This window comes from Ambystoma mexicanum, chromosome 14, assembly GCF_040938575.1.
Source record: "Ambystoma mexicanum isolate Mex_15411 chromosome 14, UKY_AmexF1_1, whole genome shotgun sequence".
Lineage (NCBI taxonomy): Eukaryota > Metazoa > Chordata > Amphibia > Caudata > Ambystomatidae > Ambystoma > Ambystoma mexicanum.
In genome coordinates this window covers 48,492,278-48,636,456 of record NC_090940.1, presented here as the reverse complement: position 1 = coordinate 48,636,456, position 144,179 = coordinate 48,492,278, and the positions used below count along the sequence as shown (strand labels likewise).

Genomic DNA, 144,179 nt, shown 5'->3' with positions numbered 1-144,179 from the left:
ATACGTCGCCACTTGCAGGTTTAGAGACTCATATATGTGGAGAACATCCATCCCTGCCGAATAGAGCAATGTCGCCCTCTTGGCGTCGTCATTGGTCTCTCCGGTCGCTGCAAAATACATGTCCAATTTTTTTATCCACAGCAACCATTTTGGGCCCAATTTTGAGGGTGGACCTGAAGTGTCAAATTCCTGCATGGGTAACAATGAACCATGTTGCCTGCGCACCACCGTTTGCGTCGCCGACGCTTCTCCATCGCTGTCCGTCATTTTCGCCAGTCGCACAGGCACCTCAATGCCGGATTAGAGGCCGCAAACGTGACTCGGACAGATCGCTGATGCACCTGGTCCCATGCGCAGAGGTGACACGGTGCTACGACGATGTTCCACTGCCTGGCTGCCTTCTGTGCTTAGACGGTCATGCAGTCCCCATGGAACAAAGCGCTACGGACGCTTTGGCGTTCTATCTTCCGTTAGCACGTGTGCAGCGCACGAGCACCCTCGCAGGCCGCTACTGCCTTCCGCACTGAGGCTAACGATATCACCATCGCTCGCGTCGGATTCGGGATGCACAACAAAGAAAATGCCCGTGGTTGACACGTTAGTGCGTGTCAAACTGCTCACTCCGTTGTATCCCGCCTCGTCGCCAATGTGATGGGTGTGCCGGTGCCTCGGGCCGCCCTGTACTAACACACGCACGCATACAATCACTGAGACAGGACACATGCGACCATGCTTTCCAAGGTTCCGGCGGCAACTGCCGCACGGACTTTCTTTATTCAAAACGCGCATGCACAACCCAAAACGAGGCTCGCGCATGCGTCGTGTACACTGCCAACGTCACATGCACCACTCTACCTAACCCGCATTCATAGGCTGCTGCCACCTTACAAGAAAGGGCGGGCAACATGACTGTGCCACCCTACCTGACCCGCATTCATATGCTGCTGCTACCTTACAAGAAGGGGCTGGGCAGCATGACTGTGCCACCCTACCTGACCCGTATTAATATGCTGCTGCCACCTTACAAGAAAGTGCTGGGCAACATATCTGTGCCACCTAATTTGACCTTGCGCTTGCATGGTGCTGCCACCCTGCAACATGGGGCTGTACACATGTCGATGCCTCCTGATCTGACCTATGCACTAAATGCTGCTCCCACCCTACAAGAAGGGGTTGAGGAACATGTCTGCCCCACCTATTTGGACTTTTGCATTTGTATGCTGTTGCTAACCTGCAAAATGGGTTATGCAAAATGTATGTTTTATGCAAGCACTATGTAACTAACTAAGCCGCACCCTGGTACATGGGCTATGTAACATGTATGTATGGATGGATGTCTTCACAAGCACTTATGAAACCAAGTAAGCCTTCTTGTATAGCGTTGCGATGCCTGAGGGCAGTTGTGCGCTCTATAAATGCAAATAAATAAATAGGGCCAAACGTGGCCGCCAAGTGCGCCCTGTGCTGCGGCACTTTAAACTCTGCCTAGTCTGTGTCTGCTCTTGCGCTATTTGCGCCCTGGGTATTTATTAAAGGTGAATTGTGGCGCAGAGACACAAAAGCGCACTGCCTAGAGAAAATTAAGAATTGAACATCAGGCTGATGACTGACTTGGGACTGACTCAAACACCTAGCCTCTCTATTAGCCAAACTGCCCAGGGTGCATGAAAGTTTAAAACCCTGGGAAAATGTCAAGAATTGCATACAGTGCTTTATGCGGAGGTTAGCCAGCTTCTAAACACTGCAGGTGTTGGTGGATCAGGAAGAGATTTCTGGAGGATGCCCTCCTGTATCATGCCGCCCAACCCCCCACACACCCGCATAGGTCATTGAGCCACCCCACGTAGGGTACCGCCTATATGAGGCTGTCTCTTGGCCATCTCCACTCTGCCTTTCGGGAGATGAGCTCTCCCGAACTATAATCCCTACCCCAGTACTATAATGTGGCCTCCAGAACCTGCCGGGATACTCCAGGCGTGCTCTCCAGAACAGACCAGAGTGATTCAGATACGGCTCGGAACACTGGATACAATACCCCAGGTGTGACCTCTAGAACTGGATACGGCACCCCAGATGTTTCCAGAAGTGCCCTGTAAAGCAGAGTACAGCTCTCCAGATGTGGTCTCTAGAACCAGCCAGAATAGTCCAGGCGTGGTCTCCAGGTCAGATTAGAGTGCTCCAGATACGGTGTATAACACTTCATGTAATACTCCAGATGTGACCTCTAGAACTGCATACAGTGCTCAAGATGTCTTCAGAAGTGCTCTGGAGAGCAGAATACAGTTCTCCAGATGTGGTCTCTAGAACCGGCCAGAATACTCCAGGCATGGTCTCCAGAACAGATTTGAGTGCTCGAGATACAGCTTATAACACTGCATGCAATACTCCAGATGTGACCTCTAGAACTGCATACAGCGCTCCAGATGTCTTCAGAAGTGCCCTGCAGAGCAAGATACAGCTCTCCAGATGTGGCCTCTAGAACCGGCCAGGATACTCAGGGCATGGTCTCCAGAACAGATCAGAGTGCTCCAGATACATCTTACAACACTGCCTGCAATACTCCAGATGGGACCTCTAGAACTGCATACAGTGCTCCACATGTCTTCAGAAGTGCCATCCAAGCAGGATACAGCTCTCCAAATGTGGCCTCTAGAACCGGCCAGGATACTCCAGGCGTCGTCTCCAGAACAGATCAGAGTGCTCCAGATACAGCTTAGAACACTGCCTGCAATACTCCAGAGGTGGCCTCTAGAGCTGCATACAGTGCCCTGCAGAGCAGGATACAGCTCTCCAGAGGTGGCCTCTACCTTGCTACAGTGGGCACGCGCACAGCAGTGCACAGAGGATGTGCACCAACCGACCAATGAAAACACTAAGGGCCTGTCCCGTGTTAAGAGGTGTGTGGATCGGGGCCCAGCAGGGCAAAGAAGACATTTGCAGCTGTGCATGTGGCAACATTTCAGGACGGGCACTGGTGCATCTATATCCTTGCGCTTTCTTTTACACGGAAAGCGTTATCCCCGTTACTTGAAGTCACGTGACCCTCCGCCATTTTGCATCAGTGCACATTTTAGGTTATCACTGGTGATGGTTTGGAGAATGAAGAGAGAGAATGGTTCTTTAGTGTCCTTCGTTCGAGGGCGTATTGGGGGCACAGCCCTCCCCACAGCTCCCCCCAGCGCCCCATTCACGGTTTGAAAGCCCCCCTGAGCGGGCCGGGCTGGACCTAGGCCCAGACCCTCAGCTGGACTCGCGCACAGGTGTCCCGTGCCCTGGGGCCATGGAGGCGGTAATTAGCACCTTTGCTGCTCCAGTGGCCAGGCCCTGATTGTCTCTCCCCAGCTTCCAAGAACTGAAGACCTCCCCCCTCGGGCACTTTACCCTCTGCAAACTCACTTCCCATCTATTCTCCTGCCTGTCCTCAGGTTTAACCTCCGAAGCCCGCGGCCTCCCCCAAAGCCCACACAATCCCCCCACAACTCCCGCAGAGGTTTACCACAGGAAACAGTGCTTCTAAGTGGCACATGCAACCGAGGGGGTCTACAAGGAGTCAGGAAACAATATTTGGGGGCGGTGCCCAAGAAAGGGTCTGTCGCAAATTTAAAATAACAGGTACCTTATGAGGCTTTGGATGACATGCGGCCGGTGTAACTAAGGCACTCAAACCACAGCTGTTCTCCTAATTCAAACCACAGCCTACCTCCACTAGGGCCTGTGCTTCCCACCCTGACAAACTGCACCTGTAACCCAATTGACAGCAATTTGCCTGTATGACCCGTAAATGACATGTACCTGTAACAGCGCCACGATATCTCTGGGCTGTTTTTGCGCGCTATACAAATTAAATAAATAAATAAACAAATAAAATAGCCTAAGGGGCGCGGTCGAATTTGGGTGTCTGGTGTGAAAGGGAGTATAATCGGTCTTCAAAGGTGTGTTCAATATAATGTGATTAATCAACAGTAAAAGGACCCCTTTTGGTACGTTATGAGGATATTTGCAAGTCACTGAGGATAGCGGAATGCGGTTGAAGGCCTGGTGACTTTATAAGCTCACAGAACTCCGAGCTGGCTTACCATTTTACCCATGGTAGGGGGTATTTTATTCCTTCTAATACATGGCCGCACACGGTTATACACTTTAATACCCGAATTCTTGCTTAGTGATCTTCCAGTTGCTGGGAAATACAATCAGTGTAGAATCAGTTTGGATTTAAACAAATGCAGCCGGTAACGTGTTGCAGCAAAGTAATATAAGCAGTTTAATGAAATGCATCTAAATCACATTTTTGGTTGTGCATTAATACGAGCAATAACACAGAGATGCTGGCCCACATGTGTTAAACTGCTGTGGTGCACACAACACGCATACTGCTGTAAACCGTTTCTGATCAGTGAATGGCGGTAAAGTGTCACAGAAAGAGATTATTTTTTTTTTTTTATTTTTTTTTTTTTAACATAGTTTATTATAAACTTTTTGTTATAACACACATCCTTACACACATCCTTACACACATATCCTTGTGCCTGATCCTCGGCCCACATATCTTATCAACCATTTTCAAACATTTAGGGCATCAATGAAGTTGATCACCGCACAAGTCAAGATAATGGAACTTCCACTCAATATTCGATACCACCACTCATCCATGTTCTCGTTTAGGGGTGGGAACTTCATGAGGTGTATAGATCTTAAGGAATGGAGTTTAGGACAGGCAGTTATCAAATGTCTTACTGTCTCAATTTCATTTCGACAGAATCTACATAAATTATCGCTTGTCTCTACATCTTTTCTTATAAACAATACTTCTCTTGTTCTTAGGGCATTCAACCGAAGTCTAAGGAATCGATCACGATGGTGCCTTGATGGGAATTGAATGAGGTATCCTGGCAGTTTATTCAGTTTGTTTGCTGTTGGTCCAAGTTTCGGGGCAGTTGTTAGTCCTTCTAGGTTGTCCATGTTACATGCCCAGGACCATTCTTTTAGTTTCTTTTTTGCTAGTTGTGGCCACTTTATTAGCATTCACTGCTTATATTGGCAGCAGACATGATGTCGTTTGCTTTATCCAGCCATTTCGCAAGAACACCCCCTGCATGTTTTGACTCTGTCACCGCCAGAATTTTATACGGTGGTTCTTTCTTTGTAATTAACATCTTACGCATTAATGCTAGCGCTTTCCAAATAACACTTGTGTATAGGTCATCAAGTGCTAACTCCTGCCTTATAACCTTTATGGAAACGTATTCTGGTAATCTTAAGACACGTTTCCAGAAATGGCCTTCAAATTTTTCCCAAATTGTATGGTCCAGGTTCCAAGCAGCCTCTGCTCCATAAGTGATTGACGGAATTACTTTTTGGAGATAGAATAGCCGGAGCGGGGAGAGGGAGAACTTGCCAAAGAGGTAATGAAACCGGGCTCCTTGGACTGCCAGAGTGATCATCCGGAACTCAACATCTTGGACCCAGTTCTGCTCACAGATTGATGGACTGAACATGATTCCCAGGTATCTCATTTCAGTAACTTCTTCCAAGATCATGTTTCCAAGTCTCCACTTAAAGGATCTTGACCTTGTACCACTTTTTGATCCGATCTTCATGATTTTTGTTTTTGATGTGTTTATTTTTAAGTGATTTTGATTCATGTAAACTTGGAGCTTTTGCAAGAGACGCTGGAGGCCAATCTGCGTGTTATCAACTAGCACGATATCGTCCGCATATATCATGCAGTTTATTTGAGAACCATTTATCTTAGGGGGGAAACAACGGACATTACACAAAGCAGCCGGAATATCAGCGATGAATAGCTTAAATAGACATGCAGCTATCGGGCACCCTTGCTTCACACCTCTTTGTGTCCTCATATTGTTCGACAAGAGTCCTGCTTCATTTAGCCTTATTTGTATTGTGGTTGCTGTGTGTAGTGCAATTATTGGCTGCAATAAATCCTGAGGACAATTCCATTTTTTTAGTTTGTCCCATAGCAATTTCCGATCTATGCAATCAAACGCTTGATGAAGATCAATGAAAGTTATGAATAACTTCGTTTTACTCGCCAGAGCTGTCAGTTTCAGGATGTTGAGCAACGTCAGGTTGTTCTCTGTACCAACACCCTTGGTAAACCCAGTTTGTCTGCAGTCCACAATTTTAGCCAAAATGGCCCACTTAGTTATTTTTCTTTTGTAGAAAATTAGCGAACACTTTGCCAATGGTGTCCAACAGGGCGATCGGGCGATAATTTGCTGGATTTGCCCGATCTCCCTTCTTGAATATCGGTACGATGATGGCAGATGCCCAAGTTGGGGGGATTTTCTTCCATATTGCAATCTTTGTAAATAATTTTGCAATAAAGTCCGCCCATTCAGATTTATTTTGTTTGAGCATCTCATTCGAGATGCCATCGGGACCTGCCGCACGTGAATTATTCAGGGAATTGATTGCAAGGAGGATATCATCGACAGATTCAATGCAGTCCCAATTTCCTGTCATTGCTTCGTCTTTGTTTGCTTCGAATTCAACCTCGCCTGCAAATACTTTTGTGAAATGCTGGTTCCACTCAGATTCCGATACCACATTGGCCATCTTGGTTGCTTGATTATTTGTGCAGCTATTTAATATGTGCCATATTTCTCTACATTTGTTGGATTTCATCAGGCCTAGCATTTGTTCTCTACGTTCCTGATCACGCTGATATCTGTATGCTTTAACCCAGTTGAGGTAAACCTGCCTCTTTTTTTTATCCTATCGGTATTTTTTGTGCCTCCTTGTAATTTTAGTTTGCGTATCTCACTTTGAAGCGTCTTTTTTTTTCGTTTACCCTCATACTCCAGCCATGCAGATGCTGCTTCTTGGTGTTTTTCTTCCATAGTGGTGGGCCATGTTGCTGGGGCAGAAACAACACATAATCCACTTTATTATAAGTGGAGATCATGTCATTATCCATGACCTTTGATAGGCTAATTATTTGTTGAGAAGATAGTCGCAGCCTGTTTTTTCCATTATTTACTTCGAGGGCTTGTCCGGGGGTCTGCAATTCTGGGTTTTTGCTTATGTTCATGCCCATCACCAATATTTCGTGGTCGCTTTTTATTGTCCTCATTACATTCATTTTTCTAATTGTATCCCAGGAGTGCTTGGACACCCAGATGTAATCAATTACCTTTGCGTGGCCCATATTATGCCAAGTATTATTTGGTGGTATGTCTCCATCAATTTGCCCATTTACCATGACACAATCGTAGATCTTCATGATTTTGTCCCAGTGCTTACGTCTATCATGATGCAAGGATTCCATCTCTCCCTTACTAAGCAACTTGTTACCTTTTATGTCAAACCAAGTTAAGTTCATGTCGCCAACTATAATAATCATGATATTACATCTGGCCTGCAAATTTTTATCTGGGATTGTGGTTACCGCAGCTATGAAATTCTTCATTGTTATCATCACTGGGTTCCAATACACAGTATTCTCCATCCCCCTCCCCTGCTTCTAAATTTATCTGATGAATTTGGCTCAGCAGTTGTCTTGTTCCTCCTCTCCCCCTCTATCCCTGCCCTCCCCTCCCAACCCTCCTCTTGTATTCCTCCTGCACTGCGTAAATTGTCGACAGACATAGTAATGTTACTGCTTGCTTTGTTCCCCTTCTCCATTCCCTCCTACCCTACTTGTTTTTTGGCACTTACACTATCAGAAATGTCGTCAGGCCTATTATGGTAGTTATTTTCCACATTCTATATTGCTCAAGGACTTTACTGAATGTACTGTTTTTCCTATGTTCCCTCCCTCCTTGAAGCGCTTTGAAACACTTCTGTGTATAGGCGCTATATAAATAAACAATCATATCATATCATATCATATCATATCATATCATATCATTTAATAATAAGATATGTTGGTGTAGGCCAGGACTGCTTGGTTTGCACTGGAGTAGTGTACTTTGTATAAAGATGTTAGGATTTACACTTTTGATTACTGTCCATCCAAACCCAATTTTAATCATGGTTAATAGGCCCGAGAAAGGACGTCCATGTACATTTTTGCCGGCTGAGTTTAACAGGGTGACATATCCATCTTTATCAGGCGCAGACCTTAGCCACGTCTCTTGTAGGCAAATTACGAAGTTGTTATCTAAGTCAATTGGAAATTCCTCAAACAGATGGGAGAACCCCCTCGTGTTCCACGAGACCAGGGAGACCACATCGTTGTCCTTCACTACCCCCAGCTAATGTATCCGGGCACCATGCGTGTTTCTCTTCGTAATTGATTTTGCATATGATACTGTTCGCAGTTGGTTTCTTATGTTATTTTTTCTTTGTTCATGAGGTGCTAATCTGTTTTCCGATTCACTCAAAGGTTTACAAGCTATTTGCGGAACAGATTTATGCTCACTAACGTCGAATCCGAGTTGCAATAATTCGACTTTGGATGCCAAGATGACCTTTCTTACTGCATGAGATTTTATATGGAGGTACACCTGGTCTGCATAGTCCTCTGACATATATCCGATAATTGCAATATCATCGGAGGTTACCGATCTTAAGGCAGGGACTGAGTGTAGTAAGCACAGTACATTTCTCCTGTTCATGTTCACGTCACGATCCTCTTTCAGAATATTCACAATTGCGATTCGGATATCGGTCTGTTTGCATGGATCTTGCACTTCATAATTATGTTTCAAGGACTCCTTTAGTCGCTGAGCGGTTGTTAACTTTGGATTTAGACCCATCGTTTTTTTGGTGCTACCATGTTGAGTCAAGGAAGCCCCACCAGAACTTGCCACTTTAGTGGATGGCCCAACATTACACTTCGATGTCGATGGCGCAGGTTTTGGAGACCGACTAATTTTACTCAGTGGGACTATTTGTTTGAGACATGCCTTTTTACTTAGAGCCCATGGATTTATCAGCCGTCTTTCCTCGGGCTCATTTGACTCAGCTGAATCATGAGTACTCACTGAACTATTCGAGGTATCGATCTTGGGGTCTCCAAACTCATCATCGTGAGAGTATGTAGATAAGTTACATAGGTCGATGGATGTATTCTCAACCACGCTTATCAGATCATCTGAGTCAAGTCTTTGTCGTTTTCTTGGGTTATCCATTTCACCTGTATTTGCCGGCCCCTCCACAACAGCCCTTTTGGACCCTTTAGCGGGCTGTGTCAAATTTTCTTTAGAAAGTCTAAAGAAGGGGGTCGATTTAACTGGTGTCGTTAGATTACGTATACATTTCTTTGAGTTGCCGGCCCCTTTTCGGGAGTCGCAATTCTTTAACTTTTCAGTCCTTTTTTTTGGCTGGGCCTTTGTCAGTTGTTTGGATTTTTCTTGCGAGGTGTTTTCCTTTGCCGTATTTAGATTTTTTGCCGGCCCACTATAAATGCCAAAAGATGCTACTGAGATAGTACAAGGCAAAGACGTTAAAGTTTCCTTTTCTTGTTCAGTCGTCAATTTTTCTTTGTCAGGTTCAATAGAGGAATTTGGACGCTTTTCAGCAACCTCAACCGGTTGAGCAACAGTAACTTTCAATGGCAACGCCAACAGTTTTGAAGACTTTTCAACCACCGTTAGATTGAGTTCACTATTCTCGTTCGCATTTACATTACCTGCGGTGTCTATTAAAATTGGCCTTGACTGGTCACTTATAATATCAGCCACTGGACCAACCGGCACCTGCGGTAGAACATCTAGGCTGTTTGCTCTTGGGGCTATCTGGTTCATCATCAGGGTTATTTGCTTTAAGCAAGACGAAAAAGCGGTCATCAATTCTTTTTTTTTCGTTGATCTCATTTGTTGTCAAATCATTCACTAAATTTTGCAGGGAAAGAGATGAGGATCTTTCACTTTCAAGGTTTTGTTGAAGCAGTGATATGATGTGATCTTGCTTTACTAGCCGTTCCATGATGTGTTCCAGACGACCACCATTTGATTGCACTGAGTCATTTATGCTCTCGTATAATTTGGTGAATGGAATGAGAGCAACTGATGTCGCGGCCATCACATTGTTATGTATTTGTAGGGCCGCAGCAGCAGACAGATTTGATTTGAGGGCTGCCGCGGCCTCTTTCGTCGATTCATTCATCAAGTTTTGTTTACTTGTATCCTTATTTGCACATTTGCCGGCAGCATCACTATCCACCAGTTTTTTAGGCAAGACGAGCGGAGCCGCCATCACCTTTGGAGTGGAACAGTGCATAGCCATTCTCGGGGTAGCCTTTTGCGGTTTGTTCAACATGAGGGACCCGCCTCTGCCCCCGGTCCGTAATGGACCACACATCGGGAGGTAAGGGGAGCCAAAGGAACTGTCCAGTATTTCATGTGCTCCAGGTCCGGCTATTGTATGTACATGAGCAACGCCAGACTTTTCTTGATTTACAGGAATGGAGTTAGGTGTACACGCAACACTGGACACTAGTACCGGTCTAGGGTTGCTCGACAGCCGAACCTTAATTTGCTCGAAGTCATCCTTCAGACGTTGAGTTAAACGAGCCTCTCACCCAGCCAGATCGAACAAATGCAGCGCATTATTTGAGCAAGGCTGTGGTGGACTGTTGTTTACATCAATACCACACACTGCTGTCGAAGGTGGTATTGTGTCCCCGCCCAACGCTATCAGGGGAGTCGGTGGCATATTTATTAAACTCAATATGTCAGTCTTAATTTCAGAGCTTGTGTGCATAAAGCTCTGACCTAAAGCAACATTTTTCTGTTGTACATGTACGCTCACTTGCCCGCCATTGATTGCGGCTTCTATTGTCCCAGTTTGCAGGTCCGCCGCCGCTTGTGTAACATCGTGCTTTGGGCCTAAGGAGTTCAATTTAGATATTTCGTGTCCGATCTGAGTGGACTGAATCTCAAACTCCAGCAGTTCGGTATCAGTGACATCGAAAGAGAAGATTCCCGCAGCGCTAGTTAAGTCTATTTTTGGCGGTGGAGAGCCGTTTGTAGCATGAATATTATCGTTCACAATCTCTCTTGATGCACTGGAGGCCAGAGGAAAGCTTTCCACCTCCATCGAGCTCCTCACCGGCCCTCCCCTACTCGCATGCTTTGTTTCATTTGTTAAAGGTGGTAGCAGCGATTCGGGCACAGGGCTCTGCGCGATCGTTGCGGTGGCTTCACTTATGGGCGAGTTTGAGTCCAAACCCTGCGCACACCCCACCCCTGTCTGGGAGGGACCGTCCATGTTAGGTCCTACTGATGACGGTGACTGGGACGGATTTATGTTCGGGGAATTGCTCATGAGTTGCTCTGTTTGTTCTTTCGCTACTGAAGGATTTGTCAGTGTAACCATTTCAGATATTGTAGCTGGCAAAGAGTGGACATTCATACAGGGCTCGCTCGGTTTTCCCCAATCATAGCCCCTCAGTGAGGCCATCGTCGGGAGCGAGCACCCTTGGGTAAGAGTTTCAGTATCTACAGTAGCTAGCCCGCCCTCCGGAGGGGCTAATATGCCGGCTCCAGACTTTCCGGGCAGCTCGGCAAGAATCACATTTACCGAATTGTCTCTGTGTTGTAGCGTTTGCTTTGCCATAGCTCGGGTCAAAGGCCCATTTTCGGCCATCCAAAACAAGGAAGAGTATTACTTTTCTTACCTTCACAGGTCGAAGGCCTGGGTCGCCAGTCAGCTGAAGCAAAGTTAACGATGGGCAGCAAGCAGCCGCGGACTGCCGCAGACTGAACTCTGCCCGGACTCCGCGCGCGCTCCGCACTCGAGGCAGGTTTTTAAAGTCGGTTGGGCTTGATTTTGTTAAAGGTGTAGAACATCGCCAGCCGTACACTCGGAAGGAAGCAATCTGTTGAAGACATGTCGCTGCAGCTCCTCACCCCGCACTCCACCAGAGTCTGCCGCAGACTGAACTCTGCCCGAAGAGAGAGATTATGATGTATTTATTTGTTTTTAGTTCAAAAATGAACTTTTACAAATACATTTGATATATTTGATACATTTAAGACCCAGCAGTGAAGTGCAATAGAACAATACAATACTGTGCAATACTGTGCAATACTGTGCAATACCAACTAGAGTAATACAAATGAGTAATAATACAAGTAGTCAAAATACAATAAAATTACATTATTATTATTATCATCACTTCCATTTAAAAACTCCAATCATTTGTTTCCATTAAATTCCATATCATATTGGAGCATTTCATTCCATTTCATTTCATTATGATCAATCATTCATTAATTTCCATTTCACTATATAATAGTTTGTGTTTCTTTGTGTCAAAAGCTTGATCCCACAGACGCGATGCATGTCTAAGGCCATAACTATTGGCATGTACAATTCAACATTTAATTAGGAAAATACGATCTGTAACCATAATCCCAACAATGCTATATTTATTTATTTATTTTATTTATTTGCAATTCTAAAGCACGCATACAGCCCAGGAGCATCGAGGCGCTGTTACATGAATATGTCTTAGTTGCATAACATAGGTGGGCGATTGATTACATTCGCCCGCATACAAGTATTGTTTACAATATTCAGAGAAGTGGTTTGATTACAGTTGCCCTTCATAGGTTGGATAAGCGTGGATGGTTATCATTAAAGTGTGCATGCTAGGATATTTTGTTAAACACTTGTAGGAAGTCGCCGGTATACATTAGGTCTGCGGTCATAAGAGTCCAGTTTAGATAAAGAGTCTGGTTTTGATGGCCATACGGAAGGCGAGATGAGAGGGTTTGCTTCTGATGGAGTGGGGCAGTGAGTTTCAGTGCCTTGAGGCAATGAATGGGAAGCTAGCGCCACTGCCTCTTGCACGTTTGATTCTTTGAACCGGCAGTAGGTTGGCATATGGGGTTCTGGTGGGTCTCGTCGCCAGCGGCAGGAGGATTCTGTGGGAAAGGTAGGGAGGCGCAGTGTTGTGGATGCATCTGTGTGTGAAGGCGAGTGTCTTGAACAGGATGCACTGGCGGACGAGCAGCCAGTGCGCTTGGTGCCTGGATGCAGAGATAGGTTCCCTTTTGGAGATGCAGAGTGCTGCACGGAGGGCGTTATTCTGAATGGTTTGTAGTTTGTCTAGGTTTTTGTTGAGGTTCCTGTGTAGAGTACATTGCAATAGTCCAGCCTTGAGCCTAGGATGGCTGGCGCAATTGATAGACAGTTGATGGTGGAAGGAACAGTCTAGTGGCATTGGAGTAGCAAGCTGCAGAGGGGGCTACTGCGCTTACTTGTCTGGACATAGTTAGGTTGGTGTCTAGGTAGGCACTGAGAGTTTTGACTGATTGGGAGACTGGGATGGTGATGTTGTTGATGGTGAAGGCTTGGTATTTGGTGTGAAGGATGATGCGTGAGTCGGTGGGGGCTAGCAGAAGGAGTTCCATTTTGTCCACATTCAGGCAAAGCCACTTTTCAGCCATCCATGTGTGGATGATGGCGTAGATGGAATTAAGGGTGATGGAGTCATACTCATAATTGCCGGAGAGAGGAATGAGGACTTGAGTATCGTTGGCATAGTGTACATGATGCCGAGCGAGTCAAGTATGGAAAAGGGAGATTGTAAAGATGTTACACAATGTGGGCGAAAGGCATGAGCCTTGCAGTATTCTGAAGAGTATGTTGTCTGGATTAGCAGCTGCTTTTTCTGAGAAGACACGCATGACTCTACCTTCAAGGAAGGGGGCAATCCAGGTGATTGTGTTTATTTTTAGAGAAGAAGGCTGAGGAGGAGAGGTGTTGACAAAGTAGATTGTGATCCACAAGGGCAAATTCTGCCGATAGATCTAATAGGAGGAGAAGGGCAGGTTTGCCAAAGTCTCTGATATCGTCGATTTGATTTTTATGGTCCAAAAGGGCTGTCTCAGTGTCGTGCCCAGGACGGAAGCCGGATTGCCGGGTGCCTAGTATGTTTTTGGATTCTAGGAATTCCTGTACTTGCAGGCATGCTGCTTTGTCCAGAATCTTGAGCAGGAAGGGTACGGTGGTTATGGGTCTGCTTCTTTTAGGCTAGGAGGAACTGATCCTGATGCAAAAGAGGCGTTGATGAACGCTGTGATGAACGGTGGAAGGACGTTGCGCATTCCTTGAAGAGGGACGAAGGGCATATGTCTTCTTTGCATGTGGATGGTTTGATGTTCTTCATGATGGCAGTGACTTCCGTCTCATTGATGTCTCTGAAGGAAAAGAGAATAGTGTCGGTAGTCTGCTGGTTGGATGAGGGTGGTTTAGTTGTATTAGCGAGTAGTGGGTTGAGTTGATTTGCTCCGATTTTGTTTTGCAAAGTGTCAAGTTTGAGAAGCATGGCTGCTTGTATGTCAACGCACCATGATTCATTCTTAGGTGTGGTTGGAGGTAGAGGGGCAGGGGTTTCTAGCTCCGTGAAGATGGAGAAAATGCCTTTACAATTGGACTTGGCATTGACAATTCTATTGCTGAAGAAGTTAGCTCTGGCAAGGACAATAGCTTTTTGATATTCTTTGGGCAATGTGTTAAACTCGAGTTTGTCAAGTGGGAGTTGGCTAGCTTGTTTGCTATATGGGCAACACCTGAATCTGTATTCAGGCAATAGTGCAGACATGGTCTAATTTAATAGCATCATACTAACAAACTGTCCCAGAGTGCAAATATAATTAGGTCCCAGTTTCGTACACTGTGTGAAAACATGATGGGGGTCTCCAGTTTAGTCAGGCCTTTACATACACGGCAAATTCTCATCGCTCTTGGGGATTTTTAAATAGGCCCCTCTCATAGCGAGAAGAGGGAGTTGGTTTACTCTCAATCGTAGTATACAACTAAAAATCGTTTACTGGGGCATTTTAAAAAGTAGCTCTGGGTTTGCCGATAGTTGTGTGACCTCCCATCACATATGTATAATTTTCACTGTTTCTAAGTGGTTGTAATTGCCTATCCAATCGTACGAAGCCATTTTCCACTTGTATATATGGTTTTTAACATGGTAAAAATTGTGCCACGTTCAATCAGGCTTCCAATCGATGAAGAGGAAACACTCATCGGTAATTGTTTGATAATCACAATTTCTACTTTTATTACAGCGGGTAGTTTCCGTACAACGTCCAAGTATTCCTAATAGGGGGAATTCAGGTTTGGTTCTTGATTTTATATACAGAAGGCCTCTACGTATCATTACCTGAGATCGCAACGAGATCAGCCCCAGCTCAAGCCTCAAATAGGCCATAGGGGTAGACGAAGGTCGGGCTAGTATATGCCTCTAGAAGGATGGTTCCAAGACCTACAGCCAATGAAGCCCACCCATGGCTAGAGCCTCCAGGCCGTAAAAGATCGATGGAACAAAACTCGGTTTATAGAGTTTAATAGTGCCTTCAGTTGAGAACCCTGCTGTACGTTTGGTGAACTGGCCTATAACAACGTCAGCTGTCGGGCCTTGCACTTATTTGTTCAATGATGTTATCGTATCGACCTGTGGCTGACGGCTCCACACCCAGATAGGTGTAGGTTTGCACATAGGTCTGCACATACTCAATTGGACACAGATCTGTCTCTAGTTTTACCCTGTGTCATTTTGCTCTGGAGATGAGCATCATTTGGGTCTTCTTCATGTTGTTGGCAGGATCATTGTTATGCACCTATTCGATCAGGGCCTTCAATTTACCCCTAAAACCTGCTATTGTGTGGTCCATCAGGACCAAATCACCAGCATACAAGATGCTGGATATACAGGTATCTCCATTCTTGATCAAACAGCCCCTCGCAGAGGTTACTGCTTGTGGGAGGTCTGATAAGAACAGGTTAAACAACAGGGCGGCCAAGTTACAACCCTGCTTGACCCCCCTGTTGATACTTATCCTAGGTGTTAATCCACCAACCTAATCTAGTCTAACTTGTGCTCCTGTGTTTGTATGAAGTGTGACCAGGAAAGACAAGTTCCAGTCAGGACATCACAGGGATGTCAGTTTTTGCCACAGTATGGCCCGATTGACCGAGTCGGAGGCCGCGCTGAAGTCTACAAATATAAGATATAACTTTGGGTTTACCCTCACCGCGGCCTCCTGCATACGTTTATCAATAAAGCCTGATGTTGTGTGTAGTGCTGGACCCTGGTCTAAAGCCGGATGCAGAATGTTACAACCCGTGACCCAATTTTGCAGTGCAGCCACGATAAAGGTGACAAATAACTTCCCAGTCACATCCAGGAGAGAGAGAGGAGCCTATAGTTTTCTGGCATCTTGCTATGCCCCTTCTTGTAGACGGGGAGAAAAATTGCCTGCTGCCATGTATCGGGCACCGTACCATCACTACAGACTCTGCTATAAACATGTCCAGGATCTTATACCAAACTACAGGGTTTCCTTTTAGGACTGTATTTGACTAACCATTTGGCCCCGGGGCTCTCGACCCCCTAAGTTTACCAATGGCTGTATGTATGTCCTCCGCACTAATTTTCAAAGGACAGTGACTGCCCCCTTTTTGGACCCTCCAGGCTATAGTCGGTTGGTCAAATTTGGCCGAGAGGAAATCTACCCATTTATCCCCAGGGATAGGGTTAATGGTTTGTCATTTAGAGTCCTCCTTTGCTGTTGCCATCAGCTGCCAGATTTGCCGGGAATCCCTGCTACATAGAATGGTAAACCTCTTTTGCCACTGCATAGTTATCTCGGAGTGCCTTTGTCTGGGAAGCCAGTTCCTGTAGGTGGTTTTGATCCTCCGTAGTCTAGCATCCACCTCTCCCTGCGTGCCCCCTGTGTTTTTGGCTACCCGTACATTACTTTGCATCTGTCTTTTTGCGTCTCTAATTTCAATATCGAACGCGGAGCAAATTTGGTATTATGGTTGTTTATATGTTGAGTGGGGAGAATCCCAGCTTTCCATGAAAGGACCTGCATCTGCTTACCCATCGTGTTTTCATTGGTGGACCCGAAGGTCTGATACTCATACTTTATAAGTTCATAAGCCACTCCAGATGCCTTATCAATGTTCCTAGGGGTCCAGCCTAATCTATTCCCTGCTGGGTTTACTTCTACCACTCCACCGCCAACCATACGCTCATACAGATCCAGGCACAGTGTACGTTTCAACAGGGAATGGCCACTGGAATTTGCACTCTGTATCACAAGAGATTTGACTCTCGCCGCACAGGCGTTACTAGCCAGGATGTAGTCCAGGGTGGAAGACCTTTCGTTTTGTTCATCTGCCAGGTACAGAGCCCAGGTTTATCAGCGCATGTACGGCCATGTAACATTGTTACGCCCCATTCTTTTAGGAAGGGCAACCATTATTGCCCCTTAGCATTTCCTCGTTTCTTGACCATAATACTAACGGGATCCACATATCGATAGACGTCCCCAATATCAGTCCGGCAATATCTACAACCGGCATTCAAGTCACCAATAAAGAGTACAAACTCATGCCCTACAGTCATTAACCACCCTGAGCACATAAATCAATACTTTCCTGAATGTCGTCTAAGACCAACATAGCCTGGAACATGTATATATTAGTCAACAGCCATTCCATGGATGTTTTCCTGAACTTGCCACCCCCCCTAAATCAGACAAATCTCAAATGAAAGTACATTTGGGGTTCTCATATTGCACTCTCTACTGGGAGTTTCTGCTTAATCCCAATTAACAGACCACCAGGTGGACGACCACTTTGCCCCTTCTTTGCCAATGACTGGGACAACACATAGCCCTGTAGGTATATTAATTGTGTAGGCCATGTCCCCTGCAGAATTATTATATCACATTCCTGCAGAATTGAGATGGATCCCTTAGTGCCGTGAAGTGGTTATGGCCACGTGTGTTCCAGGAGGCGACCTGCGTCAATCAATCTGGTTGGACTAGATGTCTTAACAAAAACTTCCTGAACCACTCCCACCCCATCGCATCTTCAGCCTGGGGGTGGGGGGAGGGCGATGTGGCCCAGACCCGGGGCACCCGATAATGTTGACATTGCTACTCTCCTTGCCAACTGGGTGGCAGCTAGATCTGCTACTTGCTCTTTAAGGCCAATATGCGATGGTCGGTCAATTTCATACCCTGCCTTCTCTATTTCTCCCCGATAACATCTCAGCATAGAGGAGATCTCAGGGGTAACACAATGAACCCGCACAAAAACGCCCCCTTCAGATTGAACAGGTTCAACAAAACTAAAGTCCGATGAGGACAGAACATGCAGGGCCAAAACTCTTTTACAGATATGGACAACATTCGATCTATTCGCATACCTTTCAGAGAAAGTTTGTGGACCTCGGGCAAAGGTAAATGTCTTTCGGTCAAGGATAGCAGGTGGGTTTACCAGCGCGTCAGGCTTCGGTGAAGCTAAACCGACAGCTGACACTACTTGCCTCGTTTGGCCAGGCTTCGTCTGAGCCAGACGGTTTCCCAGTTGCGGAACCTCCCGTACCGGTGCTAGGTCGAGGGTGTGGAGGAAATGTCATTTCTCAAATCTTGTGCTAGGACAGGGGCCGCTTCACTGATTAACCAGCTTGTCAGGATCCAGCAGATTTGTGTCTATGTCTTCTTCCGGTAGTCTGCTTTTTGTCCTTCTTACTTTTAGGCTGGTTAAGCGAGATAACGGTGGAGTTTAGTCGGTCGGGGATGAGTGAGCAACTCCCCTAGGTGGCTCAATGGCATCAATTGCCTGCTGCCAAATCTTTGCCCGCTTTGCCAAATGTCTTTCTTTCCTGGTCATATACAGGGTGGTATCCGGGTTTGTATCACCAGGAAAAGCTATTACGCAGGATGGGCTATTTCCGACCGGAGGATCAGTGTTTTCATTATGTTCCACAGTCAGATTTGGTGCCACAGCTGACCCCTTCTGGCCAACCAGAGCTGAAAGTGTTTCGTCTAAAGAGGCAGTGAGCTTGCCCAATTTTTGGGTTTGGTCCAAGGTGAGCCCACACAACTTAAGAAGAATTTGTCTGGCAAAGTGCAGGACCCCAATAGATGTATTTCTGGTCTCTGCTTGATTGGCAAAACTATTGTTTTGCGTGGCACTTTGGCTTTCGTCAGTCCTTGTATTATGGAACAAGTTTGGTGATGCTGATAGGAATTTAAAAAGCTTGTGACAGCTTTAATAAGGTACTGCAGTGGCAGCTGGAATTCTGCTCTGTGCTGCCTGGAGTAGCTAGCATTGCGACATTATAACGCAGCTGTAATAACTGATTGCAGGTCAGTAGCGATGTCACAACTCAACTGAAATAAGAACGTTATGTAAGGCTTTTACACATGTATTATAAGTTACCATGTACTATAACAATATGCAATCGTAAAAATGAAATCAAATCAGTATAAACGGAAGGTTCCAAACCCTTACTTTGAAGAAAATCCACAAAATCTTTGTATTATTGAATAGAACTAATTCCAAGGATAAGACTTAAATATACTATGTTGCAAAAATCAAACAGCATGTTCTCTATAGAATGCTTTCCCTTCAGAAAATGGCAAAACATATAAATTCGAACTTCAAATGTCTGAAACAAATGATGTGATTCTATTTGTGGGTTGGCAGTGACATCTACTGGGCAAGAGCAGCACTGCGACTCAACACCTTCCATCTGCTTTAAGCATGCGAGGAAATCAGGTCAGGGAGCCATGGCAGATCCCGTGCTCTAGAGTGCAGACCTTGACCAGCGACTGCACAACTGCTAGGGATATCAAATGTTTTTTTTTTAATGCTACTCATCTTCTTTTTACAAAGCCTTTCATTCCTGCGAGCATGAGTGGACTGGCCCACAGGCCAGCCAATCAGGAGACATCCTGCTAGAGCAATAGTTCTTAAATCCTGGGTGGGTTGGGGAAAGTTCAGCATCGAAAGTCTTGGCGCTGCATCTAGATGACCATTCGTGTGAGGGCCAGAAAATTAGATGCCCGTCTCTTGCATTTTGAGGACTGGTAGGACTGGGAAAGAATCACGAGTGAGAGCGAAGTTGCTGGATCTGAAAGGCCGGTCCTGCCGGACAATCATTTCCATATTATCCTTCTAAGGCATTCTGGATCCAGGTCATAGTCAGTCACCTGTCCGTCTCGTGTCCCTCACCCATCAGGAGGGCTGTCACCATAGAGCTCGCCCATATCAGGACCCGCAACTGTGTCAGGGCTGGGACAGAGTCAGCCGCATGTCAGGCACGCACACGACACATGCTTTATGAAGTCCTTATTCTCATCACGGGTCACCCTAGAAGCCCCCACACACAAAAAACCCAATACAAATGTGAAAAATACCATTACGATTCCGTAATATCCTGACATGTTGAGTGCGTTTCACATTGGTATTAAGGAGGGAGGTGTCTAGCAACCTGAATTGTGTGATTGTTGTGTTTCACCATTGTGTAAAGAAGGGAGATGTGTAGCATCCTGAGTGACTGCATTTGTGTACAATTGAAGGTGCACTGGAGTCTCGAATCTGGGAAGCCCCAGATTCTACTGTAGTCCATTGGACTGGACTTCAGTATAGGAGCCTGAACATGATAGATTTGTAACTTGTACTCTCCTGCCTAACTTAACTCTGTAACATGAAATAAAGAAGTTTCCTTTTATACCCAGCATGCATCCTGGTGTTCCCGCTCCGTGGGAACTTACTCACCTGAAGTCCCAGGGTACATCCTTGAATATTTCAGATTTAATGTAATAATACACTAGAAAATCGATGCGCAAATCAATAAAATTACTATATTCTGCAAGTAGATAATTTGACCTTTATATAGGAAGTGATTTCTATCACCCGGAAGTAACTGATTTCGGTGCAGCCATCAGCCTCAGTCAAGGTGCAGACTGATTAAGAGCCCTGTAAACACAAACTCTCTCAGTGATTAATAAACCACCAGTCTTTTTGTTCCTCCTTCGTGAACGAGAGATGTGCGGTTTTTTATTTGCAAATTTCAGAATGTGCCTCACTTGAAAATGCTGTATGCCGGAAATAGGGTTCAAGGTAGTATGCTGTGTGGATAGGCAGGTTTCCTGGAATTCCTTAATCGCTGGCCTGTACATCGAAGGTCCTCAATCGAATGCCAGCCTGAGGAGGTCCGTTCTCAGGTGTTTCCTGAAGCTCAGGTGGTTTGGTGCGACTCTCAGACTTGGGTTCAGGGAGCTTGAGAGTCTACCCCAAAATGCTTGTAAGTTTGAGTAGACAGGTCTTTGCTTGACCGACACATTTCCTGGCTGCCGCTTAGAGAGGAACAAGCGCTCTCTTCCCCTGGGAGCAGAACTGTGGAAATGGAAGGGGTTCGATCCATCCTTATGGGGTTCCTTCTGTGGGATGTCCCTGGAAACAGTGCCCCAGGCCTGCTCCAAGATTCAGATGTTAGAATTTTCCCAGAGGCCCCAGTTTGGGCCCACTGCACAGAGGGCCCGGTGGTGAGGTTTGCCATTATCGCACTCCTTCTGGCATTGAAGGAAGGTTAGAAGAAACCATGTTGCGTGCTCTGGCATGGTCTTGTCTCATAAGTTGTGGAAGAAATTTCCTTTCCCAGAAATGTCACTCGCACACCTGGGACCCCACCAGTAATACAGTTGGACCACTGACCGGCTGCTGTCTTAGCAAAGTCTCTTGATTGCCGCCTGTTGCGAAATGACCTGTACATATCATGTACATTATTTGAGTAATGATGGAATGTTGTTTTTAATTATTTCTCATAGTATTATTTGTTGCACAAACACAGGTTTACTTGACTTAAGTGGAATGAGCGTCTCCAGGTACCCGCGCCAAGGTTCTAATTCCCTTATTATTATTAAAGGATTTATTGAACACAGACCAAGCTTCCGGAAGCAGCAGAACACTTGACAATCACAGGGGGAAGAAGAGCAAGGTTAGGGAGCAGAGAATAAAGGGCGTGGGGATCTATCAACACGGCCGGGAGGGTAATAGTCAGCAAAATATCTGCAAGGAACCAGAGTGGGGAGCAGTGGGCATCAGATCGCCCAATCACAGGTAAGGTGGGGAGAGGACGGCGTATGGTCCTGTGTGTTAGGGAGGAGCCATTCCTTGTCTACGACACAGAGGGGTTTTAAGTTTATCCCTTGAGTCCAAGTGGGTGAATTTCTTTCCAGGCCAGTCCCAGATGGACTAGTTTCCAGAATCAGGAAATTCTCTCTGCCCGATTCAGATATCAGTGGTCTTCTCACTGACAAGCTCCAGCGTATACAACGTTGCTGTAAACCGGATGCAGGGATTCTGGAACTCCTGCTAGTTCCGGGTTGCTCAGTTTGGAAACAGGCAGATTTCCCTGAAGGATTGTGGAGGGTTGACAGGCCAGAGCATATTTGAGGTACGCTGGGTTAGGTTTTCCTAATTACAAATATTGAATGTTTTGATGAATGCCCCCTCTGCCAAAGATGGAGCTTTGAGTGAAACCCCATGCGCTTGGAGGCAACTGCTTGATTCCTAAAAACAGCTGCTGGGCTCCTGCAGATCCAATAAGGAGAATATTGACTCCACTTCTGTAGCACGACTTGTAAACTGAATCATCTCGAGGCGCTAACAATGGGGGTTATAATTGCTCACTCTTTTTATTGACCTCTGTAAGATGAGAGGCAGAGTGGACCAACCAGGATTTGAACTTGTGGCCTTAAGGTTACTGCCAGACCTCTGCAGTGGATGCGTCAACCCACTGAGCTTTCTTACTGGCACCATGGAGATCCGTTTCTCTTTTCCAGTCCTCAGTCTGGAGTTAGATTTTGGAGGTTCCAGGTTTCTTTGCTGGATGGTGCTCCCCGAGAGGGGTCGTAGATACCTGGCCGGAGCCTTGCGCTCTAATGATTGGGTGTGTCCAAACCCAACATCAAAGATCCTTGCTCACTAAAAAGATTTAAACAAGTAATGGCTGGAAGGTTTAGAATTAATCCTAACTTCTGACATTGCTCTGGGCAACCCTACAGGCCATCTTTTTTCAGCCTGCCAAGCCATTACAAAAAGGGGAAAGACATATGCGAATCAGGCTTGGTCCCACCCCCAAAAGGGAGTGTCAAGCGCAAACTGTTTGGTCACACCCCTTGTGCACGCGACCACAATCAGTCAATGACAATGACGTGTCTTGTATCGCCCTCTGAAAGACAATTAAATCTATAACTCACACTGGACAAGATGTCTGAAGAGAGCCATGACATTTTGTGTACTACTTTGTAAATACCTCTTTTGCTAAATGACCACTGATTTTGCACTTTGCCGAAATGTTTGTTGTAGTTTTTGTCTTGGTTGTGATTCTTACACTGTTACGCTGTGCGTACTGATTGTAGTGACCACATTGCACGGATGTGCTTTTGCTAATGGTATCACAAGGGAGACACGCACTGCATTTTTACCGGATGTTCCTTTCACTTCAGCTACGAAGAATTATGGGTTCCTCAAACAGGCCCACATATGAACTGCTCCCGGCAAGGGATCTTCCCCCGGCGTCGTCACACAGGAACAAGAGCTGTGTGATTCTATTGGAGAACCTCAGAGGTCTGCGGTCTTTGGCTCTCCAGATGTTTTGGACTACAACTCCCTACAGCCCTAGCAAGCAGAATCACAGATGGGGATCATGGGAATTGTAGACCAAAATATCCATGAAGCTGCAGATTGCCGAGCCCTGCCTTAGATCATTGCAGGCATGAAATGAAGATGCTCAAGTCACCTCCCCCGTATACCCTTGAAGTCTAGGAGTATCCACCGAGATCCCTTTAGGCATAGACAAATGGACCTCGATAACTGGTGTACTTACAGTTGCCTTCGAGGAAATAGAATTGGCTTGTGCCAAAGGGGTCAGAGCAGCAATTGCACATAGGGGTGGGGCGCATAATCCAAAAGGAAGACAATATCTGACCTCATGACCAGCCAAAGCCTCAATGGCCCAACATTGGGTAAGTTGTAAAGGCCAAAGAACAGAGCTCTTCCCAGTTGGCACCAAACGCTCCCTCAAATTCCAGGAATTGGCCATAAACGATCAAGTAAAGGTGGGAGTAAAGATAGGGTGGTGAGATGACTCCATGTCACTTCCTTCCAGTACTAAGCTTTCACCCACAAAACAAATGCCCAATGGTCCAGGCAAAACTGTGGGGGGCTACAAGCTCCCTAGCCAGTAACGGCCCTTTAGGCATGCTCACTGGGGCCCCTGCACAGAGAGTGGGGCCCCCATGCTGCCTCTTTTTGGTTCACAGAAGCATTGGAGCTGTTAGGTTTTCAGAGCTGCAGGTATGCACAGTGTCTCCATCTCTTGGTCTCTGACCACTTCCATGTTTTTTAAGGTGCACACAACATCAAAAGATAGAGGCAGAAGGAAGAGCAGAGGTATCGGGCTGAGCGGAGCAAGCAGACAGAAGACAGGCAAGTACAAAAGCAAGAGGGAGTGTGTCTGTGTGTGAAACGTGCAGGTACGGGTGTGTGTCCATGTATATGTACTTCTTATGTGTACATGAGTATGTGTGTATATTCAATGTGGCAATGTACCCAATGTAAGGCTGGCATTGCTTTGACACTTTCAGCATAAACATGTTTTATGGGGCAGTGCTGAAATATATTGTGGGTGCAGACATCATGAAAATGTGTTAGTGATTATTCCGGCTTATAAAACATACATCATTAGAACATGCTACAATGGCAAGGTTGGTGTGTAATGAGGCCACAGGCATCATGAAACCTGTGTACAGGAGTATGATGGCATATATTATAGGTACAGTCACCACAAACATATGTGTTACAGGGGCAATGCACTTATATACTGTGGGAACTGTGAGAAACTAGAAGGTGTCTCACCCGCTAATCCCTGGGGATCTGTCATCCAGGTGGCCAGGACACGACCATCGCTTTGGGATCCAGTTCCTGGGGGTGGACCAGTGTGGGAGGATCACCTGGAAGAGGGGTGTTCGGGGAGTGGCAGTGGTACACTGGAGGGTGAGACCCGGTATTCCCTTCCCCATCCTACCAGGTAGGACACCTAGGAATTCACTCCACTCCCCTTTTCCACACAAACACTTTCTCACAGACAGTTCACCGTGAATGACAACAGACTAACAACAGAGCCCTCTACCTGACATGTCCAACACCACGGACAGGCAAGGTTAGGCAATTACGGATCATTACACACACCTGACTTCCATCACACTTCCCCACATAGATAAAAGGCAGAGCATGAAAGCACACTCTGAGCGAGGCAAACCACACGAGGAAACAGCAGTTCCAAGATGGCAGTTTAATACAAGGAGAAAGACGGCAAGACCAGAGAAGGTTGCAAGGAGGGAAGTGCCCTTGACCTGTAAAGACCGTTACTTTTGTGAGCCTTGGAAAGTAAGAAACCGATGACCTGGAACTAAGGCTGATCAAACCTGCACAGTGTGACGGAGGTACCTGGGCTCTTCCGCGTCGCTAACAAAAGGTGCCCATTGGCTCCCGATTAGAGACCGAATCACCTTAAGATCGCTTGTGATAGTCCACAAATGCCTTTCCAATGATGCCCTAAAGTACCTGGGAGTCAAGTTCAACAAACGCATATCAGCCAGACCTACCAGAACGCCATACTCTCACTGCCTTACCATCCCCACATTCTCCCTAAAAAAAAAGCAGGCGGATCCAGTTTCCCAGTCCTTGCGGCCAAATTGTGGAACGCCTTACCTTTGAACCTTAGAGCTGAACCATCCTTCTGGACGTTCAGAGCAAAGATGAAGTCCTGGATTGCCAACAAGAGTGCCCCCTCTGTTTGACTCACTAACGAATGCTTTTACGCCGATTATGTGCACCTCTAAGACCACTCTGTAACCCGGTCTTATGCTCTTTATGTTATACCTGTATGCATGTATTCTTGCTGTAACGTGCTCTAAGTCTCCGGTGCCCAGTTACCTCAGGGTTCGGCGCGCAGTCCAAATAAATAAAGTTAACTAAACTAAAGCTAAAAGCTTACAAGAACATTTTTATAAGTACACAACACAAACATTGAGTTTGGACATAGAAATTGTTCATTTATTTTTTAGATATGTGTCGCTGGAGATGGTCAGTAGACCAAAATGCATTGGACAACAGTGACCTATTTCTGTCCTTGAAATAAACATCTTTTTTAAGAATTTGCACTGATGTCAAGAAGAATGTATACGAGAAAAGACTAAGAATTATTTACAATGAAACTTTATTGAAATTAGTATAAAAAAAATGTGTCAGTAATTTATGGTGTTAATACACACACGTGGTCCTTCCAATTTCCTCGTTTTTCTCACCTAGGATCCATTTCTCTATTTATATTTACACAAATCATAGCGCATGTGAGGTTTGTTGGTTACAGGACCACACATCTATTAGAAATCTACTTAAGAATGATATATATTATTTGGTAACAAGCTGTGCGCGTTCATGCCACTCCTCTTCCAAGTACCCATTTGCACCACCTGCGTGGAGGCACACACATTAAAGAACACAATGCCATATGAAGACATTGCAAGCTTGAGAGATAGGAAAGCAGAAACCTTGATTTTCGGCAGAAAAGAAGCAGATTGCATTCTAAACCTGTTCAGAGACACTGGAATTAGCAACACTATCAAAGACCATAGCACGAAAATAAAGAATTTAGAACGCTTAATACGCAAAGAGATCAACAGAAAGCTCCATTCGATAACTCTACTATCATGCACAACGTATACCAAAGGGACTACATATTCCTCTACGACCCACACTTGGTAAGCAAAGCAGAGAATTTGTTCGCAAATGGGAGCAAATTCTCAATAAAATGTTCCTTAATCTTAATACTGTTGACAGTACAACAACTATCAAAAGAACTTGAATGTTTGACGAAAGCAATTTCACAAACACAAACAAAATTGACTAATGCTTTATCTGCGACTGACCTAGATAACATTCTAGAAGACATCAAGAAGAACCTGACTGAATATTGTACTGAGTTGGAGAAAAAGAAATTACACAAATTCAAGTTCGACACCTACAACTATCTGAACAATGTAGTATATACCTGGATGGACAGGCACAAACAAAATCCACAGAATCGCCGTAATAAGAACACAATCTCCTCAGACCCAGGCAGTACAGACTCAGAGTCTGCCAGTAACGAACAGGCCAGAGCAGAAACAGCCGGTACTAGCATGAAACATACTAACACCTAACATCCCAGAACCACTCCAGTGCTTTTTTATAAAGTGGAGGGAGAGGAAAAGATCCCTGAGGGGACACAGATAGAAACCAAAACAGATCATCAATATGACAATGCCTCTAACAAACCTACTAATTAACCGATGAAGTAGACAACTCACGGATACAGAACTCACGCTTTTACAAGAAGGTTTTAATTTTGTACTCACATACAGTGTCAATCTTTTTTTGACAGCAAGGTAGACGTATTCAAGTTTACCAGAAAACAGAGACAAAAAGCCTTTTTTTGCCCAACAAAACATGGAAAACATCAGTGACCCCTCAGAAGAAACCGAATTCACTGAGTTTAGACCATGTAGTTCATTCACACCACCCACACCATACCCCACCATAGATCTGTTCCACAGAATGGTCATAGAAGACCCAAACAAAATGAGCCTATGGACCCCCATAATAGTTTAATTTTAGCTGACAATAATAAGAAATAATCAAATCTCTGTTTGCAGATACATCACTAACCTTCAAACCCACAGATACAGGGGTTGGACTAGTAGTTATAAACACTGAAGTCTATGATAAACAATGTTTCAACCTGTTACAAGACAAGAACATTTAAGTTCCCACAGACAGAGATCCCACTACTCAAATAAAAGATAGCCTAAACACTATGCTTATGAGAGCAGAAGAAAAGTGTTGGATATCTGATAGAACACAGAACTGTCTTACAACACCAGATTCCAGGACACCAATCTTTTATACATTACCCAAAATCCACAAAGACATATCAAACACCACAACGTCCCATAGTACCCACCACAAAGAGTATCCTGCAACCACTTGGCACTTTTTTAGGCTCATTTCTACAACCTCTCATTCAGCAAACAGAAAAATACATTAAGGGCACTACACATTTTCTCACATTTCTTGGTGCTTCAGAGATACACAACACTAATCTATTTTTCACTGCTGATGTACACAGCCTATACTCTTCAATTCCACACAACCTCGGTCAAGAGGCAATGGAATGGTTCTTACTTAAAAACAATAATATGAGAGCTTCCAAAGTGGTCTAATGACACTGCTCAAATTCATAGCACAAACAAACGTACTTCCGATACAAGCAACAACTGTACCTTCAAGTATCAGGAACATCCATTGGGGGGCATGCATGGCCCCGGTTATGCAAACTGTTTCATGTGCATATTTGAAAGTGAACACATTTTACAACATCATTGGACAAATGTGAAATATTGGGGCAGATAGATCGATATTTTTGGAATTTGGACTGGTACACTGGAGGAATTTAACCTATTCAGTAGCTACCTCAACAACATCGATGACCGCATACAATTTACTATCACTTCCAGCACCAACTGTGTCCATTTCCTATATGCAACAATGATACAGACTGACAACAAGTTTTAAAAAAACACTTATATCGGAAACCCACAGACAGAAACAATATTTTACACAGATTTTGCTTTCACCCTCTTAAAACCATCAAGAATCTATCATATGACCAATTCCTAAGAATTAAAACAATGGTGCAAGATGAGTCAGATTGTAACAGACAACTCAGAGAGATGTCAGACAGATTCAAAGAAAGAGGGTATCATGAGTCAGAGATTACCGACTCACTGGAAAAAGTACAGAATGGATGGAAAGACACCAGCCTATGTAAAACCATAAACAAAACACAACCACCGTTAATCTGCATTTCCAAGTAGTCTGTGCCAAGTTCAAGAATCAGAAAAATCATATGGAAGCCTACTGCAGAAGCAAGAACATTAAAGACATGCTATTAGGAAGTGACAGTACTAGACCAGCACAAAGGTCGACGTGGGACCTTCCTGTGTCTACAATGCTCAAACTGCAGTCCACTCCTCAAAGGGAACCTGTTATTCCATCCCAACTCGGGCAGAAAGATCTATGTCAAATCATTTGGAACATGTGACAGTAACACCATAGTCTACAGCATAAAATGCCCCTGTGGAAAGTATTATGTGAGGCAATACACACGAAAAGCGAAATTACAATGGAACGTGCATTGTTCAAACATACGCCCAGGGAATACCAAATCCCCAGTAATACGACACCTTTTAGAAGCTAAGAATCAAATCTTGCATATGAGAATTCAGATCCTTGAAGTAATAGAAAGGAAACCAGGAGATTGCAACTTAACTAAACTGTTGGACCAAAGAGAAATATACTGGATATATTTACTGAATTCACTCTATCCAAATGGGATGAATGAAGAATGCAATTTTGCTTGCTTCATTTGAGACGGTACCCTTAAAAAAAGTTTCTTACAATATAAATGCATCGTCAAATCTAAAATACATCGTTACTGTTTATGTCATTGTGAACACTTTAATCAGGCCAATGTAGATCATTGTTTATGACTGGACAAATGCCACGCACACGCTATGAAGAAAAGTATGAGTCATTCAATAGGCCAATGTCAACAGTATTTTGTCAGAGTTCCTCTCTCAAAAAATAAAGTCATGACACAGGCTAGAAATGTTGTCACAAAGAATTGAATTAGCATGTAAAGCTATGCTTTTACCATAATAAATAAATGCGTTATACAAGTATCGAAAACAGAGTATTGAAATAATCGTATACCATTGGAAAGCACATTTTGATATCAATAGAGAGGGCAATACAAACCAATAGAATTGTCTGGTATCCAGTGATTATACCTAATAAAAAATAGAGAATGACATTTTAACAAATAAAAAATACAGGAAAGAAAATACTGATTTAAAAAAATAGATATGTGGGGTTGGGGTAAGGGGTTAAATCTGATGGGGAGTGGGTTGGGGTATTAAACATGGGGAAACAGGGGCTTGGGGGACTCTATGTTTTGGTTAGTAAAAATCACATAGATCCAAATTATTTAGTATATGACTATTTTTCCATCTTTCAACACAGCCTATTGCTGGAAAATAGGCCAAATATGTATGTGCAATATGAAATTCTGCATAAGAGAATTTATATATGAAGGGAATAATGTAATCATGTACCGTTAATGTACAGTTATGAGAGTCATAAGTATCATGATTTAACTCTCTTGCCTATATATAAGACAAGCATTCACAGGGCAAAGAAATATATTGTGAATTCATAGCATCAGAAATGTGCAACAGACACATTGTGTAATTACCTTCTCTCCTGAAGAGGCGTGTGTGTGGAATGTATATGAAGAGAAATATATAGTAGAATCACATATTACAACGTGATTCATCCCATAAAGACCAGCGTATTGGAAATGCAAATAATAAGATTTTGTAAAGTATTTATAAAGGTCCTGCATACAAAGGAAACTTATCATTGTGAAAGAATGTAAACATTGCATCTAAAATGGCCGCAGCACGTGATAACGTCATAACGGCATTCACGTCATCATGCTAATGCCGACCGACGCCATTTTCAGTAGATAAAACCGTGCTGACACCGGGGGTCAGCTTGCTCGAGCGATTCCACTGGTGCCAGACGGTTTCCAGAGAGATCTTTGGTGAGTAAAAGACTGGATAAGAAGGGGGCAACTAAGGCTGCAGGAACACATACAGGAAATGAGTTACTAGTAGAAAACTGACCTTTTTACAGGCATGTAGAACATTATCCAGGGGGATATAAAAGACAATATGAGAACAGGGAGGATGTTTTGGTTTGTGAAATTATAATTTACATGCAAATCAAACCAATTATCCTTAGCAATATAATTAAGAAGGAAACATTTATATTTCTAGGTTTGAATCCAGGTCCTAACCAGGTAAGCTCAAAGCTTACAAGAACTTGATGATGACATTGCATGTTATGTATATATGGCTCAGCAGACAGGTAAAAATCTGACTATGGGAAAAAAAATGTGTAAATGTACAGAACACAAACATGGAGTTTAGTCATAGAAATTATTCATTTACTTTTTAGGAATGTGTCCTTGAAGATGGTCAGTAAACCGACATGCATTGGAATGCACCGAAATGCTTGTGTTCTTGAAATAAATATCTTTCTTAGAATTTTCCACTGATGTCAAGAAGACTGTATACAAGACGTGACTATGAATTATTTACAATGTCTTCCCGCACTGCAATACTTTAACGAGACTCTAGGTTTTTCAAAGGCAGCACAGATACTGAGGTGGACAGAAGACACAAACAAGACACATATATGGGCCTAATTTTTTTTTTAATACATTTTTTTATTGAATTGTTTGAATTAAATCAACCTTTCAAATATTTTCACAACATTAAAATCAATGCATCAGTACAAAACAGAATAAAATTGGAATAATCTTAAATATAACACTTCACACAATATTTGAAAATAAAGCAAAAATTCTCTATACAAAATACAATTCATTAAACATTTGAATAATAGCAAACCAAAGACAAGAGAAAGGAGATTTAGCACACTGAATAAACTTGTTTCATTTTTTAGGACGACGAGCCCAAAAAATAAGGGAACTAATCCTTATTTGGAAAATTTAAAAAAGATATTGTTTCCACTTTCTAAATGCAGACTTTCCAGAAAATGTACTGATGCTATTTGGATCGGAAGAAAAGAACGGTTCAGTATCACGGACCAGCATTGTTCTGATTCCAAACTGCCTAAGAATTGGCAGTGTCTTGTGAAGTGAATACTTCTAGCAGCCACCAAAGCCGGACATTGTGTTGTGTTTCCGGCATTTTTGCAATGCCACAAAAGCGGCGGTAATTTTCTTGCATTGATATTAACTTGCGTTTCATTAGAAGGGCTCTAGTAGGCCAGATATTAAAACACAATCGTAGAATTGCGGAGCGATATTTTACTGAAGGTGCTCTATTAAGATATCCTGGAAGACATCGCATTTTATTTGGAGGGAAACGCTGTAAGTCCCCATCTACATAGGACAGACACGATTCACACGTTTTGAGCCAATCCATATTATAAATTTAGGCTTTTGCCTTATCTGGGTTATTGATCAAAATGTCGATTGTCACATCCGCATTGAACAAGACAGTATAAACAACATTAAGCCCAAGCAAGATAAACTTATGTCTAATAGTAAACATGTATGCAGTTAGTTCTTTTAGGATGACATTATTTCCAGTAGATATTAAGCATTTCCTAAATAATGAACACAAGCGCCAATTATATAGAGCTTGAAGTGAAATCAGACCCAACTCATAGCGAAGACAGGAACAAGGGCGGGATAGCGGTAAGGCGAGAATCTTTTTCCAAAATGTTGCTTTTTCATTTATCAAATGTGAATTTAGAATTTACGGGTACAGTTTCGAAACCATACAGTAGGCTTGGCACTGCTTTCTGGTTCCAGTAGGACCAAGCAGGTCTAATTGAAAATGTCCCATACCTATGCATGATTATCCTGGTTTGCGATATGGCTGTGTCTAGTTTCTTCTCCACTTGCTCCAGGTGTGGTTTTGGTTGACTTGAGGCTTCAAATGTCATTCCCAAGTATGTGTACTGTGAGACTATATTTAACTTCGTCTGACTTCTGGACCATGAACATTTATTATGACCATTTCTTTTGGGCGAGTACAAAATTATTTGAGTTGTATTGGTGTTAACCTTTAATTCATTAGACACTATTTAAGTATTAAGTGCTGGGTCTGGAGGCCACGCTGGGTTTTTGAAATGAGTACCATATCATCTGCGTACATCAGACTCTTCACTTGCTGATTGTTAATTTTTGGAGAGTCGGAGATCACGTTTTGAAAAATGTGTCTCGTATCATGGATGAAATAGTTGAAACTAGAAGATGCTAATAAGCAGCCTTGTTTTAGCCCACGGGCTGTCGATATGGGTGATGATAAGACCCCATCCAGAGACAGATGAACACGAATGGAGGTATCTGAGTGCAAAGCAAGAATAATCTCAAACAGAGTTGATGGGAAGTAAACGCGCCTCAACTTATCGAAAAGAATCACCCGTGAGACAGAGTTAATGCAGAGTGCAAGTCAACAAAAGCTAAATACAATGCTTGCTTGGTGTCTTGGCAATGAGCTTTAATAGCATTTAAGGCTATTCAATTGATCTGAGTGCCCATCCCCGCAATAAACCCTGTATGGTGGGGGTCTCGCCGATTATTGGCCAATGTCTACTTATTAAAGTCATGCACTACAATCTTTGAGAAAATCTTCCCTGGGGAATCTAAAAGCGCAATTGGTTGATAATTCTGCGCCAGATTTCTATCCCCCTTTTTGAAAATTGGGATGATAACTGAAGATTGCCACGATGAAGGAATAGATTGTGCGGTCACCACTGCCTGGAAAATGTGGTATAAAATACGAGCCCACTCAACTGAATTGGATTTAAGAGTAGCATTTGAAATGCCGTCCGGACCCGCCGCCCTTGATGAGTAGGCTTTTTTGATGATTTCTTCAATGTCAGCTAACGTGAAGTCGAGAGGCCACCTACGTGCGGGCGCTTGTAGGTATTTCAGTTTTTGGAATTTGGTGTCAGCATAGAGGAGAGAATAGTATGCAATCCATTGCTCTTCATTTACCGCATTTAGCTGCGCATCCGCCTCTCTGTTACTCAAATGATTTCCAAGAAGGTGCCACATCTCAGCAGAGTTCTTGTCAATCATTGCTTTTGCCAGGTGTTCACTGTCTCTTTGAAACATAATCGATTTGTGACTTTTTACCCAGTTTGTGTACCGGGTTTTAGCAAATTTCAATTCTTGCCAACGACTACTGCTCTGTGATGCAAGAATCGTTCATTTTATTTGCCTGGATTCTATCCTTTTGTCTGAGATTACCTGATCATAGGCATGTCTGTGTTTTATATGTGCTTTGCTTGGTATGGCGATCGTATAAGCAAAAGGCATAAGGATCTCTGTATATTGGACTCCAACGGTAGCCATATCTCACAGTACCAAACCCTCAAACTCAAGAACTTTGGTGTTGGACCATTTCAGTCTTGTCCTTGCACTGTTAACCCCGAAACCACTATTCGCCGTTAGATCTCTAGGCTTTAATATATTCCATGCACTAGAGTGGGGAAGCAGCTTGTGGTCACTACGAGGATGGGCGCCAATATCTAGCTTTTGTACCTGTCTAAACAGACTCTGATCAGCATGAATATAATCAATGGTGCTTGCACTGTTGTTGCGAAACCATGTCGTTTTGGCTGGTATGTTGCCCTCGACTGCACCATTGACCATTAAAAAGTTCCTTTCTGCCATAAATTTCTGCCAAGTAACAACTTCTTGGGTTTGGCGCTTTGAGTTGCAACAATCCAGATTCAAGTCTCCCATAATGATGGTATGTGAGGTAGAGGCAGATGTATTGATCAACTCTAATAGTCTATTCAAACCATTATAAAATGCTTCGTCTACTCAGGCAGTTCATTTTCTGTATATATTTAAAACAGCCAATGACCGCTCTGCAATTGTTACTTTGACCAATTGGAGATTAATGTTTTCGGACGCCCAAGGTATGATGGACAGCCCCATTTGACAGTTGACAGCCACAAGGAGGCCTGAAGAGGGTCTACCTCTGGTTATCAAAGCTGGCAAGAGAGCAACATCATAACCATCCAATATTAGGGACGTAATTATCAATGTTTCTTCTAAGGCCAATATATGGAAAAGGAAGGGCAAATTCTTAATAGAAACTTGGAGATATGTATGCCCGCTCGTATTCCAACTGGCAATTTTAAAGAACATGTTGGTTGTCTGTCGTTAATGGTTAATTTCTTGAGGCGAATTGCATTCCTTGCATTCCTACACTACCTGTGTTGCTGACCTGGACGCTCTGATATATGTTGGGTTTGGGAATTTGACGCTTGATCTGATTTGGAGGGCATTTTGGATCTTGTGCCAACAAAAAGCCCATCTCAAACAGAGACATTTTCGCCTGCCAAATGGTATTTGCCAGCACCCCAGACGGGATCCATAGTCTGACAATGGAACGTGACACATAAGATATTTACTCAATCTGATCCATGTCTCTTGAAGTGACGTCTTGTAACTCAGCAACATCTCTAAAGATGTTTAAAACACTACTTCTATTAAGATCATAATGTTGGATAATACCGCCTGTTTTAGTTGGACTATAGCCACTTGGCTCTGTTCTTTTGATGGAAGGGAAGTCAGAGATTGAATAGGTTTAAAGGAGACACTTTTCCCACGAGGGACAGTATTTGCGAACACCTGGTGACCAGACTCTATTTGTGTAATAGTCTCTACAAGAGTGTCCAAGGGCAAAGATGCAAGAATTTGTTTTTGTTTGGATGCGTCCCGTGTTGGATCGGACTCCTTTACAATATTACCCTTAGAGGTGGTTTCACAACATCTGCCGCGATAGTGTGGGCTGACAGCTAACTACGTTCTGTTTGAGCCATAGGGACAGAGCCTCCTATCACTTTGAAGAAGGCATTAAGAGTACTTTTGACCCCTCTCCGGGCAGGCAGGTTCTTAGATTTTTTTCATAGTTGACAAGTGTCTTTGGACCTGTTGTCGAAGTGGTCTTTTGCCCCTGGTTCCCAGCATATGCGGCGTTGGAGGAGCGGGGGCATTAGGCTCTCCTTTTTCAACAGGCAAGCCTTCAGAGTTTTCTTCGGAAGGTCTCACGTTCACACCATGATTATCCAATTCATCCTCAATTGGACGGATGATATTAGAGAACTGTGGTAAATGCGCAGTTACTTCAGAATTACCAGGGCAGGAAATATCTGTATTTTGCGGAGGGGACACATGCATGGATTGTGTTTGGTCAGAGATATTACCTCAAATAATAAATTAATCTTCCAAATTATAAGGTTGGATAGAGGGTGGCGGAAATACCGCCATGGGCAACTGACTTTTATTTTGTGTCCACAGCACTAGCTCTTCCAATTGTAGGGCTTGTTTATTCAGTTTGTCATGCATCAGTTTAAATGATGTATATAAGCTTAAAACCGAGGTATTAACGGCAGTAAGAGCCAGTTCCATCATGTGAGAAGCCGCGGGTGGAGGAACACATAGAGGCAGCTTCAAAGCCCTTGGTGTAGGAAGAGCAAAGGACGTGATGGAAGAGTCCGATGGCGTTGAAAAGGAGTCATGAGACATTTCCTCAACTGGGATAAAATGTCCTTCACTACGTAGGGAAATGGGCGATTCACACTGGCTCCCATATCTTGATATGCTAGTGCTGTCTGCATCCGAGCTTAAGGATGGAACGGGTGATATGCTTGGTAAAGACTTATTACTATATTTTCTTTTAACATTTCTAGCTTTTAAAGAAGCTAAAATAGTTTGGTCCGAAATGATATTTTTGGCATGAGTACCCACCACAAACATGCTAGAGTTGGTCTGTGCCAAAGATACAGGTGACGTGGAAGAGTCAGCATGACTGCCACCTGCAACTGGGTGTGATGGGGTACACGCATCTGGCTCAGTGCAGAGTTTTTGAGGTAAGACAAGAGGTATGCAGATTACTGTGAGGAGGGCCTGTGAACCTTGGGGAAAGAGTGAAAGGTGGAAGTTGGGAATGAAATATTTGCAGAATGGTACATGTGACACGTGTTGAAGCAATAGTATCAGGCATGTTTGTTTTAAGAGAGTATGCGACAAATACCATAATCACTAGATCAATAAGCCCAAACTTCCAAGGAATGAAACAAGTCGTTACCTTTGGCACTGAAGGAACGAGCGAAAAGAGGTGTCACCCAGATATTTTGTTTCGCACTCCACCGGTATTAAAACCCCCTCAGAAAGAGTAAAAGTCAGAGCAGCTGCGTCACGGCAAAGCAGAACTTAGATGTGAATGCGTGCGTGCCCAATTTATGAAAGTCAACCCACGCTGTGTCCTGGGCGGGTGTAGTGGGACTGTCAATCACAGTCAGCACAGTCAGCGCAAATAGTCCACTGTGGAGAGTAACAGACACAAAGTGATCAGTATCAGAATCACCAACGTAGGCAGGGCCACTATCATGACGCGCGGCTCAAATCACCTGGAACGTGTTGATAGCGGGCTCTAACACAGTCAATCCAAGAGCAATCCAAAAGCACAAGTCCAACAGGGAGCAGTCCTCCTGAGCGGCAAAGCAGAACTTAGAAGTGAACTTGTTTGTGCGAACGCGCTGTGCGCCTGCGTGCCCAATTTATGAAAGTCAACCCACGCCATTTCCTAGGCAGGTGTAGTGGGACTGTCAATCACAGTCAGCGCAGTAAGTGCAAATAGTCCACTGGAATGTGTTGATAGCGGGCTCTAACACAGTCAATCCAAGAGCACAAGTCCAACAGGGAGCAGTCCTCCTGAGCGGCAAAGCAGAATTTAGACGTGAACTTGCTTGTGCGCCTCATTACAAGTTTGGTGGGACAGTAAAAAAGTGTCAGTAATTCTGTTACCACCACTTTTTTAGCCTCCAATACTCAGTAGATTTACCACACTAATTGCTGCTCACAGTAAACCCACCAAAAATCCACACCGAATCCTTTTGACTCCATTGATGGGGATTTACACCACTATAGCACCACTTGTAATCTTGTAGTAATGTCACACGGTTGAGTGGCAGTAACTGTAAACTATTTTGGCAGTAAATCTACTGATATCCCGTTGATTTACCGGCAAACTCATAATGATGCCCATTATTCCTTGGAAGTCCTTCAGTCACTGGTAATATAAAATGCAAGAAAGAAAACAGTACCTTGTGGAAATGGATACAATTGTAAATTAAGATTTTATACAGCACATTTATAAAATGTCTGAAATTGATAAAAACGTTGTACCTTAACTACACACCTGGACACCTTGGGAGATAATCAATCAAGTACAAACTTGATGACATGGGGAAGAGCAGGACATCAGTCCCGGGAATAGTTCAAGGGAAAGCCGGGTTACTGATTGTGGGCCCGCAAAACCCCAGACCTCTCCCCTCCTGCCCACCTACCAGATCATCCCTGCACGGCAACTTCACCAGCGTACACTGAGCCTTGGCCCATCACTAGGGAACAAGGCCGGGAGAGCAGCTCAGGGGCAACCTCCTTGTCTTGGAAGCAAGAAAACCCTGAGCAGCATGGGCTTGAAAACTGGTCCTGCTCTTAGAGGTTGGACAAGGCAGGTAGTAAGGCATAGAAAAGGACTTCACTTTGGTTTACTGTGAAATAAGAAATGGTTGTAGAATTAGGTAGATACCTGCCACTCTTAATGCACACTGTGTGAGAAACCTGAAGGTGTCTCGCCCGCTAGTCCCCAGGGATCCCAACCAGGTAGCCAGGACACGGCCATCGATTTTGGATCCAGTTCCTGGGGGGTGGACCAGTGCGGGAGGATCACCTGGATGAGGGGTCTTCGTGGAGTGGAAGTGGAATACTGGAGGGTGACATGCGGTATCCCCTTCCTTGCAATACCTTTCCCCATCCTACCAGGTAGGATACCTAGGAACTCAACCCGCCTCGCCCCTTTCCCGACACACACACTTTCTCATGGACAGTTCACCATGAGCGACAATGGACTAACACCAGAGCTGTATACCTGACATGTCCCAACACGATGGTCAGGCAACGTCAGGCAATTACGGATCATTACACACACCCGACTTCCATCACACTTCCCCACACAGATAAAAGGCGGAGCACGAAAGCAAACTCTGAGCGAGGCGAAACACACGAGGAAACAGCAGTTCCAAGATGGCAGTTTAATGCGAGGAGAAAGATGGCGAGACCAGAAAGGGTTGCAAGGAGGTAAGCACCTTGGTCCTTCAAAGACCGTTACTTTTGTGAGCCTTGGAAAGTAAGAAACCGAAGACCAGGAACTGAGGCTGATCAAACTTGCACAGTGTGTCAGAGGTACCCAGGGCTCTCCAGCATCGATAACCAAGGCAGGAAGGAGCGATTGCCGCTGTGGTAACGTCCTTGGCTCCTACAACAAAGCAGCATCAGAAAACACAGCACAGCCAGTGAGTCTGAGAGACTGAGACCAGACCAGCTTGTGTTTTGAACCAAGGTTGCAAGCGGCTACATTGCATAAAGAGAACAGCGTGTGAAGAGTCTGGGATGAGTGACACAAATATAATTGGAAGCCAAAGAAGTAGTTGAACTTATCAATGAACTTTGGGAGGCCAAGCAAATATACTGTACGCAGAGTGGTCCGGCGCCACCTGGGTCCACATTTGGAAGTCTCTGTTAGGTATCCAACTGATGCAGAGTGTGAGAAAAAGGAATGTTAAGAATGAAGTGGTCATGCAACGGGTCAAGCTAAACCCTGTGCACATTTGAAAGTCTTTGATAGTATAAAGTACATCACAATTGGTCCCAGCCTGGCTGAGAGAGACTAATCTAACTAAAGAAAGGGATCTGAGCCCGGCTGAGGTGGATCCGGGGTGAACCATGAGTCACCCGAGAAAGAATTGTCTGAACATAGTTGGAAAGGGATTTGAGCCCAGAAGAGGGGGGATCCAATGTTCAACTTTAATTTTGAAAAGGGTCTAAGTCCGGCTGAGGGGGATCCAGGGTAAAAACCCAAATTGAATACTGGAAAAGAAAAACGTTTTTGTGTTGTTTTTGTATACCAGGCCCTCTGAGTCAAGAGACTTGCAAGAAGTAAAAAGGCTTGGACGCAGAAGGTCCTGAACTGTGAAAATGTAACTGTATCCTCATGCCGCAGAAGCCAGAGTGTGTGCTTTGCTCAAGTGAACCGCCTTGTCCAGTGCTAAAAACGCGGGGAAGGGAGGCCAACAGCCTGAATATCCATACTATTCATTTTGTAAACACTTTTCTTTTTCATGAACATCCACCTACATTATTTGTAAATTAGTGGTAAGGATTGGCAATAGGTTTTTTAGTATAGGCCCTTTTTATTTGACAAGCCTCCACTAGCACTGCATTATTACTATCTGATGGTCCTAGCTTGCTCCCATCTGTAGATGTAGGTTTAGATGGGCTTTTATCACACCCTTGTGTAAGTTCAATAAACACCCTTGAACTGTGGTCACTTGTGTCTGTCTTACTGTTGATACCACGCCTTCCTTACAACTGCCACAATGATGTCCAGCGGCAAAAAGATTCAAATAGAATATAAAAGCCTAATTTAATCATTTTTTTTAAACAAGCATACCTTACCAAATTTGATACATTTCGAGGAATCAAGAATCCAATTTTTCAAATACTCAGAATTATCACTACAGTGCCACTAATGCCTACCAGTTAAGTCTTGCCATCTCCCTAAACTCTGGATGTGACCCGTCCCTCTAGATTCTACTCCTGACAATGTTAATTTGGACAACACAACCAGTTCACCCATTAAAATGTCCCAACCCCTCCTTGACAACGCAGGTTGTCCGTGTAATACATATGTTGTCCTCTGAGGAGTACATGCACGACGACTCTCTGCTGATGTCCATAATTCAAGGTCAACAGGGTCATTTCTCTGTTCGGTTTCCACGCGGATACATTGACAGGACAGGCCATCAATTCCTTGCCCAAAAACCATGTGCTCATGTGGGACCACTACTGTTGATGCAACAAAAAAAACACTGTACAACCCACAACAATTAAAAACGTTCTATCATCATCGTCCACCTTGGTAGGTGGAAATGGAAAAATTGCCAAACCACCATCAGATCTGGCACGAGCGGCACACTCTTTCACTGTGGCACAATCAATGCTGCCCAAGAATTGGGAAGGTGCAATCACGTCCTTCTCTCTCAAAGAAAGTGAACACTTGGATGCGTCTCCACTTGTGCACATACTGTATAGCATATAGCCTCTCCCTGCTTCAGCAAAACAAAATCCCATGACTCATACGGCGTAGCAGCGAGCACCAACCATCCATCCTGCCTGAGAATGAATTCAAGATTTACATCCAAGAAAACAAGAGATATTTCATAACTTGACTAAAGCACCATTCGAAGCTCTTCAGTACTGTAAGTCATGATGAAGCCATCACTGTCCGATCAGTGGCAAGAGGAGGGTAGTAGTTATTCCTGATAAACAACAATACATTTAAGAAATTGTACAACTACAAGATGACTCAACTCGTTGTCCTATAACACAGGATCCAACATTACAATAGAAACACCTTTTGGATGTGGATGTACTGGTGGCACATCACCAGCAATTGATACCAGAATAAAACATTTTTGGATAGTAAATCATCAAATTCCCATACTGTACACAGTGACGAAAATTCATAAGCATCTAACTCCTGCTCCGGGACGACCTATGGACTGATAGGGATAGCATGTACGATGAACCACCATCTATTCACATCAATCGTTTCAATCAACCAATGATACAAGCGATCCCAACATAAGCCAGAGAGACAGCAGATTGTATTAACAACATAAAACATTTGAAAGATGTGCCCCCAAACCTGGTATTGTAATTTTGTTTTTTCAAAGCCTTCCAGCAAATATTCTACAACAGGAGAGCGTAGACATTATTACTGAAGTACATATTCAATCAACATGAAATAGACGGGATTAATTACAATTCTTTATTTACTCTATTAAATTTTAAATTAAAAAATCATCTATTTTACATTTCAAAAGCAATACTTTGACAGGACAGATAAGAGCAGCAGCCACAGGCTCCAGTATTTATCCACTCATTTCTGCAGCAACTCCTCATGAATAATCCACTTTGTAAAGCAGAATGTTTTTCCGTCAGAGATTTATTGATGATATCGGTTAAGGATGGAATGATGCGTTGACCACGTTGGATCGGCACCCATTTCAATACAATTCATCCAGCTATCAAATTTACCAAGAACATTAATCAACGGACAATAACTTTATGTCACAAAAGGGCAACAAAACAGCGACTGGAATTTTCTGGAAACCAAACGATCTCAATAGTTTTCTGCATGCAGAGACTTTTTCTAAAGGAGCTCTAAAAAGATCATTGAACTCACAGTGCTTACGAGTGAGATGGATCGTCAACAAAGTACTGGCGTACAAAAGAAAAGATAAAGAAAAGACTCCATGTTTTCCTTCTACAATCACTAGAGGCAAAGCAACCAAAAATGCAACCAAAATCATTTTTTTTTATTATTACAGCAGCAAGATCTCTTGAAAAAAATAAACAGTGAAGGAAAGATTGCCATGTGTTCATAAATATGCTACAAATTCTCAGAAGCTGCAAAATATCCTTTATGAACATTAGAAAATGTTACAATTGGACCCTGATTTGTTTATACAAAAAGAACACAATTCCTTAACCACAACAGATAAGGATTAATTCCCTTATACAGTTTACAGTGTAATTACATAATTAAAAGGTCAAAAATCAAATGTTCAAACACAGGAGGAAGCATTACATGCAGCCATTATGCCACATGCAGCAGTGTCTCCGCAATTTCCCTCATGAACTGTCCATGCAGTTTATTTTATGTGGGCGAGATGTCATGAATTTAAAATAAAAGGTCTTTTTCAACAGAACAGTGTTATTTGCCGAAAAAATCTTAGGTGCCTTCAGCAAGACACGTGATTGAATGTGGTCACAATAAGGAAGAAGTTGGTTTTCTGGTGTTGGAAAAAACTCCAGTGTTTACTAGGGAAAGTGACATGCAAGGCTCATTGAAGCATATTGGATCTATAAATTGAATACCTTGCTTCCGGCCGGCCTTAATGATTTTTTGATTAATCCTATTGTTGTAACACAGTGACATTGACTACACTTTATCACTTTGATACCATTCTAGACCTCGCCATTAGCACCTAGAAGTCATACTAACATGTACGTGTCTCTCCTTAGTCAGGGAAAAGCTAAGCATTCAAGGGAGGTAGTGAGACATAGAAAAGGGACTTTAACTTACTGTGAAATGAGAGCTGGCTGTAGAACGACGTAGATACCTGCCACTATTGACGCACACTGCCACAGTGTCCAGCGGCAAAAAAGATTTGAATAGCATCTTACTTTAGTTTGTGTGTTTATTATTTGCATAAAAGATACCCGGAAGATGTTTCATTAGCTGGATCATATGTAGTTTTGCTTCTTTATTTGTTTAGCATGTTATGTATTCTTGGAACAGGATCATGCCTGGAATGTGTTGTATGCTAACTGTTGCTGAGGAAGGAGGTGTGTCCATATGCTGGAAAATTCTATTTAAATAATGAATTGGAAAAAAAATGAAAGACCATTAAACATTTAGTTTACATTTTTACATGCCCACCAGTAAACCGCCCACAAATTCAAAAGTGCAAATGGGTAAGACAGGTGCCCTCAATCTACCAAAGCAAGCCTATCAGCCTGTCCTCAGAGATTCTGAGTGTGTCTTTCCCCAGGGTCGCGAGTGTGTGCAGAAGAGTGGCCATGTGCACTATTGGTGACCTGGAACCCACTGGAACCTTTCCATGGTTCTCCCTACAGAGCCATGGCGTTTTACTTATTAAAAAAAAAAACAAAGAACGTGCGCTGTAAAATACCCCACCTCAACCCATTTCATCTTGGGGAAGCCCCTGCAAAGGCCATAACTCTCAAGTTTTCACTTGCCATGCACGAGAAGGCCATCCAGCCCTATTTTACTTTTATTTTTGAATTCTGGTGCATGTACATTTTTTTACTTCCATTTTAAATTTAGGAAAACTACAAGTCCACGAATGTTAAGAAGACCAGGACTGGTCGGCCTTCTCACGCATGGCAAGGGGAAACTTCAGGAGTCTGCCAAATGCCCCTCGGTTGGTTCAGACTTGCATGTTGCACCCACTCATTCCGGCCAATCCAGAGAAAACCTTTACAACCCTCAACTTAAAAATGTCCCCATTTGTCACTGTGTCAAGGCCCTCACCTGCCCCGCCTTTCAAAAAACATGAGGGGTTCTCTCGCCAAGGTTGACATGCGACTGGGCAACCCCATGTTCTTGGTTTGTTTTGCTGTACACCATACATGCCAACATTGCCCACTTCGTTCAGGAGATGCTAGTTCAGTCTGGGGTTTACCGATGCATTCTGGGACTTGTAGTCCTGGAGTTCCCCGTTATAAATCCAGGAATATAAATCGCAGATTGCAAAATTAAAACCAGGACTGGACTACCGTCTCCCGAATGGAATGAATGATGTTGGGATGTGTGCACACACCTACAGTTGTGGTATACTTGGGGACATACGTCATTTCGAAATATATAAAAACAACCAACCTGTGTGTCCCGTGTAGCGCTGTATACGAGTGCTCAGTAACTTGAGGGACAGCTCAGGTTTGTGGGAGGACTTATGAGCTAGTTGTCTTGGCATTTTTCTATTTACAGGTATTTTCTGCATAGAGTACCTATTTTTTCATGCTTTCTATTGTTGCAAAGAAACCTGCTCTGTGCTAACTTTTGAAAGATAGAAGAGCAAAAACAGCTATTGAGTTCACGTCGTTTTTTGCTATTTAGCTAGTGTAGGGATGCAGTTGTGGCCCAAAGCATTGCTTTTTTATTTTTTTAAAAAGGGTTTTCTTTGGTGGTAAATAAGTTCTGCATTCTTCTTATACTCTTTTTTTTTTGTAAATTAGAAAACAAAACATATTTGATACATATCACAGTGGACGAACAAATGCAAAAATATGCATAAACACAACAAATAATTAGGTGGTGTAACCAATTGCAATGCACCTTCTTTGTATACGAGTGCTCAGCCTGCTTCTAAGCACATAACAAGCAATACTTGCACGGGGTGGCGTGTCCAGGATCACACCAGAGGGTTAAATCCAGTAGTCGGATTTAGAAGCCAAGGGCCATTTGTTCCACAGGTGCCACCAGAACAGTCAGTGAACGTGTCCAGGCGTGACACGCATGCTCTGCAATATGCGTCGCTTAAAGCCGTGCCTCCCCCACATGTACGAGTCATGCACGGTTAGGAAATAATTCACATTTATTTATTTATTTAGTATTTATAAAGCGCCCACACAGCCCAGGGGCATCGAGGTGCTGTTACAGGAAGATGGCTTAGTTGCAACACAGAAGTGGGCGATCGGTTACATCCTTTATTTGTGCCTGTAATCGCCGAACATGTATATCAGGTAAGATAGCCCAGTAGGTTGAGCGTGCACTCCTGAGTCGGTGTATAATCCGAGGGTCACAGAGGGGTGGGGGAGTCCAAGCAGGGGTGGCTCAGCCTTTCATCCTAGGGAAGTTAATTAAATGTGTAACTTCCAGTTTGGTTACAGCGGCTATTATGTAATAGCGCCTCGAGGCTAGTTTGTTACTGGTATCTGTGGCGCTTAAGGAAACTCGTTTACTAGAAATACTACCGCCCGTGCTAAGAGGCCGCCCACCTTTGTTGTGTAGTGTATTGCACCTGGGATTCTAGAGAGCGCACACTTAGAAGCAAGAGAGAACTGTACATTTGATTCAGGGTGACTGGGGGGTAGGAGGGGATTCACAGCACGTGATGCTCCACCCATGGGGTGTAATATACATTCCAGGATTATCCATTCAGGAGCTGCAAATCTAGTCCCAGTTTTAATTTTGCTTCTGGGATTTAAGCACCCCGACGCCATAACCTATGCTAGGAGGCGCTATACAAATGCAAGATAACATAACATAACCTGTAATCCCGGGTTTACAATTGGGAAGTCCAAGAAAACAAGTCCCAGGAGGCAAAAGCGGACTGGGCTGCTGTGTCTGGAATGAATAGCATGTACATTGCAATGAGACGTGGGGAGGCAAGGAGGTTTTTAAAAAAGTTACCAATTACTTTTAAGCAGAGAGGGTGACAGATGTAGAGACCATACACAGAGTGAAACCTGCCCAGGTGACAGGGGCTTTATCCCAGAGGGGCTGGGTGTTGAGATGCTTAGTGCAGGCCGTGAAGCATGAGGGGGAAGGGGGCTTTTCCAGCTGACCTGCTAAATGTTGATGAGGTGACAGGCCCCCAACAGAGGAGCGCGCGGTGTGTTTGTTTCCTCTTGGGCCCTTAATTCCTCACTCCTGCATTTCAAAGGACGAGGCTCCAGGACAGGAAGTGGTTGTTTTTCTGTTTTTTTTAATTAGCGGACACCTGGGGAATTCTAGAGGGAGGGGGGAAATGAGGCCTGGGGCAGGGGGCGGCACCTGGCCCTGGACAGGGTCCACCGCTCTCCGGACTGCCCGTGCCGAGGTCTTCCCCGGGCAACTCTGCCAGGGCAGCTAAGCCACGGCCTGCAGCGCCCCCTGCCGTCCAGTACTGGGACCTCTGATCCCCTTGCAGTCCTGCCATGCATTCCCCAGAATTGGGACACGCAGATAGCAATTTCAATACACCCAAATTATTCCCAGCAACCCCCACGATACTCCAGTTTTCAGACTTAATTACAGCAGTTCCACCTCGCCTCAATCCTGCCTCTAGCCTGGCATTACCACCCATATTCAGCCTGGCCAAGGCACCCCAATGTTGATTGGCAGAACCCGTTCTTGTCCAGTGTTGGGACCAATACACAGTTCCTCCGATGCACCACAGCTGCCAGTGATGTAGTCCTGACCTTTACAATGCGCATTCTAGGACTTGTATGCCCATAATTATAATGGAGAGAGAGAGAACTACAAGTCCCAGCATGCAATGTGAAAAAAACAGGACTGTCTCGAGGGGCCTGGCCGTGCTCGGGGCCTGTGCAGCTGTCCATGCTTTTCCCGAGGCCTTTGCAGTCCTGGCCCCAACCTCCAGATCCGCAATAAGGGGGGTGAGGCGTCCCAGGCATTCCCACAGCCCTTAGCTTTGGAGCCTCCCAAAGGCCTCAACACTTCTCTATACATTTGAAAGGGGAAATCTTTGTCCTCTCTGAATGGCAGAAACTCTCCCAGATTAGCGCTCATTTTTGGGGGGATAAGGGCTGATGGGGGTGTTGTTTCATTCGAAAACCTGCACACTGCCCCACTTGGCCACTGGAATCTGTGTTTTCTCTCAAAACAATTAAACAGAATCACAAAAAAAACATGACCCCCTTTTTAAACCATCCCTTTGATGGCTTTGCATTCTTTTGCTTGTGTACTTCCATTCAGAATGGCGACTCTAAAGTTGCAATCACATAAAGTTGCAATCACACCCGTGTTCACTTTATGCACTTCTAAAGGTGCAATCACACCGGTGTTCACTTTATGCACTTCTAAAGGTGCAATCACACCCGTGTTCGCTTTATGCACTTCTGAAGCTGCAATCACAACCGTGTTGACTTTATGCACTTGTGAAGCAGCAATCACACCCGTGTTCGCTTTATGCACTTATGAAGCTGCAATCACACCCGTGTTCGCTTTATGCACTTCTAAAGCTGCAATCACACCGTGTTCGCTTTATGTACTTCTGAAGCTGCAATCGCACCCCTGTTCGCTTTATGCACTTCTGAAGCTACAATCACACCCGTTTTCGCTTTATGCACTTCTGAATCTGCAATCACACCCGTGTTTGCTTTATGCACTTCTGAAGCTGCAATCACACCCCTGTTCGCTTTATGAACTTCTGAAGCTGCAATCACACCACTGTTCGCTTTATGCACTTCTGAAGCTGCAATCACACCACTGTTCGTTTTATGCACTTCTGAAGCTGCAATCACACCTGTGTTCGCTTTATGCACTTCTGAAACTGCAATCACACCCGTGTTCGCTTTATGCACTTCTGAAGCTGCAATCACACCCGTGTTCGCTTTATGCACTTCTGAAGCTGCAATCACACCAGTGTTCGCTTTATGCACTTCTGAAGCTGCAATCACAAACTTGTTCGCTTTATGCACTTCTAAAGTTGCAATCACACCAGTGTTCGCTTTATGCACTTCTAAAGCTGCAATCACACCCGTGTTCGCTTTATGCACTTCTAAAGCTGCAATCACACCAGTGTTCGCTTTTAAAGCTGCAATCACACCCGTGTTCGCTTTGTGCACTTCTAAATCTGCAATCACACCTGTGTTTCCTTTATGCACTTCTGAAGCTGCAATCACACCCGTGTTCACTTTATGCACTTCTGAAGCTGCAATCACAACCGTGTTCGCTTTATGCACTTCTGAAGCTGCAATCACACCAGTGTTCGCTTTGTGCACTTCTGAGGCTGCAATCACACCCGTGTTGACTTTATGCACTTCTAAAGCTGCAATCACACCCGTGTTCACTTTATGTACTTCTAAAGCTGCAATCACACCCGTGTTCAATCACACCAGTGTTCACTTTATGCACTTCTAAAACGGCATGCACTTCTAAAGCTGCAATCACACCCGTGTTCACTTTATGCACTTCTAAAACTGCATGCACTTCTACAGCTGCAATCACACCTGTGTCCGCTTTATGCACTTTTAAGCTGCAATCACACCCGTTTTCACTTTATACACTTTTAAGCTGCAATCACACGCGTGTTCACGTTATGTACTTCTAAGGCTGCAATCACATCTGTGTTTACTTTATGTACTTCTAAAGCAGCAATCACACCCGTGTTCGCTTTATGCACTTCTGAAGCTGCAATCACAACCGTGTTGACTTTATGCACTTCTGAAGCTGCAATAACACCCGTGTTCGCTTTATGCACTTCTGAAGCTGCAATCACACCCGTGTTCACTTTGTGCACTTCTGAAGCTGCAATCACACCTGTGTTCACTGCAATCACACCCGTGTTCGCTTTATGTACTTCTGAAGCTGCAATCACACCTGTGTTCGCTTTATGCACTTCTGAAACTGCAATCACACCCGTGTTCGCTTTATGCACTTCTAAAGCTGCAATCACACCCGTGTTCGCTTTATGCACTTCTAAAGCTGCAATCACACCCGTGTTCGCTTTATGCACTTCTGAAACTGCAATCACACCCGTGTTCGCTTTATGCACTTCTAAAGCTCAATCACACCCGTGTTCGCTTTATGCACTTCTGGAGCTGCAATCACACCCGTGTTCGCTTTATGCACTTCTGGAGCTGCAATCACACCCGTGTTCGCTTTATGTGCACTTCTGGAGCTGCAATCACACCCGTGTTCGCTTTATGCACTTCTGGAGCTGCAATCACACCCGTGTTCGCTTTATGCACTTCTGAAGCTGCAATCACACCCGTGTTCGCTTTATGCACTTCTGAGGCTGCAATCACACCCGTGTTCGCTTTATGCACTTCTGAAGCTGCAATCACACCCGTGTTCGCTTTATGCACTTCTGAAGCTGCAATCACACCCGTGTTCACTTATGCACTTCTAAAGCTGAGGGGGAGTGGGTGGAGTATTTTCCGATCAAATATGATGTTAACAGTGATGGTTCAAGCCCACTGATACCACATAGGCCCATTACCCCATCTCAATCTCTCGCCTTCGACCGAATTGATATTAAGATCATAATTGACAAGCTAAAGAATTTGGAGGCGAGCGGGCCGGATGGGCTAATGAATGGTCTCTTTACGGACAACCCGGCACCTTGGGCCGACAGCCTGTTTCATTTATTTGCTAACGTAACCCAAGAGAACATCTGCCCAACGTCTTGGTCTGATTCAATACGTGTCGCATTTTTTTAAAAAGGGAGCAGACCCGAACCGTCTAGTTATAGACCAATCTCATTACTGGACACATCCTATAAAGGTTTTGCAAACATAGTGTTAAAGGAACTAACGGCGTGGGCAGAAAAACGTCATTGGTTAAGCCTGCTACAGATAGGCTACAGAAAGGGTGTGGACACAGTACTGAGTGGTCTCGCCTTGAAAGCGTGTTTGTCAGACGTAGGGTCATATTCAGGGCATACCTTATACATCACGGTGATCCATCTGTCCTCTGCGTTTGACAACGTCGACACCTCGAGGTTATGGGCGAAGTTGTGAAAGTGGGGATAGGTCTGTCCTTCCTAAGTATGATACAGCTGCTGTACTGCGACAATGCCACCAGGGTCAGGCTAAACACACTAGGAGAACTCTGCAGGAAGATAAAGTGGAAAAAAGGAATGAGACGGGGGTGTGTGTTGGCCCACACTCTATTTACTCTGTATTTGGCAGATTTGTGGGACAGCAGTGAACAGTGGGGAGGACTTGTTGCAACATGATCGGGGCTGAAACTGAGGTGCTTTGCATGTGCTGGCGAGAGCTTGCTAATGGATTACACCCTGGCAGGCCTTGAACTGCAACTTCTTGGGGTGGAAAGCTATTTCCCAAGCAAACTCTCTGCAAATTAACACGGACAAATCCTATGTTATGGTTAGTACCACTAAAAGACAGTGCAATGAGTACTTCTGGAAGTCGAACAATGGCACAATACAGCGCGTTGACTCAATTCGCTTCTTAGGTGTTGAGATCGCAGTCAAAAACCAAACGCGAAAAACAAGTAGCTAGAATAGAAGAAAAGATCTCGTCATGTTTGTGAATGTTGAAGTTGACAAAAACGCAAACCGTGTCTACATTCCCCTGATTGAGCTTTACAGAGTAAAAGTGTCTCCAATTGTCCTCTGTCGGTGTGAATTGGTGAACATTACAGACAGGAAGTTTTTTGATGTGTTTGAAGGAAACCTTTCGAAACATGTTTTGGGTCTTCCGACTTCAGTGCCAATAGGCATCAACAGATTGGACTTTAATTTTAATTTTTAATTCATTTTGCATTTTTAAAGTGCTCACACAGCCCGGGGGCATCGAGGCGCTGTTACAGGGGTTGTTTGTCCTAGTTGCATATTAATAACGCGCTTAAATACCCAGAGGTTTCTAAGCGCGGACCCGGGGATCGAACTTGTATTGCTTGGTGTCGTCTTGCTTCCAAGGCGAGCACGTTGCCGCTGAGCTATCCTCCCGGGATGGTCTCAGAACATCAGTAGGAGTATACCCTTGGTTGATACCCTGGAAGGAGCGGGCGAGGACTCAATCGGGCTCTATTTAAATACCCTGCTGATACAGAACACAAACCCATTTCTGAATAAACTCAGGAAAAGATGCAATCACTTTCGCACAATGGTTGACCTAAATGGGTCTGAATCTGAAGTGGTCTTTAAGAATAAAATGAAAAGATGGGACAGATCCATGGACCTGTCAGATCTTAGACGCTTAAATCTGTATGCGGGGAAGGACCTCTTCTACTTACCGGCAAATCAGTTAAAAATGTACCTAGCAACATGTCTGTGTCCTAGATATCGTGACTGGTACTTAAAATGTAGGTTAAACTGCCTTCCCACGTTAGAAGTCTTGGGCCCTAAGATAGGAGTTGCGAGGGAACTGCGTACTTCCATAATGTGTGGACCAGACTCTATTGCGTCACTGTTTCATCTGGTGATGCTATGCCGCCCAGCGTTTCTCAGTCTAAGGCGGCGCAGCTTTGAGCGGCTCCTTCATTGAACGTCAGCCGTTCTGACCGATGACGTATGCCATAGACTTATGACGAGCTCTCGACTATCACTACTGACAGCGCCCGTTAAAATGCTAGCAGAAGTCTTTTTAGAAATTGATAAAGTGACGGCGCACCGCCAAGTACGAATCAAGTACTGTTTGCTGAGTTTGCCGCCCTGTTTGCTGAGTTTGCCGTGGTCCCGACTTTGCTGACTCCGAGGGATTTCCGAGTGATTTCGCTGAAGGCTCAAGCTCGTGAAAAATGTTGCCGACTGGAGGACGTCTCAAGCTGTTACACCAGTCTTTGCCTGACTTACCAGGACCTAGGTGACTTTTTGTTTAACACCCTATTCTAAGGACACGGTATCCACCAGCCTGGATTAGTAAACGTGTGGTATAGGGTGTGGGCGTGCACAGTGCACTCAGTGTGCACAGTGAGTACACCGCTCCATTGGTTGTGGAGTTGTGTTGTTGTTGTCGGGGACTGTGGACTTGCATAGAGTTGGAGTGTGTTGCTAGTGTAGTTTTGACACGCTGAATACTAACACATAGTTGTTTGTTTTTTGTTTAGGTTGCTTCCGGAGCGTAGGCTCCGCCTGGTGTAGGGGAACGCCTCTTTCTGTGCCTTCAATTACACTGCTCCCAGCACACCACGCGCGCACCGCCAAGTACGAATCAAGTACTGTTTGCTGAGTTTGCCGTCCTGTTTGCTGAGTTTGCCGTGGTCCCGACTTTGCTGACTCCGAGGGATTTCCGAGTGATTTTGCTGAAGGCTCAAGCTCGTGAAAAATCTTGCCGACTGGAGGACGTCTCAAGCTGTTACACCAGTCTTTGCCTGACTTACCAGGACCTAGGTGACTTTTTGTTTAACACCCTATTCTAAGGACACAGTATCCACCAGCCTGGATTAGTAAACAGGCGGTATAGGGTGTGGGCGTGCACAGTGCACTCAGTGTGCACAGTGAGTACACCGCTCCATTGGTTGTGGAGTTGTGTTGTTGTTGTCGGGGACTGTGGACTTGCATAGAGTTGGAGTGTGTTGCTAGTGTAGTTTTGACACGCTGAATACTAACACATAGTTGTTTGTTTTTTGTTTAGGTTGCTTCCGGAGCGGAGGCTCCGCCTGGTGTAGGGGAACGCCTCTTTCTGAGCCTTCAATTACACTGCTCCCAGCGCACCGCGCACGCACCGCCAAGTACGAATCAAGTACTGTTTGCTGTTCGCGGTGCGCTGGAAGCGTTAAACTTGGGAAACTGGAAGGTACGTTTAGGGTTTGCGGGTTAGATACCCTTCTTCAATAAAATTTTACTTGCAGGAGTGATGGTTTTATGAAAACGGGGGTACTGCGTTAAAAATCTATTCCTGCACGTGCTACTATCCTTCTATAACTCGGGGGTAGACCCTAACGCTTAGAGGCTAGTACCTTTATATTGTGAAAACAAGAGTAAGGCTAAAAGCCCAGCTCGCGATCTACCACTGCTCACGAAAAAATTTCACGACTTTTGTTGTATAAATAATTATGTCTTCTCGACTACGGAGCGGGCTAAAGGAAACGACTATCATTCCAAAAAAACGTAACATTGATGCTACAATGAAGAAATTGGATGAAATGTACGGAAATAATAAGGCTATCGCGAATGTTAATGCCATCGCGAATGATAATCCAATAAATGTAAATAGTACTGCTAATAACCATGAGAATCTCGCCAATCCCTCCAAAACAAGGAGAAGTTTCTTAAGTGTCCCAGAGCCAGAGACAGTGATTAATCACGCCTTGGGTAGCATGGAAGACATTAATATAGGGCCACCATCTGACATTTCGATCTTGGCTCCTGCGGTATTAATGGAATTGGAGAAACGGATCATAATGTCTGATGGCCCGTCAACACCAGTTACAGTACGGCCAATTGGCAAGCATAAAGTACATCTCCATTGTGATATCCCACGCATTTCAGCACCGGAAACTGCTAACTCCTATAATGATTTCGAAAATTCCGCCGCCAATCCGGTCACTATAGACCTATGTAATGATGGCCCTTCTCAAATTAAAGGGGGAGTGGTATGTTCTTCTCCGGACACGCAAGACTCCACTCACAATAAACTGCCGAAGATCGAGACTCATGAGAATTTCCAACCTAAATCGTCCTCCGATGTGGAGGATCTCCTGATCTTTAGAGCTTCCTACCCCGTAATGACAATGATTCTCAACTTACTTGACAAGGGCCACGAGTACACGCATTACGAACTTTGTGATATAAAAACAGCGTTGCTCGGAATATCTTCTAAACTTAATAAATTGGAGGGATATATTTTTGCTGAGAATTACAAAAAAGAAAAAGGCTGTTACTCGCCCAGTACTCCTTGCATATGTACTGTCACGACAGCATCTCAAACAGAGAATTACCTTAGTGAGCCACAGGATCCTTCAAAAGGGAATGGGGGGGACCCAGTTTATAGTTTTCCCTCGACGTTTGCCCAGATTGTGAACGCAGCTAAAAATGTGGACACCATACAAATTTACTCACATGCACAGCTTTGCCAAATGGTAACGCTTCATGCAGAGAAAATGTACCAATTACTTTTTTTGTTCAACCTAATGATCTGCAACCAGAATTGAATGGTTCTAACCAGTTGATTGAACAGAATAAAGCTTCTGATCAGTCACCTAATAGTCCATCCAACTTGATTGAACTAATAAATATGGAAAATGTGAGGGAAGTTGTGAATTTGGGACCCCCCCCACGAGAGGTACACATTGAGCCTCAAGGTCAAAAACAATTTCTATCGCGCAAACAAAAAAGATTGCATACCCGTGCAGTAAATAGATTAAACTTACGCAATGAGAAATTACAAGGTATGCAAAACTTTAACCAAAAACAAAAAAAAACAAATCAGAAACAAAATCTTAACCTCGATCCAAAATTGAATGTTAAGGTAAAGCCAACTGAGGCAAAAATTGATGCCTCTGCTGACAATACAGATTCTGACTTAACGATTGATGTGGACGAACTCACTATTGCAAGTCGCCTTGCCTTGCAACTTCAATTGAATGCCGCTCCTAGCAACGAAATAAACCAAGTCTCTGTGACCGATAAATTCATTTCGGCCAAACAGAAAGAATTTGCGGCTTCACTGTCCTCTCAACAGTCTTTGTTATCAGCGTTCTACAAACCAATTCCTAACAAGAAAACTACTGAACGAACAATCACAGAAGTAGATTCCCCAGAAGACAGTGGGCTACCATTGGGGAAGCATAACGATGAAATCACTCCTCCTCAACTGAAGGCTGAACAAAAGTGTAAAATAATTGCCCCGCAGTTAGAGGCGCAGACATCCAATATAACAAAAAACGTATCCTCAGTGCAATCTGAGGAAAACGGAACGACAAAGCATTGGGAGATACCCGACTTGCCTGGTTCTGGACAAAAATACGCAACTCAAAGCCACCAATCATCCAATCACGCCGACGATGAGGTGGTGCCGAAAAAATCTTTGGCAATGGAGGAATCTGTGGATCAATCCATATATGTAAAGCCAATTTCAAGTATTTTGGGCTGGATTAGTACACCAGAAATTAATGGAGACCAAGATCTGAATAGATCCTTTATATTGCAGTCCTTTAAAAAAATTCCAGCACTAAGAACGCTGGTCTCAAATGACATCATATGGATCACTCATCCATCCATAAAAAATTACAGGATGGTTTTGGAACTTCAATCTCCAATAATTGCTGAATTGATTTGGAACCACAGACGAGAGCTAAAAATGCTGGGATTGGCTGTTTTCCAAATTCAGACAATTGATGAAGCTAAAACCTTCAATGAGACCATTCCTTCAAATACCACAAATAATAATAACGAAGCACCAACGGCCAATGTAAATAATTTAACGGATACGGCAGTCTTGGCACAGCTGGTTGCTATCTCTGCTGTATCAAAAGACTGATCTTGGCTACCGGCAATATTAGGGAATCGAAAGGAGGGGCCAATTATAGAACACTCGTAGTAGCAAAAAGCTCCTTCGAGTTATATCATGGAACTCGTGCGGACTAAAAAACTTGAAAATGTGGGCAACTACATATGCCCCGCATGAAATTGCTGACATAGTGTTATGCCAGGAAACCATGGCCATTAAACCGCTTGAAATTAGAGGTTTCATGGCATATTCCTTGCCTGCGACACGACTACCCAAAGGCAGACCATCAGGGGGGATCTCCATTTTGGTAAATACTGCTCTTGTTTACTCCCTGTTATTAACCTGTATGACAACATCTTACATTGTGATTGTGATTAACACAGGACTCTCATCAATGGACTATGTCTTAATAGTATCAGTATACTTTAACCCATTGGGTACCGCAGTGGATTCACTATTGAATGATCTGGATTCCTTGCTTGACGAAGTTTTCTGCAAATGGCCTAATGCAAAAATAATTATAGGGGGCGATTTTACTTCAAATTGCCTTGTAACTTCCCTATATGAAACTCAAATTCACCCATAAAGTCAATTCTTGTCCAGTAGGAGACGAGGAATACGCTTTCATCAATTTTTTAAGCGTTGGAATATAGATATACTACCTTTTCTTGCAATAGGAAAGGTGACCACCTGGTCCCGAAACAACAGTTCTTCATGTATTGACTACATTGCGGTATCTGGGGAACTATCATCTGGTTGCAAGGGAGTAGAGATCGCGACGACTGAATTGAGTGATCATTGTATTTTATATGCAGCTTTTCAACTAATTATTCCAATCTTGCCAATAGAGCCATTTAGTGTGTTTATTTTGGAAGATCGACCAGGTGCTTCCTTATGATGGAATACTAAAACTTGTAAAAATCTAAATGCTGTCATTAAGATGCTTGCATATAGTTGCAGGAATGATTATGACTCAAATGTAACAGTGTCATCTACAATACAAAACTCAATAATCATCACAATAGCGCTCCTATATTTGGTCTTTCTAAAAGCAAAAGAAATAACAAAGCTGCCAGGAGTTGATCTATTGGCCACTCAAGTTGCAATCCTAAAGAAACAAAAGAATTGTGAAATTTCGAAATTAAATAGAATGGGTTTATCTAACCTTGATTATCATAAACAAAAACGAAAGGTACTTAATAAATATGGTAATCACATAAAAAATTATAGAATCTACCTTCATAACTCAACGAATCAATCAATGATAGCCTCATTGTGTAGAAATGACAGGTGCTCCATCTGGTCACTCCTAAGGGGTAATGATCTCCAACAAATGGTGAATCAAAGTTCTAGTAGAAGTGCAGAAACATGGATACAGCATTACAAAGAAAAATTTGCTTTACCGGAAAGATTTAAAGTACTTCCCGCTAAGTTTAATGACCAATCGTTGGAAAAATTTGAGGGTTGGTCACTAGAGGATATCACATGGGCACTCGAAAAGCTGAACAAATCAAGAGCTCCTGGCCCGGATTTCATTCCACCATGTGTATTGAAAGAAAATGTCCAATTATGGGCTCCGATATTAAAAACCCAATTTGATGAGATTTCTCGCTCATCTACCATTCCTTCATCTTGGCTCCAATCGGTCATAGTTCCGATTCATAAGAAAGGTGGCAAAACAAATCCAAGCAATTTTCGTCCAATTGCTTTGATTGATGCAAGTGCCAAGACCCTGGCTATCTTGTTGCTACAACAGCTTAAGGCGATCATAAAACAACGAGCTATCCTCTCGATATTTCAGATCGGCTTCCGTGCCGGAATGGGAACTGCTTTGAATGCGACCGTTCTCACGCATTTAATTGCCCAAACGAATATTCCAAACACGGGTCTACTGTATATGGCATCCGTGGACTTAACAGCAGCTTTTGACTGCGTCATTAGGACTCTTCTTTGGGAAACGCTGGATGCAATCGGGATTCCTCATCATCTAATTGCAATGTTGGCCAAATTACATCAAAATACATCATATTTGGTCCGCATTAACAATTCTGGCTCCACAACTGTCCCGATTCCAACTGAGGTGGGGGTTAAACAGGGTTGCAACTTGGCAGCTACCCTGTTTAACCTCTACATCTCTGACATTGAGGCAATATGGAATGCGGAAATAAGTTATCCAGCAAGATTGGCACATTTGCGTATCCAATGGATTGCATTTGCAGATGATGTGCTGATTTTTGACCGAACCCCATACGGCTTACAAAGAAAATTGGAAATATTTGCAGCTTATCTTTTTAAAAACAACTTAACATGCAACGTCGAGAAGTCAAGTATTTTCATACTAAAAAACATGAAAAAGAAACTTCCCAAAATGCAATGGTCTATAAATGCTATTCACATGCCCATTGCATTAAACATGAGATACTTGGGATATGATGTAATTGATTCACCCTCAAGAAAAACGTGGTTTTCAAATCTAAATGTAAAAAAGAATGTTCTAACCACACAAATGCGGATGGTATTCATGAAACATTGTAAATTTTCAATGGAACCACTCTTGCAATTCTACATGCTGAAAGTGGAAGCAATTCTACTTTATAAACTTGATTTATGTCTTTGTAACATAGACTCAATATTAGATCAAATCCAAGGGCAATTGTGGAAATGAACTTTGAGACTCTCAAAATCACTACCAAACTGTATCTTACGACAGGAGTTGGGAATCTCCGCCTTATCAACCAGGTTTCACTGGCGACAGCTAACAAATTATGGGAAGATGTTGTTTCCGCCGCAACAGTCACTGTATGAGGAATTCTTAATTATGATTGGGAATCGTGTTCCTACATCGTTGCTGGTGTTTTCAAAATGTATGATAAAGAAACTTGCTGAATGTGGTTTAAAACCAATAGATCTTGAATTCCGCGAAGGATATGTAAAGAAACGTTTATATGAGCAGGATTGGTTAGTAACAATAGAGGAAATGCAAATAAAAAGATTATACTCTGAAGCTGCAAAATTCGCAACATCGAGAGTGCCGCGCAAAGCCTATTTGACAAAATTTCCGGCGAATAAACAGAGAGATCTGTATCTGAGATTCAAACTTAATCAGTTCCATACTTTTGAGAAAACTATTAAATGGGAAAAAGATACTCAAGTTGGACAGAACCCATGGTGTAGATTTTGTGAGGGCAAAATCTGGATAGAAAACTTAAAACACCTCACCTTATATTGTGAACATTTTGAACCCTTGAGATACACGCTAATTGGACCAAATGTGCTGGGTATGACGCAGGAAGCGAGGGATTGGTATTGGAAAAAATTCATGTGGGGATACTCAATGAAAGTAATTGTTCTATTATGTGCATTTCCTGTAAAATTGGAATTGGAACTAGATGAGAAAGAAAAATGAAATAATTTTTAAAGTAAATTTTTTTAGTAACTCATACGTACAAAAATTTATGAAATTGCTCTATTTTTTGTATATACACTAGAATATGTAATATGAAGTTTAATTAACACATTTATTTTTATATGAATTGATTTTATAAACTGAATGTGATGATGTTGTAAATGTTTGTTAATCAAACTTATAAAACAACTTTTAATTAAAAAAAATTAAAAAATTTTAAAAAGTGACGGAGCAAGGAATCCGAGACTCAATAAAAGGATGCACCTTTTAATTGATGCATTTTTAGTAGAATCGTGGACCAAATTAATAAGTTCCCAATATCATGTAAATGACCACATGGTTCATTTGTGTCCTTTCTCTTATTACTTATTCCGTGCTTTGTTTTTAATGTGATTATGTCGAATATGTTTGTATGTGATTGTGTAAATGTACATTTTTTGTAAAAAGAACATAAATAAAAAAAAAATTAAAAAAATGAAGAAGCATTAGAACACATCTAGAAGCCATTTAAAGCATAATGGGTGGTAAATAATGGAAACTAATGAAAGTTTGCATCTCATGTGTAAGGTAGATTTGCGGCATCCTATCCCTACTCCGTGGCTCCCCGGCGGTAGCTTCTCCCTACTGGGTGATGCCCGACACCCAGCAGCTGCTTTCAGCTCCTGCTCAATCTCAAATTCGAAGCCTGAGTGATTGCGCCCCTGAGGCGTGGGCAAATCCGCAGTTTGCACACAGGTACATGGGAGCATTGCACACAAGGAAGTGACGGTGGATGCAGTTGAGCGCATGGTATTTGAGTTTCAGCAGCAGATCCGCTCTGTGCGTGGTTGTTACCACAGCAAATCGGGGTGCACCGCTTCCCCACAATAGGATGAACCTCTAATTTGCACTATGCAGGGGGATTTTCAATGTCAGACCAGCTGGCAGGCACCATTATTCTGCAATGGAAGAAGAGCGCGTCATGCAGGCGCAGGCTGGACATCGCCTCAGCGACATGCCAAGTGTCACACTCAGCGGGCACGCAGCAAGTGTGCCTCCTCTAGTGCAGAACACCTGCACTGTGATACTGATCCATGCCTGTCAATACAAAGCTGAGACAAATACACCTAACCCAGAACAGGACACTACCTCTGCGACATGCCAAATGCCGCCCTGTGCAGGAGTGCAACAAGGGTACCTCATCTAGCAGTGGTGGCTGGTGAATTTTTTAATTGGAGGGGCATAAATATTTCCAACAAATATGCAAGAGCGGCCGAGCATAGCAGGGGGGGCCGAAACAACAAAGAGGGGCTTGGGAGGGATTCCTTACCCGAGAATTCTTTTTAAACATCGGGTTCAAATGATGCATTATATAGAACACTTTCTCTGAAAAACGAGGTAAAAAAGCCAGATGGGTTGCAATCGGTTTTGCAGGATTACTCATGAAAAAATACAATACCTGCAGGTTCCCAACAGTGCAGAGGAACATTTCCCAACACATTTTCATGATGCCTTCGGCCACAATATATGCCAGTATAAAACATGTTCACACTGGATGCACCCATACACTTCCATGCTGGCTGCACCAACATAGTCCAGAATTCCTGTATAAGAACATACCCATGTTTGCTTTGCAGATTATGCCAGTAATTATACTGTAAGAAAACTGGACCAAGCTGGCTCTGCCAGTATATGTCAGTACACCCACATAAGAAAATATGCCTGTTGGCTTTGCCTTTAAAAACACCATACCACAACACTGGGAAATCTATCCTGCTCCCGCTTGACAAGAGCAGGGACGATGAAGTAGAAAGATTCGCCCCATTAGGAATGAAGGTGAGCTTGACCACCCTGCTATACTTGGGCATCAACGTCACTCGAGACCTCCATACCTTGTACCAAGCTAACTTCCCGCCCTTGTTACTAACATTGCAAAACGATATGAAAAAGTGGGCCAATCTCACAATCTCATGGATGGGACGCTTAAATGCTATTAAAATGGTAATCCTCCCGAAGATACTATACCTATTTCAGATGCTGCCTATAAAAATGCCTAAAGAATTTTTCACTGAAGTAACAAAGTCCCTGTTGGCCTTTCTTTGGCAAGGTAAAAAACCGAGAGTCCCCAAAGCACTTCTGTATCTTAAAAAGGATGACGCGGGAGTGGGCCTCCCGAACTTAGAGGCATACTACAGAGCGGCACAACTGCGAATATTGATCCCTCACCTGAGACAACAGACGGATTTACATTGGATAGCGTTGGACAATTTTCACCTCCGTCCGTATACTGTAGGCGAATGGATATGGGTGCCTGGACCAAAACTGCGAAACAATATCAGAAATCATCCAATAATCGGGACCATTTGGTCTATTCTGAAAGTGAACAAGAACATGAAAGGGATTACAACCTGGCCTTCTCCCCTGGGCCACCTGTGGGTTCCGGGAATATGCAATGACATACCAGAACCACTAAGCTACCAGTCCTGGTACGAAGCAGGCCTAGAGCGGGCAGGACAATTGTGGAGAAATAAGGCCTTCATAACCATACAAGAACTCGAGGAGGCACTCAATATAGGCCCTCTCTCTGTTTTCCAATACTTAAAACTGAAAGGAGTAATGTCTCGAGGAAAGTGGAAAGAACAGCTTCAGAGAGACCTTACACCCTTTGAAAAAATTTTGGACACCTGGAAGGGCTCTAAAGGTCTGATAAGTGCCATGTATAACGCCCTGATAACAACCAACATAGCCCCCTCGACCAAGCTGAGGATCAGGTGGGAAACAGACTTACGAAGACCCCTACATGACGAGTTGTGGCTACGCATGTGCAGGCAGACAGCTAAAGCATCGATATCATGCCAATATAAACTTCACGCGCTCAAGCTCCTTCACAGATGGCAGTACGACCCGCTCAGACTTGCTAAAATGTACCAAGGGGTCAACCCACAATGCTGGAGGGGCTGTGGCCAAGAAGCAAACTACTGGCACATGTGGTGGGGCTGTAACAAGGTGCAGGCATATTGGGATGAAGTCCTCAGTTGGATAAAAGAGCTAGATGATGAAGACAGAGGAAAAGATCCCATACTGGTTCTCTTTGGATTAATTGAGGATGACGATAAGATCTTAAAGGCCCCTAGGATGACTCTGGGTTTGTTGATGGCTGCAAGAGCTTGCCTCACAATGGCATGGAAAAGACCATCCCTCCCCAACAAGACGGAATGGGTGAATGTCGCACGAAACATCTTCAGAATGGAGAGTTTGACTGCCGCCCTACACGGACATAGTACATTGGTGGAAACGGAATGGGCTGCCTTCCGTGCACAATATAATATTTGAAAATTGGTGTGTGTGAGGCCTTACTATGATCTCGCTGATTGATCTGATGCCTGTATGAATAACATGCTGTGCTCATTTCCCTTGGACACTCGTGCCTATTGCTGACATCTGAACTCTGTAAAGAACTTTAATAAGTAACAGGAGAAATGTCCATACTTGCATTTGAAATGCAAATGAAAGGGAGGGGTGATTGATGTCAGGGATGTCTTTCTTTTGTTGTCGCTAGCGTATCAAATGTCACACGTTTATATGGCTACTTGCGTATTAAGAATATATGTTCCCTTTCCACGCAAATGTTTGCATTGAAGAAATGTCACTGTTGTACCTGTAAAACCAATAAAATTGAAATTTCAAAAAAAAAAAACACCATACCACAAAAGAAAGGGCTAGACTGGCTACCACCAAACCACCAGTCTAGCTAGTAAAAAATGTCATGCTACACTAAGAAATGGCTAGACTGGCTGCCCCAAAACTGTGCAGCCAAGGAATAACACAGCAGTCTTTCTTTTATCAACCACCGGTTGATAAAAGAAAGGATTTTTTGTTTTTTTGTTTACTGGGCCTCTTTGGTAGATACCCACTAAGACATGTGTTGTTGCTGCACCCCTACCCTCGCTGTGGCAATTTAAAAATAAATAAATAACACTCGTCAAGCTGAACTGCTATGGCCCAATATATTTTTTTATGTTTGGTTATGTAAATGGGCTAACACTCTACAAAACATGGGTAGACCACCCACCAAGCACTTTCAGCTGGTCGAAAGAGCCCCACAAAGTGTCAGGCTGGCGAGCTAGCCCCAGCAAGTCCCCTTCACTGCTCCCTGCTCCCCCTGCCCAGATCGAGGGGCCGGCCTAATCCCTGCTCCGGCAGGACAGGCCCCAGCCAGCGCCGCACTACAGAGCGCCAGGAGCCACGCACAGGAGTGAAATTATTTGCAAAGGGCGCCATCTTCTGGCATTAAGATGTAAGCGCACGCGGGGACCATTCATTAATTCCGCCTAATATATGTTCCTTGTGGATTAATGGGCCCAGGCGCGTGACGCAGGACTCACGTGGCCGCTGTTTTGAGGCAGATGAACGTTTGAGGACTGTAATCACGCTTCACCTCAGCACAGACAGGATTGGGCACCGTCCAAGTCCAACCGACTGCTTTCTACGGAATGAATGCAAAACGTGTAATTATGTGTGATTTGTAAGGCGCTCATTGCGATCACGGCTGCTTCATGGCACCAGAAAAGGTTAGCTAGGTTAAAGGCGGAGGCGAAATGCATGTGGGAGTGAAGGGTCAAAAAAGGAGGTGTATGGGGTACACTCATCTTTCAGAGTGCAACGCGCATTCCCTGTTATAGGAGTGCATACCTGAGATGAGGTCAGGTTTGGGCCTCATCACGAGCGGGTGGTAACCTCGCGGTATTACCGCTGGGGCTATTAGCGTTACTACCAAACCTCCCGGCGCTATTAGCGCCGGATCACTGGTTTGGCGGAATGGTAAGTCCCCACTCCCCATTGGGCCCATTTGGGAATTCTCCGCCGGCGACGGTCATAGTGCTGAAAATCTGCAAAATCATGGTGGATTTATTTGGTGGACCCTTAAATGCGGCAGTAATAGCGTTACCACCACATTTATGGGTTACCGCCAAACTTGTGATGAGGCAGAAAGTGTGTGATTACACCCTACACCCACACACAGACTAAAGTCCTGGTGTGTCGTTAAGTCGGTGCGGTTGGGGGCGGCAACTGCAAGCCGAGGTTACTCCACTATCAGACTTTCTTATGACTCTCCAAGTCCCAACCACAGTCCTCTACTATGTGGAAGGGATTAGTCGCGGGTGTCCCCATTGACACAATGTGTGATCCTTGCATTGTCACTTTGCATAAAATAATCTTTCTAACAAACCCTCGGTCATCCCCAAAGGGGGCCATTCCCCAAGCAACTCTGCCATGCCTTCTAGCAGCTATACCACCCACCGCCTCTGCCCCCCCCCCCGGTCAGCTAATTTCACAATTACTTACTGACAATGTCTTTACTGTGAGGTCTTGCCATGCTAGTCACAGTATGAATCTAGGACTGTGACGAGGAAGAGGGATAAGGAGGTAATGGGTGATAACACATTGCCCAATGAATTCAGGCATCCATGGCTTTAAGTGGGCCGTGGCTAGTTGTGGCCGAGCCCCGGCAGGCTCAGAAATATCATTTTGAGCCCGGGCCCTACCAGGGCTCACTAATGTCCCCTGGCAGCCCCTGGCGGTAGAGGACACGTTTTTATTTTGAAAGCCTGAAGCTCTCGCTCATGTACAAGAACTTCAGGCTTCAGAAAAAATCCTGTTAGTCCATAATGGTGGCGCCGGCACCTGCGAGGCATCCCTCCAATCAAGAGATGCCCATGGACTGACGCCACTATTATGGAAGAAATGTGACGCTGCTGGAAGCAGAGGCCTTTTTCTTTCTCAAGCCTGAAGCTCCCGCTCATTTGCTGGAGATTTAGGCTTTAGGAACGAAGGCCTCGGCTTCCTGCAGCCTCACCTTTGCAGCCTTAATGGTGCTGCTGTCCCTCCCCATGCATGATACCTGGTGAGGGGCAGCGCCACCATTAAGGATGACAAGGTGAGGCTCTGTCCTCTGCCAGGCAAGCCTTTAGTAAATAAATGCAGAGATCCACCCCCACCCCCAGGGGGAGAGGGTGCTTATCTCTAAAAAGGGCTGCCTTCCACGGGTGCCTGTAGCCCATTAAGCCGGGCTCGTTAAGGGCTAATGAGGTGGCAGGCGACATCCCTGCCATTAGGCCACGCCCCTTGCTGAGCCCCCGCTCATTTTCCATTGCCACTTAAGACACTGCAGGCACCCAATGTGCCAGAGCTCGTGGCATCCCAAGGAGATGGCCAAGGCTACCAGATGACTGTGTGTCATCAAGGACACCCTACTTCAGTCCTGAACTTTGCTTTTTCTACAGTACATTTTATTCAAATCACCTGATCCAAAACTACAACTTCCAGATTGAAATTGATGGAAAAATGAAAGCCCCGGATTGGGACATGGTGTCCTCGCTGACATGGGCTTATCTAGCAAACTTGAGATGTACTAATACAGACCTGCACCCATTGGACACCAGGTGTCCAAGGAGACGGGACGAAGAAGAGTATGTGCCCACTTACGAATATGGCATCATTATCTCTGGTGGTACAGCAAATCTCATGAACCGCTACCGGATTCAGTAAGTTTGCAATAACGGGACGGGTCTGCATGATTCTAGTTGCATGGACCCTTCAATATTCCCCATCTTATAGTCCATATTAGTGGCATGTCTTCTCCTGGTTCACAAATCTATCCACAGTAAGGCACCAACTGTATCGATCCTCCTCTAACCAGTTCTCCAAGCCGTCTCGTCATCTCCGATCTGCCCCCTTGTGACTCCTCGCCCTCCCTGTGCTTCCTCTCGATTCCGCTTGTTCTCTCTTCTTGTTCCACTTGCATGGAATTCTCTTCCCCCGGACATCAGAGAAACAGTCCACACGGATTTCTTCAAAACCAAACTAAAAGCCTACCACCTCGCCTCCGCGTTACCCTCTTAAACTACCTCTCATCTGCCTGCTAGCTAACATTTGTCCCTCGCCTCCAACCTGCCTCTGTCCCTCACGTTCTCTGTCATGTTATAAGATAGTATAAAGCTCTCATTTACCAATGGTATCTTGGCGCTATCCTATAAACAGCAATGTAAGAACACCCGCCACGATTTAAAACAAGAGTTTTACGCAGAACAGGTGAAATATGCGACACCAGTAGCTATACCCACCGCCAGATTTTGTATAAGTTGGAGTCGACGAATAAGGTAATAAGCCTGGGCGCTATGTAACGAAATGCAGTAGCCAATCCGAATCCTTCCTCTACCTCCACTCTAGCACTTCACGCATCCTGGTTACTTCCTGAGCACAGCTTGCCGAACCGCCTGCACTTAAAAATGCCCAACGTTCCTTGTGCTTAATCTCTGCATCTCCACTTATGTATTGTCCCGGTCCCTGGTGACTGTTCCATTTCCTCCCCTCCACAACCTGGTCCGATTGTCCCTCCAACTCACCTCATTGTAAGGAGATCACTGCTTCCCATCAAATCTGATTTCGTATCTATTGTATGTTCTTTTGTGATCAAAAGAGCATTGTTCCCTCATGTAATATGGCATACGGTAATGCTTATGTGTGGGGGAAATTTCATCTTCATAAAAGCAGGTGGTTTTAATGAGATTCACGTCTGAAACTTGGAATTTGCAAAGTGCTAAAGCCCCTGGTATACCACTAAATTCCCCAATTCTTTCCCACTTCCACCAACCTCGTAATCCATCCCCAGCTGCCTGAAAGACCTCTGTATGTATTCAGCATCCTATAACCCTTTAAATAAATAATTAAATGCAATGTCCCATAATATATAAATAAAGACAATCACCCTCCCCAAGCCCTGGGCATCTGCTGCTGTGCTGTTATCCCGGTACCAGAGCTACAAGTCCTCACATCTCTCATTATCAAACGGTGGATGGCCTTCATCTTGAAGATGTGGTGCTCACCTCAATACTGACGGAACCCTTGAGCGACTCTGAGATCTGGACAACCTATAGGGCCACCCCAGCCATCCCCGTGGAGCACTGGGCCCAGTGCAATTCTAGTCTTATGAAAAGTAAGATGGCCTCCTGAGTGACTACACATCGGCTTACTCTCCTGGCGAGGCACCAAAGCACCCTCATGAACATCACAGAGGGTCTTCTCTCCTCCACAGATGGGATCCAGGAGGCATGCTCACCCTCATAGTTTTCTCAGCTGCCTTCCACACTGTTGACCATGATGTTCTGTTCATACACCTGCGTGCGATCAAGGTGCACCGTGGCCACAGCATGTGAATGGCATCGCCTTCCTGAAGGCTTTTCATCCACCACCTTTCTTGAACCAAGGCTGCGCCCTCTCGCCGATATCACCAAAGGAGAAACAAATTCAGAACTTTCCACTAAGACTCCACATCTGCAGCCCCTGCAGCCCATCTGCAAATGGAGCAGAGAGCTTCCGGAGGAATGGGTGGACACCCAGGGTGGTCACGCGGCTCACGCCAAGTGCAGTGTTTGTGAAGAACATGGAGGTGCCTAAATGTGGCTAAGGCTGGGACTCCTATCAAACATCCCGCAAGCTCTGCCCATGTATCTCTTCTACTGGTCACTCGCTGTGGGACGCCCACTCCAAACCATATGGTTGTTAACTTAGGGGTCACATTTGACTCACCTCAGTCACTCGAGAACCAAGTATGCGCATACTGACAAAGGCGGCCAGGTTCTAAGAGTCGGAGCAGACAACGGAGCCATGAAAGCAAGGTGTAGTGGTTTTACGCCCAGAGTTTCCTGCTTCAGCCCAGTTTCATGTACATACAATTCAGAGTAGGGGCATGGAGCAGAGTGTACATCTCTGCCGTCCTTTCCTCCTCAATCTCACGTGTACACCTCATTTTCCACTTAAGCGTAACACCAATGTATTCCTATGGAATCAGCCACGATTTAGCACCTGTTAATGAGCAGGTCGATTCCATAGGAATCCATTTGTAAATGCCACCTGCAAAGAGTAATTGGCAGTCAGCGTTTAGTTTTTTATTTACAAGACAGTGGATAAAAAGAAAGCCTAAAGGTGATTTAGACTGGATTTATTCCAGTTTTCCACCACACCTTCCATAATTAAAACATTGCACACAGGGGACCCAACAGCATGCAAGTGCTAAGGTTGGTGGTCCCTGTTTGCAATTGGCATTTTTTTTAAAATGTACCCTGATGGCATCTGCGCATTGGCAGACAGTCCCTTTGACTGGGTGGCACCAAGTTATGGTTCTCTCTCCCCTTGAACAAAATGTTTTGATAATTCCAGGAAGAAGTGAAGACTCCCTCATCCCGATGAAGCTATTGCCATTAGAAGGCAACAGGACCAATCTGTCATGAAGAACCACTGTCTAATGCTGCCTACCCTTCAACCAGAATATGGTTCTCCTAGTGGCAACTTGTTCTTTTCGGAGTAAGGCCAAGAATTGGTCAAGGAAAGGCATTTTTGTTGTACTGTCCTCGAGTGTAACATTTATACATATCACTCTTTTTTTATTTCCCTAAATTGCAATTTCATCGACACATAACCCTGATACACATCTGATTCAGCCATGTGACAAATTTCTATCAGTTCGCCACTAGGTGTCCACATGGCAGTCCATGTGCAGGGCCTGTTCACAAGGCAAAAAAGTGCGTAGTTCTCAGGCATGCAAGCTTTCTGCCATGGGTCAGAGCCAGAGCCTTTGTGGACTAACGTTTAGAGACTGTGTGGGGTAAATGGGCAGTGAGTAGTTCTGGGTTTGAGCCTCATCACTGATGCTCTCATTTTATGTTTTCATTTTAGTCCTTCTACGGAGTCTTTGGCATTGTGTCATAGGGCTATTACGTAACTTGGGTGGTATTTTAGCTTTGTGGTAAATTGGTGATATTTTAGTGTTTTGGCATAATAGTGGTGAGCATATTTGTAGTACTGCCCTATATGATGAGACAAACCTTCCCCCTTTTTGTATAGGTATTCTGTTTTAGGGTTGACTGTAAGTATAAATTACTGGACCTTACACATTTACTAGGAACAAAATATTACCATATGTTGTGCTGATGACTTATACACGACATCAGCCTACCGTATTTAATGGTTCTATTTGGCTTCCAGTATGCACAGTTGAACACACTCACACATTTATCACAGGTTTTCTAGCCTGCTTTTCTGGTTCTCTAACTTTTATTTGTTACTCTACCACTGGCAGTAAATATTTTACCAATGTGGTATATGCACTAAGGCACTTCCTGGTTACCCCTCCTCATTCAAAAATAATCACCAGAGACACAATAAAACAATCCCACCAGTTCAGCTTTTTACCATTTTTATACATGTGTTAAAATAATGCTCGTTGCAATAAAATCTTATTTTGGTTCACAATAACACATTTGTTTGTTCTTACCAATGCATCAACACTGACAAAGTTATCTAAGAGAAGAAATATGAAGCACAGCACAATACATGGGAAATGTTTCTTTCATCGGCATTTGTCATTTACCATTGAACATGTCAGAGAAAAACAGAAAACATTTTGTTAAAAATAAACGTTTGTCCTGACTATAAGATGGGAACCGCACATGCAATCGGCCGTTCTCCTCAGTTTTCTACAGATACTCACATTGAACTATGACGTCTCTGCGCTTTATCAGGAAAAACTCCCTCTCTGCTGTGGGTTATCAGCAAAGAAGTGTTGCAAACTCTGCACGGCTTTTGCACCCCAAAGGTCAGCTCAGGACACCAGCTGCATCTAGGGCCTGGACAGCTTGGCTCTTCCCTCTGCTCTTTCACTCCCTCTTCTCCAGACAGCCAGCAGCAAAAAGCCCCACTCCCTTTCTATTGCCTACATTTATGCCTGAGCCTTGTCAGTCAAGACTAACGCCTGCCCTTTTTCTGATGTTTTCTGTCACCCCAGTAAGCTTCCAGACCCATAGCATTTCTCTGTCCAATCACCCAGAAAGAGCTTACATGTATAATTTTATTTCCTGCAAGAACAATAATCTCTCTGAATGGAAAAGACAGCCCATTCATTTTGCACGCACGTTTACTTCTACGGAACGAAAAACTGAATTTTCCATCTGAGTCTTGGCATTTCTTAATTTTAAAATGGAACACTAATTACTGGGATATTATTTAATGAGGGAAACTTCAATGCAAAACTACACAGATGGTGAATTAATCTATAATATGGGACATATTTTGTACACGTGCTCAATGCATTTTAAATCTGTTGTCTTCACTTGCACTAAATCATTCGCTGTCTCTATTTACATTTATCTATACTGACCCCACTGAAAGTAATGTCATGTTTAAATAATTTGCTGTTCCCATCTGCATTCATTTTTACTGACTGCCTCCATTGAAGTGCTGCCATATACCATAACATCTTACAGGAGGCCCTTACATAAGGATGTTCTGCTCTCCGTGCTCATTATTGATAATGCATCATCATCTGTGAGTCTTTGGAATGTTCTTTCCCAGGATTAAAATCAATATCACGGATTGACTCCTTTATTTTATTTTTTGTCTGGTCAATTAACTGGCTCAGCCCACATAAAGTCATGTCATTATCAATAAACAACAGGCACTTAACGACAGACATGCGCGTTCGAGTGATGAGTGTTTGAGTTCGGGAACACGTCATCATTAGTCAGTATTCCGATATCTCAAATATTCCCCCGTTATATACATACGAGAATACTAAGGCATGTGGGTGACCTCGGTGCTGCAAAAAGACATGAATTGAAATGTTCATATATTTCCTCAGTCCCATCCCCTTTAGTGAACCAGTGCTCCTTTATCTGAGGTTTATCCTAGGGACTCAATCAGCCAAAACAGCATTTCACAGTGGTCAGTTGAGTCTGCATACACAAAAGTTTGATAGAGGCTTGGCTGTCACTACCCACTTTTAATCTCCCAACGCAAGTACTACAGCAGTCTCACTCATTTATTTTCCTAACCCCTGCCCTTATGGGGCTGGCAAGTGGGTCACTACAATGAATAGAGCAATTACTATCTGCCCCAAACAATGCCCAAACAGTATTATTTGTGAACTCTGTTAATTACTAATAATACATTTTAATATGAGTGAATGCCTCACATTTTTTCACGTAGATCTCTCTAGCAGGTGGTAACTTTAGTTTATGGTTCACTCGACTCCTGCAACTTCCTCTGCTTTGTAAATGCTCTGCCTAAGCGTGCCCCACACTGGTCCACCTTCATTAGCATGTCACATGGGGGCCACAAAGACATGAAGTTGAACTTGCATGTATGTGGTGGTTTTGAATCATCCCACATACTATGTGTTCCAAAGTATTGTGACAATATCCCCCGCATGACCTTTGGGGGCATTTGTGTGGGTGACAGATTCTGCAGATGGCCACGTTGAACCGCTTGGGAGTCAAAGAAGCTGGACACTCAAACCCCAGAATGAGAACCTTCTCCCCTCTTGGGGACAACCAGTGGGACAGAATACACGAACCCCTAGGCAGGGGCGACTTATGTCTGCACCCCATACCCTTGCTGAAGAGCTATGGGGGGCAAAGAGAATAGCAGGCAAGTTAGGTGCAATCAAGGGTGTATTCCCAACATCTTTTGTATGATGGTCTGAATTGGAAATGAAACATGTTGGCTCTAGTGCCTAGCTTGCGGCACCTTTCTGTCGGCAGCAGTTGATCACGCTCATGTTGTTGGCACAGAGAATGACTCGGGATGGAGATTCCTCAGCTCATAGGGAGTCCTGACTGGAATTCTCCTTACATCCGTAGGAAGAAGAACTACTCTACTCTTTCATCCCCCACAAGACTTGCAAGGCATGGGTTGATGGATGTAAAAAGCAGTAGGACTGAAGATTGTGATGGATGACAAATCAGGATTGGAACCTAAGGAGCTGACAAATGAATAAATCAGAGACTACGTGAAGGCCAGCATTCATGTGCCTGAGGGAACACAATTCCTGTACCCTAAGAACCATAAGAAGTATGTGCGGAGATGGATCTACTGCAGTCCCATTGGACAAAGCCTGCTTATGACTTGGAGTGTTGATGAGCTTGTGAAATCAGCAGGAGGCCTGAAAGCAGTCAGAACCAGACATTGATGAAACACGTGCAGTGCCAGTAAGCATGCCCGTACCACAGAGAACTATGTAAACAAGGTATCCATTGAGAAAACCATGCATGCATTCACGAACAAATAACGGCCTTCTGGACAAAGTCCTGGAGGAAGTGTGAAAATGAGTGGAAGAGAAGACTGGAGACGTCATGCAGAGTAGAAGATGACGCACCTGGACAAGATGCACGAGGCAGAAGAATATAGACATTCTATAAGCTCTGAAGAGAAGATGGTAAAGGTGAGCAACATTTCGGGCTCGAGATGAAGATGCTCATGCTACAGAAACACTGAAGAATATTTAAATCAGTTTACACTTTTACAGACGCAGTAACGCAAGTAGACAAAGAGATCTTAAGGCTGACTACGTAGTGAATAGTTTTGCTGCAATGCGCCAATGTATAATACATAGGAATGTATAGAACCTGGATATTCCACAGTGCACTTTAAAGCAAGGCTGAAACTCATGATTGGAAAGAGTTTTCAGTGTGGCGTAGTTGGAAAATTACTAATGGTGAGAGAGAAATTCAGGAAAGGCTTGGCTGTCCCAGCACCAAGAAGATGAGGCCACCATAAGCCTGGGTGTCATCCTGTAGTTACAATGAACGTGAGAAAGAAACAACTTCTGTTTGAGGTGGAATGGAAAAACACTGAAGGCGCCAAGAGTTCATCATTTAATGGAATTAAATGCTGTAAAAGGCTTATAAATGCAGTTTCCCAGTCACGTGGTCAGATCGAAATAGATAATTACGAGTGCGGCCCTTACCACCGCATTACGATGTCCCTTAGCGGGTCCCGCTAAGGATGGCTGGGTTTACCAACCGCCCTTAGCGGGAGCCTCTAAGGGGCCAGGGAGCTAATAATGGGGCCGTTATTAGCTCCCTCCCCATTCCCATTGAGCCCTATGGGGACTCAAATGGGAATGGGGATGGGTATTTTGAATGGGGACTTACCGGGTCCTCCAAGGTTGGAATGACCCGTTAAGTCCCCATTCAAAGAACCCAGACCCGGACACGAGTTTGGAGACAGCCATGGCGCTAATAGCACCATGGCTACCTCCAAACGTGTAATGACCCCCATTGGGTCGAACTACACCGAAATCAAGAAGATACTGCCTTTATTTATAAGGTGCACAAAGCCTCTACAAGCCCAAGTTCAAAGCCTAATTGACTGGCAGACTGCAAGAGTGATGATAGATGCGGGGCTAATTGGAAGGGGAGGCATGATCACGCACCTGGTATGGTAGCCTGCGTGCTGCTAGCATGTGGAATATTCCAGATGGGTACAAAGGTGCCAAACCAATGGTAGGGGGCCACGTATCAAAGAGCCCTATAGTTTGTATAACCAAAGAAGTGTCGAGTATTAGAGTGACACGAAAGATGATTTGCACTTGGGATGGCCTTCGTTGCCTACCTGACAGTAGAGACCCAATCACTTCCCCCGTTAGTATGGAACGTATACTTAGATGTTCCCTGCAATCCTATTACATCCCCAAGTAGGTTTTTGTAGTTTGCCACGTAGTGTGACATCACTTATGAGAAGTTTTTACTATAAAAGTTGTGTTTTTTATGAAATGCTCTTAGAGATATCGAGTGAAAGTCCATTGATGTCCGTTGTAACTCCCTGTTTTAGACAATTGCAAATAAAACAGCACCGTTTTGCCAACTTTCTGAGTCAGTTTGATTATTGATGTTTGAGTCATTTCTGCATCCCCATCTATCTCAAAGTATGGCTACCTCGTCTTAAAGGGCCCTAGGTCACTGGGTCCACCAGCCAAGAATGTCTCTGTATCTGAGGTGGCGGTGAAGGGTTCTGTTTCTCTGGTATATGCCAAGTCCCATGGCCACTGCACCATTTGAATGGCAACAGTGTGATTAACATCCTGTATATTGGTTTGGAAAGTGATCCTGTTACTGCCACACATGCCTGCTGTTTGAAGACAAACGTGCTGTCCTCTTGTATGATGTCTTCTCCACTTTTCATTTCTTTCGTAGATAAACAGTGACAGCTCAAGAGATGTCTTTTGCATTCAGAATCATTTACCATCAATTGACATTAGTTTAAAATTATTATTTTGTCTCCATATTTCCTGGCATTGAATAACCACTTTTTCTTTGCATTTGGACACTTGTAACAAACAACATCATTCCTTACGTGGTGCATCGTTGCGTTTTGTAGTGCAGCATCTTTTGCTGTTCGGATTGTTGAGTCATTTGCGTTTTGATGTTGTCACTTCTGATCTCCTTTGTCACTGAAATTGACGAAGCAAGGATCTTTGTCATAAAGCGACGAAGACAAGCTCTCTCCTTCGCAATCAACATTTTACACCTGTGGCTTTTTATTTTATTTTATTTTTACATTTATAAAGCACACAAAGCAGCCCTCGGGCATTGTGGCGCTGTTGCATGCAATGCTTACTTAGTTGCAGGAGACAGAGAAAGCACAGCCTGTCTGTGGTTCATGGTTACAGTGAACCTAAGGCCAGGCAGGTAATGGTTAAGCGTGAAAGGTTTACAGTGGGGGGGCTTTATGGTTTGTGGGTTAAAATGGATCCGGTTACAGTTAATACATTCGGAGACGCAGGTAACGAGGAGGTGAGCCCGGATTTGTGTAAGGTGAACTAGTTGCAGAGCCTCGTTTTGAGAGCTTTGCGGAAGGACATGTGCGAGGTCTCACTCCTTATGGTGTTTGGGAGGACATTCCATTGTTTAGGAGCTAAGAAGGGGAAGCTGGTGCTGCCCACTTTGGCCCGTTTGATGGAGGGCATGTTCTGTTGGTTAGCATAGCATGCGTGTGTGGGTCTGGTGGAACTAGCTCTGACTACTTTCTCTGAGAGGTAGGAGGGGGCAGTGAGGCAGAGGTATTGGTGGGTTATGGCTAGGGTCTTAAAGATGATGCGTTCTTTAACAGGGAACCAATGGGCAGCGCCTAGCATGGGATATATGTGAATGTTAAGGGCTGCTCTGAGTGCATTATTTTGAATCATTTATTTGCAGTCTGGTGATATTTATTGCAGAGGTACTAGCAAAGAGGACATTGCAGTAGTCCAGTTTTGCATCAATGGTAGCCCTAGCTATTGAGAGACAGTTCTGTGTGGAAAGGTAGGGTTTGACTGCATTGATCAATTTTATTTTGAAAGATGCCAATGAGGCAATGTCGCGCACTTGGCATGTCATGGAAAGTGTTGAGTCGAGGTACAACCCCAGGGTCTTGACTGAGGGTGAGACTGTAATTTGTGTGTTGTCAATGGTGAAGGAGCTATATTGTTTATTAAGCTTTTTTTAGAGTTTCCTTTGGGCAGACTAGGAGTAGTTCGGTTTTATCCCCATTAAGGCAGAGCCCGTTGGCTGCCATCCAAGTTTGGATGCTGGTATAAGTATTGAGCAGTGTTTTGGCATCAATTTCGTATGAGCCAGAGAGTGGGAGGAGGACCTGAGTGTCATCGGCATAGTTTGTGTACGCTATGCCGCGTGTGTCCAGGTTGTCAAAGAGCGGTTTCGTAAATATGTTGTACATGGTGGTTGAGGTACAGGAGCCTTGAGGGACTCCACATTTAATGGTGGTGGGTGACGCGCAAGCCTGCTCAGAGAACACCTTCATGGCTCTTCCTTCGAGGAAAGAGGTGATCCAGTTAGTGGCTTCTGGAGTGAATTGCGCAGATGTAATGAGATGTCTGCAAACGGTCTTATGATCCACAAGGTCACAAGCTGCAGATAAATCCAAAAGGAGGAGGAGAGCTGGTTTGCCTTTGTCCATGAATTCCGCTAGTTGGTTTTTAAGGTCGAGTAATGCAGAGTCAGTTCCATGGTCAGGGCGGAAACCTGATTGTCTTTTTCCCAAGATGCTGTTAGTTTCAAGGAAGTGCTGGATTTGGGAGTATGCAGCCTTATCGGGGATTTTTAGCAGAAATGGTATTGTAGTGATGGGCCGGTAGTTGTTAGGAGAGGAGGGATCTAGGGAACGTCGTATCAGGAGAGGGCATACCCAGGCATCTTTAAGGCATGATGGAAGAGTGGCATATGCAAATGAGGCATTTATTAAGGCTGTCAGGAAGGGTGCTAGTGTATCAGGGCAGTATTTAATAATATTGGCGGGGCAGATATCACCTTTGCAGTTGGATGATTTTATTTTATGGAGGAGGGTCAGGACTTCGGTTTCTGAGAGATCTCTGAAGGAGAAGAGTGTCTTGTCAAGGGGGGTGATGGTAGAGGGCGAGATGGGCGGGTCAGTACTGGTCAGGGAGTCCTGTGCAGGGGCGTTGCTAGGGGGGGCTAAGGGGGCTATAGCCCCTGATCTTTTGGTTGTAGCCCCGGATAGAATCTCAGGAGCTACAGCCAAAAGACTAGCTAGCCCCCAGTCCCAACAGTTCCAACATCAGCTTAGCCCCGGGTCTTTTCCAGACCTAGCAACTCCCCTGGTCCTGTGGGATTGAATTTTGCCATGAAGGAGGCCTGTTTTATTGGGCATAGAAGATTGAATGCCTTTGCACCACAATTTGATTTTGATTAAGTCTTGGGTGCTGGGGTAGCTAGTTCCCTGAATATGGCAAACATCTCTTTGGAACCTGATTTGGCATTGGTGATTCTCGTGTTGAAAGAGTTGCATTTGGCTAGGATAATGGCTCTTTAGTAATGGGCAAATAGTATTTTGAATTCTTCTTTAGTAGAGTCAGTAGGATTGGATTGCCATTTGGTGAGAGCGATACGCTTGAGCTTGCGTAATTCCTGAAGTTCAAATGTGCACCAGGAGTTTGCATGCCTAGTCATTTTGGCTTTCTTTCTTTCTAGAGGAGCTACGGAGTCAAGTGCATTTCCTAGCGAGCCATTGTATACTTTGGCTAGAACATCAGGATCATTGGAAAAAGGAGGTTTGCGGGCTGTAACCTCCAGATAAGGTAAAAGGTTGTCTTTGGTCAGTTTGTGGGCGCTCCTAGCTAGTGTTGGTGGGGAGGGAGTGGTGGGCTTGGTGGACTTTGGGATGGAGAATTGAATGAGGTGGTGGTCGGTCCAAGGACATGGGGTGTTGGCGCTGATAACAGCTGAACATTTATGGTCAGCTACCCAGTCGAGGATGCGTCCTTTTTCGTGTGTCAGATTGGTGACTCGTTGCATAAATCCCATGTTTTGTAGAGCTTTGGCAAGCAATCTGGCTTCCTTGTCTTTGGTGTGATTAAGGCCTATGGTTTAGGTCACCAAGTACGTTTTGGTGGTGGCTTTTTGGTTCTCTCCTAGTGAGTGGAGAAGGTTTTCCTGAAAGTCTGAGGAAGGGTCTGGGGGTTGGTAGATAATGTGCATAGCAATGGTGCAGTTGGGGGAGAGGGATAGTTTGATGGCGATGGATTCAGCTTTGCCTTCCAGGGTGGAATTTACTTGTCGGATGGGTAGAGATTCTTTGGCTATGAGAGCCGCACCACCTCCTTTCATATGTGGTTGGTGAATAGGTCTCAGATCTCTGTGGCATGGGCTGGTTGCGAGCGTGTGTTAATGAGTGCACATTGGAGTGTGTTAGGAGGAGGGCTAGGATTAGCAGTGGTTGAACCAAGAGGGGATTTGGGAGGGGCGCTGTTGGTCATTGAGTGAATTGTGTGGTTGGTGGGGCATGGCGAGAGTGTCTTGGCTCTGGCGAGATGCAGATAGGAGGTGTGTGGGGGCTAGGTGGAGTGATGTTGATGATTCACATTGGGTGGAGGGAGGTGGTTGGGGGTGGAGGCCGGGCCGAGTTTAGATGGAGAACCTGAGCAGATGGATGCTACGGTACGTGAGAAGCACAAGCCCAGAAGTTGGTTTCTGAGATCAGTTGGCCTTGGGCATTTTTGGTACAGCAAAGGTTTGGTGCGACTTCTCAACATAGCTAGCATGCAGACTAAGTATTTGCAGCAGCGAGCATTAACGTGGAGCTTCTGAGTGTGGAGGGACATGGGAGAGCTGGAAAGAGCAGGTAGGAAGGGAGTAGGGAGGATGTCATTTGAGTTGGGCAGTATCAGGGCCATGGCAAGGTTGTTGGTGCAGGGAGCGTAGGTGCAGTATGGCATTGTGCTGCGGTGGTGTGTAGGAAGGGGTGGCAGCCTTTGTTGTGTGCTCTGGAGTCTGGAGTGAGCTATCTGCGTAGACCAGGGAGGGTCACCAGAAGGGATGGCAAACCCGATGAGGGAGGACTAGCAGGTCACACTGCAGGAGGAAAGGGGCCTTAGAAGGAAGACTCCCTTAGCAGATGAGAGGCGGGTGCTTGAATGCAGTTGAATGGGTGCTGTGCGCATGAGGGACTATAAGGGTGAGAGAGGGTGTACCGGGGCACTGGCAATAGTGTTGCAGTGGCAAAGGTAAGCTACTAGTGATGGATCGTTAGAAGTCTGTGCTAGGTTGCCTAGTAGGAGGGAAATTGTCAGAGAGGGCAGTTCCTAGCTAGAGGGGGGCTAAGGACATATCTAGAGCTATGTGTGTTCGAAGCCGTAGTTCAGTGGCACATGAACCTAGTACCTGGAGGTTTGGGCAGGCATGACACTTTGGCACATGCAGAACGAAGCTCTAGCCTAGATGGGCATATACAGGGAAATTTGATCAGATCACATTATGCAACTTGGATGAAAAAATAATACACATTAGGTAAGGTTGTACTGAGAGGCGCAGAGTGTGTGTGAACATAAGCAAGAAATCAGTTAAATTACTTTTGCCAAATAACATAGACCGTAACAGCGTTCGGAAAAAGCTTGCACTTACTGTGGGATCAATCTGGTAACCAAAGGGTGAATAGTTCTTACTGCTTCTCGGCGTTTCGTATCGGTGATAACAGTGTGTCTGTGTTCTAGGGTTGTTACCCAGAGTCCTGGGGCACATACTGCACGGACAGGCACAGACAGGGGCCTTCTCTACGAGCCTTGACTACTTTTGTTTCCCAATCCTGTCTGAGCACTCCAGCTACTAAGTAAACACACGTATCACAGTATTACCTCTTCTCTATTGCCTGCACAGTGAATTTAATAGTTTGACGTGGCAGGGGGATGTCGACTGTGAACTCTTCTAATTGCTGTCCCTGTCCAACTGCAACTGACGTCATTGATGAAACTGAGCTACAATGGAACATCATTTTGAAAATGCATCACGGAAACGTTTCCATAACTTGTCACGACATTAGAGCACATAGAGGCACATCGTCTCTTGTCTGTAGAATTGATGCTGAAGAGTAGCAGTAAGTCACTAATAATCCTGAGAATAGGGGTAGGTACTCAGAGGTGACTCGTTGTATTTGTTTGTGAGCCAATACTAGTCCGATCATTTCGACCGCTTCATTCTTGGACACCCAGATATAAGCCGCTTCATATGCGTTGGTAAATCTTAAGCTCTTTCAAACTTTAGAATGAAATCTCCTCTTTAGAAACTATTAGAAGATGCTTTTGTTAACCCCAACAGTTGGCCAACCCTATATTTCTGCAACATTTGGATGAGTTTAATGAACCAAATATAAAAATACTTATGAATATGTTTGGTTATTTCTGAAATGCAATCTTTAGAGAGAGAAATATGAATAGTCCCTTTGTGTGTTAGTGTGGGATCCTGTGGCTAATTCTCAGGCCTTCTGTGAGGGTCATTGCCCTGGACTACACGGGCTCGTCCTGTGTATGCCTGCTGCCTTATTATCAGTGTGTATGGCTGCAAGGCCTATAATGCCTGCTTCTCATGCTACTGAAAAGGATTATGTTTTCTCTGAACTGTAAAGATCAATTCCTTCTCCCGAAACCTGCTTGTCAAATGCTAAGTGCCAGGCTATTATGCAAGTCTATGCAAAAAGGACGAACATACTCCACTCTGTCATTTCCAGTGTGTGACTGTAGGTTTCTTGCCTATTTGCAAAGTGATTCTTCCTTAAAAAAAACATTACCAATTCCACCTGATGACCGAATGTGTTGTGCCAGTCACTGGACATAAGTGACAGAAGAGAAGGGACCACTTTTGTTAGGGCAAGAGTGCATGTTGACATATTTACAAGCGAATCCATCGGCCTCTCAACCGCGTCACAGGTCTGGTGGTTATTGGGGACCTGCTTCTAATCTATCTCTGTTTCTGACACTTTGCCAAATAGACATGTCGTTTCTCAGTGATGGTTGCCCCCTACCTCTGTATCCAAGATTGACCTTGCTAATAGTGTTTTGCCCCTCAATTGCTTCTGGTGGTGAGGCTGAACTAGATTCATGTGTGCCAACATTTTTCATAAGAGTAACTTGTATTGTAGAGTTCTCTCTCGGTATTGTGGACTACAGCTTCCATCGGCACTAGCCAACATAGTCAACGTTGAGGGACCATGTGAATCATAGTCGAAAACCATCAGCTGTATTGCAAACAGTGTATGATAACATCTATAATATACATAAGTATTACATTAAGTGGGTGTTACTAAGCAGCTGAGGGACACGCCTGCCATACAACAAGAACTTGCACCGCCAGCATTTCCTCTGGTGCCAACCCATGAACAGGCTTGGCATGAAGGCTGTCTGTTTCTGAAATAGAAATGAAAATCAGCAAAGCTACCATTTAACACCTAAAGTGGTCAGAAACTCTAAAGTTGGTGGCTGTTGCCTTGATTCTTCCTGGTTAGTCACTCCAGCGCTCACGCTTTTAGGAGAAGGGCAGCAACTCATTGTGAGTTGGCCATGGGCCTGAGGTTGGAGAGGACTTCTCCTGGTGGCTTGGCTGAGAAGGTGAGGGCTCTGCCAAAGCACATCTGTCAAACGTTCACGGGGCACAGTTCCGACAGCGAGGCAACAGTGGCTCATTAGGGACACAATAGAGGCAGACATGGTTTCCCCTAATCACAAACGTTAAGAAACATCCAGTTGAACTCATAAGACTGAGGAGACATAGCCATGCGCCAGGGTTGGGGGATGTCCTTGTCTGGCTCTGAATCCTCAATGGTAGACTGTGTGATCTGGGAAAGCGTAGGACCTCTTTGCACCACCAGGGTCCCAGACACATAGCAGAGCAGCACCCTCGTCCACGGATAGGTCCATTCAGCGCATTAATGCCCCAATAGCTGTCATTGCCACTCAATGACCAATGGAGGAAAGACTTTGGAATGTAAATTGCAAGTAGGGAAGGAAATTGACGAACAGCTGTGTTGGAAGAGTTCTGGTTTTCATTATAATAATAGCAGGGCTGGTTTCTCCATTTCACTAATGGTACAGATAAGCCCAAAAGCAATGCATAGGGGAAAACCCAAAGCTTGAATGTGTTTGCTCAGGCATCTCCATACATGACTTTTCGAGTCCCCCTAAATCGTTAGTTGTAGATCCTGAACTTGCTTTGCCCAGTGTATCCAGCTACACAGAGTCCTGAAGAGGCATAGCAAGGGCAAAACATGACTGGTGTTTGCTTGCATTCCGGTTCAGAGGGGACTCCTGCCATTCCGCCTTAACGGCTGTGGGACCCCACCCTGCATACCCCAGATCAGGGTGCCGGTGCCTCAGCAGGGCCTTTGTGTGTAGCGTTGTGGGTTGTGGGATGCCTGATGTGATGATCGGGGGGGCCGCTGGTGTGATGCGGGCCCCTCCGGCGTATGGGCCCAGCGCGCTGCAACGCCGCGCAGAAACAGACTCGGAGACGTCTGCTTGCTCCGGCGCTCCAGCTCCAACTGCCGGGCGCCGCCTTTATTGTCAACTGCGCATGCGCTGGCTTGTAGGCCGCGCATGCGCATTCTGTGTACTACGTACACAACATCCCTCCTTTTCCCCTCAAACAACAAAACATTAAACATGGGGCCAACGTGGCTCAAACATTATATACTTAACAGACTTTTGTTGCTCAGGTCGCTGAGTCCATAATAAAGTCTTGGAACCTTTGTGGAGGGCGGCGCCCCTCTCTGCGGGGGTACCTGGGCGGTCCCCTTTCGACATTCTCTGGCTCCGCAGGGTCTCCGGGCGTGTCGTCGTTCTCCGGTGGTGCTTCTGCCGCCTGCCTTTGGCCAGGATCCGATTCTTCTTCAGAGGTTGCTGGTCCTATGCGTTTGAAGAAAGACACATTTCTGGTCACTGTCCCACGCGCGTTCGCCGCCGTGACCATGGACCCCTTGACGTGGGTAACTCCCATCGGGTGTGTTTCATATGTCATTGAGAGTTTCCCCTCTGGTTTCCTGTTTCGGACCAGGACGGTGTCTCCTACCGCTATCTCTTTTCCCGGCAGCCTCCGCCTCATTGTCTCCTTCTCGTTCCTCGCGGCCCTGTCCGCTGCCACTTGTGTGTCATCAATCACCCCCGGGCGTCGCTCTCCCGCTTCCGGTATCAACCCTCTGGGTATGCGCTTGAATAGTGCTTCGGCGGGCGCGATTCCGGTGGACTGATGTGGGGTGGACCGGTACTCACGGAGGAATTCGATCAGATTATGGCGCAGGTCTTCCCCTCCATTGACGGAGATGCAAAAAATGTTGTTAAGTGTCCGCATGAACCGTTCAACCTCTCCATTGGCTCTTGGCCACAGTGGGGTCACTTTACGGTGCTTGATTCCTCGTTCTGCGCAGTATCTGGCAAAACGCTGCCCTTGGAATGGAGCGCAGTTGTCCGAACAGATCTCGAGCGGGAAGCCGTGGGTGGCGAAAATTTTGTCCATGGCCAGGATGGTGTGATCGCTGGCGGTGGATTCTACGAGTTCCACCTCCGGGTATCTTGACCACTGGTCTGTTACCACTATGAAGTGTAGGCCTCTGCCGGTCGAGCCGAAGTCTGCGTGGACGGTACCCCACGGCACGTCGCTCCGTGGCATGGCTTGGATGGGCGGGCTCTTTTCTGCCGGACTCGCGGCTTGGCAAGGGATGCAGGCCTTTACGAACTCGGTCACCCGGTGTTCCAGATCGGGGAACCAGACTTTCAGCCTCAGGCGCGCCTTCATCTTAGCCATGCCTTGATGTCCTGTGTGGGCTAGCTGGAGAACCCTTGTGACCAGGGACCTGGGGATCACGATCTGGTCTCCCCGCAGTAGTAGGCCGTCCGTGGACACTGAGAGCTCGTGTCGAGCCTTCCACAGCAGTTGCAGGTCCCTCTGCGTCTCTGGGTTTCTTCTGGCGTTGTTCAGGAGGACGTCTCGCCATTCCCCTGTGGCAACCGCTCTTTTCACTCGCAAGAATGCCTCGTCAGAGTTCGAGTCATCTGCAATGTTCTCCCTCGACAGGGCCATTGGCAGGGCTGATTCAACGACGAGATGCACAGCGACCCCCGCGTCGGATAACTCTACTGGATTCTGGGCGTCCCTCGTGCCGGGGTGGCGGGACAGGTAGTCTGCGGGGTTGTGGGTGCCTGGGCGGTACACCAGCTTGACGCTGTATTCGATGAGCGATAGCATCCATCTTTCGATCCGGGGAGGCGGCTTTGAGGAAGTGCCGGACAGGATGGGAATCAGGGGTTTATGGTCAGTGACCACGACGACGGGTTTGCCGAGGATATATATCCTGAAGTGTTTGCAACCCCGGGGGGGCCGCTGGTGTGATGCGGGCCCCTCCGGCGTATGGGCCCAGCGCGCTGCAACGCCGCGCAGAAACAGACTCGGAGACGTCTGCTTGCTCCGGCGCTCCAGCTCCAACTGCCGGGCGCCGCCTTTATTGTCAACTGCGCATGCGCTGGCTTGTAGGCCGCGCATGCGCATTCTGTGTACTACGTACACAACATCCCTCCTTTTCCCCTCAAACAACAAAACATTAAACATGGGGCCAACGTGGCTCAAACATTATATACTTAACAGACTTTTGTTGCTCAGGTCGCTGAGTCCATAATAAAGTCTTGGAACCTTTGTGGAGGGCGGCGCCCCTCTCTGCGGGGGTACCTGGGCGGTCCCCTTTCGACATTCTCTGGCTCCGCAGGGTCTCCGGGCGTGTCGACGTTCTCCGGTGGTGCTTCTGCCACCTGCCTTTGGCCAGGATCCGATTCTTCTTCAGAGGTTGCTGGTCCTATGCGTTTGAAGAAAGACACATTTCTGGTCACTGTCCCACGCGCGTTCGCCGCCGTGACCATGGACCCCTTGACGTGGGTAACTCCCATCGGGTGTGTTTCATATGTCATTGAGAGTTTCCCCTCTGGTTTCCTGTTTCGGACCAGGACGGTGTCTCCTACCGCTATCTCTTTTCCCGGCAGCCTCCGCCTCATTGTCTCCTTCTCGTTCCTCGCGGCCCTGTCCGCTGCCACTTGTGTGTCATCAATCACCCCCGGGCGTCGCTCTCCCGCTTCCGGTAACAACCCTCTGGGTATGCGCTTGAATAGTGCTTCGGCGGGCGCGATTCCGGTGGACTGATGTGGGGTGGACCGGTACTCACGGAGGAATTCGATCAGATTATGGCGCAGGTCTTCCCCTCCATTGACGGAGATGCGAAAAATTTTGTTAAGTGTCCGCATGAACCGTTCAACCTCTCCATTGGCTCTTGGCCACAGTGGGGTCACTTTACGGTGCTTGATTCCTCGTTCTGCGCAGTATCTGGCAAAACGCTGCCCTTGGAATGGAGCGCCGTTGTCCGAACAGATCTCGAGCGAGAAGCCGTGGGTGGCGAAAATTTTGTCCATGGCCAGGATGGTGTGATCGCTGGCGGTGGATTCTACGAGTTCCACCTCCGGGTATCTTGACCACTGGTCTGTTACCACTACGAAGTGTAGGCCTCTGCCGGTCGAGCCGAAGTCTGCGTGGACGGTACCCCACGGCACGTCGCTCCGTGGCATGGCTTGGATGGGCGGGCTCTTTTCTGCCGGACTCGCGGCTTGGCAAGGGATGCAGGCCTTTACGAACTCGGTCACCCGGTGTTCCAGATCGGGGAACCAGACTTTCAGCCTCAGGCGCGCCTTCATCTTAGCCATGCCTTGATGTCCTGTGTGGGCTAGCTGGAGAACCCTTGTGACCAGGGACCTGGGGATCACGATCTGGTCTCCCCGCAGTAGTAGGCCGTCCGTGGACACTGAGAGCTCGTGTCGAGCCTTCCACAGCAGTTGCAGGTCCCTCTGCGTCTCTGGGTTTCTTCTGGCGTTGTTCAGGAGGACGTCTCGCCATTCCCCTGTGGCAACCGCTCTTTTCACTCGCAAGAATGCCTCGTCAGAGTTCGAGTCATCTGCAATGTTCTCCCTCGACAGGGCCATTGGCAGGGCTGATTCAACGACGAGATGCACAGCGTCCCCCGCATCGGATAACTCTACTGGATTCTGGGCGTCCCTCGTGCCGGGGTGGCGGGACAGGTAGTCTGCGGGGTTGTGGGTGCCTGGGCGGTACACCAGCTTGACGCTGTATTCGATGAGCGATAGCATCCATCTTTCGATCCGGGGAGGCGGCTTTGAGGAAGTGCCGGACAGGATGGGAATCAGGGGTTTATGGTCAGTGACCACGACGACGGGTTTGCCGAGGATATATATCCTGAAGTGTTTGCAACCCCGGGGGGGCCGCTGGTGTGATGCGGGCCCCTCCGGCGTATGGGCCCAGCGCGCTGCAACGCCGCGCAGAAACAGACTCGGAGACGTCTGCTTGCTCCGGCGCTCCGGCTCCAACTGCCGGGCGCCGCCTTTATTGTCAACTGCGCATGCGCTGGCTTGTAGGCCGCGCATGCGCATTCTGTGTACTACGTACACAACACCTGAGACTGAGGACTTGTATGCAAAGCTAGGCTTTCCCTGCATGCTTGCTGTTGTGTCTGCCATTTAGTAGCCATCCACTGCTCGACAAGTTCACTTACATATTTAATAATATTCAAAAGACATAAAGCAAGGCTACAGTGGTGCTATTACTTCGAGGGAGAGCAGCGAGCGTGAAACTGAACACGCGTATAAAAGGGGCGCAATGTGAGAAGGCAAGATGCGGAAAATTCAATTTCTTGAATTGGAGGTGATGAAGTAAAATTGATGGGAACTGGCTCATTATGCAACGCAGTCTACCAGAGCTGCTTGCAAAAGCTGCCCTCGAGGATCCCAACATGCCCTCCTGATGAAGTAAAATTGATGGGAACTGGCTCATTATGCAACACAGTCTACCAGAGCTGCTTGCAAAAGCTGCCCTCGAGGATCCCAAAATGTCCCCTTTCTCCCTGATGAAGGAAAAGTGATGGGAAACTGGCTCATTATGCAACGCAGTCTACCAGAGCTGCTTGCAAAAGCTGCCCTCAAGGATCCCAACATGCCCTCCTGATGAAGGAAAAGTGATGGGAAACTGGCTCATTATGCAACGCAGTCTACCAGAGCTGCTTGCAAAAGCTGCCCTCAAGGATCCCAACATGCCCTCCTGATGAAGGAAAAGTGATGGGAAACTGGCTCATTATGCAACACAGTCTACCAGAGCTGCTTGCAAAAGCTGCCCTCGAGGATCCCAACATGCCCTCCTGATGAAGTAAAATTGATGGGAACTGGCTCATTATGCAACACAGTCTACCAGAGCTGCTTGCAAAAGCTGCCCTCGAGGATCCCAAAATGTCCCCTTTCTCCCTGATGAAGGAAAAGTGATGGGAAACTGGCTCATTATGCAACGCAGTCTACCAGAGCTGCTTGCAAAAGCTGCCCTCAAGGATCCCAACATGCCCTCCTGATGAAGGAAAAGTGATGGGAAACTGGCTCATTATGCAACGCAGTCTACCAGAGCTGCTTGCAAAAGCTGCCCTCAAGGATCCCAACATGCCCTCCTGATGAAGGAAAAGTGATGGGAAACTGGCTCATTATGCAACGCAGTCTACCAGAGCTGCTTGCAAAAGCTGCCCTCAAGGATCCCAACATGCCCTCCTGATGAAGGAAAAGTGATGGGAAACTGGCTCATTATGCAACGCAGTCTACCAGAGCTGCTTGCAAAAGCTGCCCTCAAGGATCCCAACATGCCCTCCTGATGAAGGAAAAGTGATGGGAAACTGGCTCATTATGCAACGCAGTCTACCAGAGCTGCTTGCAAAAGCTGCCCTCGAGGATCCCAAAATGTCCCCTTTCTTCCTGATGAAGGAAAAGTGATGGGAAACGGGCTCATTATGCAACGCAGTCTACCAGAGCTGCTTGCAAAAGCTGCCCTCAAGGATCCCAACATGCCCTCCTGATGAAGGAAAAGTGATGGGAAACGGGCTCATTATGCAACGCAGTCTACCAGAGCTGCTTGCAAAAGCTGCCCTCAAGGATCCCAACATGCCCTCCTGATGAAGGAAAAGTGATGGGAAACTGGCTCATTATGCAACGCAGTCTACCAGAGCTGCTTGCAAAAGCTGCCCTCGAGGATCCCAAAATGTCCCCTTTCTTCCTGATGAAGGAAAAGTGATGGGAAACGGGCTCATTATGCAACGCAGTCTACCAGAGCTGCTTGCAAAAGCTGCCCTCAAGGATCCCAACATGCCCTCCTGATGAAGGAAAAGTGATGGGAAACTGGCTCATTATGCAACGCAGTCTACCAGAGCTGCTTGCAAAAGCTGCCCTCGAGGATCCCAAAATGTCCCCTTTCTTCCTGATGAAGGAAAAGTGATGGGAAACGGGCTCATTATGCAACGCAGTCTACCAGAGCTGCTTGCAAAAGCTGCCCTCAAGGATCCCAACATGCCCTCCTGATGAAGGAAAAGTGATGGGAAACGGGCTCATTATGCAACGCAGTCTACCAGAGCTGCTTGCAAAAGCTGCCCTCAAGGATCCCAACATGCCCCCCTGATGAAGGAAAAGTGATGAGAAACTGGCTCATTATGCAACGCAGTCTACCAGAGCTGCTTGCAAAAGCTGCCCTCAAGGATCCCAAAATGTCCCCTTTCCTCTTGATCACTGCGTTCCTGCTCATATCTTACGCCTCCGAGCTCCTGGGTTCCCCTTTCATATTCAGAGGAGAAAAAGGGACCAGAAAGTCAGGGGTTCACAGTAGTACGGGAGTGGGTAGAAGGGTTGAGGCACGCCTCAAAAGGAATGGATGGGGGAGGAAGCTGGAAACTGACCGGCTTCGAACCGGAACTGATGCTCCAGAGGTCCAGTCTGTTCTGCTTGCAAGCCACACCTTGAGAGAACACTGCACTGCAAAACCCCGAACCCTGACCTTAGCAGCGGTCGGAGACCCCTGAGTTAACAGACGGTCTTTTTATCAAATGTGCACAGGTGTGGCCAAACTAAAGAAATAGTGCCTGAGGTCAACTAAACAATGTCAGGACGGTTCTTCTCCTGAGTGGGGCCATGCTCTGGGAAAACATACCCAAATGCAAATGTCTCTCTTAAAAGTAAAGCTATCCAAAACATTCTGTCAGTACTCTGCAAGTCCCCCAGAAAAATCCACACAAGGCCCGTGAGCTCATAGTCCCTGGTTTAAAGGAGCTCGGCACTCTCTTATTCACAGAGTTTGCTGTCTCTTCTCCCGAGCGCCCTGTCTCGGGTTTAAGAGTTCTGGGTCTTTCCTCGTTGATTCTGAGGGACGTTCTTGGGGCTTGTGGGTGGATCCCATACATGGGGTCATGAGAGACTGGCCTTTTAGGATGGATTTGAGCCAGAGGACGACAGGAGTCTGCCCTAACACTGGGACGCGGTCCTCAGGACTTCCTTCCTGTCTGTCAGCATTCTGCTTCCCTGCCTCCTGCTCCAATGCCTTGCTGTTGTGGCTTTCAACTGGAGGTGAACTTCCAGCGATGGCTACTAGGAGTGAACTTCCAGCGATGGCTACTAGGAGTGAACTTCCAGCGATGGCTACTAGGAGTGAACTTCCAGCGATGCCTACTAGGTGACATTGTGAAATGTGTGACTTGGCTCAAAGGGACTTTCCTACATTCACATTTTCACAGACATTTATGTTCAACCCTTTCAAACCCACCTACCTGTATTCGTGTGGGTGTGTATAAATATGATGTATTGTCACCCCTGAAAGCATCCTGGGGGGCTACAACCTCCTCTTTAGGGAGCTTTACTGCCTGGTCAGGGCCCACATTAAAGGCCCCAGAGCAAAGCTTGGGGGCTATTGCTCAACTATGGGCCATGAAGGACGATCTTTACAACAACTCGTCTGGACTTAGTGGGAACTGGGACCAGCAGTGCTGGGTCTGGCCGGTGTATGTTTATAGGTAGTACATTTCTGCCTAAATCCCCTTTCGCTGCAAGTGGCACGCATTGCAGGTGGACTATAAAGGACATACTGGGCCTCATTACGAGGTGGGCGCAAAGGGGTACCAGGCACTGTTAAGTACATTGGTGCCGGTAATCCCTTTGCGCCCTATTCCGAGGTCCCTTAGCCCGGACCAGGCGTTATCGACGGGGCCCGTTAAGGGACTTCAGAGCTAATAACGGTACCGCAATTTGCAGTACCGTTATTAGCGCCTTCCCATTGAGCCCTATGGGGGCTGAAATGGGAATGGGGAATGGCTTTTTCAATGGGGACTTACCAGTCCCGCAAAGGTCAGAATAGACCGGTAAGTCCCCATTGAACGAGGGCGGACTCGGTACCGGTATTGGAGGTAGTCATGGCGCTAATAGCGCCATGACTACCTCCAACCTTGTAATGAGGCCCACTGTGTATACCAGGGGCAGGCACACGGTGATGATGTACGTCTGTCTATTTTCAAGTGTAGTCTTTATAGCAGTAACATAGTGTGAAGACAGAGTGCCCCCACAAAACTACATGGTCTGATTCAACCCATTTTCTTTGAGCGCCTACTAAAGCCTTGTTGCCATTTTGTCGCTTTGTAAATAGTAGTGCACACTGACTACGGTTCCCAAATGAAGAAATGGACTGTCTCACAAATACTATTTTTTTGTTTACTGTTTAACCTATGTACTGCACTTTTCCTCCCCCTTTCGCCAACGCACTTTTCCCCCTTCCCACCTCCCCTGCACTTGCGCAATCTCAATGTCACCTGGCCTAGTAAGATCGTTGTCTCTGTCTTCCCTCTATGCCCCTCCCATGCCTCGTTGCACCTTGAACCACTTGTGTATAGTCGCGTCATGAATGCCATATCACATCATCAGGGCCGGCCTTTGGGGTCCCAGCGCTCTGGGCGAATTGGTGCCCCCCTTCCCCTGCACGCCCCTGATCAAAAGAGGGTGGGGCCAGGAAGTCCCACTTTTTTTTTTTTAACCTCCTCGCTCTGGCGATGAGGTAATTATTTGAATAGGGCGCATCAGCAACCTGTTGTTATTAGATGAGCTCTGCCGCTGCAGGCTCATTTAATAATAATGAGGCTCCTGACACGCCTTCTGACACTATGCCAGCTCGGGGGAGCCCTTGAAGGACTAGCCCGAGCTGGCGTGGTGGGGGGCTAATGGCGCCTTTTGTTGTTGAAGGCACCACGGCGGAGAGGCGCATTTGGTGACAATCGGATGCTGAGCACCCGATTGTCATTGAATAGGCCCGCCTGCCGCGCCTTCTCCCTCTACGCCAGCTCAGGGGGAGCCCTTGAAAGACTTCCCTGAGCTGGTGTGGCGGGGGCTAGTGGCGCCGTGGGGGGCTTGGCACCCTGGGCGGTCATCCGGTTCGCCCCCCCTAAGGCCGGGCCTGCACGTCATACTAGGAGACATTGAAAACACGTATTAAACTATCCGAGAGGAAATTGACCTCAGCGTGCCTTGGACTGTTGTTGATGGCCGTAACCTCAACATGAGATGACCAGGAAACGGCAGCACTATGTTGTCGTGTTGGTGCGAGTGCACCGGCGAGTTCTTCACATGTATTATTTCTTCTGTACGAAATATGCACATTTGTGATGCTATTTCCTGCTTCCGCTTAAGAGGGACCGAACTATTGGCCAATGTGGGCCGGCGTTTATTGATCTTTGGACCAAGGACACAGCCGTATCATGGGCTTTATCAAACATTAGTGCCCAGGGGGGGACGCTGAGGCGTTTGAGTGGCTGAAAGACTCACACACATATAGTGGCCAACGCAATATATTTAAAGAACATATCGACTGTCATATAGTCTATCATATTAATCAAGTACGGTAATAAGAATGAGCTGGTTTGCTAGATCATATGTTTATGTACAAAATCTATTTAAAGTTTTATATTGTGCTGGAATCATAAATTGTGTTTTAAAGTTGTACATTTTTTATGGATAGTATTTATCCGAAGTACAGTTATTTTACTACAGCTACTGACAATCAATGTACACGGGGCTGAGTGGTATCTATGCAGGTCACACACACACACATTTATTTATTTATGTTTGCCTTTGTAATGTGCATGTGAGCCCACATGCAACTGGGTGCTAGTTACATGATGTACAATTGATAAGCATGAGGGTAGCAAGTATCAATGAAATGTCAAGTTGCAACATCAGGGCTTGGTCGCAGGATAAAGCAGTCAGCTTCGTGTCATGGCAGGTGGAGGAATAGTCAGTTGAAAAGCCACGTCTAAAAGGGTAATTCGCTCAAAATGTGTATAGTCCGATAGTTTGGGCATGTATTTTTAAGCATACTGTAATTGATCCTAACATTTTTTCCTATGCCTCTTACCTTAATTTTCCTCACTTTTACACATGCGAAAACAACGGTTTGGGCGCTGCTATCTTGTGCTAATCTTATCCGTTAATGCATTTCCCTAAATTCAAGTGCCCTCGCAGCAAGAATACAGATCACCCACCCCTCAAACTAACATTACTAGTTCAAACGATATGCTCCATCTATTTTCATGATGTTTGTGGCCAGCATAGTCAAAAGTACCCTGTCATCATCCACGCCATTACGTTACTTAACGCAGAACCAGGAAGATAAACACACACATCCAATCGCAGCGCGTACGTTTTCTTTCTTGTCCCAAATAGGAAAGCAAATCATTTATTTTTAAGAAAACATCAATAGTCTGTAATGCAACTAGTGCTTTTAGTTTGCAAAGAACGCACACAAAAGAAGATTAAGTCCACAAAATGAATGATATCTTTTTGCAATACAAGTTATAGTTAGCGAACATCACAAGCTTTGAATGTTCTTAATAACTTCACAAGCTTTGAATGTTCTTAATAACTTCCTCATGATACGTCGACTGTGATCAGTGATCGATCAATCCCTGTACACCAATTCTTGTGTGGCCTTATGTCACACCAGAAACATTTCCTAATGACGCACATGGTGCTCTGTTCGCAAGAAAATAGGGATTCTTTGCACTTTCAAGCGCAATGATTTCGCTTCAGCACGTTTTTACACCATAAATGCTGACAGGGTGCTCCTTATTGCTGGTATCGCCAAAGGGCAGATTGGTCCCTGTTGGCCGTCCCATATAACGGTTATCAAATAAGCAGCGTTGATGATTATCCGCCAATGTTGATTGAAGAATCCATGTGATGGTATCTGGAAACTATGGCATGCGCAGAACGGTACAATATAGCTTTGTAGATAACAGAATAAAGGAATATATTTTAGTAGCCTTTCTGTAATTGAATATAACAAGTTACAATATAATTCAGAACTGGATGAAACCTAATCATGAACACAAACCACACAGAATGAACACAGACATGACAACATGGGGGTGTAGTTGAGACCACGACATGCATGAAAGTCTAGCGCTGTGAAGTAGTTATGATATGATATGATAGGTTATTTATAACACGCTTAATACCCAGAGGTTTCTAAGCGCGGACCCGAGGATCGAACCTGTGCTGCTCTGTGTTGTCTTGCTTCCAAGGCGAACACGTTGCCCCTAAACTGTCCTCCCAGGACAATAGTTCACAATGGGATGGAGAACCAGATGCAACCGCTTCACATAGCGGGCCCTACCAGAAAATAAGGACTGAGATAGTAACGTTTTCTGTTGAACCACAGACCGATAGCATTATAATGGAAGTGGTAAGATTAGTGATCAAAAAGAGAACCATTTGCCCATGGAAAAGGTTCTACCCCTTCTCCGCCCAAGCCCCACTTAATGGTGCACAAGGATGCAAAAGTGACAGCACACCACAGTGTAGATATCATTAGCCTGCGTAGAGGTTGTGGGTGCGGGCCTCCGAGGAATAATCATCACAATATGGTCCAGCTAACAACCCATAAATCTGCACAGAATATATTGGTGGGCAAGGCCAGTAAGCAATACATCCAAAAAAGTCATACCTCTATTCACACCTCTTTAAACTATACACAAATAACAATCAATACTAGACAGATAAACAAACCGTGAGTTATACACTCGGTTTTTTATAGGGTGCGGTATAAATTTCATTCAACATAACATAAAGTACTGTGTCAATTCTTTTGGTCAAATTGCATATTCGCACCACACTGAATTAGTTATTATGCATACTGCACACATGGCATTTTTAATCGAACAAATATTACGTATAGTTAAGCTTACATAATTTCAGGAAGTTCCATTCTCTCAATGTCACGGCGAGTAACCGCTCCCAACAACAGAACGCAGAAATGGAAACTACATTTTTGTACGTCCACTTTCAATATAGTAACTTATCAATTTGTTGTGGGTATTCGACACATTGGGCCTCATTACAACCCAGGCGGTAAGGGGTTAATGGCGCTGTAAAAGGTGGCGGCGCCGTTAACCCCTTACCGCCTAATTACAAGGTCCCTTTGCGGGTTCCCACCTTAATGGCTGGTTTTACCAGCCGTTAAGGATTGGACCCGTAAAGGGACCTTGGAGGTAATTATGGTACCACAATTTGCGGTACCGTAATTACCGCCTTCCCCACTCCCATTGAGCCCTATGGGGCAAAAATGGGAATGGGGAAGGACCAATGGTGAATGGGGACTTACCTCCCCGCCAACCTTGGAATGGGGCGGTAATTCCACCATTCACCATGGCGGAAACCGGCATCAACCATGGCGCTAATAGCGCCATGGTTTAACGCCTGGGTCGTAATGAGGCCCATTGTGTGCTTCTAACAGTTGCTGACTTTCCCTCAAAGCCAAATAACAATACCAGCCTGTTTTCAATGATTGAAGCCAGAGACGGGTACATTTTTGATTTTGGGAAAGAAAATCGACAAAAAACAAAAAAAAACTGGACAAGATGCTGCTTTGGGCAAGTGGTTCAGAAAACCAAGGACAGTTGTAAACAGAAATGTGAAATATGTTTTGCGACAGGAACGTAAGAACAATCCAGAAATTTATGGCCCTGATTCATGGATTATTTGCACTGAAAAAACAGGATTTGTGCACCATTCTGCCTGCAAATCCCTGTTTAACAAATGGGGATTTGCGGGCAGAATGGCACACAAATCCGTTTTTTTTTGCGCAAATAATCCATGAATCAGGGCCAATGTGTTGCCGTTACCTCCGAGAATATATCATCTCTGTAAGAAAATAAATCAAAACCCCACCTCTCCCTCACCCAGCATTGTTTAATGGCACAAAGCATACCCCTCGTACTCCTAGTGTCCTATATACCTACCACCCTTCATTACTATGTCCCTGTTCCACTCTTGAATCACGTGTTTGCTACTTACACTTCTGGCATCTATTGCACGGCTCTTACTATAATTCATGCATGTCCGTTCATGTTCCCTTGCGCACCTGAAGCAGCCCTCTCTACCATCATGCGAGGCAGGGTGACATTGCATGCTCCTACTGCATATGTCTCCAGTGTGTTCATTATCATGACAAGTTACCACACAACACACAAGGTGAACATTTGTACTGCTCATTCAACAACAAAATTCTATTTCAAAGTGCCACAAGCCAAAAAGGGAACGCAGGTTGGTGAGAAAATAATTCCAAAACAGTAAGTTACATTCATGCTCCGACTAGGCCTTGTGCCAATCGGCCATGCTAGTGCCTAGGGGAGAGGTGCTACTGAAGGGGATGGACGGAGGAGCCTATGGTTGTAAAAGTGCTGGAGGAGGGTGTTACAATGGATTTCTAAACTCGGACCTGGTGGGCAGATGTTTAGGAGGCCAGCCTCGGTTTAGTGAAACAGGGAACCTTCTGGACAAGCCAGACAAAACTAGGTAGCTTAGCAGCAGTCAAGACTAATTGAGGGGTGACAGTGATCGTGACCACAAATGACTCTTAGAAAAGTGTATATGAAAGATATTTATATGATTATTGTCGACCGGACCAATAGAAACAAGTAAACTTTAGTTATGCGAAAACAGGTACCACACGCAATACTCTACTATGTTGCATATAAACAATACATTTCCTAATGCGACAAATGAGGAAAACACAGCCACAACCTGTAAATAGAAGAGTTGGTTAACACACTAAGAGCATAAGACAATTCTTCAGAGTCGTTCCCTAACTTTCCAGTCCAGCTTTAAGAAGTGGGGAGCCTTGTGCTCAACAGTACAGTTGTGCAGAAAAGTGCATGATCACACAGGTGAAGCAAAAAGCGGGTCTTCTTGGGAAGGCTGTAGCAAGTCAGGAAGGGGCTTGAGTTGATGAAGAATTGGTTCCCACTATTTGAGTAGGATCTGCCCTTAGTGGCAAAACAGTTTTTAAAAGGTGGGAATAGCTAGGGAGCGCTGGCTAACCCAGCAAAGATCAAATACCTTTATGGGATATTTGTCCGTAAAAGGGATCGGTTGTGCAAGGGGTAAACCAGTAAGTGGTGCAATTACTCACCAGCCCTCAGCACAGCCTGGACCAAACTATGCCAGTTTAGTCGCGTTCACTGATAGGTTCGATTAGTATTGGCTCAGAGGATGGGACAGGCAATATGTGGGAATCATGAGGATCAGACCAGTGGTAACTGCAGCAGTTGGGTAATTTCCGGTGAAGGAAAAGCGGTGTAGAAGGATACCATTTTTACCAGTTTGCAGAACTGTAGAGGGTGCTCCAGAAGTCTGACTGGGGCCTGGATCCTGTTGGGAAGGTAGGCACCTGCGGTGGAGAGAGACCTGCCACCCACTCACAGATTGGAAAAGTATTTGACTGTCATGGAGTTGGAAATAGAGAAGCATACAGCTGCATGAGGGTACTATTTAGGGAAGGACAGTAGGAGATTGCGTGGTTTTAGGCACCAGAACGGTTTGTGATTGTTGCTGAGGGTCATGAATTTGATCCATGTAGCCACCAGGAGCCATATGATAGATTTTATATCTGTGATGACATCCTTTTTACCCTTTCCATTGCCCTTTCAGCAAACTTATAGTGTTGACGGGACACACGACCACTTCTTCCATATAAAAACATATCCCTTATTGGAACAACCTATTGTGTCTGCTAAGGGGAGGCCACCAAACACAACTGCCATGGATTGGATGTGTGCATGGGGTTTGGGTCTAGCAGAGGGGTTGACAGACACCGAGCATCATTGTACCTTTCACAGATGGGAAATATTAATTTGCATATCAGACTTTCTCCCACCCACATGGGCAGTCCAGCACCGAAATGCTAGAGCAATTCTCTTCTGAATAAGAGTACCAACAGCACCCCCAGACACGTGTCTTCTAGACATAGGATAAGTAATATAAATGAAGTAAAAGTAAAAGAAATATATTAATGCATCATAAACCCGATTATATTGGCGTAAATTAATACTTTTTAATACATTACTATAAATTAAAATTGCAAGTGTAATACCATTAGATTGTTTCTGCACAATGTCCAAACAATGGAGAACATATCAAAAATGTGATTGTGAGCAGATTTTGAAAACAGCTACAAATCATTTAAATCTGGAAGCCAACCTTTCAACAAGTTCCAATTTTGGAGGACACAGCTCATTTTAAATGTTCTGTGGCAGTGTATGTGCCCTGGGAACAGAATCAGGAGCCATTCCATGAGTATGCATGGCCAACACAGTCAATGCCAGATCTTTCACAAATTCAAAATCCATTTTCTGGCATATTGGCTTGCCACCCATTGTTTTGTAAAGGCCATGAGGTAACGAAGCATCCCAAATGTTTCTGCAGTTTTTGCTTGTTCCATCCCAATGTTCTTATTGTATGCAAGTACAGCCAGTCTTGTTCTGGCCTCCATACTGTCTATGCCAAAATGCAACCTTTTGGGTCTGTACTTTAGGCACATATTATGGAACACCTCCAAATCACCACTATGGCAGAATTCGGTTAGTCCCTTCAGGTCTCTTGAAAGTGTTTTATCATACACAATCTTCTCAAGTGCTGTGTGTGGAGCGGCACATGGCACCAACCACTTCTTTTTGCATTCCTGCTCCTTCAATAAAGGTCCATGTCCACATTTGTGGAGATGTTCGTTTACTCTCCATAAGTGTATGTTGGAACAACGGTGCATCATTGAACGCCGTTTTTCAAGTAGAATTTCTACATATCCATCACAAGCTTTGGAGCTTCACCAAAGATGGTTGCTGATAGACTTATACCACTTTAAAAGGTTTCCCAAACCCTTTTTTTTTACCTGCAGCTGAATTTTTGTATTGATTGATTTGGTAGCATGCCATTCATCAAATTGATGCTGAATGTGTGGAAACTCCTCTTGCATAGCTTTTTCAATTCCAACTTGCCCGTCAGTGGCTATCATGTCTATTTTCATTCCCCTGGATTCAAGCTGTTTGATGGATTTAATAAAACCATGTTTTTCCATAGCCACAGATGATGTACATTCAGACACCTGCACGATGACCAAACTCACAATTGTTTTACTTTGCATGTCTTGAAAGTGGTAAGTGCAGTACTTAGAGGAAAATCCTGGACTGTCACGCTGCCCGTCGACAGCTAGCCTGACACATTTGTTAGAGAATGTACTGTCTATTGACATCTGTTTGAGCTTCCAGGCATAACAGCAGAGAATAAGAATTCCCTCTGATATTTGTACTACTGGGTTTTAGCAAGGAACTCAAGTCCCACAAATTGACAGAAACTGGAAATCTTACTGAAAATCGATTCGCTGAACAGTAAAGCTGCTGAACAAAATAAATTTCCAACAGGCACTTCACTGAGCATCGGTTGAGCAGACCATGAAAATGTGTTATGGAGGTGGATATGGCTGGCCTGGATTTTCAGGTTGGTGCCTTGTAATAGATGAGGGAAATTCACCAATGGCTCCCACTTAATTTATGATTACTTTTAATCATCTGTACAATCTCTAGCAGGCAGCAGTCGAACACAATGTATTTTCGTCCTGCAGTACTGTGTTTTGCGACTCGACAGTGATGGACAATTCCCCCAAACTAGGCATACTGATGTCGAGACCTTGAGAAAATGTCTCTATCAATTGCATTGATGCCTCAGCCTCTGTTAGCTCAGGCTGTGATATTTCCGCATGAATTGGAGAAACAGGTAACATTGAATGTTTGGTGGGTGGAACATTTTTAGAGGGTGTAGATTGTGTCAAAGGGTCTGCAAGCAATTGTGCATCTTCATTGTCTTCAGTTTTATCTGGGTGATTCCCACAAAAGCAGTGGTCCATGGTCACTTTGTATGGTTTGCAGTTGAGATCCTATTAATTTTCCGGCAACTGGACATGTGCACCATGAGTCTGGGACATATGCATCACAAGTCTGAATATTGACTGGACCATGCTGTGCCTCAAATAGTAGTTGCTCCATTGTGAAATCTGTTTGGCAAGCAACATCTTTGATTTCAGTTGTTTTCTGAGTCGTTGTACTCCTCTTCCTTTTTGGCCTCTAACAGATTTATAGAGAAACATGCTCAATGTAGAGCACTCATACAGATGATACAGGTTTCCAACAAAAAACATAATATGGCTAAAACATCTGCTTAAAACTTTTCCAAAACAAACTGGTTTGTTCTTTAACCATGTCTTCTTAATTTGCTTCAAAACAGTGGACTTCGCTTTGCTGACCGCAACATCAAGATGAAAAAATAGCGTTTTAATATGGGTTAAATCAAGCAAATGTATTTTCCACTAAAAAAAACACATGTACATATTTACAAACAAAGCCAACTTGACGGACTTCAAAACATTACAACATTTGAAAAATCTATTCCCAATCCAAAGTGGTGCTCAATTGTATTTCATATTAGGCTACATCTACCTCTGCTCCATGTGCCTCTTCAAATTCCACATCTTCAGTACATTCCTTGGAATGAAGAATCATTTAAAAAATGTAAATGTCAATCGAACTTAAATGTCAAATCTTACATCTTACAGAGCACTTCCTCACAAAGTGGTTTAAAATGATTGTGAACCTTATACTATAAGGTTTGTTGTTGCCACACAAATAGAACATTTGTATGAACATACCCTTGAATACTGTGTACGTAATTTGGTCATAATATACATTACAGGTTCCACCTGATAACATTCCGAGATGACACATGGACTGCATCTGAGATCACCCTGCAAAAACATAGTGATTATAATGTTGCTTTCGAACGTAGTTTGTTTTGTAATGTTTCCTTTCAAATCTATTCTGCATTAGGAACAGTGTTTGAAGTGGCAGGAGCGGTCGGGAACGGTGCTCCTCTACTTCTTCTAATTAAGTCTTACTGTTCCGATACTTTCATTTTTAAAAGAAACTGTTCGGGAATGGTTTCATTTAAAATAAAAGTCTAGGAATAAGTTGAAACTTGCACTTTCAGTGGACTGCATTGAACGGTCCCCTAAACAGCAGGCGCATGTGATTTGGGGTTTGTATTATGCGTAGCAGGGGGCGTGGTGATGGGGTTTGTGGGGAGCGGTGCAGGCCAGTAGGGAACATAGTTCCACTACTTCTTTTCGCACACATTGACCACTGCTTAGGGACGAAGTGTAATGTTAGAACCAATATCAGAAAGTTTGAAACAGTGCAAGGTTACATGCATTTCAGTCTTAAAGTATATATTTTGTAGGATTTATTTAATTGTACCAAGGAAACTGTAAGTACGCATACCTCATACTCTAGACCAGTTGCAAACGAGGAAGTGATTGTAGTCGAAGTTCCAGCATCCCCCTGTAACATAGTACATGTTTCAATACAGATGTAAAAGCAACATTAAACTGGAAACACGAGATGCAGACAATGGTATATACTGAGAGACACCCATACATGCCACTTTGTGTAAATAACCAATACTGTACATACTATACATAATATATTTCAACATGTTTAAATTCAAGCATAACACATGAATGTATTGTTCATTCACATTTAATGGACGGGTACAATATAATGACTTGTTAGGCGAGTGAGGTTGATGTTGACTCCGGAAAAGTAATTCATGAAGAATCTTGCTCCTTCATTTTCAGTTCATTGTCAGAAAAGAGTACAATGGAAAAGGTACATTAGTATTAGAAATGTGACCATCCAACGCTCTAAAATATCACTTTGTGCATGTCGGTAGGGCCCACCATTGGGATACTAGACATGTCGTTGAGAGTACAATGGAAAATGTACATTAGTATTAGAAATGTTGCCACATCCAACGCTCTAAAATATCACTTTGTGCATGTTGGTAGGGCCCACCATTGGGATACTAGACGTGTTGGTGAGAGTACAATGGAAAAGGTACATTAGTATTAGAAATGTGGCCACATCCAATGCTCTAAAATATCACTTTGTGCATGTTGGTAGGGCCCACCATTGGGATACTAGACGTGTCGGTGAGAGTACAATGGAAAAGGTACATTAGTATTAGAAATGTGGCCACATCCAATGCTCTAAAATATCACTTTGTGCATGTCGGTAGGGCCCACCATTGGGATACTAGATGTGTGGGTGGTTTTGTCACTGGTGAGGGTCTGTGCTTCCATTAGTGATCTCTACGTAAAGAAGGACATGTCAGCCAACCCATTTCAAAAACATTAGACGACTTTTAAAGGGCACTATGTAAGTTATTACTAAGGGTCACATTTCACAATTTATTAGAGTGTCCCGAAAGTGGAGATAGAGAAAGAAGACTAAAGTGAGACATTTTACAAGTTGGGTAATTCTGGTAACCAGGCAAACTTGCGTAATACAACATTGATCGAAATAAACACAGAAAACTGTAAACCGTTCATGAAGTTACCTTTTCAATACACTATTTTAAATTAATCGAGATATCATTGAGAAGACATATTTATACAGACCACTGTCCTAGATACCAACAAATTCATCGTCCACTACTCACCTGAGCCAGCGTGTGCCGAGACTGAGTCGGAATTGCATTTGGAAGCAATTCATGAAGAAATCTGGGTCGACGTTTTTTTGTGTACTTTGATTGTTCGTACATATCGTCGGTAAAGTGCAGGCTGCAGACGTGGAATCGATTGGCCCTCACGTCTCCCAAGACAGCCTGGGCTCTACTTTCAACCTCATCCACTGGAAATCGGCAATTAGTAATCCGTCTTTTTATTGAATAGATACCCTTTGGGAATATATGCATGACTGTGCCCGCAGTTTTGACATGGCTCACAGAAGGGCAACCGAAAATGATACATGGAAGCATTCTTGAAAAGTCTGTAAGATCTGCAGAAAAAATATAACTGATTACTATAAATAATAATTTATGAATGTGAATAAAGCAACTATTACACAGCTTTGTCGGTAAAGTTTTTTAAAAAATAAATAAAGAAAACCTGTGTAACCTAGTCTAATTAACACAGCAATCACTTTTGCCAGAACTGATGTTATACCGCCAATTGTAACGTATTACTGGTCCATTGAATGAACTTTCAAGCACCAAAAGAAAATATGCTTTCAAACATGGACTAGGAAACATTCCGTTCTGTTACAGTGCACAGTGATGCAATGTGCTATTTACCGAGAACAAAATAAATCAGAAAATCGATAATGGTGAAGTCTTTGAGATAAATGAAAATTAGAATACTGTGTACATTAGGTAGAAATTGATTGAAACTTTCAGAGCAGCGATCGATGAACATACAAAACCAAATAGGTGACCTACCCTTACTTGGCGAACACATGAGCTGATTCAGCAAGCCTGGAAACAAGTAGCCGTGGAACAGTTAGCCGGGGAACAGGTAGCTCGATGGCGATATGCCTTGTGGATTGCCGAGATGTTCTCCTGGTAAATGTCCAGGTGTTTAAAAAGGCTTAGAAAAGTGGGTGTGTATGCGAATGTGTGACGTGTTCGTTGATACCCACACAGCCTTGATGCCAATGTTTCACATATGCCATACCCACCCACCTAGCCCCCTTTTGTGAGTGCACAGGCATAGGCCTTCTCATACTGCCTATATGGCAATAGGGCCACGGCTGAAGCACACATGTAAAATGCTTGCGTGGGCCATTTTTGTATATCAAAGGGCTCCATTTTTTTGGCCAATGTGGGCCAGTTTGATGAGTTACTTCAATATGAGGCTAGTAGTAGTGAACACTGTTGCTGAATACATATTTGTTTAAATGCACAATTTGCATCACCAATTATTCAAAATTCTCCCCCCTCAGGTACTTATCAAACAGTGTCCGAAAAGGAATGAATAACGACTTCCAACTGTGGGCCATGTTTTCTTTGGTTCCCCATGACAATCTTATGGCCCAGTACACACCTGTTCATAGGTGCCAACTACCATTGATACTAGGGAGGGGGATGGATGTGGACCAGGGGAGTACAAAAGGCCCAGAACACTGCTCAAGGGAGAGAAACTTATGTTGATTGCTGGGCGGGGTCTTGAAAGGGGAATCTGGAGACACTGGGTCTGGGGAGGACATGTGGACAATGGTAACGTACGCAAGATCCTTTTGGTGTGAACATGGTGTTTGGCACCCTGAGCATTCCCATCCTCCCAGTCCCCTTTGCGAGCGCACGACCACAGGTGCAAACTGTCATTGATACTGGAGGGGGGATGTATGGGCATGAGGCGAGCGCAAAAGACCTGGAACACTAGTCAAGGGACACAAACTTATGTTGATTGCTGAGGCGGGGTGTTAAAAGGGGAGTCTGGAGCCACTGGGTCTGGGGAGGACACGTAGACAATGGTCACCATTCAGAAGATCCCTTTGAGTTGTAAATGGTGTTTGCCACCTTGAGCGTTCCCTCCCACCCAGCCCCCTCAGTAGCGTACAGTCATAGGTGAGAACTGCCATTGATACTGGAGTGAGGATGGATGGGCATGAGGCGAGCGCAAACGGTACAGAACACTGCTCAAGGGACACAAACTTATGTTGATGGCAGGGAAGGGGTCTTGAAGAGGGGAGTCTGGAGACACTGGGTCTACGGAGGCCATTTGGACAATGGTCACTGTGCGGAAGATCCCTTTGTAGTGTACATGCAGTTTGACACCATGAGCGTTCCCACCCACCCTCGGTAGTGCACGGTCATAGGTGTGAACTGCCATTGATACTGGAGGGGGGATGGGTGGGGAAGAGGCGAGCACAAAAGGGCTCCAACCATTCTTTCATGACCCTCATAGACAATTGGGCATGTTCTTGACTCACTGAAAAATTCAAACAACTATTAGTATATATGCTCATTTGTATTTTATTTAGCTTGATGATTTTGATGGCACAGACAAACTACAAATTGTATACATGAGGTTGTGGCACAGTGTTTAAAAATCCCCTGTTCTGTCCGCTGTCACTGGGGAATTTGGAGCGAATGGCTCGAATGACACAGGCAGGTATTACTCGTCCAACCCAGAATCCAAGCCTGTAGGATATTTTGTGTAGATTAGGGGTCCGGCGGTATTTTCTTACCGCCCAAAAAAAAATGGTAATTTGGTGATGACCACTCCTTGCATTTAGATTGGGTTTGGCCTTATTTCCTTTCAGTGACCATACCTTATTACATTATATGGGATAATTTAGTAGTATACACTATTGTTGGTAATTTAGTGGTGAGCATAATGTTCCTGTTTTATTTCTGGTCCCAACATACACAAAACTTTCCTTATTCTTATAATGTTCTTGTGATCTATAGAGAGCCTTGGACCTATAATCAGAGACACCACAATTTCACACATAGAATATTATCAATAACCTGTGGTGTCATCACTGATTTATATACATCAGTGAACTATGCTTCCATAGGCTTCATTACTAGTTCATGGACCCCCAGTAATCTATATTTTGTATTAGATTTCACCCAAACACCATGCACTGGGTGAACACACGCATACAACTATTTATCACTGCTAAGTCTATCTATTCCACCTGCATGGGAAACACGACACATGTATTACCTAAACATCTTCCCCATTTCATAAGGTATTATTCCAAATGCACCAACAAAAGACAAAAACAAAAACACTCTACACGATTTGCGTATATATCATTTGTATTATAACAGTTGCATTTCAAAGTAAACATCTTACCATTTGTATTACCGCATTGTCTGTAACAAAAAGAAGAGAAAAAAAATACAGCGACAGAACAAAATTCACTTTGTAACATTATACCATGGCAATTAAATGCAGGGGATTCCCTTTGGCTACTCTGCCTGATATTTTTAGAAGGTCATTCGTACAACAGCACACAGTAACCTCAATTCACTTTGGATATTTACCAATTATCTGTAATTCTCTCCCACACACGACTTCACTTCGCTCGCCTCCGAAGAATGGGCCCAGGGTTGCCTTTGTAATCTTGGAGGTCCAGGAAGATAGCTGAACAGAGCAGAAACGAGTCACAGGTGATCGAAAGTAAATACAGTGAAACGATTGAAAAAGCAACTGCAATGTTGTCTTCTCAAAAAGGGTCTGTTTATACTTGTCGATGAAAGCGGCGTCCTGGCATTTCCATGGAGACATGTCAATAGCTTGTGCACAGAGAACGTTCACATGAGACATGAATTGCCATTGTGAAAACGGGCATAAGCATCTAGTGATGTCAGTTTGAGTGGCAGCCGATCTGTATTCTTGCTGCGAGGGCACTTGAATTAAGGGCGATGCATCAACGGATAAGATTAGCACAAGATGGCGGCGCCCAACCCGTTGTTTTTCACATGTGTAGAAGTGAGGAAAACAAAGGTAAGATGCATAGGAAAACATTTTAAGATCAATTACAGTATACTTAAAAATACATGCCCGAACGATCGGGACAATAACATTTTTGAGTGAACTTTCCCTTCAAGTTGTTTCCTGAAGGATTTGCAAGATGGTTCTGTTCTGAGAGCAAGTGGTGGGGAGTTCCAGAGGAGCAGGGCAGGGAAGCTTGACCACCAGCTCTTCCTCTTTTGAATCTGGGAACGACCAACTTATGACTGTTGCAGGAGCGTGTAGGCCTGATATGTTTAGCTCATTGTGGACAGGGTCTGACATGTCCGCAATGAGCCCTTAACCCACTGAGCCACGTGATCTAAACATACATGCATGCATTAAAGAAGTCCCAGCACGTTATTGTGATCTTCAATTTGCACCACTACACCCAAAATGGCCTTTCATTTTTTTACAGGGTTGACAAAAAAGCACATTCTTTGAGGCAAATGCTGTAATGCTCACTAAAGTGCCATCCCACTGCTGACACCAGCGGGCGCCAGTGGCAATACTACAATGGAAAGCAGTTGCCCCTGGGGCAGGCGGCTTTCTCCGTTCATAGCATTGCGTGGTGGGGGGGTGGTCTGAGGAAGAAAGGGGAGCAGCATGGAGAAAGACGGAGCACAGAGAAGGAAGTACAGAAGGGAAGCGAGAGCTTGGTTGGGCAAAGGGACATTGGTTGGAGGCCAGAGGGCTCGGTTTGGGACCAGAAGAGTCACAGTTGGGGAGAGTCGACTCAGGTGAGGAGGGGAACTCAGTTAGGGGAAGGTGACTCCGCTGGGGAGCTCAACTAGGCAGGGGGAACTGCAGTGCAGAGGGCATCACTTAGGTGAGGGTGGGTAGATCTGGTGATGGGGTGGGGGAGACAGTCGGGCAACAGAGAGACTATCAGGGGGTAAATCAGTGAGATGAGAAGTCAGTGGGGGAGAGAACAAGAGACATCTTAAAGTGAGTGCAAAAGGGGGCATTTGCCCTGGGACTGTGTCGCAGGAGCGCCCCCGCCTTGCAGCCTGGTGCAAAGAAGTCAGTGCACATTTATTACAAAACATAAATAACACATGTCATGATATTGTATGCTGCACAGCTGCGTCTGTTGCTGACAACTAATGTTGATCTGATCAACTAACCTTGTAATGCAATGGATGCACTTGTGCAGCTTTTTAAATCTTTTTTTGAGGAATATATTGAGCACGTGCAATAACCAGAGTTGAAATGCATATTGACTAGTGTGAGTGCCATGATGTCTCCAAAGATAGTTCAGTGCATTCCCAGCTTCACAGATTAGCCAAACTGTGTGATCCTGAGCAACGCGTTGAAACTTATAGTCTCTTACCTGTCACAACTGCCAGTCCCTTAATAGTTCCTTCTGAACTTTCAGCCACTAAGAATGGTTCAGTTCTTCAGATACACGCTTCAGAAAAGTCTCTGTCGTGGTTCAAATGTGCATACCACTAGTTACCACTGGAATATTGCAGACCAATGGATCATATATATGTACAGTGTATGTGGCTACAGTGGAGATCCTGGCAACAGTGCAGGATCTGGGGAGCAATCAGAGATTCGTGGTCCTCTTCCTTTCTTTGGTTTGGGTCAGCGCAGGTTTGTCTCTGGCCCGAGCCCTAAAATCCCTTAAAATGGCCCTGGGGCGCTCACAGTTGCTGGAGAGTTCAGTGGCTGAAGAGAGATGGGATTTGTAAGGGAGGTTTTGTAGGTCCGAGAGCTTAACAGGAGGGAGGGAGTACTTGGTTTGGGCAAAGCTCCGTTGGACAGAAGCTCAGTTGGTGAACTCATTTGGGGGCCTCCGTTTGGAAGGCATGTGCACAGGAGGGGGAGCACAGGGAGGAGAGAGGCAAGCACCCTAGCGAGCCAGGGGGACGAGAGAAATGTGTCCATAACTGAACCCTGGGCTTCCGGCACTGTCTGAACAGCAAGAGAGAGTCGTGGTGGTCCATATGACTCTACTACACTAGCACAGTGGGGTACCTGCACTTCAGCAGGAGTGGGTCATGATGGTCCATATGACTCTACTACACTACTACAGTGGGGATGCCTGCACTCGAGCAGGAGTGGGTCATGATGGGCCATATGAATATACTACACTAGTAGAGTGGGGAGGCCTGCACCGCAGCAAGAGAGAGTCATGGTAGTCCATATGACTGTACTACACTAGCACAGTGGGGATGCCTGCATTCGAGCATTAATGGGTCATGATGGTCCATATGACTCTACTTCATTAGTACAGTGAGGATGCCTGCACCACAGCAATAGAGAGTCATGGTGGTCCATTTGACTCTACTGCACTAGTGCAGTGGGGATGCCTGCACGTGATCAGGAATGGGTCATCATGGTCAATATGACTATAATACACTAATACTGTGGGGATGCCTGCACCGCAGCAAGAGAGTCATGGTGGTCCATGTGACTCTACTACACTAGCACAGTGGGGATGCCTGCACCACAGCAAAAGAGAGTCATAGTGGTCCATATGACTCTACTACACTAGCAAGTGGGGATGCCTGCACTCGATCAGGAGTGGGTCATGATGGATCATATGACTCTACTACACTAGTACAGTGGGGATACCTGCACTTGAGCAGGAGTAGGCCATGATGGTCAATATGACTCTACTACCCGAGTACAGTAGGGAGGCCTGCACAACTCAAGCAGGAGTGGGTCAAGACAGTCCATATGACTGTACTACACTAGCGCAGTGCGGATGCCTGCACTCTAGCAGGAGTGCATCATGATGGTTCATATGACTCTACTACACTACTACAGGGATGATTCCTTGCACTCGATCACTAATGGCTCATTATGGTCCATATGACTATACTACACTAGTACAGTGGGGATGCCTGCACTCAAGCAGGAGTGGGTAGTGATGGTCCATATGACTCTACTACACTAGTATAGTGGGGATCCCTCACTAAAGCAAGAGAGAGTCATGATGGTCCATATGACTCTACTACACTAGTGCAGTGGGATGCCTGCACTCGAGCAGTAATGGGTCAAGATGGTCCATATGACTCTACTACACTAGCACAGTGGGGATGCCTGCACTCGAACCGGAGTGGGTCATGATGGTCCATATGACACTACTACACTAGCACAGTGGGGATGGCTGTGCTCGAGCTGGCGTGAGTCGTGACGGCCCATATGACTCTACTACACTAGCACAGTGGGGATGCCTGCACTCGAGCAGGAGTGGGTCGTGAGGGTCCATATGACTCTAGTACACTAGTGCAGTGGGGATGCCTGCCCTCGAGCAGGAATGGGTAATGATGGTTGATATGACTCTACTACACTAGTACAATGGGGAAGCCTGCACCACAGCAAGAGAGAGTCATGGTGTTCCATTTGCCTCTACTACACTAGTACAGTGGGGATGCCTGCACTCGAGCAGGAGTGTGTCATGATAGTTCATATGATGCTCCTACACTAGTACAGTGGGGATGCCTGCAATCGAGCTGGAGTGGGTCATGATGGTCCATATGACTCTACTACACTAGTACAGTAGGGATGCCTGCACTCGAGCAGGAGTGGGTCGTGATGGTCCACATGACTCTACTACACTAGTACAGTGGGGATGCCTGCACCACAGCAAAAGAGAGTCATAGTGGTCCATATGACTCTACAACACTGGTGCAGTGGGGGTGCCTGCACTCGAGCAGGAATAGGTTGTGATGGTCCATATGACTCTACTACACTAGTGCAGTGGAGATGCCTGCGCTCAAGCAGGAGTGAGTCATGATAGTTCATATGACTCTACTACACTAGCACAGTGGGGATGCCTGCACCAGAGCAAAAGAGAGTCATGGTGGTCCATATGATTTTACAACACTGGTGCAGTGGGGATGCCTGCACTCGAGCAGGAATGGATCATGATGGTCCATATGACTATACTACACTAGTACAGTGGGGATGCCTGCACTTGAGCAGGAGTGGGTCATGATGGTCCATATGACTATACTACACTAGTACAGTGGGGATGCCTGCACTCGAGCAGGAGTGAGTAGTGATGTTCCATATGACTCTACTACACTAGTACAGTCGGGATGCCTGCACCACAGCAAAAGAGAGTCATGGTAGTACATTTGACTCTACAACACTGGTGCAGTGGGCGTGCCTGCACTCGATCAGGAATGGGTCATGATGGTCCATATGACTTTGCTACACTAGTACAGTAGGGATGCCTGCAATCGAGCAGGAGTGGGTAGTGATGGTCCATATGACTCTACTACACTAGTACAGTGGGGATGCCTGCACCAGAGCAAAATAGAGTCATGGTGGTCCATATGATTTTACTACACTGGTGCAGTGGGGGTGCCTGCACTCGAGCAGAAATGGGTCGTGATGGTCAATATGACTCTACTACACTAGTGCAGTGGGGATGCCTGCGCTCGAGCAGGAGTGGGTTGTGATGGTCCATATGACTCTACTACACTTGCACAGTGTGGATGCCTGCACTCGAGCAGGAGTGGGTCATGATGGTCCATATGACTCTACTGCACTAGTACAGTGGGGATGCCTGCACTAGAGCAGGAATGGGTCATGATGGTTCATATGACTCTACTACACTAGTACAGTGGGGATGCCTGCACCACAGCAAAAGAGAGGCATTGTGGTCCATATGATTTTACTAAACTGGTGCAGTGGGGGTGCCTGCACTCGAGCAGATATGCATCATGATGGTCCATATGACTCTACTACACTAGTGCAGTGGGGATACCTGCGCTCGAGCAGGAGTGGGTCATGATGGTCCATATGACTCTACTACACTAGTACAGTGGGGATGCCTGCACTCAAGCACTAATGGGTCATGATGGTTCATATGACTATACTACACTAGTACAGTAGGGATGCCTCCACCTCAACAAAAGAGAGTCATAGTGGTCCATATGACTCTACTAATGTGGTGCAGTGGGGGTGCCTGCACTCGAGCAGGAATAGGTTGTGTTGGTCCATATGACTCTACTACACTAGTGCAGTGGAGATGCCTGCGCTCAAGCAGGAGTGAGTCATGATAGTTCATATGACTCTACTACGCTAGTAGAGTGGAGATGCCTGCACTCGAGCAGGAGTGGGTCATGATGGTCCATAGGACTATGCTACATTAGTACAGTAGGGCTGCCTGCACTCGAGCAGGAGTGGGTAGTGATGGTCCATATGACTCTACTACACTAGTACAGTGGGGATGCCTGCACCAGAGCAAAAGAGAGTCATGGTGGTCCATATGACTTTACGACACTGGTGCAGTGGGCATGCCTGCACTCGATCAGGAATGGGTTGTGACGGTCCATATGAATCTATTACACTAGTGCAGTGGGGATGCCTGCTCTCGAGCAGGAGTGGGTCGTGATGTTCCATATGACTCTACTACACTAGCACAGTGGGGATGCCTGCACTTGAGCAGGAGTGGGTTGTAATGGTCCATATGACTCTACTACACTAGCACAGTGGGGAGGCCTGCACTCGAGCAGGAGTGTGTCATGATAGTTCATATGACTCTACTACACTAGTGCAGTGGGGATGCCTGCACTCGAGCAGGAGTGGGTAGTGATAGTCCATATGACTCTACTACACTAGTACAGTGGGGATGCCTGCACCAGAGCAAAAGAGAGTCATGGTGGTCCATAAGATTTTACGACACTGGTGCAGTGGGCGTGCCTGCACTCAATCAGGAATGGGTTGTGACGGTCCATATGAATCTATTACACTAGTGCAGTGGGGCTGCCTGCTCTCGAGCAGGAGTGGGTCGTGATGTTCCATATGACTCTACTACACTAGCACAGTGGGGATGCCTGCACTTGAGCAGGAGTGGGTTGTAATGGTCCATATGACTCTACTACACTAGCACACTGGGGAGGCCTGCACTCGAGCAGGCGTGTGTCGTGAGGGTCAATATGACGCTACTAGAATACCACAGTGGGGATGCCTGCACTCGAGCAGGAGTGGGTCATGATGGTCCATATGCCTCTACTACACTAGCGCAGTGGGGATGCCTGCACTCGAGCAGGAGTGGGTCATGATTTCCAAATGCCTATGCTACACTAGTACAGTAGGGATGCCTGCACTCGAGCAGGAGTGGGTAGTGATGGTCCGTATGACTCTACTACACTAGTACAGTGGGGATGCCTGCACCAGAGCAAAATAGAGTCATGGTGGTCCATATGATTTTATACACTGGTGCAGTGGGGGTGCATGCACTCGAGCAGATATGCTATGATGGTCCATATGACTCTACTACACTAGCACAGTGGGGATGCCTGCGCTCGAGCAGGAATGGGCTGTGATGGTCCATATGACACTACTACGCTAATACAGTGGAGATGCCTGCACTCGAGCACTAATGGGTCATGATGGTCCATATGACTATACTACACTAGTACAGTAGGGATGCCTGCACTCGAGCAGGAGTGGTTAGTGATGGTCCATATGATTCTACTACACTAGTAGAGAGGGGATGCCTGCACCAGAGCAAAAGAGAGTCATGGTAGTCCATATGATTTTACTACACTGGTGCAGTGGGGGTGCCTGCACTCAAGCAGATATGCGTCGTAATGGTCCATATGACTCTACTACACCAGTACCGTGGGGATGCCCGCACCACAGCAAAAGATAGTCATAGTAGTCCATATGACTCTACCACACTGGTGCAGTGCGAGTGCCTGCACTCGAGCAGGAATGAGTTGTGATGGTCCATATGACTCTACTACACTAATGCAGTGGAGATGCCAGCGCTCGAGCAGGAGTGTGTCATGATGGTCCATATGACTCTTCTACACTAGTGCAGTGGGGATGCCTGCACTACAGTAGGAGTGTGTCATGATGGTCCATATGACTCTACTACACTAGTACAGTGGATATGCCTGCACTAGAGCAGGAGTGGGTCGTGATGGTCAATATGTCTATGCTACGCTAGTACAGTGAGGATACCTGCACCACAGCAAAAAAGAGTCATGGTGGTCCATATGATTTTACTACACTGGTGCAGTGGGGGTGCTGCACTCGAGCAGGAAGTGGTTGTGATGGACCATATGGCTCTACTACACTAGTGCAGTGGGGATGCCTGCGCTCGAGCAAGAGTGTTTTGTGATGGTCCATATGACTCTTCTACACTTGCACAGTGGGGATGCCTGCACTCGAGCAGGAGTGGGTCATGACTGTTCATATGACTCTACTACACTAGTACAGCCGGGGTGCGTGCACCACAGCAAAAGAGAGGCATTGTGATCCATATGATTTTACTACCCTGGTGCAGTGGGGGTGCCTGCTCTCGAGCAGATATGGGTTGTGATGGTCCATATGACTCTACTACACTAGTGCAGTGTGGATGCCTGCACTCGAGCAGGAGTGGGTCGTGATGGTCCTTATGACTATACTACACTTGCACAGTGGGGATGCCTGCACTTGAGCAGGAGTGTGTCATGATGGTCCATATGACTCTACTACACTAGCACAGTGGGGATGCCTGCACTCGAGCACTAATGGGTCATGATGGTCCATATGACTACACTACACTAGTACAGTAGGGATGCCTGCACCACAGCAAAAGAGAGTCATAGTGGTCCATATGACTATACTAAACTGGTGCAGTGGGGGGGTCCCTGCACTTGAGCAGGAATGGGTTGTGATGGTCCATATGACTCTAGTAAACTAGTACAGTGGGGATGCCAACACCACAGCAAAAGAGAGTCATAGTGGTCCATATGACTCTACTATACTGGTGCAGTGGGGGTGCCTGCACTCGAGCAGAAGTGTGTCATGATAGTTCATATGACTCTACTACACTAGTACAGTGGGGATGCCTGCAATCAAGCAGGAGTGGGTCATGATGGTCCATATGACTATACTACACTAGTACAGTAAGGATGCCTGCACTCGAGCAGGAGTGGCTAGTGATGGTCCATATGACTCTACTACACTAGTACAGTGGGGATGACTGCACCACAGCAAAAGAGACTCATTGTGGTCCATATGACTCTACTACACTGGTGCAGTGGGGGTGCCTGCACTCGAGCAGGAATCGGTTGTGATGGTCCATATGCCTCTACTACACTAGTGCAGTGGAGATGCCTGCGCTCGAGCAGGAGTGTGTTGTGATGGTCCATATGACTCTACTACACTAGCACAGTGGAGATGCCTGCACTCGAGCAGGAGTGGGTTGTGGTGGTCCATATGACTTTACTACACTAGTGCAGAGGGGATACCTGCACTGGAGCAGGAATGGGTCATGGCGGTTCATATGACACTACTACACTAGCACAGTGGGTATGACTGCACTCGAGCAGGAATGGGTTGTGATGGTCCATATGACTCTTCTACACTAGTGCAGTGGGGATGCCTGTACTCAAGCAGGCATGGGTCGTGATGGTCCATATGACTCTACTACACTTGCACAGTGGGGATGTCTGCACTCAAGCAGGAATGTGTCCTGATAGTTCATATGACTCTACTACAATAGTACAGTTCATATGACTCTACTACAATAGTACAGTGGGGATGCCTGCAATCGAGCAAGAGTGGGTGATGATGCTCCATATGACTCTACTACACTAGTACAGTAGGGATGCCTGCACCACAGCAAAATAGAGTCATAGTGGTCCATATGACTCTACTAAACTGGTGCAGTAGCGGTCCCTGCACTTGAGCAGGAATGGGTTGTGATGGTCCATATGACTTTGCTACACTAGTACAGTAGGGATGCCTGCACTCAGGCAGGAGTGGGTCATGATGGTCCATATGACTATACTACACTAGCATGTGCTGAAAGAACCCCCTCCCCAGCCCCCATTACAAACCCCAGAGACTTGAGAGCCCCAGGCACACCAACACACTGAAAAAAATATTCTTTTAAATTTGATTTATAATATTGAGAAACTAGAACAGGAGCAATTCCTTGCGATGGACACAATTAAGAGGGCCCCTGAGAGACACACGAGGGCCTTGCCCCATATGCCAACATACCCTGGGGCCAACCTGAAGGACACAAGAGTAGAGGCCCCTCACTGCTGCCAGCAGGCCATGGAGAACCCCGGAGGGACACAAGAGGTGGCCCTCCCCTGCCGCCAACAGGCCATGGGAAATCCCTGAGTGACACAACAGAATCCCCCCCCTGCTGCCAACAGGCTATGGAGAATCCTTGAGAGATACAAGAGGGGCCCAACATACAATGTGGAACACTCAAAAAACATAAATAGGGCCATCAGCAGCTGCAAGAGAGCGCCAAAGAACCCCGGAGAGACGTCAGCAAGGCCTTTCCTCTAATTCCAACATACCCTGGAGATCCCCCATGAGCTACGGGCTGCACACAGAACTTCCAGCATGTGATCACTTATTAGGGATAGACGGTCGTCGGAAGCGGCCGATAGCTTGGTGCGGCTTGACTACTCCTGCTTGTGTCATACATTGTGCGTTGCACGCTCTTATGTGCCTTCCAAAGAAGTTCCTGTTTGGACCTGTTTGGACTTTCCTGCGGGGAGCACCAGCTACCACTTGGAATGCGGGGCTGGTTTCCTCCTGAGGACTGTTCAGGAATTCTGGAGCCGGAGTGGAGAAGATTGGGTGAGTCCGGAAGAGCTGCGTGAGCCTTGGGAGCTCTGGGCTGGCGCAACTCCGGTGTTGTGGGGAACGCTGCTGCGGTACTCTGAGTGGGTCAGTGTCTGCAGAGATCTGCAGCTATCATTAGAACGTTGGAGGAGCTCTTTGTTGCCAGAGGACAATTTATTTCCTTGCATGAGTTTTAAAAACTCTCCTTTGCAAAGGGATGTGAGAAACCTGAAGGTGTCTCATTCGCCAGTCCCTGGGGATCTTTCATCCAGGTGGCCAGGACATAGCCATCACTATTGGATCCAGTTTGTGGGGGTGGACCAGTGTGGGAGGACCACCTGGATGAGGGGACCTCAGGGAGTGGAAGTGGGACACCAGGGAGACGCGGTACCTATTCCTTATAACAACTTTTCGCCATCCTACCCTGTAGGATATTCAGAAACTCTACCCCAACCCCCTTTTCTGACACAAATACTTTTTACACCATAAAAAACAATGGATTAACACTAGAGCCATTTACCTGACATGTCCCAACCCAAGGGTCAGGCATATTCAGGCAATTGATAATGACCACAAACACTTTTTTACACCATGAAAAACAATGGATTAACACTAGAGCCATTTACCTGACATGTCCCAACCCAAGGGTCAGGCAGAGTCAGGCAATTGATAATGACCACAAACACTTTTTTACACCATGAAAAACAATGGACTAACACTAGAGCCATTTATCTGACATGTCCCAACCCAAGGGTCAGGCAGAGTCAGGCAATTGATAATGACCACACACACCTGACAATCCTTTCGCTTCCCCACAAGGATAAATGGTGGAGCACAAGAGCACACTACGAGCAAGGCAGGCTGCACGACAAGTCAGCTATTCCAGGACTGCAGTTTAAGAGGAGGAGAAAGGCGGCTAGAACCGAAAGGATGACAAGGAGAGAAGTGCCCTTACCCTTTTCGACCCAGACTCGCAAAGCCTCTGTGAAAGGAATCATAAGACCGGGAATAACAGCCAGCGTGTTGTGTAGCAGATGTCAACAGTACACAAAGTCCTCTTACACTGATAACCAAGGCAGGGAGAGGGGCGTGGCTTGGACGGCCATGTAAAGGGACGTGCTCTCGTGGAGCTCCGCTGATCCTACAATGATCCTGGAGGAGAAGTGCGTGCACGGGAACCGGCCAGCACTGAAAAATAATGCCCATGCGTGTGAAGATGATGGCTACACTCGCTGAAGCTTTGATGCGAGTGGAGGGTGAGGACACTGAGTTATACTTGTCTGCGAGCCGCGGGCCCCGGATTGGCGAGTGGAACAAGATGGCGGCAGAGACAAAGAGGACAACAGGGGTCACGAGACGTAGGTCCTGTAAAGCCCCTGCATCGAACTCCAAGACCAGCGATTAGAAGCAGACTGCGGCACTTGACCGAAATGCGCTGTTGCTTCATATTGGTAACCGACGCTGGGCCCGCGGCGTAATCAGATCGAACGCCGGCGGAACCCAGGAGGATTCATTGTGGCAGCGTACCAATTAGGTGGCCACTGATCCTGGGGCCGACGCGAACGAGCGGGCGGTGGTGGCTGCAGTTTTCCACAGCGAAACATCGGCGCAGGCCAGTGGTTGAGAACGACGCGAGACAATTGCTGATCCCCGGCACTTAAAGCGGCCCCTCTGGGCCTGGGCATTGTGGGCCGGATGGCCTTGTGATCGCGGAAGAGGGGGAACAAAGGGAGTGCGGCGAATAGGTGAGTGTACTCGAGCACTGGCCACAGAAGGAACACGACAGAGACCGGGCCACGACACCAAGAGGGTACGGGCACATGGGAGGAGACGGCCCACTCTGGGCGCGAGAGAAGAGACAGGTACATACAAGTACATGCTTGGCCTGCTGACAGTGGTCCGTGACCACGCGGACCTTTGTGCGGAAGGAGGCATGGCAGGCCCTCGCCCAGTTAACATAGCAGGATGTCCTCTAAAGTGGTTAGACCCAGGATCCGACAGTCCACGATGGAGACCTATGCCAGGTCGCCCCCAGAAGCGGAGGGGGGCAAGAGCAAGGAGACCCCCACGGCAACGGCAGAAACACTGGGCACGATCCAGGAGGTGCTGGCTGCGATCGCAGACTTAAAGGTGGCCTGGGAGACTAAGTTGGGCCAGACAATGAAAGAGCTGCAGGAGGACCTGGACCTCAAAATCGGAGCGGTCCAGGAGGAGGTGAACCTGCTGAGACAGGACGTGCGAACGATTGCGGAGCGCACTCGGGCCTTGGAGAAGGAGATGGCCCCGAACACGGAGGCGTGTGCCGCACATGGAAAGGAGCTCCATGCCCTCATGCAACGGGTGGGCAATCTGGAGGACAGAGCTGAGCAAGCAGAAGGGCGCGCCAGACGCAATAACATCCGTATAGTGGGCCTGCCGGAAGGTATGGAAGGGTCAAACCCCACAGAATACGTGGAATCCATGCTTTTACAGGCAATAACAGGCGGGGTGCTGACCCAGGGGTTCGCGGTTGAAAAGGCGCACAGGGCCTTGACAAGGAGACCGCCCCCTGGAGCCACCCCGCGGCCGCTGATCGCAAAGATCCTGAACTATTGGGATCCGGAGAAGATCCTCTAATTTTTCCAGAGGGGAGGAACGATCGAAAAGGGTTCCACAAAAATCATGGCCCACCCGAACTATACGCTGCTTGTACAGTGAAGTAGGATGAACTTTGGATCGGTGAAAAGGAGGCTGAAGGAAGCAGGCCATCGCTACATGTTGCTCTACCCAGCCAAGCTGAAAGTGTTTTATAAGAACAGATCCCTTTTTTCCAGACGCCGACCGAGGCAATGGACTGGCTGGACATGCAGGGCCGACCTCAAGAACCGGATGTCCAGATGGGAGCTGCAGGAGATAAGTAGCAGACGGCTGTGGCACCTAGGGTGACGTGGCCAAGACATTGGGACTTGATTATAGAGTTGTATTGAGCTTTGGGGAGTGTGTTGTAGTATCAACTGGCTGGACCCGCTGGACGCACCAATCCTAAAATAGACGACTGGGAGCTCCTAGGAGGCATCCCTTGTACCCAATAGTAATATACTCAGTTAGGTCACTGTTAGATCGGTGACGCCCCGCGGGGTCCTAGTCCTCGGCGACGGGACAGGACCAGACGCGGGTGGGCCTGAGATCCAGGGATCGAGCTGGGCATTTGTTGGGTTAGGGCAGGGTGGGGGGAGGGGCTGGGTTGTGTGCAGTGGATGGGAGTTGGGGAACAGGGAGGGGGGAAACTGTTGAGGGGGGCAGGGGGGAGAGCCGGAAAACCAACCATCAAGGGAAGCATTGAAGGGAGAGGTGGGTTGGGGACAAACCGAGTAGATGGCATCGGGTAACCTCAGAATTGTGAACTGGAATGTACGGGGCCTTAACAGTTATCTGAAATGTAACAAAGTGATGCTGTATCTAAAATGGATGCACATTGATGTGGCCCTGTTGCAGGAGACTCACCTCACAAGGGAGAAGTTGGAGGTTGTCAGGCGAAAATGGAGGGGACATGTTGTGGGGGCTACGTATTCTGCGTACGCTAGAGGGGTTATCACTTGGGTGGTGCCGCACGTGCCGCTCCAAGTGCTTAGCTCAACGGTAGACCCAGAGGGCAGAATGGTGGTGGTGACAGGACTCCTGGAGAACAGGGAAGTGCATATCATAAATCTGTATGCCCCCAACCATGATACAGCGGCTCATTTTAGGTCCCTTTACAGCAAAATTAGCCCCCTGGTTGGGGGTGCGGTGGTGTGGGGAGGGGACTTTAATTGCACCCTGAATCCCAAAATAGATAGGTCAGTCGACAAAGCGGGGAGAAATGGTGGGAGCGGAATACAAGGCCCGGGTACTATCTGACCACTCGCCTTTGGTGGTAGAGTAGCGACACCAACCCCCCAGAGGGCGGATCCCGACATGGAGACTTAGGACTGAGGCATTACAAGATGAGGGGTTCCGGGAGGACTTGAGGGAGGCCATCGAGGAATATTTTGATATAAACATGGGCAGTGTGCGCTCGGTTGGAACAGTATGGGAGGCGTTCAAGGTGGTGGTGCGTGGAGTAGCCATTTCGAAATCTAAAGGGCTCCAGGGGGCATTGAAAGGGAACTTCAGGAAACGGAAAGGGAGCTGGAGGGCCTCACGAGACATGAGGATACCGCCCGGAAGAATAGCGATAAGATAAAAGACCTCCAGTTAACCTGCAGTGGACTCTGGGATAGGTTATGTAGACTAAATTACAAGAAATATACGGCGAGGCTACACGCAGGGGGCGATAAGCCGGGCAGATTGCTGGCCTGGCTGTATAAGAGTGAGACCCCCTGCACAGTGATCAGTGAGATAAGGGATGAGGAAGGTCGCATCTGTAATACCCAGGAGGGGGTGAACGAGGAGTTCCTCAAGTTTTACAGACACTTATATGAGGACGCAGGGGAGGATAGGAGCCAAGACATACTGGACACGTTAGAGGACATAGAGCTGCCCACCCTGGACGACCTAGAACGCGCAGAACTGGACGCCCCTGTCACCTCGGAAGAGCTGGAGGTGGTGATCCAACATTTGCCCATGTGTAAGGCACCCGGGACGGACGGGTTGACTAGCGAGTTTTACAGACATACAAACAGGAGCTGCTTCAGCCACTGCTTGCTATGTTCAACGAGGCCTATGAGCAGGGGGAATTGCCATTGTCCCTTCACGAGGCGATGATCATCCCACTCCTAAAACCAGGCAAGCCGGCCGCGGAGTGTGGGTCTTACAGACCCTTGTCCATGCTGAATCAGGACAGCAAAATACTTACGGCAGTGCTGGCCAATGGGCTGAAGAGGGTGATCGGTCTACACCCAGACCAGATGGGATATGTCCCCGGCAGTAACATCACAGATAACCGTAGGAGGCTACACCACATCATTGACCACACTGAGGAAGATACGGGTGAGCTGGCCATCATGTCGCTAGACGCAGTCAAAGCCTTTGACTCAGTGCGATGGCCTTGGTTGAAAGCAGCCCTGAGGGGATACGGAATGGGACCTGGGTATATCAGGTGGGTCCAGTTGTTATACAGCATACATTCTGGCATTAGAGCCGCTGGCAATATGTCTGAGGCAACAATACGGGGAGGTGGGGATTAGTACAGTAAGTGGTAGACACCTGGTATCGCTGTACGCAGATGACATGCTCCTTTATCTGCGCTATCCGGAGGAGAACTTGCAGTATGTGCTAGAGGTGATGGACCGATATGCCACCCTCTCGGGCATATCGGTGAACCATAGGAAGTCTAGTCTGTTCCCCTTGGGTAGATACAAGAATGTCCCGTTACAGAGGCTGCCTAGCCTGCCGATACCATGGCAGACTGAGACATTTAGGTATTTGGAAGTAAATATTTACCACAGGATCGAGGCGGAGCACCAACATAATACAGAGAAAGCAATAGAGGGGGTCAAGAACAGCAGATTGCCCCTGACCATGATGGGGAGAGTGGCCTTGCTTAAGATGGTGGTCCTGCCCAGACTCCTGCACTTCTTTGTGAATGTCCCGTTTTTGATTCCCAGGAGCCTATTTGTGAGACTTCATAGCGTGTGCAGGGGCTTCATATGGGGTAACTCCAGGAACAGAGTGGCCCTGTGGAAACTCCAGAACCCATGTGACAAGGGGGGCATAGGCCTGCCAAATTTTGAGCTTTATTTTCTGGCGGGCAGCTGCTGTATGTGGCCAGGTGGCTATCGACTGAAGACTCGGCGGAGGCCAGGCTTCTGCGGGAAGACTCGGCCCCATACTTTTTGAACAAAGTGGTGTGGTTACAAAAGAACAAACTGGTGGGAAGAGGGCGGCTGTTGAGGCTGGGCTGGGAGGTTTGGTGCAGAATGTGGAGAATGATGGGTGACATAGAGCCGTTCCTTCAGCAGGCCCCGCTAGTGGCACTATGCGGGAACGACTCACAACTGTTCGAAGCGGTCCGTAGATATTGGGAACCGGTGGGCCTGGCCACCCTTGGGGACATATGGCAGGAAGGGGAGGCTTTGGAATTTCAGAGGTTGCAAGAAGAGACAGGGGTGCATAGAGGCCAGTATATAACCTACGCTAGGGTCATGAAACGGGTAAGGGAGAGATGGCCGGAGACAGTGCTAGCGGATGACCCTGATGCCTCCCTGGAAATGATGTATGATGTTTCGGAGGGCGGGCATGAGATATCTAGAATATATGAGCTTCTAAGAGCAAAGGTAGGAAAGGAGCTGCTTCAATTGACACAGGACTCGGAGGAGGAAGTAGGAAGACCCATGACAGATGGGCAATGGGAGAGAGCCCAAAGGAACCATAAAAAGGTATCCCGGAATGCGAGACTCCAACAACTCCAATTGTATGTCACTCACAGGGCTTACTTGACTCCCGGGAAAATTGCAAGGTTTGGAGGCTCGGCTACGCAGAAATGTCCCAGGTGTTGGGAGGTGGAAGCGGGGCTGCTACACATGTTCTGGACTTGCCCGGAGGTGCACAGATTTTGGAATGAGATTAAAACTAAATTGGCTGGTGGGGGAGTGGAGCTGGACGTGGGATCAGCTTGGCCATGCATGCTCGCGATTATTCCCAGGCCACAGGATTTAAAGCACATAAGCAAAATGAAGGACTTAGCCTACATCCTGGCCAAGCGCAGGATCGCAATGGGTTGGAAGGCGGCCCACAGACCCAAGGTGGGGCTATGGTGGACGGACCTCCTCAAATGGGCGGAGGCGGAATCAGTAGTTTGGTTTGAAGCGGTTACATGGGGGGGGAGGAGGAAGTAGGGCCCTTGTTCGCCTGGCGGCAATTGGTGACCTCTATGGCAAACCCTCACCAAGACAATAGCGAATCAGAGGACTCTGATGAGTGCACAAGCACTGCGATACCTGATAATGCTCCCATAGATGACATGAGTGAGCCGGCTCTAGTTTGTGGGGTGGGAGGGGGGGGACGGAGAATTATACTGTATAATGTGATGGTTTGATGCTGATTATGTACGTCCTAAACAGTTGTAATGTGTGTTATTTTGTTTGGTTTTATTGAAAATAAAAATAAATTAAAAAAAAAAAAAAAAACAAGGCAGGGAGAATCACTCACTACCGTGGAATCGGCCTTCACTCCAGAGACAAGAAACGCCAAGCGGTTAATCACAGCCAGTGAGTCGGAGGGAGAACCAATACTAAAGCGAACTATGTTGAGCAAAGTTTGCAAATGGCAACATAATATGAATTAAAGAACAAAGACTGTGTGTGTTGCGGAACTGTTAAAACCGCAGGGAAAGACCAGCTGCAGAGTGGTCCTGCGACACTTGGACGCTCAATCGAAAGACTCTGCTTGGTCCGTTTTTGTTGAAACTACTAGTACCAGAGGACCATAGGAGAGCTTGTCGTAAGAGGTCAAAGTGGTCATACAAGGGTCGAGTAAAACCCCTTGTACAGTCGAAAGTCTTTGACCCACAACCAAAAGGAAAGCCTAACTGGGGGCTTTAAAGAAAAGCCTGACTGGGGGTTTTAAAAGAAAGCCTGACTGGGGGCTTTAAAGCAAAGCCTGACTGGGGGCAAAAATACGGACTTGAGTAAAGTGAATAAAAGCGAAGGCAAATGTCAACCTGGCTGAGGGATGCCTGCAATGCGGGTGGAGAACAGTAACGCTGTGAACATTGTGTTGGCAAGAGTGAACACGGTTGAGGGAAGCCCACAGTGAAAGATTGTTTGAAAGGACATGCAGACTCATGAATACAACAGGTGAAATCTTTTGAGTAAAAAGCCATAGTGCACCCGACGGAGGGAGGCCAACTGAGAGAAGGGTCTTAGCCCGGAAGAAGGGGATCGAGGGGTGAAAAGTCGTCACCCAACATACATACGGAAAATAACTTTTATTTTCATATTTTTAACACATCAGGTCCTCTGAGGCAAGAGACTTTGGGTAAAAAGACTTGACCACCGCAGATCCTGATATAGCTGAGAAGAACAATAGCCTCCTGCTGGAAAAGCCCAGTTGTGTGCTGTGCCCAAGAGGCCCGCCTTGTCCTGTGCTAAAAACGTGAGGAAGGGAGACCTCGCTATACCATCCTGACTTATCATTTTTGTGAAAACTTCTTTCTTTTTCTTGTGAACACTATCCCACACTATTTTTGAACTGAGCTGAAAGGTACTGGCAAACAGTGTTTTAGTATAGGCCCTTTTTATTTGACAAGACACCATTGGGACTGCCTTATTATTATTTGATGGTCGAAGCATGCTGCCATCTTAGATTTAGGTTTAGAGTAGGCCATTTTCTCACCCATTTATACAGTTTAATAAACACCCTTGTACTGTGATCACTTGTGTCTGTCTTTATTGTTGTCATCATGAGTTCCTTCCAGGGAGTGCTACGAGCAGTGAGGGTGGTATGCTTACAGTTTATGATTTATAGCCAATTACTGATTAAATAATAAATGAACATGCAATTTAAGGATTGTGCACAATCAGTCCACCAGATACTGCTAATCGCATGGCAGGTAAGAGTGCCTATCACCTCCGAAGCCATCTGAGTTCTCCGGCTTGCAATTATGGCCCCCCCAACTGTGGTAGAACCTGGTGGGGGCGGGGATGGCTTGCCTACTGTTTTGCCTACTGTTACAGCGGAAGAGATGCCACTGAACACATTTGAACAGGGCGTGATGGAGGAGGCCGTAATTACTGAACTTAGAGCCCCTTTGGGGTATACCCATCTGGCTGATGATGTGGCGCCACCTAATCCCCTGCCGGGTAAAAAAGCTTGGGGTGAGACCAAAAATGTTGATGCGGCTCCTACGACCCCCAATAGCAGGACGGAAAATGACAGACTTTTTCCCGCCCTCTGGGACGAGCACTGAAATTAGATCCTGCGTCCCTAGCAAGGCACAGTTTGTTCATGAAGGTCCAGCTTACTGACCAAAGACTGATAGAGACAAAAGATGGAATTGATGGTTTTGATTGTCCTCCTTAGAATAACATTGATGCCGTTCCCCTGGAAGAGGAGGAGGAGGAGTTGGAGGAGGAGGAGGAGTTGGAGGAGGAGGAGAAGGAGGAGGAGGAGTTGGAGGAGGAGGAGAAGGAGGAGATGGAGGAGGAGGAGGAGGAGTAGGAGGCGGAGGAGGAGGAGGAGGAGGTGGAGGAGGAGTTGGAGGAGGAGGAGGAGGAGATGGAGGAGGATGTTCATTTTCTGCATGCTGAACCTGCCTCATCATTCTCCGATGTATCTCTCCTGGGATCCCGCTCCATGTTAAAAGAACTTCTCATGTCGAAACATTATACGTAAAGTAATTGCACCTTGAAAGGGGATATCAGAAGGGAAAGCGTTAACATCACACCCTTAGAGAAGTTGGCGAACGTATCAAATTTACCTCCCCAACTATATTGGCTCTGAACTCAGTATTAAGTGCCTTTGTCGAATTATATAACATCATAAGAGATGAAGTGAGAGCTCACACCTTAGTACTGAGTGATATCAATTTAAAACGCGAGCTTTCGGCCAATTCCGTACACCCAGGAAAAACCAAAGAGGCCTTGGTAGCCCCAAATCCTGCATCTGGGTAGTCACCCATACATCTTTACTCCTCAATGCCACATCATACGTGGCGGAAGATCCCATTATAAAGCCTGGCACAGGCGGCATCGAAGAAACTACCTATAAGAAAGGTGCTGCGGATGCAGAACCAAATACAATCATTGACTTAACTATCAAGGATCCTCCTTCAAAAAAACAAGCAGGAGGGCCATGGTCAGAAATGGAAGAAAGTGGCTTGTCGCAGAACATTTTTGCGATCCTTGAACCTCACGGAGGCAGCGGCAGCATCTGCTAAAAATAAGCGTATTTCTATATCACCGAATGGGGGCTACACACAAGTAACTAAGCCCAAACGGAACTATTGGGAGCTCATCTAACTATAGGTCCGTCGCGCTCGAAAGCTGATTCCAAAAAAGACTGCTCGTGGGCAGACCAACAGATACAAACCCAAAACGTGGGGCGGAACTCAGGCCTGTATTTGCACATGAAGGAGGAGCTATATGGTGTAACCCAAAGGATGCTCTGACAAAGCAGGTATCACACACACCATTCTACGATCTGATGCGGCCACACAACGTAGACAAATAGCCCATAATACTGGGATTGTCTTGAAGGAAGCCAAAATGGCCTCCGTAAAAATGAATTCTACTATTGTGGGGAAGGAAACCATAACGAATGAGGTCTCCCAGTGCTGTACTAAAAAAAAAAGAAAACTAAAAAAAGGCCATTGTTGACTTACAGAGCACCTATTGACCTAGTACATTGTTCTGCTCGTATTGTGGAACTTAAGTGTAGCCCCTGTTTTTTTTTTCCCTGGCCAGAGGGTGCACAATAATAGAACCACCCTGGGTCAGTGATGGACCACACTGGAACCGCCCCACCATCTCGGATCTCCTGTTCTGGTTAGGCGCTAAGCAACCTGCAAATAAATAGGATGTTCATACAAGAGATGGTTCTAGTAAATTCTATTCAAATATTACTTTTGTTTCTGCCTTGATGCAAGATATTAGGTTCCTCTTTACTTCTTCCTTCAAGATTGCACACACTGTGGATTTTTTGTTGGTTCCCAAATAAACATCAAGTTTTATTTCGGTTTTTTGGAATGCAACCAATTAAAATAGAGATGGTAGTCTAATGTCTCTCGGCTGGAAACGAATATAAGTCGAGAAACAGGATTTGATTAACGTGAATTCCCTTCACGGAATGTTTTAAAAAAACAAAGCAACGTATTTGGAGTGTTGGACCAAAGATAGTCTGAGACAACTCCTATTGCTTTGGGTTCGGAGATCTGTGTCTTATTATGGGCTCCGTTCCTAAGGTTTCAATTACACGATCCCTCCTAGTAATTGATGGGAATGGGATCAGAATGTGGCCTGGCTCATGGATCTCACTGATCCCTATTTGACTAGTCAGGTCACACACAAAAAGCCCACCGGTTTCAGTGGTATGAGAGTTTTTAGGAACACTTTCTTCAGGGCTAAAGAGACCAACACTGATTGATGTGTAGTCTAATTTCTTCTTTTGGTAGTAATGAATCTGAGGTATTCAATAGGAGGTTGCCCCCATCACAGGTGAAAACTCCCATGTGTCAAGGTCCTAGATTCACACAAACATAATTATTTGGAGTGTTCTGAATCCGATGCTGTGTGCACTATCGTGCATTCCTTGTAAACCTAAGCTCTGGGGCTGGCGATGCCATCGCTCACTGACAGGCAGCTCAGAAGTAATTCAATGAACAGCTTTGTTCACCCAAGGAATGGCGAGCTGTAGCTCAATCCGTTGTTGGGTAGCGGCTGATTGAGCTACAAAAGAAGAAATGAGACCACACATCAATCAGTGTTGGTCTCTTTAGCCCTGAAGAAAGTGTTCCTAACAACTCTCATACCACTGAAACCGGTGGGCTTTTTGTGTGTGACCTGTCTAGACGAATACGGATCAGTGAGATCCATGAGCCAGGCCACATTCTGATCCCATTCCCATCAATTACTAGGAGGGATCGTGTAATAAAACCTTAGGAACAGAGCCCATAATAAGACACAGATCTCCGAATCCAAAGGAATAGGAGTTGTCTCAGACTAGCTTTGGTCCAACACTCCAAATACGTTGCTTTGTGTTTTTAAAACATTCCATGAAGTGAATTCACGTGAATCAAATCCTGTTTCTCGACTTATATTTGTTTCCAGCCGAGAGACATTAGACTACCACCTCTATTTTAATTGGTTGCATTCCAAAAAACCGAAATAAAACTTGATGTTTATTTGGGAACCAACACAAAATCCACAGTGTGTGGAATCTTGAAGGATGAAGTAAACAGGAACCTAATATCATGGATCAAGACCAAAACAAAAGTAATATTTGAATAGAATTTACTCGAATCAAACTGTGTTATGACGATTAGGGAAGATTTGAGTTACAGATCCCTCAACCTGGTTCCATATTTGTGGATACCAGTACAAGAGATGGGCCAGAATCCTGAGTTCCTGATCTTAAATGAGGCTCAGTATCCCGGCGGGGAGTTTTGGTGCCCACATATCATATCATATCATATCACACAGGCTTTTATATAAAACTAGCTGGGTACACGGTGTTGCCCGTGTCCTGATCGAGTGTTGTCTCATGTGCCCTGGAGGATGTGGCTCTTATCCTCTTGTCAGCAATTCTTGCTTTAGTTTGCTCTGGTGTCTCATGTGCCCTGGAGGATGTTGCTCTTGTAGGCAAGTCTTGCTTCAGTTTGCTCTGGCATCTCATTTGCCCTCGAAAAAGTTGCTCTTGTCTCTGGTCGGCAAGTCGTGCTGCTGTTCGTTGTTGTGTTTCAGAAGCTCTTGATATTGATTTTCGCTTTGCATCAGATGGAGCTTTTCCAAGTGATGGTCGGTTTTGTGCGGCATGTTTCAGTTACTCAATGCCTTCAGCACATTTAAGAAAATGTCCAAGAAAGATTGATTGATTGTGCTCTCTTCTCGTGAATGGACTTAAGTAAACTGTAACCTTGCCATTTGTCATATTTGGGGTGATGTGATAAAAAAAATGTTTTATTCCCTTCAAAAATGCTTTAATGAACACTTTCGAAATGTATACAGTAGTAATACATTTCAAAGGAATAATCAACACATCAAACATTTTGCTTCAGACACCTTCTAGTACGTACTGTAGTGAATCAGAGTGAGCATCGTCTACGGAGTGAATTTTTTGCATCCAAACATAGACTACAATCTTGCCCAATACAAATTAGGAATGCATACAAACTTTGGTAGCAGTGGATTCAACAGTGTTGATTTGGATAGCCGGACAAACATACACAAACATACACACACACATCCACATTGTTGTTGCCATATGAGATTTTTGCATCCAAACATAGACTACGATCTTGCCCCAGACAAAAGAGGAATCCATGCAAAATTGGTCAACCCGATAAACCTTTTCAGTTCCTTCAGGCAGGTAGGAATTGGCCTAGCAAGAAGAGCATCAACCTTTCTAGAATCCATTGCAATGCCTACAGAGGATAAACAATAACCTAGATATAGCACAGAGGAAACATCAAATGTACACTTCTTGGGCTTCACTAGTGGATGATTGTCTTGTAGTCTTTGCAGAAACTCAGTGACGTGGTTGGTGTGGAGGGCAAGATTCTCCGAAAAAATGAGGTTGTCATCTGTACACAGTGTTAGTATGTCCCAATAGATTTGCAAACAAGTGATCCATGAAACGTTGGAACACCGCAGGGACATTAGCCGGGCCAAAGGGCATAACCCTATATTCATAATGCCCAAAGTGTGTCCTGAAGGCGGTCTTCCACTCATAGCCCTTGCGGATCCAGGTGAGATGATAGGCCCCGCTCAGATCAAGTTTGGTAAAGATCTGTGCCCCCTGAACTGCTGTGAGGATGATATGATATGATATGTTATGATATGGCATTTATATCGCACCTATACACAAGTGTTTCAAGGCACGATGAGGCAAGCGAGGGGGAACAGAGGGAAGACACAGACAACGATCTTACTAGGCCAGGTGACATTGAGATTGTGCAAGTCCTGGATAAGGGGTAGGGGATACTTGTCCTTAACAGTAATGCAGTTCAACACTGCAACAACACATAACCAGCACCAACAGCACATGAGGACTGACATCGATCCGATACTCGCACCAAAGCTCAGCACCCGGTGGATACCGATTTGAAGCTGCCAACAGAACACCACTCCTCTCACTATCCTACTCCCACTTCACCTACTAACGCATCCCACCTTCTCATTTGCAGATCCGCCAGAGCGCCTGAGGACCAACTACGTTGGTGACAGTGCGCGGTACAAATACCTTTAACATTTAACATTTAACATAAATATGTGACCTTGTCTCTGCAGCAGAAATACATGTTTGCTAGCTGAGCCCAGGAAAACGTGGGCTTTCATTACTGTTTTCTTGCGGTAAATGGGAGTGAATATCCAAGATGGCCGCGCATCAGCGCCATGTTTTCTGGCTCATTTAGCTCACGCACTACAACTCCATTAATCGATATTCCTGCTGCATCACAAAAGTTAGCAGATCTTGTAACGAAGCAGGTCTTGGAACCCTAGCCAACTCATCCTTGAGTTCTTCCGAAAGGCCATGACGAAACAATGCTTACTGTACTTCTTCAGGCCATGTGGCTTCGGCAGCAAGAAGCTAACATCTGGTAACATAGGTCAGAACATCCTGAGAACCTTGGGAACATTCCAAAAGGGCTTCTTGAGCGGTGGTATTGACTTAAGGTGTAACCCATGCGAAGGCAGCCTTTGACATATTGGTAACTAGATAGCTCACCTTATTCCAATCCATAAGAAAGGAACTGGGTCCAAAAGTAAACTGAACGGAACATGCATCCAGGAATTGCTGTAGTCTTTTAGGGTTACCATCAAAGGCTCCAATGCCCAATGGTAGAGGACGGTATCTGGGCGCATTACAAGAAGATTTCAGAGTTAAAGTTACACACAAAATAGTTATGCAGTGATACAAAAGGAGTCATAAGGTATGATACAAAATAAAAAACATTACAGCAATAAGTATGATACAAAGAAAGTACATTACAGCCATAAGCAGAGTTATGGTCTCAATGGTGGAGGTTGTCCTAACGGAAATGACCAGCTTTTGGTGTTTCTCCTGAAGCTATGGAGGGTCCGGTAAGTTCGCAGGTACAGGGGGAGGGCATTGCAGAGTTGAGCGGCCAGGACAGGAAAGCTGCTACTGCCTGCTCTTTTCAAATTGAATCTGGGAACTGCAATGCAAAAGGAGTTGGCCGTCCTCGTGGGGCGTGTAGATTCTTTTTTGATAACTTTTTCTGTAAGGTATTGAGGAGCTGCATTATTTAGGCATTTGTAGGTTTAATTATTTTTGGGGGGTTCCCCCTGAAGCCCCTTAATTATTTTTTTTATTTCTTTTCCACCCCAAACCTTTATTTACCCTTTTCCACCCCCCTCAAAAAATGTCGATGGAAATTTTTGGCAAAACTCCTGCGGCAAAACACCCGTCGGAAAAACGGGTGTCGGCAAAAGGACACAATACCATTTAAAACATGTCCTGTCTTACATGCTGACCAAATGACGCTTTTCTCTAAATGAGTTCTTGACCCTTTTTCATATTGCTCAAGGATATTTGATGGAAGCTCCACTTCTCTTTTAATTGTGCCTGTCTTGTTTTTATCATTGTTGAATTTAATTGAAGATTATTAATTGATAAATATTTTGTATATGTATTTAATTAATTTTGGATTATTTAATTCTGATTGTCAATTTTAATCGCAACTGTTATTGTGGATTTGGTTCCTTCTTTTTTTTTCTTTTCTCTTTTTCGTGTGTTTTTATAAGGTTTTATTTTTAAAACCGATACAATAAAAAAAATTAAAAAAACTTACAGCATATAACCGGCTGGGGGCTAAACCAGAGTTTCAGTGAAACCCCACACAGTTCACACAAACAATGCATGAAGGTGCCGCAAACACTAAAAAGAGGTTCACATTTGGAGATTCGTTTCCCAGGGTGAAGGTACCTGGACATACACTATGGCGCAAAGGCAGAACTGTACACGAAGGCCCGATTCGCAAAGAAATAACTTTGTGCACTCAAAACGCAGCTGTTGCACCTGTGATCACACGTATTGCGTGTGCACGGCGGTGGAAACGTGTTTTTTTGTTTCTGCAGACTTCCCAGGGTCCTAAACCTGACTCAGTGCTTGTGCGGTATCTAGTCAAAGCATCGAATGCCTCACCATCTCAAAAAAATCGTCAAAACAAAAACCATCTAATGCCGTTTTTTAAGGTAAAGGGTTTATTTTAATTGTATTGGTTTTTAAAGGTTAAAAAAGGGGGAGTTGGGAGGAGTTGGGGGGACCCCCCCATTAAAAAAAAAGAAAAAATTGCAGTAGACGCTTTTTTTTGCAATGCTTTTTTTTAGATGGTAAGGCATTCGATGCTTTGCCATTCGATGCTATGACTATAAACCTACTTGCACACTAGCAACACAGGCTGCAATGGGGCAAATTGTGACCAGGGAGACACGGGGCATGTGGAACGCTCCTGTTTTGTGAATCAGTTACTTACCTGCATTCGTAGGTCTGTCTTTCACTTGCCGGTGAATCTGCGTGCTTGAACACAATCTGTGCACGTGTATTTTCAGAGGCTTTTTTCGTGAATCCGCTGCAATTTCCCCAGATGCACTTTGTGGACACAAAAAAGAGGGGTCAAGCAGCCCCTTAATATTAGAACAGGAAGGGGTAGGTCTTTAAGTGGGCAGGGCCAGAACCCTGGCAGTCATCAAAAAGTACTCCGGAGCCAGGGGTCTTCAGCTCAAGCAGAACAGCCCAAGCCTCACATCCGTCTGCTGACCCTGTCCACATGAGTATATAGCGCTTGTGGTTTGCAGACATTTTACTGTTGGGGTAGCGTTGTTTCAAGACCGAGATCCTCTGTGTGGGGTCCGCAGTCGTGCTCAAAAACCCTGACCCGCGGTACAGGGCCTTCACCATGGATAATGTCTCAAGTCTGGTCTCCTCCATGGTAAAGACACGTCCACCTCGATGCCTTCCTCTCACTCTCTCAGCATGTAAATTCCATTTCATCTTCTGCAGCCCAAACCACTAAGATCATCAACGCCTGCGAGCCGTTCCTGTCCGCTGACAGCTGCCTCACCATTGCCCGGGCAGTCATTGGATCGAGATTAGACTACTGCAACGCCCTCTTCATTGGCACCTCTAAGAGAAATATTCATAAACTACAGGTGAAACAGAACAATGCTCTCTGGGCCGCCCTCAACATACCCAGCCGTGAGAAGAGCCACTCACTGGCTCCCGATATCAGAGCGCCTCACATTCCAAGCGCTCTCCATTACCCACAAGTGCTTCACCAACTCTGCTCCCCCTTCCTATCCCAGAAATTCATCAAAGCCCAAACTACAAGAACCACCAGATCCACCTACGCCCCCAGTTTCGTTACGCCAAGATTCAGACGAGCAAAAGCAGGCGGCGCCAGCTTCTCCGTGTTAGCAGCAAAACAAACTCACTTCCCCCCAGACCTGGGAGCTGAGAAATCCTACTGGAGCCTCCACAGACGATTGAAAACGCGGCTCTTTGCATAGAGTACTTGAATATACTGTTTGTTGTGTCTATGGTAATGAAACTAGCGCCTAGATGTCCGTGGGTTGAGGGCACTGCTACAAATGTGAAAATATTTATGTTGAGGGAAGGAAGGCTAGATCAGGGACAACGCATTGTCTTGGAAGTAGCGCAACACAGGTTCGAATCCCGATCTCGTGCTTAGAAACCACTCGCTGGTATTAAGCGCGTTATAAATGAACAATTTTTTTAAAAGTGAGCGGAGCACAGTGTAAGTTACATCTTCAGAAAGGGGTTTTATGCCTTAAACCCTGCCACAGGTACAGTTGAAGTAAACATGTACCTTGTCATTAATTGCTCCTTGGTCTCATGCTAACTGCCAGGAACCCACATTGGTTCTATTTGTTCCCTTCCCCTTTTTCATAAGGGATGTATATGCAGAATCGGGGAGATTTACTCGGTGGCTGATTTGTTTATAACGGAGAGAGGGATTCAATTCACATGCCAAAGAGAAATGAATGCTAAATATGCAAACTGGATGCAAGAAAAAAGTAATGAAATGAAAGGAAAGAATAAATGAAATGATAAATAAATAAATAAATAAATAATAACATCTGAGACCATTGTGTGTGACATGGTTGTGGTATCATTTGGGTCAGGTGACGGCAAACGTATGCCACTCCCATCACAATTTAGTCCACGTCCAAATTATTTCACGTCCCCTTGGATTTCGCATCCCAGTGAAACCCTGTGAAAAGGAATGGGCAGGCTGGCGGTGCCTGGTGCTCCTTGCTCTGCACACCTAGAGATTTGGTTTGCGTGTAACTCTCGAGATTGCCGTTGCAGGGGAGCAGTAATCGCAACGGCGGTGGAAAGAAGTCTCGCTTAGGAAACCAGCTCCCTTGAGACACCAGTCCTGTTTCGCAAGGACCAGGCAAAGCGGTTTAAAAGACGGATGGCGGCAATACCCCCATGCGACCACCAGGGGGCGCGGTTTACTCACAGAGCCTCGGTTGCGGGGACGGGGCGGTGTATTTTCAGCCATTCATTAAAAAAAAGTGTTAGTGGGGTCAAGACACAAATTTGAAAGAAACGGTACTGCCACCATCCGCCCCCACCACCAGGAGACCCCCAGAGCTGCTGGGCCTGCTGAACCCAAGCGAGAGGGGTACACACAGCGGTGTTCTGCGGTGACCTCGGCACGGCAAGGGTTATCATTGTCCGCGAATTAGAATGAAAGACGCGGGTTATCAGGGGAACTTTCTAAGCTAACAGGTAACAGCTGTTAGCAGCTAACAGGTGACGGGAATAACCTTTCCTCTCAATTAGGCCACGTCAATCATTAAATGCGTACCCCTCAACTTTTGTGGCAGATGCTTCTGGGCGCTGCTCCCATTGAAGTCAGTGGACATTAAATATTTTTGGGGGGGATGTCAGTTCTTTTAGCCGCTTGTTCTAAGGAATGAATGTTAGACTTGCGGCTTGTTTTGAGGGTGCAATACAGATGAAGGCGGACAACACCCGCCAAGTGAGGGTGAGCTCAGAGGCAAGTAAATAGCAGAACCTCAAGCAGTTGCCCAGCTCAGAGGTGGGCCTGGGTGTCATGGGAGCAACCCGTCCAGTCTCAGATGTGTTTGAATGGTGATCCCATTGAAGTCAATGGAAAGCAACATTTTTGGGAAGGAGATTTAGGTTTTTTGAGACGCTGTTCCCTGTGAAACACATGCAACCCCTCAGGCTCGTTTCGAGGGTGCAAACAAGATCAAGGCGAGAGACACCCTCCAATCCAATTGAGGGTGAGCTGAGAGGTATGGCGAAAGCACAGTCCCAGAAGCTCAGTCAGAGCAGGACTTGGGGCCATCGGAACACAGCACTGACTAGTCCAGTGGGGCCCCTGCAAGCCTAGGAGCCCAGAGTAGAGCCCTGGAAGCAGCTGTCTGGAGTCCGCCGTGGCGCCACCAGAAGGGTGGTGGCTCGCTGGGACTCACACAGCCCCTCATGAGTGGCGGGCGTCTGCTAACCAGAAACCCATGCAGACTCAGTGTAAGACCTTCCCCATCATGGCCTCCACCTTGCAAGCACCGGACTGCACGCTTTGCACCGCCACGCAAAGGGGTAGGCGGTGCCCGCTCCAAGAGGCTTGCATTTAAGCGGAAGGACAGGACCACTTTTTTTTTTAGAATGTATGAATGTGAACTTTTATTAAGAGCGTATCATTTTAGAATTGAAGAAGCATTTTAGTAACTATTTAATAAATCCTAATGAATAGCCAATAGGTGAACATTCTTGCATACACAGCTTACTCAATGACTAGGATGTTGCAGTCCGTAGACACTGTAGAGAGACTTCTCGGGCTGCCAAACCACAGAACAGAGCGGAGAGCTTCCAACAGATCTCAAGCACTCTGCAAACACACAATGAATGCTTCAAGAATAAGTGAACTGCTTGCAGGAGAGAACAGCTTATCCCTGCTTGAGAAATGTTACTTACACATTCTGTCTGCCGGATAAATGCCTGAGGAAAGTTAAGCGAGCATTTCTGTCTGTCTAGGGATGGCCCGCTGTCAGGGTTCGACTGGACCAAAACCTTGTCTCAGACACCAATGAAAAAGGGTCCCACAGTTCAAAAAGGCTATTCATTTCTTTTGTGACACTGTTTGAAAAAAATGTGATGCAAATTGTTCATTTTAAAGAATATTTATTCAGCAACACTGGTCAAAAGTAATAGCCACATAGTGCAGTAACTCATCAAACTGACCCACATTGGCCAAAAAAGTGGCCCACTTTGACCCAAAAAACTGGCCCACACCAGCATTTTGCATTTTTGGTTTGGCCGTGGGCCTATTGCCTCCTGTATGCCAGTCCGAGCCTGCCCGCTGTACACCTTCTTTTTGATGGCATAATGTTTCGCTAGGTCTTTTCCAGGCAAAAAGCGTTATTTAAATGAATGTGAGGGAATTGGATCAGTAAGCCTTTGTAATGGCCTCACATGCCATGCGGAAGGGGCGGGGTTTTCGTATAGAGGGCGTGTGACTTATAGGAAATGAGAGGAGGACGTGTGTTCAAAGGCCACACAATTCTTGCTTCCAAATGCTCGATATCACCTGGAAACGAGCTACAAAAGCTGAACCCCTGCTTGGCCGGTTTCACCCGTCATCATTGGGTGGTGTCTTCATGGTCTGTGGCACGGCATGTTTGCTGCGTGACCAACCTTCCACTGTCCGCACACTGACTCCCCACGGGAGATGGTTCTGTGTTCCCGGATGTGACGTGTATTTATTTATTTATTAGCATTTATAAAGCGCGCAGCAGCCCTGAGGCATCGTGGCGCTTTTACAATTGCGACAATCTGGTTACAGCGAGCATAGCTGATATATAGACAGGCAGATACAACTTAATTGCATGACTGTTAGTTGGTTATACATACTTGGTTACAGGTAGTATAGGGGGGAATAGGAGATAGCGAGGCAACAGTACGCATGTCAACAGTTGAACAGATTGGTTTTGAGGCCTTTGCGGAAGGAGAGGAGGGAAGTTTCAGCATGGAGGGTGTTGGGTAGGTCGCTCCATAGTCTCTGAGCTATGTGTGGGAAGCCTATGCCCCCTGCTTTGGCCCTTTTGATGGGCGGTATGCAAAGTTGGTTTGTGTGGTGTGTCCTTTTCGGGCGTGTGGAGCTATCTCTGTTGATGGTTTCAGATAGATATGAGGGGGCAGAGAGACTTAGACATCTGTGGGTTAAGATACAGGTCTTAAATGTAATTCTCTCTTTGACTGGGAGCCAGTGAGCATCCCGTCTAGCCTGTGTGATGTGCTCTCTTTGGGGGAAGTTAAGTTCTGCTCTGAACGCGTTGTTCTGTACCACCTGGAGGTGATTAAGGTTTTTTGCCGAGTTGCCTGCCAGGAGGACGTTGCAATCATCTAGCTTAGCGCCTAATGTCGCTCGGGCAATAGAGAGGCAGTTTTGGTGGGACAGGAAGGGGTTGATGGCATTTATTCATTTAGTGGTGTGAGCAGAGGCTGAGGCAATGGCATTAACTTGTTTGTCCATGGACAGGGTGGAGTCAAGGTGGACCCCTAGGGTCTTGGCTGAAAAAGAGACGGGGATGGTGGTGTTGTCAATGGTGAAGTTGCTGTACTTGTGGTTGAGTTTGTGTAGTATCTCTTGGGGACATATGATCATGATCCCCGTTTTATCTCCGTTAAGGCAGAGACCATTTCTGGCCATCCATGCTTAGGTGGTGGAGTAGATTAGAAGAAGGGCTGCAGAGTCATGTTCATAGGAGCCAGTGAGGGGGAGGATAACCAGGGTATCATCGGCATAGTTTGTATAGGCTATGCCAAGGGAGTCCAGTTTATCGAAGAGGGGTTTGGTGAATAGGTTATATAGAGTCGGTGCGGTGCAGAATCCCTGTGGCACACCGCAGTGGATGGTGGTGGGAGCGGCGTTAGTCATGTCTGAGAAGACTTTCATGGCTCTGCCTTCTAGGAATGAGGTAATCCAAGTGGATGCCTGCTTGGAGAAGTGGGCTGCATTAGTGAGGTGGGATGTGAGGGTTTTGTGATCGACGAGGTCGAATGCTGCTGACAAGTCTAATAGCAGTACGAGGGCTGGTTTGCCATTATCCATTATTTTGGTTATTTGCTTCTTTAAATCTAGGAGGGCAGTTTCGGTGCCATGGCCTTTGTGGAATCCTGAGTGTCTTTTGGCTAGGATGGAGTTGCTTTCAATAAAGTGCTGGATTTGGTTGTGAGCAGCTTTATCGAGGATTTTAAGCAGGAAAGGGACTGTGGTGATAGGGCGATAGTTGCTGGGGCAGGAGGGGTTAAGGGAGGGCTTTTTAAGAAGGGGGCGGACCCAGGCTTCTTTTAGTCTAGGTGGGACAGTACCTGAGGTGAATGAAGCGTTAATAAACACAGTGATGATGGGGGTCAGGGAGTCAGCGCAGTCTTTAATGAGGTAAGGTGGGCAGACGTCTCCTTTACACGTGGATGGTTTAAGGTGTTGGAGGATGGCTGTGACTTCCGATTCAGTGACATCTCTGAAGGAGAAGGAAGGAGGGGGATGCTTCGGTGAAGGGGTGGTAGGCATGGCAGGGGGGTCATGCTTGGGTAGCGCGGTGCGTTGGGTTTGAATTTTGTTTTGGAGGAACGTGATTTTATTTAGAAGTGCAGCCTGTATGCCAGCGCACCATGCTTCATCTTTGGTGATTTCGTCGTGGCTGGTGGGCGGAGTGGTGAGCTCTTTGAAGATAGAGAACAACTCTTTGGACTTGGAATTGGCTTTAGATATCCGGAGAGTGGTGGCGTTGGATTTGGCATGGAGGATGGCTTTTTTATATTGAGATGAGATTCTTTTAAACTCAGCATTAGTCTGGTCACAGGGGTTGGACTGCCAGTTAGTTAGGGCAGTGCGTTTGTTTGCACGGAGGATAAGTAGGTCATCCGTGTACCAGGAGTTGGATTTCATGGGTTTCTTTTCTTTTTTAGCTTCGAATGGGGCAAAGGTGTTGATGGCTCTGGTTAGGGTGTAGGTTACATTAGTGAGGGGAGGTTTCAGTTCCTTGACATCTAGGAGGGGTTGGAGTTTGATGGCAGTGAGTTTTATTGGCGCTTCTAACCAAGGCTGTGTATGGCATCGATAAAGGCCCTCAACACAGGGAAGTTAAGTCCATGACATGGCGTTGACACCCACAGAACATGTCTTCAGGTTCCCGGGCAGAGGTGTAGACAGGGTAGGGCCTGAGCGGGAAAAGCACACCCAAAGTCAGTAAATACCCACTCAGAAGTGCTGTGTGGGCATGTACAGCTGTGAATGTCACTGAGGTGGGCCCAACTACATGAGCTTCAGTCCCCACTTGTTAGACAATCCTGGCTAGGCTTCTGTTCCTGGGGCTTGAATTTGAAGACCAAACAGGTGACTTTGTGTGCCATGTTCTAGATCGCCTCGGTTCCACCTTCATGGCATGCCTGAGGAAGGCCACCGGAGAAGAGGGAGAGGGTGATTCCGTGGCATGACTTTGTGCCGGCATAAGTTGCCGATTGCCTGAGCCGTCGCCATTCTCAGCACTGGGATGGTGACAGTAGAATATCCTTGCTCCTGTGGACTTGGAGGAAGGCTAGGCAGGACACCCGGGCGCCCTCCATGTCTTACAGGGCTCAAGTTGAAGGTACGCATGGATGGACAGCATCCCTACTCTTTTTTCAGTGTGCGGGGGCCATCCTCCAGGGTATTTTAGAGGGCGTCTGTATAATAAAACACTTTGATTATGATTTTAAGCGCAACCCGGGGATTCAAACTGTGGTCGCCGGGTTCAGAGGTCGGGCACTTTACCTATACACCATATAACCTGGTGAAAAATAATGAAAAAAGAAAGGTGAAATGCCACATTTCGGGACTGCATTTTTGCATATTTCACCCATATATACTAATTTCTGGTGACGTTATATTCCATCGCGTACACTGATTCCCCCCACTTTTTTTTATTAGGACTTGACCACTCCACTTTGATCAAAAGCAATTTCGACAAGCTGTCGTTCCTCCCCCTCCCCGCCCCAAATGTTCCAGACAGGCCGCATTTCCCAAACAGCGACCTAGCAGGAACAGTGCAAGCCCGGAATCAGTACGTCTCCGCGGAGACCCAGAATGAATGGCGGCTGTGGGGAATAGGTAAGTAGCGGGCGAGGATGGGGGGGGGTGATGTCGTAAGAATGGCAGAGGGAAGCAAAGCAGCAGGACGCAGGAGGTGGGGTGTCAAGCCATCAAGCACATGGGTGGGGCCTGGAAGGAGACAGAAGTGGCAGGGCTATAGAAGGAGTGGGGGCGCAGTGCAACTGGGGTTTGCACACGATTCCCTGGATCAGAGAATGGCTGGTGGGGAGGAGGAGCCGGCCCATTACCACTTCACATGACATGCGTGAATATCATCATCTGTGAAAAAAAGTTTTGGTTGGGAGTGGTTGGGGGCAAACCGGCCCATGATGAAATCACAAGGAACCGTCTAGGCAAGGGTTCAGGATCCCGCTCTTCCCTTGAGCCTCCCCCCTGTCACCACCTATTCATCTAGCTTCCCTCAAGCTCCTTCTGAATGTCCTGAAGCTACTGGAGCTGGTCGCGATCCAGCTGGAATAGTCTAGAGAGACAACAATCAGGGCATGTTATGTTAATAGATTTTATAAAGGGCTCATTCACCGATGGCATCTTGGTGCTAACCTAAAAACAGCAAAGTAAGAACAGCCGATAAGATTTAAAACAAAAAACGTTTTCAATGTACATCTAAACGACGAATGATTCTCAATGACCCTAAGGGAGACCGGTAGGGCATCCCATAACTTAGCAGCTGCAACCGAGAAAGCTTGGCCCCCCATTCTAGACAACGGCACCCAAGGAACCTGAATAAGATGGCCATCTGGTGAGCGAAGAGGGCGAGCCGGCATATAGTGACGGAATTTCTGGCTTCTACTCTCCCGTGATTGGAGTAGGTAAGAGGACGGGAAGTGGACCTCCACATTCCCCCCCATAGTCGCCCTTCAACCCTGGAACAGGTCATCTCGGCTAATGACTCTGCCACAGATATGAAAGAAATGCGTTAGCATATCATGCTATGGCAAACGTACAGAGTGTCCCTTAGGTTTGTGGCTGAAGGCAGAGTTACCAAAGTCAGAGATTGGCACCCGGTAAGTTCACCAAAGCCACCTCTGTGGCGCGGGCAGTCAGCATGAGATGCCGGTGTAGCTACATCTACTGTCACCCGGATTAGTTTCGATCGGTTTCTCCTACCCAGGGGCTTAATGAATAGCTTAGAACCCCCAGAAGTCTGGCTTATACTCCCCAGCCAACAAATAGGAGTCATAAACCAAAGCAGAACCTCTTTTCCATTCAGTGGCAGACTCTGGACGTATTTACTCAACTCCTGAGAGTAGGTTAAATATAGTGTGTTTGTTCCAATAGGGGCAAGGACTCAGGGTCTCTCAGGGGAGCATTTATAATTAACCTTGTGAGGAACTGTCTTTACACCTTTCCCTGGCAGCCCCTCATGACCAAATGAATTCACAGGATAGCGTCAGATAGTTCTGGCCTCCTCTTCTTTATCCCCCAGAGACGCCCTGTTCTATCCCTCAATTGGGGTGTCATGTTTCATGGGAAGAGGCAGTGTTTAAAAACTTTCAGATGGGCAGTTAAAGTCCAGCACGACCCAGTATTAGAGCACATTGTTCTGGTTTGCCGCTGGGCCTTACTAAAGGACAAAGGCCCTGTTCAGGTGCCTTTGAACGTGTGCACTTTTTCCTCTCCCACCTGGTGAAATCAAGTGTCCTGCTGGAGACGTCTGGTCCTATTTGGTAGCTACTGTCACTTTCTAAGGATTACCAACCAGAGCACCCCCCTTTTAAGGGCACTGAGATGAGGTTCAAGTTCATGAGCTCCCACAATTGTGCTCCCCTCTAAGGATTGGTGAAACACCCCAAAAAGTGACCAACAAGCATTTGTGCTTCACTGATGTACAAAATCAGTGACCCATGAATATTTGAGTTCGTTTTGGGTGGAGGGGGGCTCGAATGAGCCACGGCCACTCCCACTGCTTCCGATGACTCTTCTCCCCCCACAGCTCCTTAAGACGTGTAAACAAATGTGTTTTGTATTTCCAGTGAAAGGGCTGGAGGGAGAAAGCCAGGCTAACACCCCCAGCTGTCTTGCGGGGGCCTTCCACAGTCCAGATGGGCACTGGGGAATGTGGTATGGCTCCATAAGGGATGCTAGTAAACACTCCTTCCTCACAGGATACTAATTGGTGGGTTGTATACTAATTTACCTTTTTACAACTGACCTCGGGAGAATTGACCTAATTTAGAAGGTCAATTAGGACATATATGCGGGAGGAAACCCCCTGCAACCCCCAACCAATCCAAAAACCCCTGCAACCCTCCACCCAATCCCCTTATATTAATTATAATCCAAAACCAACCCAATACATATATAAAATAACTAAAATAATAAAAAGGTCAATTGTGCAGAAGGTCAATTAGGACCACTATAATTAGGTCAATTGTACAAAAGGTCAATTGTAAAAGGTCAATTTGGGTAATACCAATTAGTGACACTAAGTGAACCTGGAACTTTACTGGAGAAAGTTCTGGAAAAGTTGGAAACTTTTCAGGGCCTCAAACTACCCAAAACTGTGCTCAATCGGAATGTTATTTTGTCTGTTTTAGCTCATAATATTTTTATAATCCACTTGCATTAAGCTGGGCAGGTGCAAGACTCCATCCTTTATAGTGGCTACATCGGTCCGAAGGCTACGCTGGAATCACTGTCCTCTGATAACCCCTTTACCATTTCTCAAAGGCTTGAGGGATTTCTCAGTACTTAGCTCATATTCTGCCAAAGGGTTTTCTCACTTTTACATGAACCAGGACATCTTACTTCCTACCTTTTTCCTGAATTCTACTTTATGTTTGAGCAAGAGTTCAGACTCCCTCCTCTTCATTTCGCCTTCTACATCGAAAGAGTGCCTATGTTTCCCTTGGATTGTACTTAGTCCTTCTGGTCCATGGGTAGGGTCCTTCTTTTATATGGTGGGCCTAATCTGGGCCTCAATGGCTTTGATGGCATAATCAGTCCTCTCTTGTAGTGCTGCACAAGGTGAAGATCCCTCCCAGAGGATATTCAAGCTCATGCCATCATGGCCGCAGCCGACTCAGTAGCTTGGAAGTGGCTCGTACCACAGATTAGTACCCGGCACGCGCGGCTGAACAGGAATACTGTGTGGTGATTGGCTCATTTGCGAGCCATACCACACGGTATTCCCGTCCATGCCATGCGTGCCGGCTACTCTGTTCCCGGCGAGGGGCGTGGCAGCCCCTCAGCCAATGAGGAGGCTCGAAACAGGGCAATCCCCGCTCTGAGCCTCCCCATGGCTGGAGGCTTCCTTCGTCCCCCGCCGGGGACACAGGTAAGATTTTTCCCAGCGCGTCTGCTCCCGATGGCCGCCATGGAAAGGGCAAACGGACTACGTTTTCCCTTTCCATGGCGGCGGCCATTTTTTCAGCCGTTTTTTTTTTTTCTGTTCCGAAACATGTTTCAGAACAGAAAAAAAAGCAATTAGTACCCCGGTCTAACGGGCCGGGGTACTAATGGCAATAAGCCACTCAGTGGCAGGCTAATACCGCCCGAGGTAATGCCCTCGGGGCACCGTTAAGGCCCTCGCTACGCTCGGGCCTATAACTCACCCCGGGGGCATTACCTGGGGCGGTATTGGGCCGCCACCTCGTGGCTTATTGCCACAATATGATATGCATGCCACATGGACGACATGTTGCGCTTTTTACATCTGCTTCGCGATTTATGTCCTCTCAAGGACTTATTCTCAGTTTGGTAAAGCCAGTGGAGAAATAATTTGGCTAGGCTACTCTACTTTTTGACTAGGCTACTCTAATTATTACTTTGGGCTCTTGGGTGGTGCTAATGCACCACCTATGAGCCGAAACTATTGCTTTGGAGTATGACTAGGCGGGAGATAAGATGTCTGGAGGGGCACACAGCGTGTGCCCTATTTATTTATTTATTTATTTATTTATATTTGTAGAGTGCACTAGCAGCCCAAAGGCATCAAGGCGCTGTTACAGGAAATTGTGCGTAAGCTTGATTCAAGGGTTACATAGAACAACAAAGGGTCTCTTGGTTGTAGATACATAGGTAATAAACAGAGGTGAGAAGAGAGGTTTCATTGTTAGCATAAGATACATTACATTAATGGGGGAGATTGTTCTTAAAGGGTGCTAGCATCCGGCCACAATACGGCGAGATGAGCAGATAGGAGCCGGCACAGAGTCAAACAATCAGACCAATAGCCTTGTTTTAATAGCTTTGCAGAAGGCTAAGTGAGAGCTAATCATCCGAAGGTGTGTGGGAAGAGCATTCCAGTGTGAGGCGGGCATAGTAGGGAAGCTGGTGCCACCGCCACTCTCTGTGTCTTGGGAGTGGCAATCATGTTAGTGTAGACCTTTCTCACAGGCCTAGAGGAGGTAAGCTTGGCTATTCTTTGGACCAAGTAGTGGTGCCAGATCATGGAGGCATTTATGCATGAGAGAGAGGTTTTTTAAAACAATTCTCTCTGACGGGAAGCCAATGAACTTGCCTCCTCTCCTCGTCTCAGAGATGTGGTCCTTCCTCGAGGTCCCTGTGGCGGCCCCAAGGGAATTGTTCTGAACAAGTTGGAGTTTAGCCAGGTTTTTACAGGAGGTCCCTACAAGGGGGGCATTGCAGTAGTCCAATCTTGATCCGTTTATTGCCCTGGCGATGGTGAGGCAGTTCTGTTGAGATAAGAAGGGTCTAGCTGCTTTGAGTAATTTGGAGTTGTAGACCGAGGAGGAGGCAATGGCATTAACCTGTCTATTCATAGTCAGATTGGAGTCAAGGTAGACGCCCATGGTCTTGACTGTTTGGGATACCGCGATAGGTATATTATCAATGTCGAAAGAACTGTATTGTTCGCCCAAATTACCCAAAGTGGTGGGAGATCCAATTAACAGAAGTTCGGTTTTCTCGCTGTTCAGGCATAACCAGTTTTCTGCCATCCAGGATTGGATCGTGGAGTAGATGGAGGTGAGGGTGTTGGAGTATTTACCTACCCATTGACTGCCCATGGCAATGCTGATTCCTATGGCCATTCCCAGCCACTATTTACCCTTCCCCACCCACACACCCTCCTGGGTTCTCTTTGTGTTAGATTTATTAAGCACTACCATCACATTTTGAGATATAAGTGCCTACAAGTGTTATTTCAAAGCAGTTAATGGGTTAATGTCAGTTACAATTGGGCAACTGCTGTAATACAAACGTCTTAATCAAGTGCCCCTTCAGACACTGAAGTTAAAAGCATGTCCTTGCATCGATGTTCTGTTAAAAACAAGCATTGGTAAAGCCAGCAATTTTGGCTTGTGTATAGGTGTTAAATAGGCATTTTCCATGCACCATATTCCAGCTCTTGGCATCCTCTGGCTAGATAGTATGCATCATTATGGCAGTGCCTAGCAAACGCCAATCCCGTGACTACACAAAAGCCAAACTCTTGGTTTTGCCAATGCTTGTTGGGTTTCTCAGTGATGCCTGGAACACAGGAGCCAGCACAAGTTTCTCGCTGTAGCGAGTCTACTGACCTCTTTCCTCCGGGCAACCCACGACCACCCCCAATGTCTATAGGCCTGCGACCACCGTATGGGTGGGAAAAAGGCTCTGGCGAATGGGCATGACCCGGAGCTGCATGTGAACAGAGCCGTCGAAATTCAAACGGTGCACCGGAAGTGCATCCCATCGGCCGGTAGGACTAATAGCACAGCAGTCGGTACTGTGGTGCCCTTGGCAGACGCCAACTGGCGCAACCCACAATATGAAAGAAAGGGAGGCGTTGAAGGGAAATGAAGGCGCAAGAAGCCTCATAGCCAAGCCCAACCTTTTCTAACCCACCCGTTGAGACATCATGGCAGGTGGGAGGTCGATGTGTCTTGGCAGTGGCTGGGCTGCGGCCTAGGCGTCGTGGCTGCTGTTTGTGGGCAGAGGCGGCCATGAGACACTGGCAGCCGGCGAGCAGCAGCGCCCAGGTGTGCTTCCAACCCTCGGCGGAGGCTCCGGGTGTCTCCCAGAGCCTAAAAGCGCAGTTTCGAGACAGTTATTGACAGCAGCCGCCGCCCCCATCCCTCCTCCCACAGGCAAAGGATGGGGGTCCCATGGAAACGCAGGCCTGTGACGAGGCGCTACCGGTGCCTCCAGCTCCCCGTGATGATGGGTCCCCATGGAAACGGCTCTGGAGGCAAGAGGGCCCCGCTGAGCTCGGAGAGAGGCATCCGACCGGCAAAGGGGGGGGGGGGCAGGCAGAGACCAGGTGATGCGGCAGAAACCCCCAGGAAAACACACACACACACACAAGGCTCACACAGAATACCGGCAAATATTTATTTTTTATTACAAAAGGTTCAGTCAAAACAGTTAAAAATACCAAAAAAACAATACTTTTATTACACAGAAAAAGGCAATCGGCACTGCCGCAGGATTCTAGTCACGTGTTTGGAGGTGGGGTGGGGGGGGTGGAGGGGGCGAAGGGCAATGTCGCACCAAATGCAGCTGGCAAACCCGGGACATTTGTGCTTGCAGTTGAATGTTCCTGCGAATAAATAGAAAACTGGTCGAAGAACCCCAAAATACTGTTGCCACCTCCCCCCAATACCTCCCGAGGCAAGGTCCTGGGGAAAGCCTTCTAGTGGACGCAGCGTGTTCACCCATGACCGAAACCGCCTTACCATGATCACACCACAAGTTGACATCCAGGGCTATATTGTAAGGCAGGGGCATGCGGCCTAGGCTTCTCCAGATGCTTCGGACTAAGCTTCCCATCAGCCCTAGCCAGCTTAG

At 46.0% G+C, this 144,179-nt stretch overlaps 1 protein-coding gene across 4 annotated transcripts in view; it reads right to left on the bottom strand.

The window, feature by feature from the left end:
* Nucleotides 1-143,709: 143,709 nt before the first annotated feature.
* PRKD1 (protein kinase D1) overlaps nt 143,710-144,179 on the bottom strand; it is a 1,050,331-nt gene continuing 1,049,861 nt past the window's right edge. For all 4 annotated transcript variants that reach the window (XM_069638504.1, XM_069638505.1, XM_069638506.1 and 1 more), the window contains one exon: nt 143,710-144,179. This exon is cut by the window's right edge and continues 16,771 nt beyond it. The gene's annotated coding sequence lies outside the window, so the exon portion shown is untranslated.